Raw genomic sequence first — 144,179 nt, forward strand, 5'->3', positions numbered from 1 at the left:
TCAAAATTCTATCCTAGGCGCAATATTGTATACACAGCGACCATTTCGAAGGTTTCTTACCGTTTATTTGGTTCTTTCCTAATTTGTATCTTTGAGTGATCAAGTACGGCTTTATTTGATATTGAAATACCATAGTTTACTAAATATTGATAACGAAACAGAAGCAGACCATCTAAGGGTTATATATATATATTGTTTTATTTGAGATTTCAAAATCATTTCGTAAAATTTGATTTTATAATAAAGATAAAGGAATTCATATCCAATGCTATTTTTTATTATTATAGTTTAAGAAAGGAAATTGGTTTCTGATTTAAAGTTTAACACTCAAGTACAAAATTAATGTAAATATATTTTAGCTGTGTTTCTTTACATGTCATTTTTTATGTTTAGTTGTTGAATACATGGATATATGAAGTTGTAATCAATCAATAAGTACATGAATATTTATTACCCTGCTTTGCTGGCGTCAAGATATTATTTGTTATCATCATGACTACTTTTGTAATGCATTACGAAGAAATAGTACATACCATTAGACTACAATTGTTATCATTATTGTTCGGGACATAACCGGGTCATCTAAGTTTTAAAGAGTTTGATTATTTCCTTTCATGAACACTAGATCTTTCTCAGAATTCGTGTTCTCTCTATAATCTTTCTGAAAATGTTGCGATGCTATGTTTTATATTCAATTTTACTACAAAAATTATATATGAAAACATTAGTTTTCTTACAAATTTTGAAAAAGATTGTGATCTGAAGTTTCTAAATATATATCAAATTGTTGATGCAAAGTGTGAAACATCTCTTTAACAAAAATATCAGATTTTCGGAAACTCTGAAAAAAAATCTTGGGAGGGGTTAATTAGATCTTTCCCAACATTCGTGTTCTCCCTATGATCTTTTTGAAAATCATGAGAGTTTCATTAACAATTTTACTATAAAAATTATACATATGGAAATACCTAACTGTCAATACATCTCTGAGAAAATTAAATAAAATCAGAATAATCTAAATAAATATTCTGTTGAAATCGTTAGATGTTTGGCATAAACTCTATTGTGATGAAACCATTGCGTTTTTTAAAATGTTTTTTTTTCTTCTATTTTATCTTACAGGAATTGCTGGTCTATAGCTTTGTGCATTATCTTCCATGTTTGATAAGTTTGAATATATCATCTTGCTTTTGAATAATCTGTCTTGTTTTGTTGTCGTCTGTCTGGTATCATATGCCCGACTATTGATAATTTGACTTATGATAATTCCACAACTTTATCTTACAATTTATTGTTTCGTTTCGTATAATCCACTACAGACATTTGCAAAATAAACTCTGAATGCCGCAACATCTTCGGAATGTTTTTTCTCTGAATCTGGGCATATATATTTATCTTACCCAGAGTAGGTTATTTCTATCTTACCAAAGTAAGTCATTTCTATTTTGCTCAGAGTAAGTTATTTCTGTCTTACCCACGACTAAATATCGCTGTTAGAGTAGGGATGCGATCCGAAGTGGAGGGATCCGCCAAACTGACTTTCAACCGAGGAAAATAAGTGTGAACTACTAATGGTAGATGGTGATAACCGAATTTAAAGTCATCCCCGAGATGCTGAATGTTTGTCATTGGTGTATCGGTCTACGAACGCGACATTGATGAACAAAACTGATTTCTCATAACCATAACATTCATTACCTTGTACAGAGTAAAGGCAAGTATTTACATGGTATGCATTGATTGTAAAGACGCAGGATAAAGCTGATGATTAAGTTTCGGATAAGAGAAAATTGCAATAAATGATTGGGAAAGAAAATTAAGATAAAAACATGTTAATGTTGTTTCTGATAATAATAAAATAATACTGTATGTTAAACTCTTAGTTATATCAAACCAAAATAGCGTAGTGGAGATAATTTTAAACTGAAATGTTAGTATTTTTGTGTTTGCTCATTTATAGCAGAGAGGTGATGATTATCTTCAAAGATGCTACACCAATGACGAAAAGTATTTTTCACCATTATAAAAAGGAGCAGGCAAATCAATAGTTCATAATAAACCAAAAATATAATAATAAGCGCATCCTTCAACATTTAACGTCATTCGATTATTTTATGTTTGCTATCCATGCGTAGAATTAAAGAAGTAAACGGGAAAAGTTAACGAGGACAATTGAATATTGCGACAGATTGTGATACATGTGATAGTATCAGTGGATCAGATCTATAGTCTCTAAATTTAGGGCAGAGTCATAAAAATGTAATGAATAGAATTTTAATTGTTTCTTGATGAATAAAAGTTACATCTTTTATATTTTTTCACTCGTGCAAAATATCAAAGTTTCCACTCCAGTCGATGAAATGTAAATGTTATTCATTAAGAAATTAATAATATATTTACATATTTCAATAATTTGATATATTTGATGAATTAGTTTTGAAAACATTTTGTTTTGATTTTTTTTTCTTTACATTGTTTTAAATATGAATACATTTTTTTTATAAACTTTTAACATTTTAATATTTCTGGCAAAAAAATAAAAAAAAAATTCTGCAACTATATAGGAAACACAACCTGGTAGTTATACAATACTTACATACGTACACACAAAACAAACAAAATGAATAGAAACCTATTAATATAAGTAAAAGTTATATGGATTGGTGAACTTAAAAATATCTTATAACTTAAGAACCAGTAAAAAAAATATGAAATACATATGTATTTGCATATACATTGTATGCATGGAGAAATTTCCAATAGTTTGTTAAAATGATCAATATTAATATTTTTGTCTGAAGTATCAGAAAATTAAGAAGAACGCAAGTTTGACACTTATTGTTTCATAGAATTGACAATAGAGCTATTTCTACACATTAAGTAACATGTTTATCGATGGTATATTTAATCCATCTAATCAAATGTTAGCAAAGAGTTTTTATTTCATCACATTCCCAAAACATATTTGATACTTTCTGTTTATATTTTACGTAAATCTATCGCAATTCCTTTCTAAAATGTGTTTTAATTACGTACTTAGGGAGAAGAAGTCTATATATTGTAACTGATGTTGGAAATATTGTATTTTTGTGTGTGTTGTTATTTTTAAGATATTTTTGTATATTGGTTTCCAATTGTCGATTTGAAGGTTGGGATTTAAATGTCATTTCCATTCTGCATTATTGATAGCTTATGTTGATTTAATCAAATTCCCAAATACATCCTTATACCCCTTCTTGTTTTCTATAAGAATATGTAGGTGGAATTAAAGGTCTATTTGTAATGCAACTTGATTTTCCTGTTTTACTTGGTCTTAATGCCAGATTAATTGATTCACATATCTCTATAAAACAATAAGAAAATTGTATATTGAATTTTTGTTTCGAGGAAAACTTTAAAGATGTATACCTTTACTTTTTTATAACAAATATTATTGTTGATTTTAGACAAACTTAATTCTAAGCCAACAAATGCAATTTCAGTATTTATTTAAATCTAATTCATATCCATTAGTGCGATTTGTGCAGAGAAAAACATTAGGCAGCGTTAAATAGTCTTATTTCTTAATTTCTTTTAATAATGGTTGGTGCTCGTTCTATCGACAATGAGTAAGGAGTATGATTTCTTTTCTTATTTCAGTTTTTATTGGATCTGCATTCTATATAATTACTCTTCCATATGTATTTTAACGATCCTTCGAATTATACTTTAAACAATACACCTTTTCTCATTCGTATTCTTTGATTCCAGAGTACACGTATATGAAAATATCAAAATCTTTTCCCCGTCGTGAAACAAAAAACCGGACAATGACACATCATTTACTTTTCTGTCTAACAATAGTTTTCTTCTAATTCAAGTACAATAAACCTGATGACCACACTACGAGAATCAGTCTTTGGCCACGACTTACCAGGATCATTATTTGTAAAATAGCTCATAATCACCATGTCAGCTTCCTTCGTTTTACAAACGTCAATCTTAAAGGCAGACAGATTAATCAAAAGGCGACTGTCTACATGCGGTCACCACGTAATTAACAGGTACCCGAACAAAACGATATGTGAAATTTATCGTCATTATCTCTTATTCGTATGTGTTCGGAGGTAGATCGATGCGATTCACTTCCATGCGAAGTATATACTTATTTTGGTAAAAGAGCTTGAAAAACCCTTCTTATTTCATAACGCCTTTGGCTGATAAGCTGTAAATATGGCATCACGGTTTCTGCTGTATTGGAAAGTCTTGTATTTTGGTGTCTATCCTCCGACCGCATTGTTCAGTATTGTGGTAAACGGAGTGTTAATGCACGCCATGAGAAGGGATGGTAAGTGGGATACCACCTCTATAACATTCTTCGTCCTGACGTCATCCGATCTGGTTCACGCACTGTTGGCAATTTTCGGATCAGCTACACGTGTTGTAATGCATCTTGACAAAGAGGCTTTATACAGACTTTACCCCATTCTGATGCCTGCGTTTTACTTGTATATGTATCCTTTACCTCTTTACTTCTCAAAACTTTCACTGTCAATCATGTCAATTGAGAGATTTGTGGCTATTCGTTTCCCAACGACATTTAAACAAATATGGACAAAAAGACGCCTATTCTTTATTATAGTGAGCAGTGCAGGATTAATTATGATACTTCAAATACCTAAATTGTTTGATATGACATATTCTATAAAAATCAACGAAACGTCGATTATGGATGTTCAAATGAATTTAGTTGATACGTCATTTTCCGAAATAGCATTTGGAGTAAACGTTTTAATGCTTGACGTTATGTTGAACATTGTATATTTGCTTTTGGTCTGGCGGTTGTTATGATGTTACATGGACGAAAACGTTTCCAAGGAATAAGAACACATCAAGGTTTTGGCCTAAATCAATCAACGTTACGAACACAAAGATATTCTTGGTCAATCATCATCAGATAAAAACAACATAAGTCAAGGGGAAGCTTCGATAATCCAAAACCAAGGTTCCAATTCAAGTTCCTGCCGAAAAAGCATGCTCGGAAATAGCAGCAACATTACAACTCATGTTAAAACGGAAAGTTCTAATACAAATGGAGTACGACATCACGCTCCAGAAAAAGATCCGGGGAACATCAGAACAACCTCGTGGATCTAATCAATCTTCTAGGATTACAATTACGTTATTGATTATTGGTTTAATATCAATTTGTCTGTTTATTGTTGGAAGAATGTTTCCCCTAACGATGGTAGACCTCTCCAAAAATGAAGTTCCTTTCGTGAATCTGGATTTCGTGACTGGATTGATGCATTACACAGAATTGCTGAATTCTTGTATGAACTCAATAGTGTTTGTAGCTAGAAGCACAAAATACAGATTGGCCATTCAAGGTATACTGAAACATTAATATATTTATCTTCGAGTGATCAAGAACGGCTTTATCTGATATTGATATACCACAGTTTTCTGAATACAAGTAAAGAAACAAAAACAGAAGATCCAAAGTTTTAAGAAATATTGAAATATTTATCTTAAATTGATAATTTTCGGTTTTATTTCATAATTCAAAATATTTTAGTAAAATTTAGTGTTAGTATTATAAGATACAGGAAATTATATTCAATGTCATGATTTCATATAATTCAAGAATGTGGTTTGGTTTTTTATCTAGAGTTTAACAAAATAAATGTCAATCAATATGTTTTAATTAGATATCTTTATATGCCATTACTTCATGTTAGTTGATGATAACATAGTTGTATAAAGTTGCTATGGATCAATAAGTAGATAAATATATACATTTTATTGCTCCGTTTTACTAACGGTAGGGTTTCATTTGTTATCATAATTAATTTCATACATGCATTATGAAGAAATAGTACCTACAACTGTATATGTTTACTATCATTAGACTACATTAAGTATATTTCGGGAAACAACAAGAGTGTTGAATTTTTTTTCTTCTATAATTCAGATTTTATATTTCTTAAAATTTACGTTCAAAATTAAATTTAATTTTTCTATAAAAATATTTGTGTGGAAACACCTTACAGTTTGTTTGTTTGTTTGATTAATTAACGTCCTATTAACAGCTATGGTCATGTAAGGACGGCCTCCCATGTATGTGGTGTGTTGCGGGTATGTTGTGCGAGGTGCATGTTTTGGGAGACTGCGGTATATTCATGTTGTGTCTTCTTGTATAGTGGAACTGTTGCCCTTTTTATAGTGCTATATCACTGAAGCATGCCGCCGAAGACACCAAGCAACACACCCCACCCGGTCACATTATACTGACAACGGGCGAACCAGTCGTCCCAATACCTGTATGCTGAACGCTAAGCAGGAGCAGAAACTACCACTTTTATAGACTTTGGTGTGTCTCGGCCAGGGGACAGAACCCAGAGCCTTCCTCACAGGGGCGAACGCTCAACTCAAGGCCAAAAGTGAGGCGGTGCCAAGGGAGGCATTAGGAAAGATAAAGTCAGTTAGGAAGAAGAGAAAAGATAAGATCCTAAATTTAGTCGCCTTTTACGATCATGCAATAGGGGCAGCAGGTACAATTCTAACGCCCTACCTGCAGTACATAATACACCTTACAGCCAATCCATATTTGAGAAAATAAAATAAAACAAGATCGGACCCAAAATAGACGTTCTGTAGAAACCTTTAGATGTCTAGCATTAAATCTCTTTGATCTTCTAACAATTATCGGTCTTCAGCATCATATATTGCCCTCCATTTTTAATCAGTTTAAATAAATTAACGATACTGTCTTTGTTTGCTGCTGTCGTCTGCCAGGTATCATATGACCGAGTATTGATTATTTGACACGTGATGATTCGTGAACTTTGTCTTACAAGTCAATTCTTCGTTTCAGCTACTACAGACATTATATATTGTCTTCTGGTTCATTTTGATCGCCGCTATATCTTGGCAGTTTTTCAGATTTCTTTTTCTTTTTAACTGGACAAAGATACCTGCACTATTGATGAGGATAAGTTAACATTATATTACTCAGAGTTATACTGCGTGCATGAACAGAACAATTATTTATGACGTAATGATGATAATTGTATGACGTCAGGCCAATACCCTCACACCAACATTGTTCTGTATTAATGTCTTGTCATAAGTTAATACATCAGAAAGACAAAACAGGTTAATATAGAAAATGAACAGTGTTTTAATTACTTTAAAATTGGCATAAACCCAAGTGGATACACACATGTAGAATATGTCTGATGTCCAGTATATTGGGATGAACTTGCTGTCGAAAATTATGTAAACTATATTCTTTGGGGTGAAAACCTCAGTTGATAACCGATTAATTTGTTTGTTAATTTCTTTAATAATGCTTCTAAATATATTCTGTTTTGATGACAATGACAAGTTCTATCAATTGTAGCAAGCATGTGTCATGATGAAAATCAAATATTACCATATCTGAATAATCTTGTAGCATAAGGTAGCAGAAAACAATAGATTTGGACAATCTATGAAAATAAGGCAAATGCCTTAGGAATATAGATATAGTCAGTTAACTGTAAAACACATTTGTACAAAAGTGTATTTATAATCAATCTGCACAACTTTTGCAATTATAATATGAGATTTTGATAAAAATTTGGCCATATTCTGCCCTTATTTATGTATGTGAATACCATGGTGACAAAAAAAACCTGAAAAATTGCAAAAATATCATGATATTTAGTCCAAAATTGCAGAAAAATGTTCACAATTTTTTTTCTTAAGACCTGCCCTAAATTGAACATTTCTATCACAATGGCAAAATAAGCTTTTTTAATTCATAGGTCACTTGTGTGGATTTTTCAATATTTTTGCCTAAACCCGTGCCATGAATTTTTCTTCAAATAAAGCTAGCATTTCCGGTCAAGACGCATCTCCGGAGGAACCCAGAATTGTAATCTATAACCCATTATAGTTATGTTTATCTAAAAAAAGGAAACTTAAATCAAACCCTCCATATTGGATGTACCAATTTCAGAATATATTTTATTTTTATTTTTTTATGCATGGTTCAAAGCAGGACATCCCCACTTAATAAAAATATAGACCGGGGCGAGGATGTCTATCTCTCGTCTGCTACCTTATCCGGGGCCAGGCTGTTCTTCTCTGGTCTGCTACCTAAATAAATCTTTATATATCTTCAGTGTATTGACAAATACTTTCATTGTATATAATATATATTTTTCTTGTTTTTATTTAAACTTTACCTCTATAAATAAGGTATATATAGCAATCCCTTATTTTCTTGTTTTGTTTTGTTCAATCAATATGATAATTATATTTATTCCATAAAGATAATGAAATTCTTGTTAATGACCTACACAATAAAACATGTATTTGTATATCAGTTATATATACGGCAGGCCACATCACGAGAGAAACTCTGGTGAAGTTGAAACCATAATCGTGGAAAATAAATGAAATAATTTCACTGCATACCGTGTACTATTTGATGTTTTAATTGGATAATAACGACAAGATACCGATATTATTTTGTCTTGTTTTATTTTATCTGGTACCCCTTCTGTTACCCCATGTGGAAAGTTGTACCTGACGGACTGTAGCTTTGCAACTTCATAACGATATTGCATACATTTCTCCTTCTTGATAGGTGTCCATCTTTCTAATTCGTCATTAGGATAAAGGGGTTAAACCCTTCTCCGTGGTTGTAACAGATCGGAATCGAGAAAGTTTTAATTCCTGCCTGTGTTAGGCACATAAATTAATGAGCCGCTACTATTTTCCTTTGTTTACCACGTTACAGCACGACGTACATGCGCAGCACCGAATACTAGCCCAATCGTCATTACATCCCGTGCACGAGGCCTTGTATTCATTTGTGGGTTACAATGAAGTATTGGTAATTTTTGTATTAACACAAAGTTTATATTTTTAGGCTTTGGGGAAAATATACTTTTTCGTATTCCTTTTCCGATAACTGATTTTGAGCGCAACTTATACGGGAACCCATCTTTAAATATGGTTATCAACAGAAAGTGCACTATTGTGAAATACATATGTACACAGAGAGAAAAAAGTTTATTTTCGAAACAATTTTAAGTGATTAAAGAATCCACATTTGACGTAACAATTCAATAGCAGTTTAGAATATTATGAAAAAAGAATAAAGGAATTCCACAAAAGATGCAGTTTTGATGATGCTACCATTGTAAATGAGTACGTGAGGGACATAGACATATCACATAGGCAAATGCAATCACAGCACGTGATGACCCACCACGTTCTCGTAGCCGAATGTATAGGGTAAAATCCTTGTCAACAAAATTTGCATATCTATATTTACACGCACAGGAAATGAGTCCGTCTTATGTATATAAATATACAGTAGATTTATATTTTGTTGCTATAAACGTTATCAGAAAGTATCTTATTATTTGTTCTGAGAAACTTCATGACCTTCACTTCATTCTAATATATTCTTCATTTATGCTTGTTTAATGGTAAGCAGTTATCTCAGATAGTGATTGATATAATGTTTTAAAGTTAACAATGATAAACGCAATATATCATCAATTAGTTTTGAAATTTTATGAAGCTATATTGCAAAATGCCTTCTTGTTCAATTTTATGTTTTAGCATAACTTGTTTCTGTTGCAATTACTTTGAGTGACTAGACCGTGTCTCATTTCCAACCTCAGCGGCATTACCGCAAACCGATCCCTTTCCTGCAGTGACTCAGTCACAAGTCACATTCCAAACATCAGGAATACAATTCTAGCTTACATAGCACGAGCTTTAAATCTAAAATAAATAATTTACGAGTGTGAAATAAATTTCATATCCATTAACCCCGAGTTGTGTGACCTGTTTCTATCACAATGAAATCATGTACAAGAAGGCCATAATAAAATAATATCATTTGCCGACATATGCAAATAAGGTGTAGTGATATCATTATATACCAAATAGGCACTCATTTATAATCAAACATCTTAATTGCTTGAAGAATGTATTAATAACAAATCATTTTAATTATGAACAACTGTTCTATGCATTCATACGCACAGAACGTCTTTAGAATCTAGATTTCTATATGTACTTGAACAATCCACTAATCGTTGTCGAACTACAGTCAGAGATGTTAACGGCAAAGTGGCATCCAATTCCCGCCATCATTCGATGATCGAAAAAAAGTAGTGCGGGTTTAAAATCTCATCCAATCAAAAGACTGGAAAGTGTTATTCTACTACTGGAATATCAAAATATTTATCTAACACCAAACACATTTATGCAATGGCCTGTGAGTAAAATAAAACGACGTATTGTGGTAGAAACCCCATTAGTGTATTTTGCAAAAAAACTTATTTGTAATCAAATATCATTACCAGATTTAAAAAAAAATCTCTATCCACGAGGAAACTTTCGGTGTTTGAGAGGAGACACTTGAAAACACAGCTTTGACACAAATAAATATCTTCATGTTTTATTAACATTTTAAAGTGTAATACTTAAGTACATCATTCAGGAAACTTTCTTGTGATAAGGAAACATTTTAAACGAGGAAACAAGCACGTGTGAACCCCATATTAGTCAATATATATATGGTACGTGCTTACACTACTTTAAACTCGTCACAACAGTTAACATTTGGACATCAAGGTCATGACGGGACATTTCAAGTCCTGCAACAAATTACATATTACAATGCGGGTCATGCGTGGTAAGCAAGGACAGACTATACGATGGACCGATTCTGAAACATGACAACATGGACCGGTAATTATGAACAACTACAAATTGGACCGGTTCTGATACATGTCTAAACTCATGTTCTACAGCAGAGTCTAGCACTATAGCCAGAAAAGTGGTCTATCAGGCCCTAATATATAACAATGATTTACTATGTAAAAACTATATGAACCAACCATGATATCACATGTTCTACTATTCAAAGCCTTTTTAATGCGTATCGATACCATCTGTATTGTGTATACCAACTTATTTTTGCGGCCACTTGATTTTTAGTTTTCATGCCTAATAACCTTTTCAAAGTCGATTTAATTTCTCATGTTGCAGTTTAAAAACTTTATTGAACTTGTAATGTCGTCAATTCTCGACATACAAGGTTGTTGACATTAGACTCTTCTATAGATAATAGGCTATCTTGGTGGAAAACGTGATCATTTTCACCTTCCATTTGAAGCGAGAAGATCGTTTGTCATAGTTGAGCGTGAAGGCCTGCGACTTGCGGGCGCATTTCAATATAGTCCAAAGAGTCATGGTAACGCTGGTCATGACTGGCTCATCAGTATAAGACTTTCCATGGGTGGCTTTCACACATAGGATCTCCTTCCCAGGCACACAATGGGCATTGACCACAATAATAGCATACACAATTGGAGGGTGTGTAGGCTATAAATACTGGTGATGAAAACGTTGTACACTATAGAAATTGTCCCCTTCGCCACCTCATCAAAACTTATCGTGTGAAATAAAACTTAATTCTGTGTAAGCACATTTTTGTTATCTGAAAGTGAGATGATTTCATCTCATTTGTAAACATTCTTTTTTTCTTCCTCAGATTAGTTATATCAGAATATAACCATAAAGATGTCACGACACATAACGACGCATTTGCCAGGTGGTGTCCGTAGGTCGATGATTTGTCTGCGGGTACGCCTCTAGATTTTACACCTAGAACGTCGTTAACTGACCCTGACTGATATTGGACGTACGACACTAACCATGATGAACTCAATAGACAGTGAGCGGATGGCTGTACTATTATCAACAGTACTGGAGAATAGGTTTTTTGGATCAGAAGAGACACTTAACATCAGAAGAAAAGCAATAGTTATACAAGAAGACATAGGAAATTCTGATGATTATAGTATAATTCAAACTGGAAGTTCTGGTGAAGGATGTAGCCAGAAGGGATCAGACAGGGATATTATGGTTGTAGATAAGCATGTAGTAGTAATGTACCCTGATCAGTGTACCCCTCGATACCTGGCAAATAAAACCATTCTATACATTCGGCAGGCAGTCGACTGTGGCCCTGGATATGTTCATTTAGAAGTGGGTCAACTCAAAGACAGAGTATCACATGAATTTTGTAATTCACTAGTTATGGTAAATAATAAAATATTTATTTCGAGTGATATGTACAGAGAACAGTGTGTTAAATCTCTAGTTCCCTTACTTGGCGTGGAATTTACATCCACTGGACCCAGTACATCTTTCAGCACAGGTAGAAATGAGGTCGACATTGTTAATTGTTTTCCATGTTATAGTTGGTCAAGGGAGGCGGAGGAATGGCTTACACGGCCGCGTCTGTATGGATGGCCAAATAAAAAATTAATAGAAAAAATTGTAAAAAATGGATGTCATATGGTCCCTGTAGGAGACAAGTGTTCAGATGATACTTTTTTACAGTGGAGGATCTCATTTGCAGCAGCCGAAAGGTGTTTAGCTCACTCTTTAAGCTATGTCCAAGTTAAAGTGTACGCGTTGCTCAAGTATATCCTGAAACAGATAAAAAAGACATTAAAGAAAACCATTGGTGATGACGACATCCTGTGCTCTTATTTCATGAAAACAGTCATGTTTTATGTTATAGAGGATACAACAGAAATCTTCTGGCAAGACAAAAACATCTTTTATTGTTTTTGGTTTTGCTTCAATATTCTCATTGGGTGGGTTAGAGCAGAATGCTGCCCCAATTACTTTATCCCAGCCAACAACATGTTCAAGAGGAAAGTACACGGACCGCATCAACAAATGTTACTGTGTATTTTGGAACATTGTCACCAGAGGAAATGGTTGAGCCTCTCATTAGGGGACTTCTTCAAACCTTCAATCTGGGAGGACATATGTGATAACAACCTGTCAGGCCCACTGACTGACCAAGAAAGACTTTTACACGTACATGTTGCAATGCTTGAAGCTGTACTCCATAGTCGTCATGGGTTCCACAGAAAAATCGTTAGGACGTTTGATTTATTGTCTGCGTCGAAATCTGATTTTGATGAATTTTTCACATACTTCTGTGCAATGTGGAACCTTAGATGTGTTGCATCAGAACTTATCTCCGAAGATGTGCGTGGTATTAAAATTATACCAGGCAACAAAAGAAGGTACAAGAATTTGATGAAATGTAGGTACTGGATATCTCCGAATGCTTTAATGGGTACTGATGTGATGCACCTAGCAACATATCACTTCCTGACTGGGAATCTCACTAAATCCTTACGAATCTGTAAAAAAGTAAGGAAACTGGCTTCGTGCTACAACGGTGGTTTTCCGTTCGAGATATACTCCTCCTTTCAACAACACCATTTGTGCTATAGACGTCGAGATCGTTCATTTGAGATGCTCCAGAACATATACATAAATGTCATCGCCTTTTCTCATATTTACATGTCTCTGCCTCATCTTTGTCTAGAAGTGAGCAAGAAAATCAGATACCTATACATACCACCCTTGCCATACGTATTGTTTCTGAAATTCTTGTGTTATCATGAGCTTGGAGATAATAACGGGCGAGATAAAGCACTGCACAACCTCATACAAATTCAGCATGACGAGTACCAGGGAGGGCAGCGTTATTGGATAACCAATACACTTCTGGGTATCTGTTATCAAATACTCGGTGATTTTCACGTGGCGATCAGGGCTTACTGGGAATCTGCAAAGTCGAAGAAGTCACTACATAGCTATTTTAATCCTGTCATTGACAGAATTGCTATAGTGTATTTGTGTATGTATGCTTCACAGTTACATCCAAACACCATGTAAGATCCAAATGTTTTTCTCGTGCCAAGAGTCATACTGAACGGTCTTAATACTAATGGTTGACTACACGTGTAAGTGTTGATACCCTGTACTGTACTGAGTGTCATATTAAATGACCCGTGTCGTTAATGTGATAACCAAAGAATTGGTATCAAATGATGACTAGCCTTTAATCCCGTCGTATTATGAGCGTTAAACAGAGGAACACGAGTAAATAGTTGGCTAGTTGTGCTCAAGAGTGACACTACTATGTAACGACGTTATTGCTTTGTTAATCAGATCAGCAGAGAATCACTTTACCACCAGCTGACAGCAAAATTTCTTTTTTAATGACTTTTTACAAATGCATACAATACATACTTGTCTATTAAACTTAATACTTAAACACATGCACACACACACAATATGCAAGCAAACATACATACAATGAACAATCTACATACATATATACATTACGTTACAGTATTGAGAGATACTAATAAAAATATAATATGGTATGATATTTCATTTAAAGTGTGTATGAGTTACGTCAATTGAAATGTGTTTATTACACAGTTTTCTTTAGGATGTATGCCTGCTAATGTAACCCTATATAGGTAGGCAGGCTGATAGTCTTGCTTAAGTCCCCAGGAATATCATTAGTGATATATATGATATTTGAAAATTTCCGCTAGGTAAACAGGACGTGGGGTACCTGTTGAACCTTGACAGGAGTTGTCATGTAAATCGTGTATAATTGTGGAGTAAAACTATAGTGTATTTTATTAGAGTACAAGTATTAGGTGTTTAATAACAACAATGTATATATCTATTAGGCTGTGTTTAATGTCATTGTGCATTATTGTGGTGTATATAATATTGCTTAGACCTAGTACCGATGTGTAGTATATTTAAAGGCCAGTAACGCGGATTGTTTACTCAGTTTTAAGGCATGGCCAAACTAGGTGACCGAAATATCAGTAAATTGTTACGGCACCTACTTAGTAGCTACTACGTGGGATGTAGACATCGCACGGTCTATGCACGAGTTAAACTAGGTGACCAACTTATTAGTTAATTGTTACCGAATAAGTATGGTATGGACTGCGTGGAATGTTCTGGAAGGAATGACAGGGCATCACGTAGAACACACACCTGTCTGACTGCGCAGTATAGTTTGTGCAAAATGTGCATATTACAGGCGGTTCTGTCCAGTCTCAACCAGGTCCAGTCAAAAAATCAAAACATTTCTATTTTGGTAAGCCTGCATCAGGCGCCGGCAAGGCTGTATTCTGAACTAAAATTAGTAAATTTTGACAGTTTATGATGAGTTGTGTAACCTTTGGGGCAAGTATTGTCCAAACGGCACGTGCACCAGTCACGTACCCAATCATTATAAATAGGGGGCCGCAATGGGCCCCTGTCAGACGGAAATCAGACTGAGGTTTGAGACTTGACTTGGTACTTCCGCCTCACACACACTTAACATCTGCCTACGTCACCGCCTCCGCTAGGGCCACATAATAGAGAAGAAGAGAGAACTCTTGTCTACCACTTCATCTTGAATAAGTTAGCCGTCAACAAACTTCAACCCTACCCCTTGTCATCATTTTCAACCGACACAGACATCAATAGGACGTCACTAAAACAAAAGTCCAATGCACACAGCGCATGTAGCAGGCTACACAGGCGACATAATTATTCAAATACTCATTTGCTAGCGTAAATTGTCAGGGAAAATATCAACAGTAACAACTGATTTCTGTTTAGAATTACAAAAGAACCAGATGCCATTTTTAAGTTGCTTCCTCAATTGTAGTTTTATTAATTCTGAGTTTGGAAATATATCGTTATGTTTCATGTCATTTCTGCACTTCCATATTGTCCCTTTCATGATACAAATACGGAAAAGAAGCGGGGTACTAATGTATTCTATATGAGATTTTGTTTTCTCTCATACCTACATGTGTAATACTGGCTAGGTTAAGGCAATACACTTATGTCGCCTGCGCCTGTATCGCATTGCAACCCTTGCAATAAAGCCTTGTGACGTCACAGCGACAACTAAATTACTATTTCTAGGTACAATTTCAAAATTTTCTTTCAGAAACTAGGATGGATTTACTTTAAGAGATACATACAACGGGATTTTCATTGAAACTATCACGTAATTTACGTTTTTCTCGAATTTATTTCAAAATGGCGGATAATCGTAGCAGTAAAATTCCAATAAAACGTCGAGGCATGAGAGAAAAATGCTCTTTCATACGTGGATATGAAGGATAGGGATATTCTACCCTCGGGATCACAAAATGTTGCAAACCCCTCGGCAAGCCTCGGGTTTTACAACATTTTGTGACCCTCGGGTAGAATATCCCTATCCTTCATATCCACATATGAAAGAGTCTTATATTGTCACATAACTGGCACGTCTTGTCATGTCATACGGCCATGTCATAAAGCTATTATGACGTAACAGGTAGTTTTGACGTCATGATCTTGATATGACGTCAGATGAATGTCTCAGTAGACAGAAAAGTCACATTAGAAACGGATTTCTACTGTTTTATATAGAGACAAAATTAAAAAAAAGTTTCAACCCTAGCGACACAGTAACAAGCTCTAGAATGACTGTAATTGGTGGCAGAATTTAGTCAATAAACAAAATTTCAAAATACAAAACAATAGCTGCATAGAGGAGCGTCTGGTGACATAATGGCAAGAACAGAGTTATTTCCATTAACTTAATAATTATATACATGTAAAATGGCTATGGTATAAAGTGACAGCCAGGAGTCTAGCACAAGTTGTGGGAAATATTAACGGATATTCTCTAGAAATTGTGCATGATATTTACATTAACAAGACTTACAATGCAATAATATATAGAAATATATAATACAGTATCATTCAAAACACTGAATAATATTATCGCATGAACAGCAATTTGGGGTATGGGAAGTTGGGGGATAGACGTAAAGGCAAGAACAACCAAAACAGTGCTTGTAATAAATTATCATTTTCATAAGCCAATCAATATTATAAAATGAACCAAAAAGAAGAAATGTTTTATATAATCATGTCACAATATAAATATATTCTTTGGGATGAAAATGATCTTTGAATATTTCAGTAAAGATAAAATATTTTCGGGTTTTTAAACATTTCAATTTTGTTTATAGACTTTGCTAGATTTTGATTTGTTTCAATTTCAAGAAATTGTATTGCGCATAAGAAACAAATGGATTTGGCATCAGGCAAAGCATATATTAGCCATCTCCAAACAAATTTAGTATGGTTCAATTATCAACAAAATATTTTAACATTAATATTACATCTTGGATTAATATATGTTTGTGTATCTCCCCACCTGGGCAGCGAAGAAAAATCTAAAAACAAATGAGTTTCAGATATGTAGTCTGCAAGCACTGAATATGTATACATCAGAGTTTTTGTCTTAAAATGCGAATGGGGAATATTAGGATTGCGTACTTTGGTTCTGAGTGTTGATCTTGGCCCATTAAATAATGGACATATAAAGGAGTGTTTTAAATTATGCAACATACTTAACATTCGATAAGTTAAAGTTTAGAGCGAAATAACTAAATTCCCTGAAAGTACGTGAAAACAGCTATTATAGTTACTTGTAGTTCTGCAAACAGGATTGTTAAAATATCTTGTCATCCTTAGTGGATATCTCTCATTTTCAGGCTGGTATAAAACTGGATGTACAATTTCTTTCAAATGTTGTTGAACAAGGCCATGGAGTATTTTAAACATATGAATAAGTTTGTATTTTTGACGCCGATCAGGGAGATTCCCAAGCTACATATAGTTCTTTATAATGAATTTCATGGGAGGTACCTCTGCGCAATCCCGTTATAATCATGGCGGCTTTAAAGTGAACAAACTCTAGTAGAATATTACACTGTTAAGTACAGTTATCCCAAAAACACATCTGCATATGCAAAAAAAGTAAAATATAAGTTTTACAAACGTTTAAACGAGTTTTACGTTAAACTCTTTTTTAATTATCTTAAAATATTTACCTTTTAAAAGCTTTCTGGTATATATATGGTAAATCCTCTTACAATTGTCAGAAAGTAAAACTCGTAAATGTCTATGTGTGCTAGCTGTTTGAACTTTGTTGTTATCTATATATGTATATATTGGAATGCATGACGTTCCGTTTACTTGAAAATATCAATGATTCAGTTTTGTGGAGTTAACTGTATGTCCCATTTCAGAGCCAAGGTACATATATTTGAAAGGTTTTGTGAAAGTGAAAGTGTATTGGCAGCATAGATTTGGTTCTTATTAATAACTTAATGCCACACTCTATCAAAGGTTTTACATATATCGGTGAAAAATTACCGAACTTCTTTACCTTTGTCTAAGGTGTCCGTAATAATATGGTAGAATCACATCACGCTAGAAAATGAAATCTCCAAAAAATGTGACGAGGAAATGGTGAGAAAAATAATAGTTGAGGAAAGGGGAAAGGATCATAACCCGCAGCAGCGTAAAGAAAAAGACTCCAGAAATGTGAAGTCAATAATGACAGAAATAAATGAGAGGAGGACACGAGAATGTAACATCGTGATCTATGGGGTAGAGGAGAAGGACACCAATATTCGCCAGGAGAGAATAACCCACGATACTAATACTGCAAACAGAATTCTCAACAAATGTGGCATTGAGGATAAGGATAATGTCAAATGTATTAGACTAGGGAAATTCACCAAGGAGAATGACGAAATAAAAGCAAGGCCCTTGTTGGTATCACTGTTCCTCACCAGAAGTGAAGAAAATCAATGTTCAGTAAAATAAGAACACTCGGAGATCACAAGGAATTCAAAAAATACAGAATCGCCAATGATCTTACAAGAACAGAAAGGGAAGAAGAAAAAAGGCTTTGGTCAGAGGCCAAAGCCAAACAGAATAGTAACCCATCGGGGGAACATATATACAAAGTAAGAGGCCCACCATGGGCAAGAAAAATAATCAAAGTAAAAAGAAACCAAATTTAAATCAGAAGTTTCAACAACAAGATCGCCTTAAATTTATCTACACAAATGCAGACCAACTCAAAAATAAATTAACAGAACTAAATCAAAGAATCATGGACACAAATCCAGACATTATTGGTATAACAGAGGTAAAAGCCAAAAACAGACTCCAGGACATGTCAGCAGCTGAATTCAATGTTGAGAGCACCAGCGAATACCAGATGTTTAACAGAAACGTGGGCAACAACCTAGGGAGAGGCATGATACTACTTGTCAAGAATCTGGTACCTGCTACAGAAATTGTCATGGAAACCAACTTCCAGGAAAACCTCTTTGTAGAAATTATGCTGAATAACAGCAGGAAATTACTAATTGGTCTTGTTTATAGATCAGACTCCGGCACAATAGAGAATAACAACAATCTACAATTAATCTTAGATGAAGTTTCAAGTAAAGGATACACGGACATATTGATAATGGGAGACTTTAATTACCCTAATATCAACTGGAACCTGTGGAACACAAGAGGCAATAGCACAGAATCTCAGGAATATAAATTTCTACAAAAACTTCAAGATAACTTCTTCTCACAGCACGTGGATCAGCCAACAAGATGGCGGGGTAATGATAATCCCCATATATTAGATCTTGTATTAACTAAAGAAGATAATAGCATCTCAAGCATCGAATATCTCAGTCCACTAGGGAAAAGTTGATCACTGCGTTCTTTCGTTCTTTGTAGAGTGTAAAGTTAACACAGTCACCCAGACAAAAATTAAGAAATGCTACAATAAAGCAAACTACCCGGAAATAAACAGAGAAATAAGAGAGCTACAATGGGAAGATATTTTGAATGAAGGAAACAGTGTTAATGAGAACTGGATAATATTTAAAAACATCTTAAAGGAAATTGAGGACAAATTTGTTCCAACAAAATCCTTCAGGATAGGTTGCAGTAATATCAACAGCTTTCCAGCAGACAAGCATACTTTAGAACTAATCAGGAAAAAAATCACTCACTCTCTAGGAAGGCTTTCACAAGTAAAGACCCTGAAATAAGGAAGGACTACAACAAGATAAGAAACAAAGTAAGAAATGCCACCCGGAAACTTAGGAAAGAATTTGAGTACAACCTGGCAAATAAAGCAAAATCAAATCCCAAGGCCATATGGAGATACATTAATTCTAAATCAAAAGTGAAAGCTGGTGTGGGAGATTTATACAGCATACCAGATGACAAGAGCTCTCTTAAGGTTTCACAGGATAAACAAAAGGCGGATGTGCTAGCAACATTTTTCAGTCAAGTATTTGTAACTGAGCAAAGCGAAGATATACCTAGAATTAGAAACATAACAGTAACTGAGGACATGATACCTCTCCAAGTCAACAGACAGCAAGTAAATAACTATCTTTCAAAGCTTAAAACAGAGAAATCACCCGGACTGGATGAACTTCACCCTCACTACTTGAAAAAAACACAGCAAATTCTATAAGCATACCACTAACAATCCTGTTCAATCAGTCACTGACCACCGGAGATCTACCACTTGATTGGAAAAATGCTAGAGTCTGCGCCATATACAAAAAAGGTGACAGATGTGAAGCTGGAAATTACCGCCCGGTCAGTCTAACCTCAGTTGTATGTAAAATACTGGAAACCATAATAAGGGAGCACATAACGAAACACATGAGGACCAACAAGTATTTTTCTACAAAACAGTATGGCTTCATATCCGGAAGGTCTACTTCTCTACAACTAATTGAAGTTTTAGATAAATGGACACATGCATCTGGACAATGGTCATGCTATTGATTGCATATACATGGATTACAAGAAGGCCTTCGACACGGTCCTCACCAACGTCTCCTCAATAAACTAGGCGCGTATAACTTCTCAAGTCAACTTATCATTGGATTTCAAACTTTCTTACAGGAAGGCATCAAAAAGTCACAGTTAACGGGGAAGATTCAGAGTGGACCAAAAGTCACTTCTGGAATACCACAAGGTTCAGTGCTCGGACCACTTCTCTTTGTCATCTTCATTAATGAGCTCCCCTAATCTAGTAAACTCCGAGATATATCTTTTTGCAGACGACACAAAAATTTTCAAAGTAATTTCCAACGAAGAAGATAGGAAAATCCTGCAAAACGATTTGGATACCATGAGCAAATGGAGTGAAGATTGGTTATTAAAAATGCACCCGACAAATGTAAACATATGCAATATTGGAAAGTCTACAAATACAAACCACCATTACAACTTAATGAAAAAACAACTGCTGACTACAACAAGTGAGAAAGATATTGGAGTAACTATAGCATCAGATTTAAGCTTTGAAAACCATATCAGCAACAAAGTAAAAAAGCCAATCAATGTTTGGTATGTTACGTAGAACATTTCATTTTATGGACACAAGTTATTTTATACCATTATACAAATCACTTGTCAGTCCCAGCTAGATTACGCATGTTCAATTGGTAATACAAAAACAAGGAAACGGACCTGATAGAGATATCTAGAGGTCGAGGAAATATCATTCACATCACATTTCACCTTGTGTATGGCATGGATGTTAGCAGCTTTCCATGACAAGGGAATACAACAAGATTCCTTAGTTTTATTACAAAGAAAGGTAAGGAAGAGAAATAGAAAGTGTGTTCATATTTTTATAAATTTTTGGCAAATCCCATCAAGTCCCGCTGGCTCTTCATTTAAAGTAGAAAGATAATCTTTGATATCCTGTTGAGTAAATACAATATTGTCAATCTTAAAAGGAAATTCAGGGGGGGGGGGGGGGAGGAAGAGGATCAGGATCATTAGAAGAAGTGGAGATTGAAGAGAAGTATATCTTAAGGTGTCCCGCTTTTTCAAAGGGATATTGGAGAAAAGAATTATTATGTGTCAGAGGGGGGATAGATGTTTGCTTATTGTCAATTCTTAACAAAGATTTAACAATGAGAGTGTGACTGAAGGTTTAACATATACATTAGTAATACTATCATCAAAAACAGTATCGAACATGAGCTTATTCTCTCTAGTATACACCCTAGTAAAAATCGTATGGCTATCTAATGAAACTTTAAACCAACTAATTTCAATATTGTTACACTCCATTTTTTCGCTTACAAATTACAGTATCTCTTTTATATTTCGTAATTCCACCTTCAAATCCTACCTGTCTTTCCCTTCGATAAAAACTACTAAATCTGTCTTATATATGCTCTGAGACCGGAATTAACGGATCAAGTTCATTATCTATTACAGTATATCTATTTTACTTTTAAAGGATCTTACATTAAGATGAGATATTAGAAAAATGCGCAGAAGACCAGGATTTTGGTCAATAACACAACACAACAGTAAAAACTTAATAAGAAATGATTTGAAAGCCATTTTTTTCCAACAATAGGAACAATATTAATATAAGGTTTATCAGAATAAAATAATTTTGGTTGTTTGATACGAATTATAGCTTCTATGTATATCATGACTATACTTTTATCTAATTAGCAAGTTTACATACATACAACAACCACATGGTTAGGTGGAAAACGAAATATTATTAATCCAAGATTAAATTACGCGTCAGCATTTGTCATGATAATGAAATTTCCCTCGTTCATCACAAAAAAATCAGGCGATTCCATTTTGAATAGGTAAGATAGCTTGTGCAATGGTAGCTTATACTTATATTAATCTATCTGTAACGGCATTACACATGTGGTTGCTATAATAGTCAGAATTATGTTGTGTATAGTTATGTCGGTACAGACACCAACAAAATAGGACGTAACGATATCTAAAATCATTCTTTTCGAGACAGTTTTAATTCGTGTCTGTGTCAGGCACATAATCAATGAGCCGCTACTATTTTCCATGCTTACCACGTTACAGCATGACGTGCATGCGCAGCTCCGAATGTTAGTCCGACCAGGAATCATCGGCAAATCCCGTATATATGTATTTATTCTACTCTGCCATACATAACATAAAAGACATTGATGATATAGAGGTTACATAACTTTGGTTGTTGGATATGGAATTCATTTCACACGAGTGCGTTACTTTCAAAGTTACAAAAGACACGAGCTTTAACTCATCTACAAGAAGGCCAAAATAACTTAACATTATTTGTCAACGTATACAATTAAGGTGTAGTAATATCATTATATACCAAATAGGCACTTATTAATATTCAAAAATCTTAATTACTTACGTAGAACGTACTTATGAAAAAATGATTTTAATTATGAACACCTGTTTAATGCATTCCTACTCATCGAACGTCTTATGATTCTAGATTTCTATAGATACTTGAACAATTAACTAATCGTTGACGAACTACATTCAGGGCAGAGTGGCATCTAAATTCCCGCCATCATTCGATGATCGAGGACATTAACAATTTGTGAAGTGACTATGAGAAAAAAAAAGTAGTGCGGGTTTAAAATCTCATCCAATCAAAAGACTTGAAGGTGTTATTCTACAACTGGAATATCAATATATTTATCCAACACCCAACACATTTATGGAATGGTCTGAGAGTAAAATAAAACGACGTATTATGGTAGAAAAACAATTAGTGTTTTTACAAAATAACTTATTTTTAATGAAATATCATTACCTGTTTTTTTTAAATATCTCTATCTACGAGGAAACATTCGTTAATTGAGAGAAGGAGACACTTAATAATACAGATCTGATCCTGACACAAAAAAATGTCTTAAAGTGTAATACTTAAGTACATATTAAGAAAACTTCCTTGAGTTTAGGAAAAACCTTAAACGAGGAAACAAGCACGTGTGAACCCCATATTTGGCCATATACGTATGATAGTACTTACACTACTTGAAACTCAATTTATATTTGGACATTTATATCATGTGGAACACTTCAGAGTAATACTACATAAAGATTCTCATGGTTTTTAACTTCAATACAATGTATTGAATTGGAAACATCGAAGTCCTGAAGCGAATTACAGATTACAATGCGGGCCACGCTTGGTAATCATGAAGATGCTACAAGATGGACAGGTTCTGATACATTAATAGATGGACCGGTTATTATGAACAGACTATACGATGGACCGGTTCTGATATATATGATTATGCTCTACAGCAGAGTCTAGCACCATTGTCCGGTAAGTGTTCTATCAGGCCCTAATATATAACAATGGTTGACATTTATGTAAAACAATATGCATGATATCAGATGTTCTACTATTCAAAGCCTTTTTAATGCGTATCGATACCATATGTATTGTGTATACCAACTTATTTTTGTGGCCACTTGATTTCGAGTTTCCGTGCCTAATAATCTTTTCTAAGTCGATTTAATTTCTCGTGTTACAGTTTAAAAAAAAATATTGGACTTGTCATGTCGTCAATACTCGATATTCAATTGTGCGCGAAAAAAAAGGTTTGTTGACATTAGAGTCGTTTATAGATAATAGGCTTCCTTGGTGGAAGACGTGATCGTTTTTACTTTCCATTTGAAGCGAGAGGATCGTTTGACATGGCTGAGTGTGAATGACTGCGGCTTGAGGGGTCTCATTTCAATATAGACATGAGAACCATTGTTACGCTGGTCATGATTGAGCTCATCAGTATACGACTTTTCATGGGTCGGGTTCACACATAGGATCTCCTTCACAGGCACACAATGGGCATTGACCACAATATAAGCATACACATAAGGAGGGTGAAAGAGATATAAATGGTAATGGAGAAAGATTTCTTTAAATTAACAAATACATACATACATGTATATTCTGTATTTGCATATTACAGAGTTATCTGCCCTTGTGGGTAGGTATTGGTGGTGACGTCATGTGTTTGCGAGTGTAATGTCATAGTTTTGCGGAGAAACCGACGTGAATTGCGCTCACAAAATAATGACGTAACAATCGATACCTACCCGCAAGGGAGCTAACTCTGTGATATGCAAAGACGGAATAGGTCACTAGTTTAGACTAATTCTATTTATATAATCTTGATTTGTTCGAGCGAATAATGTGGATTAATTTAAGTGTGTTTTGTAATTGTTTGTTTCCCAAATTAAGTGACTCAGTTTTCCATTGTCGAAATCAGAACATGTGGTCAGTTATTATCCAAATGGTCAAATGCACGGTTATTTTCTTCTTTTATAGAGACGTACAGTTGAAAATAGTGTAAAAGAGCGTCCTGAAACAAAAGGACAGAAAAAGTGTCCTTATTAATAGCAAAACCAACTGATAAGATATGTATATGACAAACACACATATAACAATTTGAATTATTATGAAAAACACACGTATAGACATCCAAAGTTTATATCTATAGACATCTGAAGTTTATATTATATGACAAACAAATACAATTTCAACAGTTTGCATTTGCAACATCTCAGCAAACCAGTGCATGAATTATATGGGTTGAGGTGGGAGGGTTCAAAATTGTTTCCCATTATCTATATGCAGAAATTTTCTGGAGCTGCTGAAGAAATTAAAGATGGCTGTCAACTGGAAATTTGATCTAGCCACTATGGTGATGTCGCTTAGCCAATGAAACTGCATTCTAATAAATAAAGTCAGGAAATTCAAATCCAATATCTGCGCTTGTGAAAAAAGTATTTTTTTATTTTATCTTATAAACCGGCTAGCATTAACATACACACATGTACACTGGTGCATACGGAATCTGACCTAGATCACCGGTCACTACGTTTGTAGAACGTAACTACAGTTACCCACATGTCTTCATAATATCTGTCAATGAGATGGCATCCTAAATATTCTTTTTTGTCCTCAGATCAATCACAGCAGAATGTTACCATGAAGATGTTACGATAGAGAATACCAACAGCCAAACACCTCTGTGTTTGAAACGCACGTGTGGTCGATGGTTTGTCTGTTTTACACCTAGAACGTTGTTACCTGACCCTGGTTGATATCGGACGTACTAAACTGATCATGATGAACTCCACAGACAGTGAACGGATGTCTGTACAACTATCAACAGTACTGGAGAGGAGGTTTCTTTTCTCAGAGGAGACACTTAACATCAAGAGAAAAGCAACAGTCATACGAGAATGCATATCAAGTTCTGGTGAAATTGGTGTTATTCACACCGGAAGTTATGGTGAAGGATGTGACCAGAAAGGTTCAGATACGGACTTTATGTTTGTAGATAAAAATGTGGTAGTCATGTACCCTGATCAGCGTATCCCCCGGTACCTGGCAAACAAAACCATTCTCTACATTAGGGAGGCAGTCGACGGTGGACCTGGATATGTTCACTTGGAGGTGGGCCAACTCACAGGCATAGTTACACATAAGCTTTATGATTCATTAGTTATAGTAAATAATAAAACATTTATTTCAAGTGATATGTACAGAGAACAGTGTGCAAAATCTCAAGTCCCCACAATGGGTATGGAATTTGCAACAAATGGACCCAGTACTACATGCAGTGCCCTTCGTAATGAGTTTGACATTGTTAATTGTTTTCCGTGCTATATTTGGTCAAGGGAGGCAGAGGAATGGCTTACACGGCCGCGTCTGTATGGATGGCCAGATCAAACCTTAATAGAAAAGATTGTGAAAAGTGGATGTCATATGGTCCCTGTTGGAGACAAATGTTCAAATGATACGTTTCTTCAATGGAGGATTTCATTTGCAGCTGCGGAAAAGTGTCTAGTTCACTCCTTTAGCTATGTCCAAGTTAAAGTGTACGCGTTGCTTAAATATTTTTTGAAACAAATAAAAAAGACATTAAAGGAAACCATTGGTGATGATGACATCCTGTGCTCTTATTTCATGAAAACAGTCATGTTTTATGCTATAGAGGATACAACAGAAATCTTCTGGCAAGACAAAAACATCTTTTATTGTTTTTGGTTTTGCTTCAATATTCTGATTGGGTGGGTTAGAGCAGGATTCTGCCCAAATTACTTCATCCCAGCCAACAACATGTTCAAGAGGAAAGTACACGGACTGCATCAGCAAATGTTACTGTGTATTTTGGAACACTGTCACCAGAAGAAATGGTTGTGCCTCTCATTAGGGAACTTCTTCAAACCTTCAATCTGGGAGGATTTGTGTGATACCAACCTTTCACGCCCCCTGTCTGAACAAGAAAGACTTTTACATAGACATCATGCAATGTTTGAAGCTTTAATCCACAGTCCTTATAATTTCCACAGAAGAGACATCAAGGCGTTTGATTTATTGTCTGTGTCGAAATCCGATTTTGATGAAGTTTACACATACTTCGGTGCAATGTGTAACCTTAGATGTATTGCATCAGAATTGATCTCCGAAGATGTGCTCAATAGTAGGGATATTTCGAGCAACAAGAATAGGTACACGAATTTGAGGAAATGTAGGTACTGGATATCTCCAAATGCTTTAATGGGTACTGATGTGATGCATTTAGCAACATTTCACTTCATGACTGGAAATTTCATCAAATGCCTCGAAATCTGTAGACAAGTAAGGAAACTGGTTTCGTGTTACAACGGCGGTTTTCCGCTCTCTCTATACTCAACTTTGCAACAACACTATTTGTGCCACAGACCTGGCGGTGGTTCAATAGAGATTCTCCAAATTCTCTGTAAAATTTACATAAATGTCATCGCATTGTCTCACATTGACGTGTCCCTTTCACATCTATGTCTAGAAATGTCCATGAAATCCACATTCCTATACATACCACCCTTGCCATACGTATTGTTTCTGAACTTCTTGTGTTACCATGAGCTTGGAAATACTAGCGGACGAGATGAAGCACTTCGCAACCTCATACAAGTTCAGCATGACAAGTACCAGGGAGGACAGCTTTACTGGATAACCAATACACTTCTTGGGATATGTTATCAAATACTCGGCGATTTTCACATGGCGATCAGGGCTTACCTGGAATCTGCACAGTCGAAGTCTCCATATCGCTATTTCAACCCTGCCATTGACAGGATTGCTATAGTGTATTTATGTATGTATGCGTCACAGTTATATCCAAACACTATGTAAGGTCAGAATATGTTTCCTGTGCCAAGAGTCATACTGATCTTTCTCAATGCTAATGGTTGATTACACGTTTAAATGTTAAACACTCTGTACTGTACTGAGTGTCATATTAAATGACCCGTGTCGTTATATTAAATGTCTAACCAGAAGAGTTCAATCAAGCGATGATCTCAGCTTCATACCGAGAGACTTGTTTCAGTCAAGGATTTATAAGCAAGAAGGAATTGTCACTCAGGGATTTGGGAGAATATGTCGCGAGCGTTTTTGTGTTTGTGCACTGACAGTGACGTTTGGAGACGACTGACTATCCTTTGATATCCGCTGACGGAAACTTTGATGTAGCTTGTGAGTGCGAGGATTACCGCCTTACTTTCTGACGCGGGCCGTCATTTCAGAAGCTGTTTCCTCTAAAGCTTCCGTCCTTAATCCGAGAACTAGACATCGTGAAATTAATTAAGCTTTACATAAGTGTTTCGATTCGATTCGATAAGACAAGTATTTATTGAGATTTTTTTTATTCCCGGTTCATAGGCATCTCGCGTGGTGTAAAGAGACAGTGACAAATCCTTTTCACTTATAAATCCTTGGTTTCAGTAGATGACTAGCAATGAAGAGTTTAATTCTTCAACGTATTAGATGTCTAGGTGACTTAGCCTACTAATATTGAATATTGCAATTCGTCGGTACATTATTCAATTACCGCTATTTCTCAATATGTACTGAATTCCATTCTCAAATTTTAAATTATATAGGTATTCCGAAGATATTTCATATTGCATTTTGGGACATGATATGCCACAGGCAGCCATCTTGGATTTACATAGTCATAGTCTGTTACTGCTTCATTTCATCAAATTTAATGGACAAAGATTTTACATGTCAAATGGATTAAACAACAGGCAAAGCCTATATAGGTTCTCCCCAACGGTGGCAAAAGTGTGAAGAAAAACAATGAGACAAATTAGACATAAATATGAAATGAAAAATAATGCAAAACATTATTTTTAAAATGTATCATTTATCTAATTTTTTTAACCTGGCTTTAATTCATATATAAATTAAAACGGTGAGTTTTTCCAATAAAGCTATGAATGTCTTCAAGTAGTAGTTTATTTGGAGGTTAGAGTCAGGACATCCTTGGAGGAGTGTAGTTATATCAATGTGGTTGTGGTTGGCATAACTGTTTATAGAAGTGAACAGAGAAGTGTTTTGGTCTATTTATGCTTTTTCTGAGAATGTTCTTAAATAATGTTCCTCTAAAACGAAGTATGGTAATTTGTATTTATTTTATTTTATATGTTTATATTCATGTAATAACAGATTTGAGATTGGTTATACTTACAAAATAATGGGGTTTTGCAAACGAAGGATATACATATTCTGTTTGTTTTGCTAACACCCTGCAATGAATATGTCTATATCCAAAGGCGGTCATACCACTTTCAACGCAATAAAAACACTGTCTAATCGCAAGCAAGTAGGTACTTATTAATGTCTCAAAAAGCTTAATTGCATGAAAGAAATGTATTAATAACATTTATAACATAGAAACACAACAACAAGACTCATCCCTAGCCTCAGAGATACAGCATTAAGTCACATCCCTAACCTCAGACACAGCAATAAACCACATCACTAACCTCAGAGACACAGCAACTAGTCGCATCTCTAACCCTAGCGAAACAGCAACAAGTCACATCTCTAACCCTAGCGAAACAGCAACAAGTCACATCCCTAACCTCAGACATAGCAACAGGTCACAACCCTGACCCTATCGACACAACAATAGGTCACATATCTAACTCTAAGGAAACAACAACATGTCAATTCTCTAACCCTATCTACACCGCAACAGGTCACATCTTTAACCCTAGCAAAACAGCAACAAGCCACAACACTATCCTAGCGGAACAGCAACAGGTCACATCTCTAACCCGAGCTACACCGCAATAGGTCACATCTTTAACCCTAGCAAAACAGCAACAAGCCACAACCCTATCCTAGCGAAACAGCAACAAGTCATATCTCTAACCCTCGCGACACATCATCAAGTCACATTCCTAAACCTAGCTACACCGCAATAGGTCACATCTTCAACCCTAGCAAAACAGCAATAAACCACAACACTAACCCTAGCAAAACAGCAATAAGCCACAACACTAACCCTAGCAAAACAGCAATAAGCCACAACACTAACCCTAGCAAAACAGCAATAAACCACAACACTAACCCTAGCAAAACAGCAATAAGCCACAACACTAACCCTAGCAAAACAGCAATAAGCCACAACACTAACCCTAGCAAAACAGCAATAAGCCACAACACTAATCCTAGCAAAACAGCAACATGTCACATCTCTAACCTCAGAGACACATCAACAGGTCATATCTCTAACCCTCGCGACACAGGAACAAGTCACATCTCTAACCCTAGCGGAACAGCACCATGTCACATCTCTAACCCTAGCGGAACAGCAACATGTCACATCTCTAACCCTAGTGAAACAAGTCACATCCCTAAACTATTACTTTGAGGTTAAACGTAAGATGACTAGACTAGAATACCACTAAAATACAAGTGTATGTACATGTTCAGTAGTTAATTCATGGATCACAATACAATACAATATAATACAATACAATACCAAACACTGGGGTCTTGTAACTCTATATTATATTTATTTACAGTAATATCGTAATATTTAATAAATAATGACCATGAAATGTTTCTCTTCTTAATACACATGTACATTATTGCTGAAATTTGATATTTTTTCTATCGCAAACGAAACATTAATGGAGGATTTCCACGAGTTTGAGGTTAAATTTTCATTGTTCATTAAATGTTACATTTTTTGTATTTTTTGACTTATATAAGCTTAGAAAGGCATCGCAGTAAACGTCATTACTTATTAATATGTATCCGGTGTGAATTACCAAACACCCAAACTCTTCTTCATTTTGTTGAAATCAAGATATTGAAACTTTGAAACTTTGTTGTCTGTTTAATAATTCAAATACACGAAATTAAAATATTTTAAGATTTCATAATACCTTTTACGATTTGTCTGTACTTTGTACTTCTGAACACAAACACTATTGAATTAAGAAAGGAATTTACCAATTCGGCGTAATACATCAAGCCAAGCAGAAAGTCCAGTTCAACAAAAGAAACTTCAGTTTCTGAGAAATCTGGTATTACCAGGGTCACTATTCTCCCTGGGAAAAACAGACATATTGTTATCAAAATCATGATCAGCAGCGTTATTGCTATCCGGGATGATTGGTTGAAATCTCTTTGCGGTTTTAGGTTTGTTTTCGTCTGACCGGGACGTGATGATTTTGGCTCCTGTCTATCTGATGACTCGATTGTCATTATATTACATACAGGAATTCCGATATTATCACTGATAGTTTGAATGTTTGAAACGTGGCTGGAGCATGCATTTTGATATGCACTTGATATTGAGCCTTCTATTTGATTGTCTACATTACCTTCCCAGTATCTGTGTTCAACTCCTGATGATTCTTTCAAGAATGCTGCTGTATTTGTAAAGTTGATTACTTTAGATGAACACCACCGTCAGGACACGTTTGCGACGCCGTATCATCACAACAACTGCCAGCCCAAATGTACACATGATGATATTTGGCAGGAATTCAAGTATTATAAAGTTTACTTCGACTGCTATGAAGGAAAGTGATTGATCGGTGATGATAACTTGGACAGCTGTTAACGACGTGTCGTTTATTTTGATAGAATATGACATGTGGAGAATGTGTTGCATCTGGAGTACCACAATTTATCCCAAACTGCCCAAGATCATAAACACTAAACGTCTCCTTGTCCATATATGTTGGAATCTTCCTGGGTAGCGAATCGCGATATATCGTTCAATTGACATGATTGAGAGTAACACTTTTGAAAAGTAAAGAGGTATAAAGTATATACAAAAGTAAAATACTGGTATCACGATCGAGTAAAGACTGTCTAGAACAGTTCTATCAAGATGCATTACAGCACGTGAAGCTGATCCGAAAATTGCCAACAGTGCGTGAACCAGATCGGATGACGTCAGGACGAAGAATGTTATAGAGGTAGTACCCCACTTACCATTCCTTCTCATGGCGTGCATTAACACTCCGTTTACCACAATACTGAACAATGCGGTCGGAGGATAGACACCAAAATACAAGACTTTCCAATACAGCAGAAACCGCGATGCCATTTTTAAAGAAGTCGGACTACATATGACCAAGTAGGGATTGCTGAATAAACAAATCCAAACAAATCTAGAATATAAATAATTATATTTTATATCAGTATGATAAAAGGTTCTTCCATTATATTGTCTTCAATGAAACTTTTCTCATCGATGTTATTGAATACAATAATGGATCAAATTACTAATTTCGTGACTTCTTTGTCCTCTCCTTCGAGTATGAGAAACCCTTTTGTAAGGAATAATGATCTCCCGTCATTGGTAATACCCCATGGTCACATCTATCAGCTTCCTTTCTCTTTACAAATGGAAATCTTAAAGCCAGACTAATTTATAGAAAGCTGACGGTCAACATGCGGCCACCATATATTTAGCAGGAACCAACTAATTAGTGTTTTATTATCATCGTTATGCCTCTATCTAATTATGTTGCCAGGAAGGTACATCATTGAGGTTTATACGTCATAGTAACGGTATATGCTGCTTAATCAACGTCGATAGACCGAAAACAAAAATGGTAAAATACATTAATGAAGTAGGAGGTGTATAAGACAGTCGAATGCTTTCTTCTCTTGTATCCACCACACAAATAGACATCAACTTCCAGCTGAATGAATTCTGAATGTGTATATGTTGGGATGGAATAAAATTAGGCACCGGCAGTATAGCTACCCATGTTCATTAATATCAAGAAATATTAAGTATATGAAGTAAAGAGAAAAATAAAATCCATTTGAAATAAAAAAACAAATGGAAAATTAACGAAACGTTGATTTTCATAATGCTAACAGACAATGTTGTATACCGTGTTCGTACCTGTAAGTAAACATAACACAGATAAATACTTTTAACTTTGAAACCAATACAAGATAATCAGTCCCATGGTTGTGACATTAGCATTTAACTGTTTTTAAATCTGTTTACTATATGTACAATCAAAACAATAATTGATCGCGAAGTTTATGTTTGTTATAGCTAGTTAACTCCCGTGCACATAATTATATTAGGATATAAAACTCGACAAACTCACAAAAACATACATTATTTTGTTTAAATTTTGAATAATAATCGCGTGACTTATTTTTGATTTGCTTAACAACAATAAGCAATTTGAAAATATACCATAGACAACCCGAAAAATATAATGAAAAAACAATCCTAATATTTGGTTTAATCACGCATTATTGGTGCAAATACGGATTGTGTTTTGTAAATCTACACGTGTGTTTAAACAATTTCTGTCAGTATTTTCATGGTTTTTTTCCAAATATCTTAAAATATACAAAGATCTCGGTAGCTATATAGCTGTAGGGTTTCCATTTTGCTATTGATATTACTGAACAAATACTATTATATTTAATTGTTAGATACCATTTTAAGCGTTGCAGCTATTAAAGAAATTAAATTTTGTAAATTGACCTAGTATTTTGGGTAACGTTCCTTTATCGATAAATGACACTATAAATGTGTAATAAAGGGATTAATTGCTCGTGCAATCGATACCTGACTGAATAGTTAGTGTCTTATAGAGCAAGTCATCAGGAATATACATAATGTTGATAATAATATTAACTTTCTTTACATTGATATATATACTATAAATGTTCTTTTTTTTTCATTAAAGAATCAAATTAATGGCTATACCGCTGGCTACACTTTCCAAAATCTATAATCCTCCATTTTTATTTTGGTACAGCTCATATAGTTTATTTAAATTTCACCGTCAATTAGAAAGCATAATAAATACAGCAAGAACTTTCGTTTTATTTTACGTCCTATTACAATGTAACAGACAGGATCATTTAAGGAAATGTCAGGTTTAATTGTGGAGAAAGCTGGAGTACCTGGAGAAAAACCACCGACAAACGGTCAGTACCTAGCGAATTTGCCACATGGGATTCGAACTTGCTTGTGGTAATATGTCGGGACATCTTAACCACTCGGCCACCAAGGCACCGTGCACAAGAGACAGAAGTCACCTTGCAAATTATTTCCCTAGATGTTATACAATCAATATTTATATACAGTTAATATTTCATCACGTGAACCGAGGCTTGCCGAGGTTTCTGACCAAAATTCTGTACCCGAGGGTGGAATAGTTCTATCCTACATAATTTACATATGAAAGAGTTATTTTCTCAAATTGCTTGTCGAATTATTTGCACGAAAGGGAGGCAGCCATTTTGTGACAAAATCTTAACTTCTTAAATAATCGATCGATTTTAAAAATAAGAACGTCATTCGAAAGAGCTCATCAAATTTTGGTTTATATTGAAAATATAAACAAGAAATCTTAGGTAAAACGGTTTGAAATGCAAATTAAACAAATGAAATGGTAAATAAATCCGACAAATCAATCGAAATAGAAGAAAAATGACGTCAACTTTGGCTGACATGACGTCATCTCATTGTTTTTTTCAATTGTGACGTCACAGCTATGTAAGATAGATTTATCTTACATAGCTGTCTTTCATGGGACAACTCTATCTTACATGGCTAGCTATGTGAGAAACAGCTACTCTGACTGTTTCTTATAACCAGAAGACAGATGTGGTCTGCTCATTAATATGCTTGAATTTTAAACTACTGATGAAATGATATTTGTAAATATAATTTTGAAATATATTTGATATTGATGTATGAGGTTTCTGTTGACAGTCTCATTTTTGACCTTGTATCTGTAAATATAATCAGTAATGTTTATATAATAAAGCAGCAGAAATGCAATGTAAATGCAAGTTACTGATTTTATAAAACCTCAATTAATGCATCTTTAAAGATACTGTTATATATTGAGAATAATCCCATTTACGTTGACGTATAAATAATTTATTTCAAACACATTTCAGTACATTAAATTGTCATTTCTTGATGCATAGAAATAACAATGAATTATATCGCAACGGTCAATTGGTAGAGCTTGATATTCGTAACTAGATACTATGATACAAAATGTAATTAAAACTATTATTCACTGAAGAAAAGCAAAATGTAACAGGATTCACATTTTTTTATGGACGGAAAATGCATATTACATTGTTATACAAAACTTGTAAAAAAATATTCAACGCTGACATTTGTAGATCATACATTTAAAGAGAGGATAATACAACATATATCCTCTATAGATATTATCACACGCTAAAACAGCTGACATGAAATATAACGGCAAAGAATTAATTGTTTTATTATCTATTGATCTCACAATGTTAATATATCTTCAGACACCACAACGCATCACAAACCACATCACAAACTGGAAAGCCAATACAGTCTTCAGTATCTGGAAAATCACACAAACAACGATCTAGATAAATTTCTAGATTTTAACGAAATAAATACTTTTGTTAATTTGTTATGATCCAAAATTCAACTCTGCAAACTTAGATGTGCTTGTAATTAGCTTGAAATGTGTTGTTGATTTATACAATAGCTGGAAATGGTTTACTGCATATGTTTTTATTCATATACTATCATATTTCATCTATGCTGCTCTGGGTTCTAAAGTCAAAAACAATAACTAAATTAGTTTAAATCATGTTGTTATTTAAGACTCTTCCATATGTGGATATGAAGGATAGGAAATTCTACACGAGGGTCACAAAATGTTGTAAAACCCCCAGCTTTTTGCTATCTCGAGGGAAGAATATCCCTATCCTTCATATCCACAAAAAAAATATTTTTCTCTCATACCTCGACGTTTAATGGAATTTTAAGACTTTTAAGATTTTAATGTTGTTATTTAAGACTCTTTCATACGTGGATATGAAGGATAGTAAATTCTACACGAGGGTCACAAAATGTTGTAAAACCCCAGGCTTTTTGCTATCTCGAGGGAAGAATATTTCTATCCTTCATATCCAAAATAATATTTTTCTCTCATACTTCGACGTTTAATTGAATTTTTACAATTATATCCCGCCATTTTGAGATAAGTTTGAAGAAAACAGCAACCTCAGGTCAAATTTATTAACTAAATAGTATAAAACTCTCTTATTTTGAGAACACAAATAAACATTTTAACCATGACTTTTCAACTAATAAAGAAATAGTGTAAAATATATATCTACGCTACATTAGTAATAAAAGAAATTAACATAAATCAAACTATATTTGATATGGATGTATTCATCAAAATAGTTTACGTCTGAATAACGAATAACTGTCTAATTTTACCTTGCTCATACATGAAAGTTATGGGATATTTTAATAAAAAAACTGTTGTTTGCTTACATTTTAACAAAATCTTAATAGTCTCTGAATGAAAATGTTTTAAACGAGAAAAGAATAATTTTGTTAATGCAATGGCGCATTACATGGGCAGCTGGCATTCAGAGTATTGCATGCAATAAACCAGTATTATACCCAAAGGTATGAGAGAATCAGTTACTCGCATGTTTAATGTTTATCTTAACCACTTACTGTATTGTCTTGCAAGCTGTTTGCATTGTTTCCTTCCACTATGGTGTCGTTTCCTTGGAGACAGCTGTTCCCTGTATGGAGAATCAAATGAATGATGTTAAAAATATTGAAAATCAAGGAATCCTTGGTTTGTGTGTCTTTTTCCCTTTTAACCAGTTATATGTGTATATAAGCAATAGAAGTGTATTTTTTATTTATTTCCTGTGTTTCTTCTTTCTATATTTTGTGTGAGTGGTTTTCATTAATAAATGGAACTGTAACTAAAAGATAAAATCAATGCGAAGTACTCACCATTGCTCACATGCCCAAAGCAATATCTCTCCGGGCAGGTTGACCGTGCCTTCAGCTCGTAGACATAATATGATTGACAGTTGACGACCTGTATCTGGAATCTCTCTCCACAACAATCAGTTTCATTTCGTACACATGCTGACCTGGTAACAATACCGTCTTCTGGTGATGGGTGAGTGTCTGTCAACCATCGATACATTTCAATACAAATATGTTGAAAATGATGGGACAAGACCGATGGAAACTTTGATTCATATGGTTCTCTTTTTTTTCAAATGATAAATTTTCACTTAGATATTTTAATACATCTGGTTTAATTTTGTAATCAGAATGCAATTAATGTAAGAAAATATACAATATTTTATATCTATTTTTGCTGTTATTGCGTGTTCTGACTTAAATGTCGCTTGTATTGACAAAACAACTACATGTGTATTTGGTTTCTTGATAGGAAAATAAAGCTTTAAATTTTATTTTCAAATTTATAAGTGCTTTACCTTCCAACCAGATAGGAGATGTCGCACCACAATTGCCAGGTTCCGGACATGTATCGGTCATCTGAATGGCCGAGTCTTCATCATCAGTTTTGTGTACACGGTACCAGCCACTGACGTCACTATCACACAGATCATTTGGTGCGCATGTAGCGGCCCTGTGTCCATCGTCGGGGAGATCAGCTCGCTCAAAGTCTGCACATGGATCTAAAATTACAATTATTACAATTGTATTATCATGAAACGGACATTTCTTCGTTTGGAACAACTTTGAAATGTCGTAGCGAAGGAAAGTGGAAATAAGTTATTTTTATGAACCAAGGGAACTAACTTTTTTTTTTAATTTTTATTAATGTTACATGGATACAAAGTTAACTGATATTTCTTATAGTTATCCAAATTAGACCCGAAGTATCATTCATCATAAGTGATTGTAGAAACACCAGTATAGTATGAATATGATAATTACCTGTTGGTGGACAGGACTCATCTTCACCTACAAAATTAATTTTGAAACTATTAAAATCTTTTGATTGGTATTTTCAAACGTTATCATTTTATTGTAATTTGTTTTGATATAATCGAGTTTTTGTTTTAAGCAAACATTTATTGAAAGAAGAACGTTTATACAGTCATGTAGGTAGGATTGTTCCTTCTAGTTTTATCTGTAATAATTTCTTTCACAATTCTATTCATTTTAATATCAGTGATACCTTGATATTTAGAAATCATATATCACTGGGTTCATTTTTGTTCCAGAACCTGTTTGATGATAATTACTTAGGCACTAATGACTAAGTTTCCCGGTCTATAAGAGGTTTTACAGAAACAATTTTTCTTATTTTATCCTCCCTCAACATATAAAGAATATGATCGTAACGGTATCATTTAATGCACTTGTTAAACGACAAAAATAATAAATATGCGGGCTAGGTATACGCGATTTGAAATTTACAGAAAACAGTAGTGGTATCCTCTCTTTCCATGCCAACTTATATTTAATGAGGTGATATTCTTGGATTTGAGGAATTTTATTTTTAAACTGATATGTTATTGTTAGCTTCACATGTCTTTTGAATATACCTATATTTTTGTCATGAGCCTCACATGGCATTATTACTGCACACACGACTTGTACACTACAGGTTTTTATCGTGCAACTGCCCCAGATACTGACCGATAACAACAGTCGGATAGACTTGTGCCTTATCTACCAATATAAAATGCTTTATCCGTCAATACGATCACGTGAATTTGTTCTACATGTGACGGAACTTCTTCTTACTTGACCCAGAACTTAAACCTTCGGGTGAATGAAACGTCATTCATTCCTGCTAAAAAGTAGAGTCACATTCACCGGAATATCGTCATTTTCATGATATCGAAAAATCTCGTACGGCGGTGTCGTCTTTTTCTTGGCTCATGATATAAGTAATTCTTTAATTGTTAATTATTTGTTTTTTTTAGTATTTTCATTTTGTTCAAGTTACATAACATACTGAAAAGAATAACTGGGACTGTTTGCGAATGCGCTTATATTTTTCCCTTTGTAGTAAAAACGATTATATTCTCATTTGCTTTAGTGAGTGTTTCTTTTCCTTCGCATCAAAGAAGCGTCACGCTATGACGAAACCAAGTGAATAACTGTCAATTTGCTTTCGTTTGAATGCCTTAATGGTTGCAGGATAAACAGAATACACGGTTAGTATTTTACAATACAAGTTTTATTTTGGTGCTCGACACGGAAAGCCGAGATAACTCGGCAAAACCTCGTCATCTCGGCTTTCCTTAGTCTCGCACCGAAATAAACCTTCTATTGTAAGATACTAACCATGTATTCTCTATATATCAACATATCGGCAACATTCTAAAGTCACAGAAGGGACAGTTTGCGTTAATGTATTTTAGCTGTATACGTAATCTAATAGATAATTAAAGAAAGTACTTGCCAAAGCAATAAGCCCGTTCGCTCCCATCCGGTTGTTCTACTTGGTAGACATAGAAACCACTGCAGTTTTTAACTTGAATGGCGTATTCGGTTATGCAGGTTAAGTTCAGACCAGCAGACACACATCCGGTTCTGTTTACCGTGATACCAGCATAGGGATGAGTACCTATTAAACAAGTATTCTGAGTTTTTTGTTGGAAAACATATTCCCTGTCGATTTCCGTAAACTATTAATGACCTAAAGCTGACAAAAATAAATGTCAAACTAGAATACGCCACCCCCAATTAATTTATAACTACAAGCTGTGCAGTGAAAATCAGTGAAGAATGGAAGCCAATTGATTCCAAACAAAGGTTTTCTAAAAATAACAAAGGTGACCTTGACCATCATCTGACAAAAATGAAACTCAAAGCTATATCTAATGTCGTCGAAATCAATATAGAAATGAATGTGCGTGAATGCTGAAATTGATTTAAAAAAACCCACTAAACTTGACCTAACATCACAAAAAAATTATCAAAGATATGTTCCATCCAGGTAATTCATATCTTAGGCCAAAAAAAAAATATGTGTGTTTAGGGTTACAATGGCAAAAACGTAGTGTCGGTAGGTCGGGATGTTTTGGTTTTTTTTAGTAACTTTCACTCTAAAATAATGGCCGGAACCAGAGTCTGAGGTGGAATTCCCGACTTTAAAAAAAAATCCTAGAAAGTGGAAAAAAATTAGGGTCGGGGGTCCAAAATTAGGGTCGGTCGTGTAACCCTAAACAGACATTTTTTTGGCCTTATGTTTCAATTTGAATGCATGAGCATATCACGTCTCGAATATTTCAAATAAATAAATAGATGCTGTAGTTACAACTTATGTTTGTTTCTTTAAAGAAATGATAATTTAATTTTACTATTTGAAATTAAATTTCCTTCTGATTAATATTTTTGATACAATGCAATTTTAGTATTACATATGCTATGATTTATCAGTGATCCAATTGGCTAATACGTGGTCTCAAGAAGGATATCGTTTCTTTGTTCAGGTTTGTGTTCTAAAATTATACACACATACACAGTTCCTTACCTGAAATTTTTATCAATTTCTAATCACTTTTAGATTAGGAAATTGTGCATGTATGTATAAATCTTACCTGAAATTCACCAAAAATTTAGGTCAAGATTTCATCACATGAATTTTGACCTGCATTTCTGGTAAATTTAAGTTGTTGGTTTTTTTAAAATCAAGATCATATGGAATATAAACATTAAGAACATGACAGTTTTATCTCACGTCCATATAAAACGGCTTGATGTTAAGAACGTCGAACCTAATTGCTAGAATTAACAAGTTAAATCAAAATGAATATTTATTGGCATTTTTATTGTCCATCAAATTTATTAAAAACTACTTTTGAAACTTTTTAACGATTGCCGTGATAGATTGGAAAACATGAATTATGTAACATGGAACCATACAAATGATCTACCTGTAAACGATACAAACTTATGTCTGTCAACTATGGTGTCACAGATTACATTTGTAACCATATTGAGAGAAATAAAGCCGTAACATTATAAAACGTAAATACAAAAAATGACCAGAGCCAAAAAAATATCGATGCCGAAGTTAAATAAACGTATATCCACCTTCATTGCAATACAAATGCCAATTTCCAAAATAAGACAGCTGTGATTGCTTGTTTGTGATTAACGTGTTATAAGGCTAACGTTTTAGTGGACTTCTAAGTAATGATGTGTTCACAAGAGAGCCGGAAGGGGACATACCACAGCTCCCGCATGTACATACATGTATTGATTATACATTTGTTTGGAGGGACATCGAGGAAGAAGAATATGGAGTGTGCATATGAAAACGTAATAAGCAACAAGACATTGAAACTTTAGAAAGCGTTCAAAGGCTGTCTACAAAATTACTGCCTGGATTGAAGAATTATTCATACGAAGAAAGATTGAAATGTCTAAATCTCCCGTCCCTAGTATATAGGCGCAATAGAGGAGATATGATTGATTTTTTTTTATTTTAAGAGGAGGCTATGATCCATCCGTATCACAGGGACTTGTGTCATATAAACAAGAGAAACAAACCCGTGGACATTCATTAAGCCTGGATATATCAAGGTGCAGATTGGACGTGAGGAAATATCCGTTTACCCAGCGAATAGTTGGCAACTGGAACTCTTTACCTGAGAATGTAATACAGTCGCCTTATCTAAAAACTTTTGCAAAACGTTTGGACAATTTTGGGATAGAGAAGAAATGAAATTCAAAACAACGCTGATGTACCGCCACAAGAAAAACTTTATAACGTCATTTGTATAAATTAGTATATGGACTACGTCTAAATATAGAGGCACACATAGTGCCTGCGTTCTGAATAAACTAAGTTAAGTTAATTAACAATCATGTTAATTTTAGACCGGCCTCTCGTGTATGCAGTGTGTTTCGTGTGTATAAAGTGCGTGGTTAGAGAGACTGTGTTATGTTCGTGTTGTGTCTCCTTGCAATATTATTGCATTGAAGCGAAAAAGTAGTGAGTTGGAACCAAATAATTATTGCGTGTGAACGAAACAATTACTGCGTTCGAACAAAATAACAACGGTTCACCTTTGGCTATTTCAAATGTCACAGTCTGCAATTAAATTATATCAATATTCTTTGTAATTAGTCATGAAAAGTGGTTTTGTGTTAACATTATTAATGTTATATATTTAATATAGTCTATTGTTTGTTTTGTAACCATTATTTTAAAGTTTACTGTATATCTAATGTGAATTTGTATTATGTTTCAGTATTTGTCTTCAATACTTAGCGTTTAAGTTGTAGAAAACCCGGTAAATTCACTATTTTACTTTCTAAAATTAGTTGATTAACTATTGATTAGTAGATAAATAAAGGTTACACAACGAGTGGCTGTTGGATATGGAATTTATTCCACACGAGTGAGAAATAAATTCCATATCTAAAAAGACACGAGCTTTTGGAAAATACTCAGCCATTTTGAAGATATGCCCTGAAAATTGGCAGTGTTGTAGACTTTTATACCGACTACAAATATGCAAAACATCAGAGTGATATATTAAAACCCTTTAAACAGGAAGCGCAGCGAGTGTCTTTTGTAACTTTTAAAAATAACTTACGAGTGTGAAATAAATTCCATATCTAACAACCACGAGTCGTGTGTGACCTGTTTCTACCACAATTATATCCGCTTTTAGCCGATAGAAATACGACGAGGATAAGTACGCTATCCAACAGCAGTTTTGGCGTCAAGCGGCGATCACAGCATAGCATGACGTCACTCGATTATTGATGACGTTGACAAATGATGACACGACACTCAGAAAGACGTAGTTCGGTCAAAGTTCACCGTGTCAACCAATCAGAATGCGTACAGAGTTTATACCACGTGTGGTATAAACAAATTGTTAATCAACAGCTGCATCGTTTATTTGATACCCTGAGAGTTGAATAACACTGACTATTGTGGTAGAATATATAATTATGGCCCTCTGTGTTGAGATACATCTAGAATTGTCTCCCTAGAAAGTGTTATTGTTTTAGAGCTAAAATTATTGCATTCGATTGAAATAATTATTGCGTTCGAACGAAATAATTATCGAGCTCAAGTTCCGTATGATGACAGGGAATTTATTTGACACAATCGTAGAATACAAGTCTATGTATGTTAGATTGTCACTGTTTAGATAAATAATAAATAAGAATTACTCAACTCACTACTGCCTTTTGCACAATTATACATCCTAAATATGTCAGAAACGTACAAATGTATGTTACGTGAATTTTTAAACAATATTTGAAAATACCTCTGTTTTTTGTAAAATGTGTTGTTTTTTCAATGGACTTTCATGAAAAAATAGTATTGTCGGAGTTTTATGGAGAGGGAGATGGTGAGAGAGAAAGAGAGAGGGAGAGAGATAGTAATGGGATACATGTCTGGTAAATGTATAATGAGACTTTTGATAATAAATTATTATAAAGAACAAAATTGTACTAAATGACTATGTTCTATTCATCTTAATTTTGATATAGCCACTCGTAATTTATAATCTGATATAAATAATTATATATTTATCATCACTCTGTTTCTTAAAGGATGTGACAGTAACCAATTAGAGGCTATGTTCTGGGTTAAACTTCCTGAATTTCATTTTAAATGCATTTTATTCTCCTAGCGACATCAACTGAAAAACAACATTTCGCCCCAGCCCACATACAAAAATGTAACATACATTTACATGAAAATGATTCTGACGGCTCTTGTAAACTATCTCTTTCTTTAAAATTTACTTCCAGGATTCCAGAAGTAACAATATAATTTGCAAATTCGAAAGCTCAACCAAAAAGCATCTATATTAATCACATTGTTTTAGTTATTGCTGCCGGATTAATCTGCAGGAATAACATTGGTTTACCACCTAGTGTTAATTGAGTAGCCTTGGAACACTTCTCTAATTTATCTGATACTGAAACGATGGGAATGGACACATTAATAAGTACATATGTCTGAGTATTGACTAAAAAATATTTTATATTTATATAAGACTATGGTTATGGATGTCGACTATGTCCATTTTTAGTGAATCATGTGTATTATGTTATGGTTAGGGTCTAGAGTTTCGATGGCACTGGTTTTTTTCTGGGTACTCTGAAAGTCACCTACCAAATTTTAGGAATCGTGATGTTTAATAAATTCAGTATGGACCATATTCATGATTTTATACTTAGAAAAATACAACAACAATGATTCTGTTGTGATATATACTTCTCCAGTTAATACAAAAGAGATGTTCTATTCAATTGAAGTTTACCACTTACCGTTCATCCATATTGGTAATTTAGTACTGCATGAAAACACATCAACTGGATTCGTGGCCATCGACAGGGTTCCGTTCAGTCCCTCTGCTTTGTACCAAAGGCTTGAATCAATGTATCTGTCATCAATGCATTTTTTAGAAATGCATGAACAATTCGTTCCTCTGTATTTTGCATAACTGATGACAGTATGGCTACCAGGTGAACAAGGATCCGTTACTGAAATGTGAAAATTATGTTCTAACAAATGACCACAATATCACCAATCGAAAAAAATTGTGAAGAAACAATATTGAAATTTTAAGAATTATACTGTTTTTAATGAAAGAGTTAATGACATAAGTTAATGAAATGTGTAATACTTCTCATTTTAATTAAATGGAAAATCTTACCAGGAAGAGATCTGGAGGGCTGCACGAACAGAGAAAACATCGTCAAGTATAAACACCTGTACATTTTCTCCCAATAGAACCTTGTATATATATGATGTATATCTTGGACTAAAAACAAGACACGTTAAACACTTGCTTAATGCGTATATACTTCAGTTGATTTTATTTAATACATTAAATCAAGTAAGCTAGACCAGACTCGAAAATACTCAAAATAATTATACCTCTTTCAGCTGAAGGAGCCATCACAAAAAAACACATCGAACTGAGGGTATTAAAACCTATAAATTACTTGAATGAATAATTGTTGACATCTTTTGCATTGGTGTTGTTGTTACATGTACCACAGTGTTATTTAATGTTTACATTTCATGAATTATGCAATCTCTTGCTTGAATAAACGGATAAAATCTTATATAATGCACAAAATAAACAATTTGTTCTGTTTACACATGCCAAATTTATAATATGTGATGTATTATATTATTGATTTTAGTGAAGTAAGGTAATTTATTTCTGAGTTTATGATTCTATACATGACAATGTAGCCATCCATGAGAAAAAGTATTGGCGTATACTTGTTATAAAAATATTGGCGTATACTTGTTATAAAATGAGATTTATTGCGATATCAATTTTACGGTTTTAAAAATACGATATGTAAATATAAGACCAGGAAGTTTCCAATTGAATGTAAGTGGTAATTGATTAAAATTGTGTGCAAATTACGTAAATTGCAGTATACAAAATGTACATTAAAGAAAAAACAACCATTAAAAGTAAAAACTCAACTCATACATATATGAAATTTTACTCTTGCCGTTATTCAGCGGATTTCTATATTATAAATATATTTATATATATTAACATAAAACTCCCGTAGTTATTCTTTCATAATTTAACGGACATATAATTTAAGCAAATAGATGTCTAAAAGAGAATCATATTGCAATTTATTTCAACAAATTTTATTGACAATATGTTATTTTAAAGGGATTGAATAACAGACAAAGCCTATATAAATTATTTCCTTATTAGAAGCAATAGCTATTCGTTTCATTTATATAACGGCACTTTACATGTTATGATTTTCGTCCAACAAACTCGATATCAAATATACGTTGTGAGAAAATGCTCACTAATCACCACTGTCTTCTCACTATTATTTGCATTTCATCGGCAATTTCACTGAAAGTTGGTAGTCAAACTCTATCAACCACGTGTCCATCCATTTTGTTTCTATGGTAACCGTTGTTGAGTCAAATCATAGACGTCTACAACAATTAACATCATGATTGGCACTTTAAAATTAATTGACCAATCCAAATTTGTTTTCTCGGCGTGGATTGGTCAATTAATTTTAAAGTGCCAATCATATTTTTTCCTAAACTAGGTAGTTATATGACCGACCGAAGTATAAACCTTGATAAAGACACATACATATAAGGGTCCATATATCTATAGAGCCAAAAGCCTGTAATTATACTATTGAAGCAACTATGGAAAAATTATTTTAAAAAATGTGTAATATGTAATTGGAAGAATTTGATATAAATAGCGTCTTTGGCAAATTATAACTTTTGAATATCAATTAGTATCTAATAAAAATGTATACTTTCATTATTTTTGCATAATTGTGGTAGAAGCAAATCACACGACTGAATGTAAAATTTATTCTACACTCTTAAGTTATGTTTTAAAAGTTACATAATGCTAAAGCATGTGTCTCGTGAAACTTAAAAAAAACCTCATTCGTGTGGAATAAATTCCATACCCAACAACCACTCACTGTGTAACCTCTATAAATATCGTTGTACGAACGATGTTTAAAAATACTAGTAGTACAGTGCATATGCAAATTGAAATGTGATTGACACTGATGTCTCTAGTGTAGCGATCTCGATTGGATAAATGCGCTCGAACACCCTTTAAAAGGAAAATTCTGACAAACGTCTCGCCAATAAGCCGAATGGATCCAAACATGTCATACGTCATCTTTGTTTTCATAATAGGTTTGTTTGTTGTTTCTTTAACGTGGAAACATCTGTGCTTCAATTTGGCCATTGTTGAATGGAAGGTATGCGCTTCTGTTTCTATTATCATGATAAGTTTTAAGTTACTTTACATTGCAGGACTCAGTTGGGGGAATGCTGACCCTTGTACGGAAAATTCAGAGTTACCGTATGCAGACCTTAGGTTGGTCAATAACATGTACGACTTTGATGATGTTGCTGTAGACGATCGATTCCTGGATCCGGGCTGGTACCGTGTCAAAAATGAGGATATGCCAATGACAATGCCGGCATTCCTATCATGTGGAACCAAGTTTCCGATATGGTTGAACGGTAGGAATTAAATTTTCTTAAATAACTTATCCCAAATCAGTAAATTGCATGTGCAAACAACATAACGGAACCCACGATATTCAATAAAACATCATTCACAAAAATTGTGATTACTATAAATCAAAATCAGATGGATCGTTGGGAGAAAGTCATGTGATCATCATTTTATTACGAATCAACAGATGAAATAGTAAAATCAAAATTCACTTCCGGTTATAACCTCAAGAAATGACGGCCATTTTGAAAAAAAGGCTGACATATCTTAAATATGATGAAAGTCTTGCTTAAATTCGACTTGTAATAGCAAGTTGGTGGATTCACTGTGTCAAAGGGCATGATAATGTTGCCAAAAACAACTGACGCTCCCTTTGGTCATTATTTTAATCAAGAAAATTCTGCCAGCAGTCCAGTTCATTGTGTTTGTAATTACCAAATGAACTGGCATGTCACGGGGCATTGGATATTTTGTAGTCATAATGATTAACCTAAAATAGATCATATTTCTCGGGGGCATAGACTGTCAATATTTACTAGCTGATTATTTGTTCATATGTACTTACTTATCAATTAAAGGATTGTTAGATTGCATTTATTTGATATATAAATGCAATCTGGGTGGCAGATAAATAGAATAGCGCCCGTAAGGGGGGCAATCTAACAATCCTTTAATTGTTATATCTACATTTTATTTTCTAGTTCAAAGTAAAACATACTTTAGATGCAAGAGAACATTTGAATTTCCAGCTTCAGACATTTAACCTCATCAGCCAAGTTCAATGTAATAAAAAATAGTCCCTATTAATAATTGAAAAGATAATAAAATTTAATAGCTTTTCAATTTACTTTCATTTATCCAGACATTTAAAAGATATTTTTATAAGTTTCATAACCATACTGGTTCATTCAACCACAATGTTAATTTTCTCGCGGGGACTAACATGGTGTCAGTAAACAAGACTCACATCCATTTATGTAGATATTACTACATCAAATCTAGGCTGCATTTATTCGCTCATAATGCAGATCACGATTATCATTAGAATGATGGGAGTCGCAGTGACAAAATATAAATATAGGTTTATGATTTACGCATAAAGAGACTGGTTTCATAATTCCAAATGCATTCCTATTACACACTTCTATAGAAATTGCATTTTATTAAGCGATATATGTAGAAGTTTCACGGGCAAACAAAGGTTTAAATACCACTCAGTAAAATGCAATATATTTTGTAGTATACCGAAAAAAACACCAAAACATTAATTTTCGTCTGCTTTCCGTACACAAACAAATCTTCCAGTCACGTTTTCAACATTAGTACTGATACGGTATAGTCCTCTAACTATTACAGGAAGTTTCGAAAACATTTTTGTTTATGATTGTTTAGTGTTCATCTTCCCATATTTAATTATTTTGTCATCGGTGGCAACGTACATCAGAACATAACAATTATAGCATACATTCTGTTTAAATAAAAAGCGTTATGGTCATAAAACACGGAGATACATTGCAGCCTGTGCTTTAGTATGCTAGACAATTATCAGATCTAAGCAAGCGTGTTTGGAATGGTTGGATTGTCAAACCGGCCCTTGCAAGTAGCAAAGAGGAGTTTGTTTTTAATATTCATATTTAAGTTGTGGCATTCCTAATGGGTGAGGATTCATAATTGTTAAATGATTAAATTATAACCCCATGGAGTCTGAGGTAGCCACTTTAATTTTTATGCCTATTAATAAGGATATAATTTAACCCTTTAACTCTCTCCCTTTACATTTCTACGCATGTCGGTGTTGGAAAAAATCATGATTATTCAAGCCTTGAAGACACTTTATATGCTATACAAATTGGTATGTCGTTTCTTTAGCAAATGTCAAAAAGAATCCCTAATGTGAATATAAATTACAAGAAATGTTTGTTCAAAGAATTCCAACCTGAAGAATGCAGCGTTTGGGCTATGAAGTTCGCAAAGGAATATTAATTCGGTGTTTCTAAAAATGGACACACCGAGTCAATATACTATATATTGAACATCAAGTGACCATGTATTAACCAATGAAAATAGTGGAATATCAGAGCATATTTAATATATTATAATGTTCTACAAAAAAATCTACAATGTCCGTCATCATTATGGACCCTTATCTCTGCACATTATTGATAATCAACCTGCATTAAACATTTTTGCTTTACCTGTTAAAAAAATTAAAATTATGTAATGCAACCCTTTATACATAATTGAGATAACTCACCTTGAAATGTCCTAACTCTCTTTGAAATGTTTTGTACACATACTAGTCTTTATATTTTGTTTATTAGATGGAAACTAAAAATACGGCTATCACGCTAATGTTATCTATGTAACTTTGCCTCCTGTCATACAGAAATGAGATTAATAACCTGACAAATAATAGATAATTATAGTGACACTAGGCGAGTGTTATATAGTGTACTGCACATTTTTTTTTAAAAGGTGTAATGTCTGAAATATCTTTTGTTTGAATTCAAGAAATGCATCAACATCTCATGTCAGATTTTGTTCTGAAATGGAATACAGCAAGTATAATAATTAAAAAATAGATACACACTACACTAAAATGTGTATCAAACAAATACAAACACGCAAATATCAATTTGCCGTCTAGCCCGCCGTGTGAATAGCGGTCGGCGTTTAATATCAAAAACATGAATAGTCAATATAAAAGTCAGATAAAAAAACAATCTTTCAGACTACTTTGATAAGCATCAATTACCCATATGTAGTTTTAATAATTAATATGCTCATATGAAAATTACTGTATCCTCAAGAAGATCAGAGTATATCCCCGTCACAGAGATCACCTGCTCGCTCAGGAAAAACCGGAGAAATTTCCGGAAACCTGCGTCCTACATGTAATGGCACGGGAGAGTTCAGACTAACTACTTCCCACTGCAAGTTATCCTCAGGGGTAACATTGGACCTATGTTACATACTCCTTTACAATATCAACACTGACCGTTCGAAACTATAAAAATAGGTACAGACAAAAATAGTATGACCGCTCTGTATGGGACGACGGCTAGAAATGACCCAACTCGCATTCACTGCGTGACACGTAAGCGCACCGCACGTGCTACCCTAGCTATACGTGCCGGACCAGATAAATTATTCCCGCTATACTAGCGAAACGCGGGAATATTTTAGTCTTCTCTACACTAAAATGTGTATCAAACAAATACAAAACGCAAATATCAATTTGCCGTCTAGCCCGCCGTGTGAATAGAATTACAAAGAAAGGGTTTTTCTTGTATTGAAATTTAATAAAAATGACTCCTTATTACAAACCTAAGTTCTGATTTACTTCTAGAATTTTGGTTAAAGAATCTGCTACATAACAATCTTTGCTTTATTTGCTCCTCCAGCGACCGTGTCGTTTGAAACAACGTTCATTAACATTGTTATTAGCTGCTACTGTAGCGCCTCCCGCCCGGAGAGAGTGTAAACCAAAATCTTTCCCGTCCGAAACTGATTTTAATCTCTTGATAATAGCTTCCCTTGCTCCTGTATAACTGATGGGTTTATTTCTATGAAATAGCTTGCAGGTGGACCCAGACCTATATACCTGTTTAAACAAATAATCGTCTGACTTAAGATCGATCTCAGTCACCTTTAAATATCTCTTTAACATGTTATAGGGACAGGCTAATGTACTGCCTTTGCTAATAAAAACCTTATTGCCTTGATGGTACTGATCTGTCTTGCTTTTCTTTATAATGAGATAGAAATAGTCTTCGAACAACTTAACATCTATCTGAGCAACATAGACCACTGAGTTCGTTAAAACGCAGACATCCAGAAAAACAAATAAGTATCATTGTCAAATCTCTAACTATTAACAAGTCCTCTGTCTGAGAAAACATAGAACACAATGAAATTAAAATGTCACTTGTGACCGGGGCCTTCTTGCACACCGGCTTTTTGGCGACGCGCTTTGATGCCTCCACCAGAGAGATGACGAAAGTGTTCATAGTAGGATCGGTATGTCCACTAACATTATGAGCCCATTTGATGGCATACATGGCTGTATTCAAAACAGAATAAGTCGATCCTTTATCAAACAAAATGTTCATATACAGCGCGACATGTAAGGGACTGGCGGGTAGGGCGGAAAATCCGTGTGAAGATATAAAAGTTTCCCATCGCTTGAGAGCACCATAATATTTACAGTTAGTGTTGTCGCTTTTGCTCAGCAAAATACGATCGGCCATACCCGTGGATAGAATGTCCAGAGAAGACCCCGCCTTCACTCCGGAACCTCGGACAGCATTCAGGACGGCCTGACGAAGTCCTAAGCCTAAAACATCAACGCCAGTAAATAAGCACATAGCTTCACACAATGCTAAAATCTATCCTTAGCGCGATCATGGCGAATGCCAATACGGATGACCCAAAACACCCGTTATTACCTCTACCCCTCATCGTAACGTTACTGTTAGATAGCAAACGATGATCTCTCACATACCCCTGAATACCACCCTGTTTACAAGTAATGGGCCAAAATGGCGCTGACTTCCATTCAGGAACTACCAGAGTGCCATACGCGTTTTCGTTCCTCATTTTTTCGATAATCTTACAGACCAACTTAGGACGCGGGACTAACCAATTGTTGTCCGTGCCCCAGAAAACAGAAAAAGCGTCAATTGCCTCTGTACCCGCACACCACCATCTAGAATTGAAACGTAAACACTTACGATTGTAATCTGTCGCAAACCTGTCCACTACGTGTGGACCCCATAAATCTTCACATAATTCAAACACCCAGTGTTGAACCGACCAATCATCACAGTCCATACACCTACTGAGATAATCAGCGGCTCCGTTTACGGACCTAGGTATCCATTGAGCACTGAGACTTACCTGTCTGGATTTGCAAAAACTATTAAGTTCATGTGCAATTTTTTGTAAATTTTCTACCCTGCTGCCTACGTTCACAATAGAACAAACGTTTTTGTTGTCTAGCAGTAACTTTACGTTTTTACCTTTTACCTGATCAACTGTGCAGTATAATAACATTTTTGCAGCCTCGAGCTCCATCCATGTTGAGCTGAGTGACATTTCGTTTTCATTCCACGTACCTACCACATTTGTAGTTTGATTCAATAGATCACTGTTCACCGCCTCCCTATTGGAAGACTTACCTGAAACCTCATCAGCTACAAAATCTACTGTAGGCAGACCTACGTTTGATATACAATCGCCCTTCAGAGGGCTACCTTCACATGAGGACGAGCACCTGCTGTCCAGTAGAGCAGCAGTGACAGGAATGTTACCCGGAAAATCCTAATGCTCGTAAGGGATATCGATACAGGAGGAAACAAAACCTCCAAAACCAACGCCAGAAGCATCGGTGCACACTACAGCGGTGCATGTACGGGTTTCCTTCAGTCTGGAACCCTTCTCATTCAGCTGACGTATATTTAATAACCAAAATTCTATCTCATCTAGAGCTGCCTTTGTAAACATTACACACGCATTCCAGCTCGCTCTGGATAGTAAACAGTTGTACAACTTACGTGTACTCAGTCTGGCCTGACAGCCAATCACAGTCTGCATTGAAATAATCGTACCGACAATACCCGCTATGTACCTGGCACTGAACAATAATTGACCCCTTTGAGAGACAAGTGTCAGCATATGGTCTAACAAAAGCAGCAAGCATTCTAGCCTGCCTTTGGTTACCCTGACCACGCCTTCGTTCATCGACCACGTGTACCCGAGCCACGTGGCGAACTGTGTCGGCTTCCATTGACATTTGTCCTGGGCAATGATGAAACCGTAATCAGCCAATGACTGTTGTACAAGTGTACATACCTGCTGGCCTCGTTGGCCCCGCCTTCTGTCACCTGACCTCCAATACCGTCATCTAAATACATGACTAGTCTGTAACCTTTTGAGCGCACGTGCTTTACAACCTCCCTCAACACTTTTGTAAACACATACCCCGCTGTTGCGATCCCGAAAGGTAGTACGTTGAATACATGATAACACATTTTACCATTGACCACATATGAGAAACCTAAATATGTACGGTGCTCAGGGAAAATTTCTATATGGTGATATGCCGTTTTTATGTCCGAAGTATACAGGTAATCACCAACCTCAAACATGTCTCGAGCTACTTTTACGTCTTCGTATATGAATTTGAATTTATGCAAATACAAATTTATGTGTCTACAATCCAAAACTAGGCGTGGTTTATCAGCCTTGTTGTATGCAACAGTGAGCGGGTTGACAAAATCAGGGGCCGACCCGACTTCCGATATACATTTTAAACGTAACAGCTTTTGTATTTCTGATTGGACGAACTCAGGATTTTCCCTTGCCGATTTATTATTACTTAAATTAGCAACTGGTGGGATGTCTCGAAAGGAGATTCTATAACCCTCGCTAATAATAGTCAGGACTGCGATGCACGTACCTTGTTCTGCCCAATGATTGAACTTCAATTTCATTAAATTTCAGCCTGCTAACGGGCGAACAAATCGCTTCCTTTGCGGAATCATTATTGACAACATTTTCGGTAATACTCGCCTCGATTTGTGTGCTAGACACCTTTTCACTAGAGCATACAGACTCACTATAGACATGCACAGAATTGCAAAAAATACTTATCTTACTGACACCCGAGGATGACGATGTCTTGGGGATAGCTGGACACTCCATCCGCCAATGCCCCGGCTTGCCTCATGCAAAACACATCCCTGGTCTCTGAGGCCTCGTCGACACGCCCTTGTAATTATCCTGTCCAATGGTAGGAATGCTCCGCGTGTCGTCGTACGGCGTGTATTTGCTCCTCCCACGTCCGGGTTTAGACTTGTTAGTTTTTATTTTTTTGTTTGCCCTTGCTCTGGCCCTGTCCATCTTCTTTTCGTCGTCTGAATCGCAGGCAATGGGATTGGCAACATATTCCTCAACTGCCTTCCAACCGGCTTCAGACGTGTCTGCTAACTTTGCTAATTTTTGACGATAATTGATTAAGTCAATACCCTCGGCTATTTTGGATTTCGATGAAGAGGGTTCTGTATCGGCCAACTGGTTTGCTTCCACTAACTTAGACTTCAGTTTTTTATTAAATTTGTGTTGATCCTCATAACTCTTTTTTGTAAATTTGTGAGGCTCGGCGCACAAAATGTTTTGTTGTAAACGGCACAATTGAGCTTCAGAACTGTCACAAAGTCTACTTTCCAAAGTACCAAGTCGAGCAGACATTAACTGATCCAACTGAGATAGAATCTGGCTCTGAGACGACTCTACGGCCGATTTTACTTGGTTTGAAATACACATTTCAACTTCAGGATCCATGACGGCTAGCTAAATAGTATGACCGCTCTGTATGGGACGACGGCTAGAAATGACCAATTTGCATTCACTGCGTGACACGTTAGCGCACCGCACGTGCTACCCTAGCTACACTATACGTGCCGGACCAGACAAATTATTCCCGATATACTAGCGAAACACGGGAATATTTTAGTACTTGCACCATATGCATAAATTCTGTTGGAATCGTGCATTATGGACCTCAATAAAGGCAGACGTTCCTGCATTACCATTTTAGCATTGATGTTACTATTTTTTAATTTCATCGGGGCATGAAAGAATTTTTGTATGTAAACTGTGTGAATCTGAGTAGCGGATTCTCACAAAGTTTGCGAACAAAATTTATTTCATAACCCAATGAAATTAAAAAATAGCGACATCAATACTTATAATTAATTCCTAGACTACTTGATAAAATAGTTTTTCCATGAGATTGTTTCCAAATCAATACACAACGGTAATGTTTCTATTGTGTCGGGTTTCCGCGTCATCATTCTCGGATTTGCTTTTCATATTAGTATGAAAAATATGAATCGGCCAATCAGAAAGCCAGATTAAGTGTGAAAACAAACAAAACTTAGTAATATAATTATATATTTTTAATCATTGTCAACTATTATGTTTTCTCTTAATCATATCATTGAAATACACTATATCCTTTTTTTATCGTGTGTGCAATGTGTTACAATCAAGGAACAATACCACCTGTATCGTCGAATGAAGTTACTAGGACAGCATGCCTTGCCATTGGAAAATTAGGATGCAGGATAGAGTATGACATAAAGATTAAGAACTGTGGAACCTACCGTGTGTACTACCTTATACCTACTACCGGGTCCGAAGAAGGGTACTGCTTCGGTGAGTAGTTTTAAACATGGTTGGTCATGATGGCCTATACAAGTCATCGTTCACCGTCCATTGTCTTGCGCCACGCGCCATCCACCGTCCGTAAACTTTTCTTTCAATAACTCATAGGCCGCCCCTGGTACTAATATTGGGTCTGTAGCATGCTGGAATGGAGGGCTAGCAAGTAAGATTTTTTTAAATGACTGGCATTCAAGGCATCAGGGGTCAAATAGGCTATTTAGCGTCTTCTTGTCAATAACTAAGTAGATTAGACGTATTGTATTGATTCCGATATATATTGGAATAAAGGGCCTTCTCAATTTTTTCAAATTAATAGCCTAAATGTCACATTGGTCATCTAGGCTGAAATCTAAAACTATTTCTTGTTAATGGTTAGGAGGTCTAGATACATGTAATTTGGCCTGTAGTATGCTGGGATGAAGGGCTACCAAGTATGTTCAAATAAATGACCTTAACCTTGAGAAAAAGTAGATCGGGTCAAAATTTAAAATCTCGACCAATCAATAGACCATAAAATGTTATTCTACTTGTGTAGGTGAATATCAAAATATTTATCCAACAACCAACACATTTATACAATGACCTTAGCGTGGAATAACACGATGTATTATGGTAGAAACTGTATATCTAGATATTTTACAATTGTCGTAAAGTGCTTCATTTATAGGTTTTGAAAAGAGTATAACTTTTTAAAACCAAGCAATAATGTGGTCAACACAATATCTAATGCAAAATCTAATACAAGGTTTAGGCTATGTTCCCGACGGCTGCGGCAGCCCCGTTTGCCCGAAACGTACAATATAGCGGGCGTTGGAATTTCGTCCATTTTCCCAAAGACTCAAAGTTAAGCTGTGTCTTGCGAGCTTTACCACGGTCTTTTAGAGACCGCAGAACCAAATGATTTCGCTATATACGATATATTAACGTTTGCCACTGTCTAGGTTAAATGGAGTTTTCAAGTCTGGTCACCTGTCACTAATTTTGAAGAATGGCATCTCGCATACATGTGAATAAAAAGAAATTAAGATATACCATCTTGCTAAACTTGTATCTGAGGGGTGCCATCTTATGTTGAATTCCGCACCAAAAATTGACCAAGATATTCATGAAATTCCAATATTGATTACTTGCCCTTGTCAGACACACACTCGAAAGAATTTTAAAATTTCTTTATACATTTTACGTCTACATGTATTGCCCAACCCACACATTAAACATTTGAAACTGATGCGTCCTGAATATCCAATCAGCAGGCTCCGAAACATTCGCATCTCTATGAAATCTTGTGCCCAAAAGGGCATTTCCAGGAATTTATTTTTGGTTTGATTCTGCGGTCCCTATACGGATTACGATGGGCCGTAGAGATGGGGAAAGGGCTGTAACCGGCTGTTAAAGGTGTACTACCGGTCGTATACCACTGCGTTCTCTCTAGGCCCGATACACCCTGATAAGGTCCCATAAGTTCAGAACGTTTTGCTCACACGTTTTTTCACGGTCTACCAAAGCTTACGACGGGTGGAAGTCCGATGTAAGGTAGGGCAGCTTTGAAACAGATATGTGCCCGGAACATGATATAGAGTAATGATATGATAAGAAATGAAAAAAAAAAGTTGGGCGAAAACTGTATTTCAAAATTATTAAATGACAACAAAGTAGATGACATTTTGATAAACTCTTAATTGTATACTAAAACAACTTTGATGTACAGGAGGCAACATCATCGCAGCAAGTACCGAACCAGTTTTGATTCTACTATTCGACATGGGTAGTTCATAATGTTGTCGTTAATTGAAGAATGCCAGCAGTAACTCACAGACGAATAAATGAAATAAAAAGTTCCAAAATTTTGATAAGACTATTAAGTGTTTCCACCCGAATCAGATTTGTATGTGGTCGATCTAACCTAAAGTTCTGCTTTTGCAATAATATTTGTGGCACAATGTGATGAATTGTTTGAAGAATAACTCTAATCATGTTTTTTTTCTATCCATCATACTAATATTTCCACAGATTGAATAATTCCAATATGTACCAGGACAGACATAGATATCAGAATCAGAACAAAATAAGACCGTAGAAGAACTCAACACGTCGTAGCTCATCAGGCTTGCAAGAACGCAACAAAACGGCAACACACTTGCCGTGAAAACATTGACAACGATGGGCAAAACGTTATAAAACTCGTCACCGGTTGCCGGGGAACATACACACTACCCGTTCCACTACAGATCGTCTTTAGTTCTGTTACGGCCTGTTAGTACATGTACTATACAGTTTTGTTGAGTCATGCCCGTTTTACTAGGTCCTATTTTATTCACAATCTGTACCGTAACTGCCGTGACAAATTTCGTAACAGTTTAAAAATCTGACACAGCATCCCCTGCAATCACGGTCGCTCACGTTTATCTAGTATTACGTCCTACATGTACTACGTCGTCTCATGTTGTCTCCCATTTTGTAAACGGTGGTCTGAAAGCGGGAATAATATTGTAAACCTAGCAATAAGTATAGATGTAGCTAGCTCTTGTCAAATTACACATTTTTTGTTTCATTATTTCAGGGATAGGCGAATCAGGTAAGATACCTATGTTCTCTACAGACTTAAAACCCGTTACTAACTTTATTATTATTTATTATTGGTGACTTTGTATGTTATCGTTAAATGACTGAATAATCATACAAACTTACAAATAAGTAAATAAAGAAATAAATATAATAAAAAAATCAAATAAAAAAGACTCAACAAATATTTATATAAAGCAATCTTTTTATATATCACTAACATTTAATCCTACAGGTACCAAGCCGCCGAGCATACCATCTAAACCAGAAGTCATAGTTAATACTACTTTGGTTGGAGCAATAAACCATGCTTTCAAATCAAGATGCAAATTTGACGAAATCCCAGGAAAAGATAATTTGTATTATCAGGTAACCTGGTATATTGAAGGGACGTACCTTACCACGTTGGCACCAGAACTGTATAATAGCCTTACCCACATCATCTTGGATAAAAACAATCTGAAGTCATTAGGAAGAATGGTGTGTAATAATTAATTGTAACGTACATTTGTATTTCTTTCACAATTCACTTATTTTTCACCAGTTTTAGTCCTGAGAGATGTCTTTGTCAACCCCTAGGTTATGATAGATTGCACGCGCTAACCTTTTGAACCTAAAGACAATTGCGTGACGCCATGCCTTCATGCGGTGTAAACGTGGCGTGCATTTTGATAATGTCATCAATATTGACGTGCAGTCGACAGAACGATATCCATGTCGCGATGAAAATGCTTATTTTTTGGCTAATGTCTTTTTTTTGTTATGATTCCCTACCTAGAGGCTGTGACAACGAAATCCCAACCCTCGGGGGAATTCCTGAATGTCCAACCCTCGGCAAGCCTCTTTGTCAAATTATGAATTTTGTTTTGAAATGCATTTTAAAGTGAATCTCATTCGTGCAAATATTCATGACAGCGAATGCTTAGCTCAAAACATTGACTACTGAGTTATCACCTTATCGAATGCACTCTTTTTTTCTATTTAATATGTTTTTGTTTATATTGCTAATGGTTTATTGTAGGTTTCCTGCTCTGTAAGGGCTAGGAAGACTCCTAAAGGACCACCGGGATTATCGGTAAAAAGTACCGACCGATATTTCGGGATAGAAGTAAGTTCTTACAGTTTTATTCTATCAATTTGCATGAAACATATATGTACATAATGTAGGCCTACTAATGTATTCATTTTTGACACAAATATATTCCAGTTATGTTCAATATCTTCCGATTCTGGTAGTTCATCTTCCCAATTAATTTTCTCGATTTCTTGGTTGATTTTTGGAAAATCTGCTTTTTCATAAGCTTTCCGATGTTTTATATACCCATATGTCTTAGTGTAGCATTGAAAGTCAAAGACAATAAAACTGTGGTCACTTTTACCCAGGAGAATTTGGATTTCAAGGTCTCTAATCATGTCCTCTTCATTTGTTATTACCAAATCTAGTACGTTCGGATTGTCTGCTGCTCCTCTCTATCTAGTAGGCTTGTTGATGTGCTTCCATAAGTTGTTTTCTTGGAGGCATTCTATAAACCTGTATTCTCTAGAATTTGTGTTATCCCTCTTGTATTGCAGTTGATCCCGCCTATAGCCGATCTCCCATCAGTAGGTAATGTGAAAACTTCATATTACTTACCTCTGTAATGAGTTTCACAGATTTTCGTTATTTATGTCTATACCAGTGTCATTAGGTGACCTGTATTTGAGTCCAATGAGCAGCTCATTCTTACCATTTGCTTGTACCTTCACAAATATGTGTTCCTGAAATTTGGTGTTTGTATACACTTCTGATACCGAAAGTGAACTGTGGACATACATGTAACTCTTCCCGTGTCATTGTCAAGATTTTTTGTAAACATATTGTATTTTGAACCGCTGCCAATATTAAACTCGGCCTGATTCATTTTGTTTCTGTAGTTTTTTTACTTGACTTCTGTAATTCCAATAATGTGTGGTTCTATATTCCTAGTTCGGACTTCAAACTCCTCCATTTTATTTTTAAACTGGTATAGCAGCATTTAAGTTTGTTTTGGTTCTACCCGAATTTCTTGTTTAGACACTTTTTGGGACTTTGGTTATTCTCCTTGCCCAGGTGGTCCTCTTACTCTGTACACATATTCCCCCGATTGGTTCTGTTGATGTTTTGCTTTGGCTTCATCCCACAACCTTTTTCTCTTGTTTCCTTTCTGCTTTTGTCAGATCATTACTGATTCACACATTTTCATACTTTTCAGTTTTCTTTGCTTCTCCTATGTTTTTGAAGAGTTCTTTCTTGATCTCACCGTTTTCTAGGGTTACTAACATGGGCCTAGGTTTCTTTTTCCCTTCATCAGTATCCCGCTGTTGCTTATAATTATCATACTTTCCTAGTCTAGTTACTTTCACAATTTTTCCATCTTCTTGGTTGATCTTGCATTCAAGAAGAAGTTGTTTGATAAACTTCTGGTCATGGTCCTGGCGATATTCTCTGTTCTCTGAATTACATTCCTCTACTTGAAACATAATCAGTTATTTTCGCGTTTTTTTCTTTCATTAATTTCCGTGATAATGTTATTAGTGGCGACTGCTTTTGTGTCATCCTGGGGTGTTTTTTCTTGCCCGTCATTGGTTGCTGTAGCCTGACTGTTCTGTGCTCCAAGTTCCTCTTTGATTATTTCTCTTACTCTTGTTTCGCTGCACTTTTTAGGGATCTCATTTTCTAACTGTGTGATTCTGTTTTGATACTTTTGCATGATTTCCTGACATCTTTTTTTCGATTTTCATGTCCGTTATTATGTTCCTTTCCACGATTTTCTTGCATGGTGTGCAAAACCACATAGATTCAGACTTTTCTAGCATGCTGTACTCCTCCACACTCTTATTTAAACATTTTATACAATGATGTTCTTTGCATCGTTGGCACTCGAGGACTTTGTCGTTTGGGTCAGTGAAATTCACTTTACATGTTGTGCATGTCCATGCATCATTTTCCTCATCACTGCTATACGGCGACGCAAAGTTGATTTCTGATGGTGATTAGGTCCTAGAGTTGCTTCTTGACGCTGATTTGGAGCTCGGGGGCGCCCGGACCGTTTGTGTCCTGCTTTCGTCGGTTGGGCCCCGTCATCTCGAAGATGGAATTCTGGTAAAATCTCCTTTACAATCGATGGAAACTAATGTATAAGTGTGAAAACTGTACTTACATACGTATTTGTTATTATTTAGCAACAACAATCTGGATTTATACTTGTTACGACTTTTTTTCCTTTGAAGTTAGCCAGAGCTTCTAAAAACTCATGAAAGCAACGTTCTAGTGAAGAGTGATTAGAGTGACTTCCCCTGCAATGTCATTCAATCGGTCTAGTCAGAGGTATTCCGATACGTTTTAATATTCAAATTTTCCGCAAAAACAAACGTATCGGAATATCTCTGACTAAACCGATTGAATTACACTGCAGGGGAAGTCACTCTAATCGCTCTTTACTATAGCCGTTGCTTTCAATGTCACAAGTCAGAGAGCGCCGCTAATTTTGGATTAAAATATTGCGTTCGACTATATAGACATCGTTTATATGCTTTTGCATATGACTCTAGCAAAAAAGGTATACTATTGTGAAAAAAATAACTTTAATCGAGGTGGGGGTAAAAATTCCAATATGGCGACTTTCGTCCCTTTCTCTGTTTTATAGTAAATATCCTGATTTTTTTAATAATTTTTCAAATCTCGTATTTTCTGAAAAAATAACATGACTGTCATATATACTCATCTGTCCATCCACCAGATACACAAAAAAAATGTATGACAACATCCATTTTCATTGAGTTGGCCCCCTGTGCTTTGCCGGTGAAACCGGAGGGGACGATAGTATTTGTTCCCGTCTGTCTGTCTGTCTGACGCTGACTGTCCGGATTGGGTTTCCAAACTATAACTTGAGACTAAATTGACGGATTTTGATCAAACTATAAACCTATAAACAAGGTACCTTGCTCTGTTGTAGGTAATGACGCCATACATACATATAGGAAGAGGCAGCAATGGTACAATACGTCTTCGACCAACAGTCCCGATAGGATGCTACGGAAATAACTGCAAATTAAACGTTGCAATATACACGGAAACCGATACACATGGTACTTTAACATACAAACAATCTTCTTGTGCTGCGACAATCAACACTACAGATTGGGAAAAAGAAATTGAGATAACTGTATATGCAAATGACAAGGATCGACATGACGTAATGGATACTGTGTTTGATGTTGCTTTACGCACGGATCGTTACGAATTCCATGAGATCTGGGCATTTTATGCCCTGCCGTTAGTGAAGGTACATGCTAGCTTATAAGTTACAATAATGTATTACATCTTGTTACTTTATTTTTTTTCTAACAATGTTTGATGTTTTACTTATTCCTTAATTAACGAAAAAGAAGTAATAATTTCTAATTATTATATAATGTATGTATTTCAGGTGAGGGTAAATGACACATTTGGCTTAGACAACGGCGCTTGCCAGGCGAATAATGACCCACATATGGTAACGTTTGATCAAAGGTACATATTGACATCCTAGAAACTACTAGCACCAAGCTACTATATTTTCTTTTCCACTTAGAAACTATTGTTATACATTGATTTTTCAAACAAAATATTGAATTAGACATTACATTGAGTCTGTTATGGACATCAGAATATGCATATTTAAGATATTTGCTCCAGATTATTTATTAACATACATATTCTGTATTATATCATTAAACATATTGGTCACGCAAATATTGCTCAAATTAAACAAAAGGATTAAACATGCTTACAGTGAGTGTTGCAAGCAACACAAGTCCCGTGCCGTCAATTGAATTTTCTAATCTTTGGCAAGTTATTATTATTCCTTAGTTATGCTATCATTGTATGAAATTTGAACAAATTCTATTGCTGTGTTCTCAAGTTATCGTCCAGAAACTAAAAGGAGGAATGGACCTTCGTTTGGCCATGACCAATAAGCATTTTATCTTGTTTACGGATACCCTTGGGTTAGGACATTATGATATGACATATGATTAAGGACAGGTCGGAGTCCCTTTTTAGTCATGGGAGGGTTAAACAGGGGGGTTATTTTCTATTCAGTATTGCTGAAATGAAATAATATTTTTTAATGATTTTTTATGAATTGTTATGCAATGATATGTTAAAAGATGGAAAATATAATTTACTGTCATTTAAACTTTTTTATAAGTGTAATAGTGATATATACATAGTCTTTCTCAACTTGTTTATGATGACTATATTAAAGTTTGTAACAGATGTCACTGGGATATTTAAGGATTAACCTCTTACTTTGTTTAGTTTATGAGATGAAAAACCCAATGGAGCACGAGGTAAATTGTGTTACATTAAAAATTGACTGAAAGGTTATCAATCTGAAGTAAAAAATAAATCCAAATTCGAGAAAAAAATGTATACAATATACTGTATATCTTGTAATTGAATGTTTTTTTGTTATATGAAAACTTGTTCTACATTCTTAATGTAATTCTCTTTGATTTTCTTTTTAAGGCCGTATGACATCCAATTTCCTGGTGATTTCATCATGTATAAGCATATCCACTACCCCATACAGGTTTGATCGAATGACATAATTTAATTGTTAGTTTTTTATGAGTTGTATGTATTAAGCGCAACAGACAAAACCCTAACCATTCAAACAAACAATTTCCAAAGATTAACATTTCCCCCATACCTGTAAGGGTTATCCCGCTGATGCTAGAGAAAAGATTATATGAATTTTTCACTACATTGAAGATATGACAAGAAAATTTCATGCGATGTGTAAGCTTTGTGTAGAGTCGAATCCATTGAAACAAGCGCTTCTTGTTCATGCTATAGTTATTTGGGGACAGAAATATGTACCGAACCTTGTGGGCTTGCTAAACTGGTTTTTTGTATATTTTACATGCATCACAACAATCAATGTGTCAACAGTAATATCTAAGATTAGGCCCGATGCATAGACACTTTGCATCAACTAAGTTATGTTCAAGTTCATCTGAGAAGTGATATATAAGCATATAAAATATCACTAATTTAAACAGGGTCTAAAACCTAAAGACGGACTTCAAGATCAAACAGTTTAAAAACAAAATGTCCGATTACCCACATACGTTGAATTTCTAATCTATAGTTGAAAGGCAAAAGAAACCATATTTCTAAATATTCAGCTTTTACATGATATAAAAGAAAAAAGTTTTGGATTCTATTTCCAGGTCCAATCCAGGTTTAGATCATGCTACGGTAACGGATATCCTTATTGCGTATTTGGAGTGGCTGTTCAAGCAGGAAAAGATCTGTTTGTTATTGACCGAAGTGGAAATAATGCACCTGCATATACTATATGTATGGACTCTACTTTAGATGTTCGGAGAGTCAATCCACTTCAATATCGAGTAAGATTTCTTTTTTTTACCAAAAACTTTTTTTTTATTAATTATTACATGTTGAATATAATAAAGTGTCCCTTCAACAGAAGGCCTCTCATACAGATTTCCATATTTCTATATATTTTCTCTCTCTTTCATCAGTTTTCAATATAATTTTTTTTTAAATATATAAGAATATTATCCTTGATATCACTTTTCTTAAGTTGATTTTTTAATTTTGTGTTTATTTGACCATATAAGCATTATCTTACATTGCTGTCTACAATTACTGCATATATGCTGAATTAAAATTAAAGAACATGTTTATTTAAAGACCTAGTTTTGATATCACCGTCAATTAAAGAGATTCGCTGATAACAAATAGGGGGAGATAATTCCTTCTACAAAGAGAAATATATAAAGGAGACTTGATAATATTACAGGGAAATATTTATTAATTATTGTTCCATATAGTTTCATCATTTTAACAACCATAAGTCATAAGTCGTTTTTACAACTTATACAGTGTAGTTGGAATTATTTTATAGTAGAACATTGATTCAAAATTTGTATTTATTTTGTTCTAGATTACAATATGTAAACTTTTATACACTGTAGATATATACGCCAATCGGATCCAGGGTTGATGTAAATATAGGGAATGTCAGGAGTAAAAGGATAACTGTCCATATCTATCCCTCTGTGAGAGATAAAAACAGCACTCTAGGACTTTGTGGAACATTGACAAATGACTGTCCGGATGATTTCGAGATGAGCGACGGAGACTTGTTTAACAATTCGGAATCGAGAAGGGAATGTGAAAGTGTAAAGGGGACAAAAGGGTATACTTTTCAACCCGACAAGTTTTCCAGATCCTGGCTGTAAGAATTTTATCCGTTAAACCCTTTTATTCTTATGTAAAGCTATGGCTGTTTTAATATTATATGACCACATTATATTGGCTACATAGTTTAGTTTTAACAGCACATTAATTTCTTGATACATTTTATAATTTTGGGTTTACATTATTAACTACCATTTTCGTTTAAACTTGATGCCAAGCTTTGTTAAGTTTTGACAGTCAAAATCTGTTTTTCTCTTTCCGTCTTTATTTTAGTGTTGGGAATATAAACTTGTTTGTTCTGATTTCTTCTATACTTTAGTGTTGGAAATCTGATTACTGGTGATCTCAACCTATTTAATGAATTACTTGATGACGATAAACTACAAGCATGGAATCAAGACTTAAAACGTTGTGAATGCAAGAGCAATAGAACTACTTCTCAACACAATGTTACCTGCTCGTCCAGTATGGTGTCACCAAGTGCCAGAAACGGAAGAGCAGAAAAACAGATTAATCTCACCAAAAGTAACCATTGTAAAAGAAAAATACGCACAAAGCGAAGCATTCAGACAAATAAAAAGCAGCAGGAACACTATTATCGGCGTAGAAAAAAGGTAAAAATAAAATGAGACAAATACATCCCATACGTAAAACTTTATTCAGATTTATTCCAAACCTACCAACAATGATTTAGTTTACAAAACTCAATACTTAAAATTATTGCACTGAACATTTTGGTCAAAATTGGCAGTTACAAAACGCGCCGAGAATATTCAAACATAAAACTTTACAAATTAATTCATAGACGAGAAGGTTACTATGTATTGGAAAGCTCGCTAGATGTCAAGAGAGCAATTTAACAAATGAGAACCACAATCAAACGTTTCACAACAACAACTGCGTGTTCTCGTAAATATTCCAAAACCTGTGGTGTTGTTTTCCTGAAATGTAGGTACATTTTTTCGCATATTTTGTTTGCTTGACTTTGGTTTGGTTTATTTCATTAACGTCCAATTAACAGTCATATATAGATAGCCTTCCTTGTTTGTGGTGTTTGCATGGTTCTTGCATTGAAGTACTTGTTTGTTTGTTTGATTAATTAACGTCCTATTAACAGGTATGGTCATGTAAGGACGGCCTCTCATGTATGCGGTGTGTCGCGTGTATGTTGTGCGAGGTGCGTGTTTTGGGAGACTGCGGTATATTCGTGTTGTGTCTTCTTGTATAGTGGAACTGTTGCCCTTTTTATTGTGCTATATCACTGAAGCAGGCCGCCGAAGACACCAGGCACCCCACCACACCCGGTCACATTATACTGACAACGGGCAAACCAGTCGTACCACTCCCGTTATGCTGAGCGCTAAGCAGGAGCAGAAACTACCACTTTTATAGACTTTGGTGTGTCTCGGCCAGGGGACAGAACCCAAAGCCTTCCTCACAGGGGCGAGCGCTCAACCAAAGGCCAAAAGTGAGGTGGTGTCAAGGGAGACTCTAGGAAGAACAAAGTAATTTATGGAGAAAGAAAAGATAAGATCCTAAATTTAGTCGCCTTTTACGATCATGCAATAGGGGCAGCAGGTACAATTCTTACGCCCTACCTGCAGGGCTCTGCATTGAAGTACATATAAAGTGTTTTTAATATTTATTCATCTCTTTTATCACATGAAATACTCAATATTAATTATACATTTTTTCATGATGTTCTTTTTGTTTACGTGACCCACGACCACACTTTAGTATACACACGCAATATTTTCACGCATGCTGTAGCGACTTGTTTCATACAATTTCAACTTTTTATTTGGGAGGGGGGTTGTTGAGTTAGGTTAAGTGTTGCGTAATTAATGACAAGTTCATAACGTTAAGTCTGTTAGAAAAATAGTATAGCTAAATAGTATTATTTAAATACAAAGAAGTAAGCAGTCTTCACCAGCACTGTTACTTTAAGTATACGTAGGAAGAAATATACATCATATCGTTAAGTAAAAATAACATAATAAACATTAAATAAAACTAAATTAAGTTTGAAAACCTTAATAATAAATTGATGTCTTACGCAGTATTTTGTACCTTGATTTTGTTTTCTTGCTTCAGTCTGTTGCGACAACAATGATACACATGACGGAGGCGGAGGCAGACGCTTACTGTCGGTCATCGCTAGGAAACACCAAGCTGTTCAGTCTTTGTGGGGATGTCCCATATGTTAAAACCGAACATGCGATTCAAGCATGCATCATGGATGTAATGGTATTAAAGAAACTTTGAGAAATATTGCATGTTTGCGTGACAATTGAAATTAACCATTTTAAACAACTTACATACGAATGATTGTGTTATACTAAACCCTTTATACACATATTGGTACAACTTTGACAGGGAATTTAAATCTAACCTACATAGTGTTTATAATACGTTATGTTTAGTAATTAGATAATATTTCCGAAACACGAGTGTCAAAAGAAGACGACATATGACTGGATATCGTGTAGAAAAAAATGAAATGTGCTTTTAATCATGTGACATTTCAAATCCACGTTTGTTTGCTAAAGAATTTTCAGAAATATGCTAAACAGCTACCGTCGCATCAGTAAACAGTGTGTTGCGTGATTGGAGTTCTGGTGTGGTTATGAAAATAATCGTATTGTCTTACTGAATATTTATAGTGTTATCTATGTCAAAGACGTCGGCCTACCCATCATCACTATAAACTGACAAAAACAATGGCAAAGCAGTAATACCACTCCCTCAAAGGGGAGTTATAGACTGGTGCGTCTCGGCGAGGGGTCAAAGCCGCGAGCCTTCCTAATAGGACCGTACGCTTTTTATTCTTCAATGTATAGAGTTTGACAGTAGTCGAGCTGGTATCGCATCTGGTCCCGAGGCCTTGTGGATTTTAATGTCTTGATATAGTCTGAGAACTCCATTTTGAGCGAGGACTAGGCCTCTTATCTGGTATTGATGTAATGTCCTCCTTTAAGTTAGTGAATACTGAGCTGAACTGTTCATTCAGTGTCTCTGCCTTATTATCTACGTCGCTGTAGAGTAACCCACCTACTTTCCTGAGTGGAGCAACGACTTGAGTGTCCTGACACGTTTCCTTCAGATAGGTCCAGAAGCGCTTTAGACTGGACTGCACGTCTCCGGCGATAATCTCATCTAAGAATATGCCATGTGCTTTCATAGTCTCCTTCTGAGCTCGTGATTTCAGGTCTTTATATATTTGCCAGTCCCTTTCCCTGTTGGTGCGTTCGGCCTTGGAGAATGCGCATTGTCGTCTGTGCTATAACCTCTTGATCTCTGTGGTTTTCCATGGGTTTGAATAACGAGACCTGGTAAATTACTTCTTGTATTTTTTCTCGAAATGATTTCAATGACTCTTTGACTGTGATGTGATTTAGTCTGATGTTTGTATTCAGGTCCAATAGCTTCTGTTCTATTGATGCTGTGTCTACCCTGTCCCAAAGGTGTATTTTTCTCTGATTGGATTTGATTTGTTGTGCCGTGAGGGATATTTCTACAAAAACACAATATCATAGTCACTTTTTCCAAGTGGTGGTAAGGATTTACTCTTATTTACTGTTGCAGGGTGGGATGTATGGAGAAGGTCAAGGGTTTCATCCTCTCGGATGGAAAATCAATTACTTGCTCCAGTGTTAGATTATCTTGTAGATTCACAAAGGCTTCATTGACTCTTACTGGTAATGACTTTTCAACCATTCTCTTTGGAGACCATACAATGTCGGGACGGTTAAAATCTCCTCCGAGAAGGAATATGGAGTTTTTATTTGCTGATCGGATGGTCGTGATATCATTAACAAGGTCATTTATTTAGTCTTCGTCTACACTGTTTGGTGGTCAGTATACTGTTGTTATCGTTGCTTCTTACCATTTCGTAGGTTTACCTTGACACTTATACATTCCGAAGATGTTCAAGTGAATGCTAGGGAGCTAACAAGGTTCCAACGTGTTGCTACAATGACTCCCTCATGAGGATCGTCATTTCAATCTCTGCGGTAAACCCCAAAGTCTTTTGTAAAACATTCAGATGAGCACACTTCTGGTGTTCACCATGTCTCTGTACCCATGATAATGTCTGGGCTAGTTGAGTCAATCAATAGTTCAAGATCTGGGACTTTGTTTTTTATACTCTGGAAGTTCATATTCAGTATGTGTAGATTTTTACGTTTACTTAGTTGTTTGGGGGAATGACGCTACTATTGGAGAGCATATGGAATCAATGGATAAGTCTGATGATGTATATATTTCGTTTGTTCATGGTGTTGACAGGTATGAATATGTAGTTGATGCTGAATCAAAATTCATAGTTGTATAGTTGGGAATATCGCAGGTTGTGCAAGTCCATGAGACAGATGTGTTAGAAAGAGTCTCATACATTGATGACGAAATGCCCACACAAGTAGTATGGAACCATGGTCAGGGTTGATCTCGATACCAGCTATAATGAGTAGCATAAATTTTGTTTGAGTGTTCATTGTTGGATTGCGATCTACATTCCTGCTTCCAGTATTAAAGTTACTGCTGATGTTTGAGGCGAATTGGTTGCATACGGTATAAAACCTTGGTTTATCGTAGAAGTGACAAAGTTTTCACTAGTAGAACCATAATTGGTCATCACACATCTGACATTAATGTTAATATCAAGCACTACAAGTAGTGTGTTGATGCTGGATATTTTGAATAGACATAAAAATTTAGAGATATCGTCGCCGAACATGTTGCTTATTTACATCAGTTTCCGGTCCGGAAATGGAAACTCAGCTCATTTCAGTGGAAAAGTTCGTGAATATAGACATATCTTTTCTTAACCAACATCCGGAGCGGATTCTTGTCCTTGGATGTTAAGGAATGAATTATGCAATGGATGGGTCTTACCAATTTCTGTAAAAATTCCAAAATACTTCGATTTTTTGCTGTGTAAAAATGTCTAGCCTTCGCCGACACGCATGCGCATGTTATCAATTATGCTCAATTTAAGACTAAGATTAACACTAAGCGGTTGTGAAAATGGGTCATTAAGAAATACAAGAGGTAACTTATCAGTTTAAGTCGGTTTTTATAATAATGGTATGGACTAACCCAAGCTTCCTACTGACGGGGAAATATGGGAAATAAGCTCAATGAAAGTCAATTCTTATATCATCAAAATTTCGTTTTTATATCCTGTGAATCGTAGCCCTTAAAATTTCAGCAAACATCAAAATCTACTTACGAGCACATGTGTGAACTTAATTGTACATGAAAGAGTTTATTTCCAAATAATAGATTTACAAATCTATCACGGAATATTTTTCTAAGTTACTAAAAAGATTGACAAAAAATTACGTTCAACAATATTTCAATTTCTAATTTTTAATTCTGATTAACGTACTAAAGCTAACAATTTACCATATTTTTTTATTATTTTCCTGAAGCTATCAAACACAACTGATTGGACGGATTCGTCACGTGAAACGCTACAGGATAGATGTCTGTCAGAATTGCAGCTTAACTCGACCCTGGAAAGGATCGGAACGGCTGGTCATCCTTCTATAGCTGCCGCCATTAGGGAGATCGCATGCCCGGGAAATTGTACTAGCTCTGGGATATGTGTAAATGGTGAGATTTTTTATAATATAAAACAAAAAGAAAGAAATAGTGTAGACTTTGACAATATTTTAGTCATGTGCGGTTGTCTGCCAATTTTGTAAATGACGCTTATGATTTTCCACATCAATCATAGTCATTTCTCACTTTTTATTTGTAAATATTTGCTCATACGCACTTGCTATGAATGGTCCCACATGTTTTACAACAATTAAATTATATCATAGAAATAAAATCACACCATTGCAACAAAAAATAAGGAATAGTCAATATTGAAGTGACAATGCCACGTTTTACCTTTTAAAGATGTGAAAAACATTATATAACTATCTAGATGACAGTCTAGATTATAATATACATAACGTTAATATTGCATACATCCCAAAATATTTTGGCATTTTGTTGTAGATCTCCCTCAATAATTACACATAGCTTGAACTAATATTGATTTTTTTTACATTCATCATCGCCAGTAAAAAGCGAGCTTTCACACGTTTCATCTAGGAAGTTATATTATGTCTCATAATTGAGGCTACATCAACTAAACGTTTACAACATACAATTTATTTGATATATAGGGACCTGTGATTGTCAAGGCGGATTCGGAGGTATAGACTGCTCTATAGATCTGAGCATTCCGCCGTATTTTGAAGAACTATTAGACAACGGTATGTGCGACAAACAAGATTGGGAATGCGATGTTGCCATGGTTACAGGAGATGATTTCATTGCTGAGGGCAACCTGAGGTGTAAAATGGAACCATTTTGGGTATGATGTTAAAATGTTGATACACTGATAGTATGATGTTGCATTAAATTTCCCAATATACTTGGATAAAATCTTGTTAATGCATTGACTAAGTACGTTATTCATTTATCAAGTCATTCTTTCCTACACATAGCGTAACTTAACAAGTTGAGGTACTGGTTTGTTACCACGTTTTGAAAAAAATATAAAAATCAACCATAACGTATATCCAGTTCTTTCTTATGTTCATTTTTTAAAGTTCTTTCATTTTGTTAACAATATGTTTTGACTGTTTGCATATACTAGTAGCATACAGCGATACCGCACATTATTTAGCAAACGGTAAATAATTTCTATCTTGTTGATGTTCCAGACTACTCGGCGGGCAAAACGATTTTGATTGGCTAGCCAATCAGTGATCATTACAAGTTTGATAACAAACGTTTGATCGATGTATTGTATTACGAGTAGGCGGAATTTGACAGAATTTTCCCTAAAATATATAATAATTCAGGTTACAACAATGTTTTCTATCGCCATAGAATACGCTATTTATTTAATGATATAATACACGCATGCCCCTTTCACGTAACATGGTTATTTGTAACAGAACATATGTTTCTACAATCTGATTGTAATTAATAGAAGATTAGAAAATTCAAACTTATCGAGTTTTGCCCCGCCCACTTGCAAAGATTCAGGTAATCACTGATTGATCAACCAGTCACACACAAAAAAAAAGATTCCCGCTGAGTGTCTCTGTTTTTGTGCTGGACATCAAAGGGAAAGAATCTATTTATCGTTAGAGATTTTGCTAAATGATTTGCGGTATCACTATCATTATGTTCTTGTTTAGGTCGATATAGATGGTGTTATGTATACTGAGCAAGAAGAAACCGTTCCAGCTGATATTCAGACATTTATGAACCTATTTTGCCCTCTGACCTTGACCCGTCATAAAAGAGATACCTCTGGTCAGTCTGTGGTAACCAACCTTTTCGTAGAAGCCTACAACGTGTCGCTCAGTAACGACGGTATACATTTTGGAGATCTACACACACTCTTTATATACGACTCAAAATGCCAGACTGTTCAGCTATCCGGGGGACAACAAGTATTTCTTCTAAAGGTAACAATTGATATTTTATGTTTTAACATTTCATTGCAGAAGATACCATGGTTAACTTTTAAACCATTTTTCCTATCATTATTGGCCAATTTGATATTTGTTTACTTTTTTCCAACAGGATAATTATTGTTTTATTGATAATACGTGCACAGATGAATACGACATTAATCCTGAAAACGTATGCCAAATGTGTAACCCAGCTGTCTCAAAGTATGATTGGTCAACCAGTAAAACTGTCGCAGGTAAATATATTACAGTTTACGCTTACATGGTAAAATATATATACTATTATACTGCTGTGACACGGACAATATCTAATTGCAATGAAAATGAGTAATTATTTTGATACATATTGAACAGGGAAACAAACACGTTAATAAAATAATGGAAATATATTATTTGTTATGCTGGTTACAACAATGATTACTGTGAACCAACTTTCTTTTTCGTGCAATTTACTTTCGTGATTTTCGCAATCCAAATCAATCCGCGAAAGTTTATCTCCGTGAATTAATATCCACATCATCTCTAATATACTTACAAAATAAACGTTCTGTAACCTTTTATTACGAGTATGAAATATATTTCATATTCAATAACCTGTTTATATCAGAATTAAGTTAGTTATAAGAATACTCCTATAAAAATATGGCAAGATTTTCATTTACCAACATGCAAATAAGCTGGTATGTTTTCATTACCCAAAGTATTATTAGATAATGTAATTGAATGAAAAATATATAGGTAATTGATCCTTCTTTATTGATAAATTAACGGTAAACGAATTTTTAACAACCCATATAACAAATATGTTTAATTAATGAAAAATGACATTTGTGTCACAGAGTGCTCCCCCGTAGCGCCCGGAGATGAGAGCAACAACTATCTGTGGGTGATCGGTCCGGTTGCAGGTAGTTTTGTAGCAGTAGCCGTTATTGGTGCAGTCATATGGCGGATAAAACTTCGCAAGTAAGTTACTCATTTATGTTTATGTACAATTTTTTCCACGTCGGGCAATATGGGTGATGACTTTTATCATATATTCTACAAGTTAATCAGATTTGATTTCAGTATTTTTTTTTTTACTTAGTTCATTTTAATTAATTTTAATTAATAATAAAAAAATAAGACTGATTAGGTCTTGATTATTGGTTCCTTTCATTCTTTTAGGGTGAAGAGAGTTGGTGATTCCACACTGTTTTCCGACAACGCTAGACCTGAGCAACGCACGTAAACATACGCGCACATGGTGGCGATCTACTGACGTCATACGGACAAGGACTTGTACCGATTCCATGCTGAAATATCATGTGAAAAATGTTCAATGATGTCCGCGACTTTACTTGAGATCCGATTTCAAATTTCAATATTCTGTATAACTACAAAAAAATACATATACATTTATTTAATTTGAAAGTTATTGACGATTGGCTATATCATATTACGTTCGTATTTACTATATAAACTAAGCCCACGGAAGTGAAGACTAGAGGGATATGATTCACATCCAAAACTTGACCATTATGACAATACCAATGTCGAAGCGGACACCTTCAGTTGATTACAGTCAAATTGTGCCAGCTTTCTTGACTTAACTTCAAGAACTGTAAACCAACTTTTTTCGTGTGCGTTTTACTTTCGCGCATTTCGCGATCACAGTAAATTCTCGAAAGTTTATTTCCAGGAATGCATATGAACCTCACTTGTGTTGCTATATATATTTAATTTTGTGAAATTCGCGAAAGTAAATTTTCGCAAACATGTTTTGAAATTGGAATCGCCAAATTTAGTAGCCGGAAAAGAAAGTAGAAAGAGCTTAGAATGTTTAAACAAACATTGTAATCGACTGTCAAAATAAAACTAAAAATCAATACGTAGACTAGTGTGTGTTGTTTACTTTATTTTTAAGTTGGTTGGTTGATAAAATAAGTTGAATAATTGGGATTGGAAAACAAAAACAAATATTAATTCCATCCCAAGATACATCAAAGCAAACTAATCTCCGTAAAATTTTTTACATTGAGATATATACGGAAACTTCAACAGAGAAAAATAATTAACAATTTGAGATTTACTATGGTTTGGGCAACATATCATTCAAACATATTTGAACTGGATTGGATCACCTTGGTAACATTTGATTAACAAACCAAAACATTATATTAAATGTATTGCATATATATAGTGATGAACAACACACATATGCTTGTGTTGTATCAAACACTTAATAATAAAGGAATAAGTTTAATCAATGAAACAAGGTATGATTTGTATAGAAAAATATAAACTGTAGATTAATGTAGAATACTACATAAATATTACATAGTTTTATCCTGAAACATTTAGGTTTATATAAGGGAGATAACTCTGACAATCATAGAATTATTTTGTTTTACTGCTGGAACATACTTCATACATTGCCAGTTTTTTCGAGTTACCGCCCCTCACTTTAAGCTTCTTTTCGTGCCATTTTGTTGTAATCGAACCAACATCACCGATATATCTTGAACTGGACGTAAATAATAAACGTTTAACGAAAAAAGACAATATAACTGAAAAAATGTCAAGAATAAGTTTTCTTACACAAAGAGAAAGCTTTATTATTCTGTGAATTTTTTTAGCAAAATCTATCTTGGATTAATCAAGATTAAAAGGTAAAAAGTATACAGACATACCGTGCTAATAAGACATTGTATCCGAATGGCTATGTTGGTTTTTTAAGTGTATTCCGCTGTCCTTTCACTCTGGCGCCATCCCATCAATCCCATCCTTGTTTTCCTTATGCGTTCCTTAGCATTGGCTCACAGTTGGTTTTGCAAGGAATTCTTCTATGGTTCTATCTGCCAGTCGAAACAAACAACTTGCTGATAACGTGTATTGTAGGTATGGTAACAAACATGAATTGATATTTATTCATTAACATTAATTGTTGTGTTTTAAGACATGTAAAAACTATCAGGTTTACGAGGTGGAGGAAAGCCGGAGTATCCATATAAAATCACCGATATAGGGTCAGTCATGTAACAGCTCCACGTTTTGGGCTTCTGCTAATATGTCGAGGCATTTTAACCACTTGGTCACCACAGTCCCTTTTAAGACTATGGCTAGGTCGAATGTCTACTGTAAACCAGCTTACTTTCGAGGCTACTAAATTTCTTGATTTTCATTTAAGATAATTCCACGGAAATTTAGTTTCGCGGATTTAAAATTGAATGTAGATATCTTCGAATTTAATTGTGCAAAAATTCTCTTAGAAATCAATTCGCGCAGATTACCTTTCGCGATTTTACCTTGATCGCGAAATTCGCGAACATAAATCGCACGGGAAAGAAAATTGGTTTATACTACAATAGTATCAAAGATTAATTACATAAAATATAACCAAAGCATTAACAAACTCGCTATGCATTGTATTGGGACATGTATTCGTCGACTGACTGTCTTTGTGGATATCATATTTACTTTCTGTCTCATCGCTATTTTGTTGAGTGTATAAGGCCCCGCAAAGTAGTACTCTGAGAGGTAAGTTATTAATTACGTTACGAAAAAGATGCAGATATTTGAATAATGATTTTAAAGGATGATTTTCTCAATGCCTTATAATTGTGGACATGAAAATTTGAGTTGATGACAATGACGAAACATTGATCATCGTCTTTTCAAAAAGGAGGAAAGCTTTCAATACAGAATGTCAGGAGTCACATTATTAAAGCAGAAGTTCATTTGGTATATCCTGTCCAGGAAACTCAATTTATCTAAATGTTTATCTATAATAATTGTGATCACATCTATGTCTGTTGTTAGACGAGCGAATAACAAAAGACACAGATGAAAATTGGTCAAAATCTTTTGTTTTGTGACTGTAAACACCACGACTTTTACTAGAACACTTTGTAGATTAAACCTTGATAGGCACGTCAATGCTAATTTTGTTATACCGCAATTTATAGCGTGTGTTTTGCCTGTAAAATGCCCGCGTACATATTCCGTTACACTCTTCAACCCTTGAAATCTAATTTGGAATAATCCATAACCATGACAAAATCACAGTATAATATTCCTTAAAAGGCAAAGAGGGGTTACAGGAACACACTATATCAAAGTTATATAAAGTTACTTGTATCATAGATATTTTGTTTTATGGATGAACGTGGTTGCAAATCAAATATACACACTTTGGCGTGGCCCACGCGATCCTCTTGGGGAGCTCCGCTAACGTATATTTAAGTGGGTTTTTATTATATTAAATAATCTGTTAAGTAAGGCAGAATAACAATAAAGGTATCTCTTCTCTTGACAATTTCAGCCTGGGGCGAAGCACATCTGTATTTCAATCAGAGGCGAGCAATCTGGCCGGGAAGTGATTGAGTTTCCATTGATCAATTCGTCCTTTGATGCCTTAAAGGCGCAAAAACAAAGATCTGTGTTTTGGGTGGTTATATTTATGGTTTGTTTCAGCTGACTTTTTTAAAAGTTTGAATTACCATTTTGTAATGTTTAGAGGCAGGTGTGTGTGTGTTGCAAAAAGTATAGATGAGTGTAAGTCTACACGTATAAAAATAACGATGTCATTTAATAACGAAACCAGCTCATTACCACTTGTGTTCCTTACAATTTGTACATATCAATTAATAGTATTTATCGTACAAAAAAACATGCAAGATAAAAACAGATTTTTTAACAATTGCACTTCTTCCCTGTTCTGTATCTCTAGGTTTCGTTAGGGATATGTTGACAACCAAGAAATCCCATAGTTAGAATCAACAAGAACCACACCACCAGGTTTTATACTTATTGAGTACGACATTGAATTCCTAAAAACGACTTAAAAAAGAAATGAGACAAAACGAAACAAGATTGACATAAAATGAAAGAGTTTTGCATTTAGTGATTTTGATATTGAATTTCCAAAAACAATCTATTTTGCACTGTCTTTTTTGTCAATTTTATGTATGATGTAACAGTAACCCTTAGACTTAATAATTCATCAGCAGTGTCTACATCTATAAATAACATCTATACAGCAAATCTGTAGTTTTATGTTTCATGCATAATCTTTTTCTCATTTTATACAATAAAAAATAAGTTCTTAATCAATAACTACAAAACTATTATTGTTCTATCATATGTAATAGATGTAGAAGTGAAAGTTCTTAATTTTTACATATTATTCGAACACCTCTATGAAAGTGAACTGAAGTCTTAGTTCACCATTTAGAAGTCAAAAGTTTGGGATCTTTTAAAAATTTTATTTTTGATTTTTCTCTAAAATGTAAAGACGATACATTGCATGTTGATTAAAGTATTTTGCAATATTTTTGGAATGATGAGAAAAACCTTGAATTATTAATGAATGACCGACTGCCTCATTTATCAAGATTTAAGGTAACCCGTACTTAGAGGATCAGCTGTGGAACATGTTGCTTTAAACACACTGTGAGGTAGTGATTGATGATCTTCTCCAGCCTTCCGTAACAATTAATTATTTCCGAAACATCGAACATGAAAAAATCCTGGCTTACAGCACTAAAATGTAAGGGTTCCCATTGCACAAGGTGACAAATCCGAAACAGTGCATTAGATCCACGTGTTATTGCTGTCACGTGGGACCAATCAGCTGATAATCAATTCGCACGTGCGATTCGTCATTGTCCCCAGCGCTAGCGTCAACAAATGTGCAACAGGTAGTGCTGTAATACGGCCGGGTCATCAGGAAGACGAGGAACATTCATAATCTAGGAACATTCATAATCTAGTTCATTATTACTGGCGATTGATTATTGTTTTATTTTTATACGAGATATTTCAAGGACATTTAAGATTCATTCTACACCACCAGAATCTTCACCATTGATGACAATATAAACAGGATATTCTAATGCCGTATATCAATATATATTTATTGAATTTGGATAGGATGCTGTTTGATTCTGAAATCAAGCTTTGACAGAGGCCGTTCACTATCTAGAAGTACTCGATCCTAATTTTCTTGTATTGTGTACAGTTTAATGCATTTCCGTTTTAATCCTGTCTTTTTCCTTGGTAATCTATTTTGATTTTGAGCTGTTGTATTTGTAATATTGCCTGTTGTAAGTAAAGTGGTGTGAAGTCATGCGATAAAACTTGACGAAAAAAGCCTACTGTGTCGGTGGAAATTATAATAGGCAGTCTTGCGTTGGTGAATGACAAGCTTTAGGGAATAACAAGTACCTAGTCTACTTCAATAAAGGCGACTAAGTACGAATTACCATGTTTGATATGGATATAGACGCTTACAATACATTTTTTCAAAATTGAAGATTTCCAAAAAATTCTATTGATTTTGGATATTTTACCCTTTGTCGAACTTTTTCTCCACAATAAGAGAAACAGAGGATCTTCCATGAGTGTTTGATACGTGAATCTTGTAAATAGCATCAAGGATTCGTGTACTTTAGCAAATACTTTCTTCCAGCCATTAATTAGAACTGTTCCTTGGTCGACATCGTTTTAATTATCATCCCGACACATCACAATCTCGACTTTCCGTGTCTTTGATTGTGTTAATTACACAGTGCTCAGTTTAAACGCTTCAGTAATCCTAGCGAAGTGAGCGAGTCTTTCTGAATGCTCATAAATCATTGTTTGGTGGTGAAACTAGTAGGGGTACCAATTGCGTGGTGGGGGAGTAAAACTCTAAGACGGATTGGCGAGTTTGGGGAACTCGACGTGCTGGTGTATTGCCTTCCATCCGCAGAGGAATCAATCACAGATACTCATCGTATTGGGATCGGTACCGGGAAAGCGCAGCGATTTAAAGTGCAGCCCGGCCATTGCCCGATAAGCATCTCTTCTTCATTTGACTTAGTCAGTTGTGCCAGTAAAAGAAGGAAGTATATGTTGGATTCTGTCCGTCTTTCGGTAAGGTAAGTAGACCATTAAATAAAATTTACACAATATAATGTTCGACTATAAAAAACATATATTTTATTTTGTATATAAAGCGCTACAACATTTTCTATGCTGCGAACTTATAGGACGTTCGTTTTTTTTCATTGTTTTTCTTTTCTTTTTTCGTTTTGTTTCATTTTTTTTCTTCAAAATTAAAGAACATTAACAAAAATGAACTAAAAATTATGGTCGTCGTTATTTCACGCTCATTCACAGCCCCTAACTTAAGGCAATATCTTTACTGGGTTTTTCAAGGAATAGCACTATTGCAAAAGTATCTTTTAATGCTTATGTCTAAATATTAGATGAATGAATATGGTCAAGCCTAAGTGCCATTGTTGGTATGGTTAGTGTGTTTTTGCCGCGTAGTTTTTGTATTGGAAGTTCTGGGTATCATTAACGAAATTTTGCATAACAGTTCTTTAGAGACAGAGGGCACGCTATAGTGTGTATCTGTCGCCATAAAGTATTCATACTAACGTTAAACTTCCATTTCGTAATAGTTCAGTGCTTAAATGAATATGTATAAAGGTGTACACTTCATTCATTGTCAGTCTTCCTACGTTTTTGATGTTTAGAAATTCACTTTTTATTATCGTGAGTTTATCAAGTTTCTTTTCTATTATCTAAATAAAATTTAAATTCACTTAGATTATAAACCCTTTGTTATTTGATTCTATAAAGTTCACCTGTCCTGACTAGATGTCTATCGTTACACCAATACTTGAGGATGACTGGTAGGACCCTCCTTTGGTGTGTGTGTGTGTGGATAGGTGTGGTATCGAAGGTAGGAGTGTTCACATTACACACATGAGTAGGCTTCACCTAATATCTGTTTTATAGGATGTAACACATATAAGGTTATGATAGGGGTATTTACATAACACAAAATACACCTGATATCTGATAAGATGAGTGTTAAAGCGACACATATCTGATCAGCATTCTGTACACCATGCACACCGTGATGTAGTATAAAATCAAGAGTGTAGTGTGTGACGTTACGTATTCTGTGTTAGAGCTGTGATCATCATATATTTACCTGTGTAAACGTTTGTGATAGAAGAATCAGACAGACACGGGTCCTATAAATAAAATTTAAGGTAAGTTAGTTATTGAACAATTATGATAATTTACTATATATAACAAAACAATTAAATCACTTATATAGCTAGAGATCATTTCTGAATTTTTTGTATATGTAGATGGACTCTAAAAAATATGTATGTCTATCGTGAAAATATATTGCTCTGGTAGAACATCTATGCCTTGTAGCTGTTCTGTAATAGCATTGATAACCCAATATCTGTGGTCAGCATTATAAATAGAAACATTCAATTTTGTATTGATGATCAATTATTTATACAGTTTAAAACATATTTACTTTGTCCTATAAACAATTTTGTTCAAATCTATTTCACTTTTTGGGAATCTATATAATTGATTAAGAAACAGTGTAATTACTTGTTGGTTGATCAATGCGAAATTATAAATTAATGAAGAAAGGTACATCTTTAGGTCAACTAGTTATCATTAAACACTTCTAATCGTTTTTTCGAGAATGAATAGAATGTTCATAATATACCGGTATGAGATTTTGCTCAGAATGAACTAACACTTGAAAAAGATCAAATGAAATATTTGTAACATTGAGTTGAAAGGCTCTTAAGAGATATATTATTCAAGTAACCGAATAATATACGATAAATAGGGATGAATGTCAACGATAATTTCGACGTCAAATCAAGTGCCCATGTAATCCAAGCCATTGTTATTCTGAATACACAAAATGAAATTGTGAGGAAGCTATTGAAAGATTTTTGGACAGAAGCAGATATTGTATCTTACTTAATTGTATTCCTGTTGACATTTTGTTATCTTTAGCATAGTTTTCACACAAATAAGAAATACGCAGCTAGAGGATTGTAGAATTATGTTTGTATACAATGTAGATATACAGACGGCGGCGTGCTATGTAATGATTTCGAATGGAAACAAAATAAACTACAAAACGCACATTATGCACGAAGAGAAGCCACTCCACCTCGAGTTCCAACACATGTGCTGTATTTTGTGTTATACTTATATCAAAGTTTAGGTAGGTTATAGTATACTAATGAATGTTAATTGTAAGATGAAAGCGAAATCTGGTTTCCGACTTGTATGTTTTGTAAACTGCATCGAGCTAATTGTATTGATTACTGTAATTGTACTTTATTGAATATCAGAAACCAAAGATACAGCGGGAGGATGAATAACCTATAGTTCCATATTACAGAATTGTTTACATGAGTCGAGTAAATTGTCGCCATTATGAAGGCATTTGCCGTTAGCTAGTGTCCGTTAGGAGTTTGATAATAAAACATATGAAGAAGCAGTGATGTCGTAATACATGTACTTGTGAGACCAATACAGAAACTGCACGGGACTAAAAATGGCGCTAACTGGTCGAATGCTAAGGTAGTCGTTTACTAAGGGATTTCCAATATCCAAATATATTGAGTTACTTGTAGTCAAAAAGACTTCATTGCCTTGCCTTGTACACTGTATTTTTTTCGAAACAGCAAACGAACTGAATGCCTTTGGGTTATTTTAAGTTTTATTCATTGATCAATGTAAATTTAATAGGCTGTGTATGAAGCAACCAGCAGACTTCTATTTGAACATTAATGAAAGCAATGTTTGACAAGAAGATTATTAGATTTCTCGTTCACTATCATTGTATTTTTAACTGGTTACTCAATAGCGCCTGACAGTGTTCGGGGTAAACAATGGTACCATGTTATTAAAAGTAAACGATCGAGAGAGCGGAGGACTCGAATCCTTTCAGTGCAGTAAGGATCTTTGGTGAAAAATAAACGTCCCGTTGATTCTATATAAATACTGGAGAGAAACTCGGTCGTCTGCTAGAGAATACCAGACGCACACACACAGAATTTTCTTTAAATTGTTTCTTGATGACTAACACTTAAATTTGTCCAGAGGTTAAAGTTTGGTTAATGAAATATTTAGAAGCAATCGTCAAAAGTTGTTTTCTTAAATGTTCAAAAGAAAAAAACCGCATATAGATGTTTTACACTTCTTTTCTTCGGCACCAAAATAATTTTGAATTATCATATCAAACCCTATGAAATTTTACTCATTCCCAACTCTATAACTTAAGTGTTTGATAAAATAAAATAATAATCATACATTTATGGGGGTCACTTGAAGTTTAAAGTTTCAGAGGAATGACATCGGGGGGAGATAACAAGCAGATGACTTAATGCTCAAAGCTATGTAGAAGTCCTTGGCTTCTAAATGCTCAAAAAGTTGCAGCAGACATTGGTTTCGTATCAATATTAGGAAAAGAGAACGGCTGCGTATGTATGATTTTCATGGATTACGTCAGCGCAGCCCATCAATAATGGAAACTTGTTTATTCTCCGTTTCTGGTTGGTTTGATCCCCCCCCCTTTTTTTTTAAAGAGCTCAAGCCAAACTTCAAATTGCCCTATACATCTTGGAAAATTATGTCGTATGTTTTTAAAATGGGGTTAATTGCACTTCCCTAACGTCAATCATCTTAAACTAACAATAGAATCTAAAATAATTTAACATATATTTTACATCGCTCATTGTACTTGTAATGGATATTCATATACTATATACAGGGCATTATTGTTACCGATAAATTGAAAATTTATACATTTTTCATAGCAATATGTGCTTTGACAAATTGAGTGTTTATATTTTTTATTTGCTTCCAATAACGTTATCTTATATCGTAAACCGAACTACAACACTTCTCCTAAACTGACATCTTCTTCATACAAAGCATCATAGCTTGGTCCTTTCCCGAATGTATTTGTGTTGATGCTACTGTCTGCATCTGCATAATGTATTTTTATAATTGATAATTTCGTGAAGGATATCAATTTTACAGTTAGCTATCAAATACTCATTAAATGGTTTAGTTTGATATTCCTAACTTTCCAAGTAATTGTCTGTGGCGTAATAAAGCGTTTGATCGATTCTGCGACTGCTTCGTACATCAATTATGTGACAGTTTCACCGACCATATTTCTTTGTCTGTCATTAAATCTGACGCAAGAGACAAAAGACAGTTGCAGTGTTTAGAGGAAAATAATTTTAACGAGGCGACAAAAATGTTCGTTTAAGCTAAATATATAGACGAGACACGCTATAAATATTTAAGAATCTTGGTAACGGCTTGGTTTGTCTGGTAAGTGTTATCAAAATAATGCGCGAAGGTACGAAATTTTTCCATAAACGATTCCCTTCATAACAGATCATAATCATTACTTATCTTAATGGTGTAGGGCTTACACAGCATTCAGGAAGTTAGTAGGAATTTAACTATCATGTATTTAAGTAGAACTTATGAGAATTTTAAAAAATACGTAAATCTCATTGTTGGATCGTGGTTATTTGTCTATAAGTTTTTTTTAAGACGAGTAAATCTTCACTAAGTGTGTTAAGCGAGATACTGTGTGTTAATGATAACATTATCTGTTTCCTTTTCTAGTTTTGCCAAATTAAATGTATGTTGATACATCATGTTGCAATATTCAGATAAAAAAAATCGGTTATTTCAAAGCGTTATGCATTAAAAACCCGGTAAATTAAAGGCTGTTATTTTAGGCTTTATTTCATTTCAAAAGCAAATGATATTTGCACCAGACGCCAAAAAATAGCATATCGTTTTTTTTTCCTGATCATAACTTTCAATGCATACATCAAGGTGTTGCCTTGAAATAACTTGACAGGATATGATTTCAAGCTTATTTCCACGTTATCAAAGTAGGTAGAATGTTTTAAAAATAAAATGCTCCGTATTGGGATCGAGAAGGAATCACTGCCAATAAATCAAACCATTTACCATGGAATGTGTTAAACGATGAGATGTAGCTGTCGTAAAGCTGCTTTGGTGTACAAGAAACAATAAACACTAATGTGATGTGCCAAGTCGGCCACGGAAGAAAACGTTTCGGAGCAGAATTATTGCCATTTGAATTCAAGATGATTTAAGGCTGTGGTTGATTATAAAGAGGAATCTTTTGAGACAATAATCATATGTTTTATTGATAAACAGAACGGCAGGCAGTGTTATCAGAAAAATAGTTCTTGCTGAGCATGAACCATATCTATGGTCTCAGAATCACCCCCACCCCCACCGCCAAGAACATTGATATAGCGTTTACACTATACACACATAATAATCAAAACAGGTAAAGTGTTGTGTTGGTAATGTATCTAGATGCTAATTAGACGTAAACTATTAAAACAACAAACCAGCCAACCAACAATTCAGGTTTTCGCGAATTATGTTATAGGGTAATAAATATAACATAAACGGGACATGTGACGTAAGTAATGGAATGCTATGTACTATTTTAGATGTGGTGTGTAGATAAAATTTGTGGCTATCAATATGTGATATAAGTTGTAATATGAATCTTGCTGCTTGCCTTTAAATAGTTCATAGAGACTAAACAAAAGTAGATAATCTTTGTCACTAACCGATAATGAAGGATGATAAATTGACATCCAATCTTTACAGAATCAAGTTGACTGTTCTAAGATGTGTGATAGAGATTACTTATCAAATCTACTACGTGTATTATAAGTATAAAACGAAAGTAACTGCTCCAAGTTGACTATCAGTTTTGGTTTAATGACAATTGTTGTTAATACTGTTTCGAGATGACAACGTTTGAAAGTAGTGTTAAGTTAACTAAACTGTGGATAAAAGGGTTTCAAGGAGAGATGAGGTATCAACTTGACTAAAGTGATGATATTATTATTTTTTTCTGTATATTATAACACTATAACCGAATGCTTCTCCTCATACAGTGTATTGACTGTACTCTTGAATCTCATTCGAATTAATTCAATATTTAAGTTTTGAAGCATTTGTTTATTAAGTATTTCATTCGGAGGAGTATACAACTAATTAAAATACAACGCATAGATTAAGGGAGATAACCCCTGTGATGCTAGAGTTACGTGTTAATGCATGAATAGTTTTACCTTTATATGAATAAAGTTGTAATATGACATCACGAAACAGCGTTATATCCGAAGCGTTGTATACTGCGTTTTCGCTTCTTATAACATTTCTCGGGATTAAAAAAATGTAAATTTTAAGCAATAGACAATATATTTAGTACCGATATTCATATATTTATCGACCTCATGATTAGGCGGCTATTTTCTAATGAAATATGAATGTTGGATAATGACCATTCCTCTTTCACAAAAACAACAAAATACAGTCGCACGTGGATATATGTTCGCTGACAAATTACTGTTTACATTTTACATTTGTAATATGTACGTGTGCAGATGTAGGTGCCAAGTGCTCGTGCTAAGCCTCATTAGAGCAAAGAAACTTAAATAATACATGTGTTCATGGTTCATCTGAAGCTGGACCCAGTAATATACATGTATAATTCTTATAGAAAATGTACAGTCATTCTTACGGATAAATCAATAGCAGGTTGAAATGGCATCGAGCTATCCTCATTTCTATATCTTTTGTAGGATTTAGAGATTTATAGTCACGCAAACTGCTATCAAAATGATCCAAAGAAATATACCTAATTCACAACACCCTGTGATGGGTTGAACATTGTCTCGTGTGTGTGGAGACTTGTAGTAGGAGGTGTATGTACTAACGACGGACCACATATCCCATGATGTATACTCACGGTGAGCGCATCACCTTCCTACAGGCTGTAAGTTGGTAGAGGACGGCAATGACAGAGGGAGGGACATAAATGTCAGATGTGACAGGGCAAGTGCTATATAAGTATATATATAGGTGTTCGTGTGGCCACAGGTACGACGTACAGGTGTGCAACACGTGGATATATATATATATCTACTATACCGGCATGTTTTGGTGAGTTTTCGCATTTTTTCTTTCTTATTTTCCAAAGCTAAAGATGCTTATTTCGTTCAATCATTTGATGTTAGGGTCTTGATTTAGGTATGCACATTAAAATTAGGATAGATAACAATTATATGCATTGTTATCTTTATTCTAACGTAGTTTGTATGTGCACCCACGAAGTTTTCCATATGTTACAGGAACACATGTGTACGTATTTATTACATAAGTGGGTAACACAGGTGTCACGTTTCTTGGTTATATTCTGTCTAGTGTGTATATATATATATATATTGTATATATGCCAGCATGTCTCCATCATGAACGAAATTCTTGTAATACTGCTTTTCCCATAAAGCAACGTCAGCGTCTATATGCAAGTGCATACATAAAGTGCATTGGTAAGCCAATGCATCTGATACAAATAGCTAACCAGCCAAACAATTTTAAATCATGATAAAGCAAAACGCACCTCACGGTATCCTCTCTCCGAAAGTTATTCCCTGGTTTTTTTCCAGCGAATATTAAGTAATACATTTGTGGTATGTGAAACTATTACAAAAGAATGTAACGTAATCATTAATTGAAAATAAAATTTGAATAAAATCTTTGAATAAGCAGTTTTTAAGCATTCTTTTCGAAAATCTACCTCAAGATAAGTTGTTGTTATTGACTCTACTTCGAAATTATTTCTACTCATCATGCCTTTCAAGCATCGTTATTGCAGAAAGAGGTCTGTGTTCCTATCTTTTACCCTTGTGCTTCACCTGTGGGTCTGAGTTCAAAATTGATCGTTGGTTGGCGGTTTTCTGTTGGTACTGCGACTTTCCTTTTCTAAGTCTGGAACGTTTTAAAATGACCATGGATATTAATGGGGTGTTAAAGAAAATAAGCCCTAACTCATGGCTGATATCTTAAGAAATCATCTTTTAGTTCCATTTCGATATCATTAAACTATTTCTCAACATTTGCTAAATTAAAAGTAAACTGACGCACAAGGTTAACATTTTCTCAAGAAAAAGGTTTATCATAGTTGCTGCTGAAAAGCACCAGCTGTTTCTAACGCAGGAATACACTGTTGAATATTTTGATGGATTCGGTGCTGAATTGTTCGCATTGTTTTACGCCATATGACATATAGTATAGTGTGATACATTAACGTTGGACACTGTGGTTGGCGTTTGCTACGTTAATGTGGTTGTAAATACCTGTACCACGTGTTCATACTTAGGACGCAGTAGCAAGTGTTTTAATTTGTTTCGTTTGTAATGTAAACTAGTATTGTCAATGAAAATACTCCTAAATAACTTCAAGAGTATAGTGGTATGCGGTATAATGGTAAATGGTAAGTACATGTAATATAGCACTGAAGTATACACATTCCATATGATCATTACAACAGTTTTAACATGCATAACGCATCGTTGTTGCGATTAAAATCCCTTGCATTCAAAACTAACCAAAAAGACCCATGAATATACGTCGATTAGATAACCAATTCGCAAAATTTCGAGAGAGAAAAACTCCACATTTTTTAATTCAATGATTTACACCAATTTCAGCCATTGACGCAAATCAGGGTGACTTAACACATAATTGGAATTGAAAATGGTTATAACGCCTATATTATCCATGTATCTTGTATAATTTTGCGACGGGTGAAATGTCTTTCATGTTTCCACAAGACGTATACATAACATTCGAATGACGTCATATTACAATTTTATGACGTCATATTTACAATTTAAAATCGCCACTCGTCTACACATGCACATTGCTTGCTTCCAGGTTGCGCCAGAACAGAAAAAAACCACAGGAGACTAAGAGAATAACCTTCAACTTGTTGTAAGATCGGAGACTATTTTATAGTAAGTTCTTATGGGATACATATATGTATATATTCACACATCAATATTCATTTCATGACATTTTATGAAACGAGTCTAAAAAGATTTATTTTGCGAGGTTTGGAGAGTAAAAAATAAAACTTTGAAATGAGTTTCATAAAATCTCATTTCATTCATATGACCTATACTTTTTTATCACATAATTAAAATAACCTACATTTCGAAGATATTTTTAACGTCAAAATATATTGTAAAATCCAGTGAATGCCGACATTTTGCCACGGCGTACTTTGAATCCTGACGTCACGTCATTGTTTACAGACGTAAACCATGACGTCACAATGACTTTTCAGCAAAGGAAAACACTCTAGGTTATTACTCCAATGACACACTTGATATCTGTCGGATAAGATAATAAAGGGATACGTTAGCCTTTCTTAAATAGGAGATAGTATGCTAAGACAGCAAATTTTGAGACACATGCTTTATTGAAAAATGTTTTTTTTTTTTCGATGAAAATTAATTTTTTGATCAATTAAATATAATATAGTGATGTATAAATTGTGTTCTTCAAATAGAAAGTGTTGCGTGACATTGTGTACGGTAAGGAATTCGATTTCGTAAGACCACTTCCTAGTTTCTTTCTATTCTTTGATTTCAAGAACGACGGTGTTATCCCTGCGTGTGATATCATTATATCAACACTCATGTAACCATAGGTCAAATTCCAAAACTGTTTGCGCGTGCCATACTGTTCATTTCAACTTTATCCCATGATTAGTACCAGTATTCGCATACCCGACCACACCAGCATAGTGTTTATGAATAGGAATTCGTTCTTAGCGACCATTATGTACTTATGCACAGTGAATGTTGGTGTGTGTGTATGACGTCATCAAAAAATGTGTTTCAAAAGAAAACTGGTCGCTATGGTGACTGTTTTCGGTCATGTCGCACTGTCGTTTTGGCGACCCTGCTTAACGCCTACTTAATCTTTTATCACTTATACATGTACATGGGAGGTCGTCCTTACATGACCCTGGCTATTAATAGGACTTTAATTAATCAAACAAACAAATAATTATTTCAATAGTATTCAATGGAAGACAAGGATGATAATGATATGAAAAAAAAACAATAAAAAAAACCTGCCAGTTCTATAATTAGGTAGATATTACTTCTGACGTTTATGCTTGGTGATCATGGGAAAATATGACGTCACAACATTCCTAATGAAGTAGCTGGTGAATGGCACCGTGTATAAAATAAACTGTGACATTTCTGTGAAGAGCAAACATCCACTAACTTTCTATATTATCGTATTGTTTCTGGCTCGAAATGCGAGAGCGCCCACAGAACTGCAGAAGATACGCGGACAATGTGGAAAAAATAGAACTTCGTTATCAGTGCGGCTCTTCAGCTTTGGGGTAACTGACATTCTCTTTCGTTTGGTGATATTTTCGAAGCACTTTCTTCCAAGTGTTCGCAAAGTCTAGGCTTGGATTTTCACTAGCTCCGACACATAATATACTTTAAGGTTGCAACTAATTTCCATCTTACGGAATACCATAATCTGTTCCAGTGCCGGAGGAAAATTAGACTAACATACGTATGTATGTGTGAAAAGAGCGATAAAACAAATATGTCATTCAATTCAATTGATATAATTGCAATTTTCATTCAACATAACAATAAAATTGTATGAATTAATAAACATGTAAATATGCATGTAGATGTATTCATAACACGTTTTTGCACATTTTCAAAAGGTTTTTTTTATCAATCTGCAGGATCATCTTTAACGTAGGCCTAGTGAACAGAGCTTGTATATCGACAATAGCTATTCTCGAGTGAGAATTATCGTAGGTGTCGGGCTTATAGCACTATATACACAGTTAATGGTGTATAACACTCAATCAAATCCGTATTAATTATGATTGACCTAAATTATTGAGGAATATTTGTACTGAGCTGACCTATTTAAAACCAAGACACTGGTATTTATAAGTCAGTGTGACATACCATTGCGAGTTGAATGACAGCTACACATATGTATATCATCATATGTGTAGGATGACAACACATATGTATATTATTATCATATGTTTTTCGTTACGTATGGCATTGCTAACTCTCGCTGAATATAAAGTGTGTGTTTATAAAACAAATAGAGGTTGCTGACCCTGACACAAGAATATAAAGGTCAAAATGATCCTCAAGTATCCTTCGTATTTAGGCGACAATTCGCTGCAATCATCTAGTAATAAATCACTTGAAAATACACTTCAAGTAACATATATAGCGTATTCACACTAAAATGAACTGTATTGAGTCAATATGTATACAAGAGATCGTCTTGGTTGTATTACAGACATCAGGAGGACATATGTGTGAGATCCCTCCCCAGCACGGTCGGCACCGCTAACCAACGGATTCTCTTAGGTCAAGACTTTTCCTGCAAGGTTTGTTGTTAGTTAATTGTGTTGATTAAAATGACGCAAATCAAATCGATGTCTGAATTAGAAATTACTTTAGATTTTAGTGCAGAGATTAATTTACATTGGTTTCCGCTCTATTTAACACTTGTTAATCGTGATATTTGCATTTTGAGATTTACCTGTTTTTTTAATGACGTAGAATTAACATAACGGAAATAAGAATGGGTGTAACGTTACCACTTATGGTAACTAATTCTAACAGCGAGTTAATTTAATAGGTTAGTTGTAATCGAGTTGTGCCTGATCTGTCTATACCGCCAAGCAGCAACCCTTCAATAACCACCAATAGGGCTTGTCGATGACCCCTGAACCAGAGCTAACGTACATTTAATAGTGTATATATCATACGTTTAGCTTGCTCACTTCCCATTAGTTGTACATGAGCGAGCTTCGACTTAAAGTAACAATTTAAACCCCACGATCTGATTTTCGTTTGGAATTTAAACAGCACGTGTTCTATATATTTCACAGCAAACAAAGCCAATGTTGGATTGAACATGGTCTGTTGTACAAGAGAATCGTTCCGACTCCGTCAGTTCGGATTGGGGTACCAGGAGCCCAAAGACTTTGTTTCCTTACAGGTAAGGACACTAATTAATTGATCTCTCCGCCTGTATGCAGATAATAATTCATGTTATTTTGGTTTATCTCAGGATAGTCTTCGGTAGGGAAAAGTCGGGTAGATTTTTTATTTAAAAGCTCCCGCCACTATGAAATTGGTTGGGGGTAATTGGGGTATTTCGTGTCTGTCCTCTTCCATCGCGTCCTTTCCATATCAATATGGAATCAGTCGTGAACACTGACCGTACGGGCACTTCTAGTAATAAATAATAATGCATTGAATTAAAAGAGATCGGAGATCAGAGAGAGGGGAGGGAGAGATGTAAGTGTCTCCCTGCTATGTAACGCCCCCTCCCTCTTGGGAATATAACCAATTATCCAACCCACTCCCCCTGGGGAATATAATCATTATCTTTGTCGTTTAATTTCCGTGGAATATTATTCTCATGTATTCAACGAAGTAAGTGTCGTATTGGTTAATATATACACTCCTACTCATTAGTATCTTGTAATTAACACCCATAGGTAGTTCGATATTCTTCCGTAATAATAAAACCATTGACAGCGTTTGAAATTTTACGACTGAAAAAGCGTGTGAATTCGTAAAGGCGTACCCGAGATATCATTGATTTGATCGTGACTTGTTCTTTTTTACGATCAATTCATGCGAAGTAATGTTTTTATAATAACATGACATTGATTATCCACATATTAAATTTTGAAACGTGTCCCATCTACGTTATTGAATTTACCTACATCCTGTTTCAATGTAAAAATTTAATAATTCGATGTGGTGAGACCAAGTGAGATGATATTCACACTTGAAAAAGAAAACACTTCACACTAAGAGATTAAAGTATTTTATTTACTGCGATAAGGTAAGAGGGATTTAAAAGTTAAAATGTGTTTTAATTGTGAAGCACATGTAGACAGATACAGGTCTCTGTGTTAAAAGTGTTAGGTATACATGGGAAATCGTAAACTAATCAATTTATGTTTGTCTCCTTTAGAGAAGTTTCGACAAACTATCGCTTTTAATGACTTACGCTATTGATCGCTTAAGGAATTCAATCGATTACAAATGTTTTGTAGCCAGGCCCGAATATTCTATAGAATTGTAACAGTGTAGGAGGGATTTACACGGTACAGAACGGTCATAAATCATTCACATTCAACCTTTACCGCATATAATCAGCATACTACAATTTATACGTTTTCTGTGCAGGTGCATTCAGAAATGTTTCGATATTAATTATAAATACTTGCGTACATGTTATTAACATACAAGAATTTGTAATCGATGAAATCGTATAGATTAGCGGAATTAGCCGCTGAAAATAAAGACACCTTTCTTCTAAAATACATAATGTAAGTCATTAAGGGTATTAGCTTAGGCCAAATAACAGCAGAGCGGTTAAAATATCCCGACACGTAACCACACCTCTGGGTCCCGAGTTCGAACCCCCATTTGGGACACTTGGTACATGTAGGAACTGACCGCTGGTCGATGTTTTTCCCCGGATACTCCTCCTTTCCTCAACCATCAAGCTTACGCGCCCTTAAATGACACTGGCTGTTTATAGGACGTAAAACTAAAACAAACCAAAAACAAACTATTCCGAATTTGCGGGTAGGTATTATTTGTGACGTCATGTGTTTAAGAGCGTAACGTCATACGTTTCGGAGATTACACCATATCTTGTCATTGTTTGTTTTACGGACCCTGAAAGATACGGATCATGCGGCTTTAAGGGTACTAGCTTAGGCCAAATAACAGCAGAGCGGTTAGGATATCCCGACAGTTTAAGAGCGTAACGTCATACGTTTCGGAGAAAACGACGTTAATTGCGCTCACAAAATAATGACGTAACAATCGATACCTACCTGCAAGTGAGCTAACTCTGTAATATGCAAAGACGGAATAAATGGTGGTAAAACAAGTTTTGATTAATCATAAATGAACATAAATTTTGGGTATAGCGAACAGTATGCGAACCGGAAAACCTTGGAGAAATAAAAAGTGAAACGAAATGTCATATGCATATTACTTTATAAATTACTTTCGTCATTACAACAAAACATAAGATCTTTAACTAAATTGCTGTGCCTTCCAAGGTCCGTTTATAGCTGTAATAGGCTATCACAAAGTCCAGGAGAGAGTAGCAGTTATAATCCACGGTAGGACCACTACATCCGGTCATTGTGGGGCTATCAGGTCTGAAGTGGACTTTAACATATCATAAATAATAGTCATAATGGACACTTTAGCTTATACTGAAGTGAACATGTATATAAAATTTTGCTTAGCTTTCAGATAAAGACCGGTCGACATGTGACAAATTGAATGTCTGTCTCACTTGCATGCAGTTTAACATATGACGTCACATTGTAAAGGAGGATCAGCCAACCCTCCGGTTTGATAGGGCAAACATGTTTTCATTAGATATTACTATATTCAGAGACACGATAAAGAGGTAAAATGATTAAATATTACGTTCACGCATATTTAAAGGTATGATTACGTGCATTCATTAATCGATAAACAACATATGTTTTTTGTCACCAAAAATGCGGCCTTTTACTCATCGTTTCTGAATTGAAACACCTTGGAAAATATAAACGTGTTTCGATAACACACTTATTTAGTTAAAATAGTAATTCATTGAAAATAAGTACAGTACTGCGGAAAAATAAATGTAATATTATTTGGTACAAAGCTTATTATAATCATGTAGCTGTAAAATCATAACCTCGATTCTTAATTATTTGTGGTTTGGCATAGATATATGTAACGTTAGAGTGTTATAAATTATACCACAGGTTTTTTGACTCTAGTTATACAGAATTTTCTATATATTGATATACCAAGTATTACATATGTCATAGAGGCGTTTGTATAACTATAGTCAAGAGCCTGTGGTTGTACCAAACAAGGAATACTGATATTGAACGCTACTTTTAATATCCGAGAACTGGTCCAAATCATATTTAAATGTATGTATGGAACAAGAATTATATAATTGCACACAATGTCGAAATCAAATGCCTTTCCGATAGTATCACTACTATACCAGAATAACTAGAAACCTCACAGCAGGTAGAATTTTAAGTAACCTTGCATTTTAATGTAACCTTGCATCAAATTTCAATTCGTTTCAATATTGCGTCAATAACATTTTTAATTTGCCGATACTAAACCGAATTAAGAGAACATTATTGGATCGGGACCAAAGTCATTCTAACCGATTTCATATCGTAAACATCGACGATTGTTATTCATTGTGTCATTTAAAGAGTCTATGCAACATGTCAAAACATAATCTTATCTTCCCCAACCAACGCATTGTATACTATTTCATTTAGCATTAAGAAATTCCAAGTTAGTTAAAATAAAGATTCGGTAATTGTATTATGGTGTTGGTCGGTAATCTGTTGAGAGTTGCGCCAAGCGTAGGATATCAGATCCACGGAAATAAAATCCTTGTAATTAGGTCAACCTCCATACAATATATCCCAGGTAAGGTCATGTTAAACAGATTAGTAGATTTGTAATTGGCAACTATCGGTATGCTGTATTCAGTGTAGACTTATAGAAACATTTTTTTATCTTTTATTGCTACCTTGACGATATAAACTTAAGATAGTCATTGTATTTGGTAATTTTATCAGTCAATGCTACGTACATATATATATACCTTGTCTATATGTTCTATGTGGTGCCTTCAGAATGTCTTATACATTGAAACATGCCATATGCTAGTCTCTGTTCTCTCAATAGGAATCCGATATGTTTTGACATCTAGTATTTGTAACCTGATTAGCCCGCTATATACAACATTACACCACGACGTTTGTCCTTACTACGCTATTTTTAATAACGATCGTGTTTATATCACCAACCGAAAGAAATATTCCATTAGCAAAATAATTAATCATTAATAAATAATTAAAGAAAATATACCACAGCTTTAAAATTCTGATCAATGTACCAAATCAGGTATAGTATTCATGAAAATGATATGGTTATCAAGACTTCTGACGTACTTCTATATGTAAACACTTTTCTCACGGGGCAACTTAGATAGTACGGATGAACACCAAGAATATACTCGTATATTATCTTGTTTAATGATGTTGTTTCAATGCTTATATCCCGAGCATTGAACGCTTCAATAAAACTGTAATTAAACAGCAAGTTCTATTTCCTGTCACTTTGTAGATACATCCAGTACAATATACAAGTAAATAATTCACCAGCCCTATAAATGACCTTCACAAGGTCAATAGAAATATATTTAGACTTCACAATACCAATAGAAAGTATTTTTGTGTGCGATTAAAGTCTGTATATTCAACGGACGATTGGAATTATCGAAAATAGTCACCACAAAAAAGTTTCGATCAAAAGAACTTTTTGTTGTATTACTGTAACTATTGGTATTAATTCGCCACAAAAAAAATGGGTAAGAGGTTCCATAATGTAAAGAGACACAACACAAACATACCACAGCCTTCCAAAATAAAAAGTAACACATATACACAGTATATTCTATACATGTACAGAAGATGCCGTCCGTAAATGATCCTAGCTGTAAACAAGATTTAAATAAACCTACCAGCCAACTCCACGAAAAAAAACCCGTTAGAACTGAAATTGCTGCAAAACTCAGTTGAATTTACATTGATATTTATACAAGATGGGACAAAATAGTCGTGACGGGGGATTTCATTTACATTCTCATACCAAAATATCTTTTGATTTACCCACTGGAATTGTATTCAAGACATATGGTAAACTTGTCGATAGGTGGTATTGGCGATATATCAAGAATACCTGCTAATCACATAGCATGTGCAGGTATTGCCTCATTAATATTTAAATAATGCTGTAAAATTTGGCTGTTAACCAGGGTCTGTGTACTCCAGGCGATTTAATGTTTATGAAAAATCGATTAACATGCCAGAGCACATGCTTGTTGAAAAACGAGTGATAAAGCGCTAAACGAACCAGATAACAAACATATGTCTACAGATATTTTCCAGAGTGATGCAATGAGTTCAGTGTTTATTTGTTGTAGACATAGCTTTATAGATTCCCAATTTGTAGGCTGATCTAATCCAACGAACCTTTCACCACACCTACATGTATAGTATTCGGATTGCACCTGTATATACATGTACATAATTATGCGCTTCTGAATCAATACTTCAACAATGAACATACATAATAATCGAGAGTTTACAAAATTCACGGTAAACTGAAAAAACCCAATGAACTATAAAAAGATCAGAAAATTCTGCAAAATGTCTATCGCTTTCTTTGCTAAAAGAAGCATCAAAATCGGTCAAAAGAACCATAATTCCGTTGAGTTCTTCAAGATAATAATTAATGCAAGGCATACATACGAACTGAAAAGGTAAAAAGATTATTCTCGATAAATCCTCTACACCAATTAGTCTATTTCTATACATATAGGTTCATCTCATTAATTGTTGTCTATATCGGTCGCACAAAACTTGTCAACTTTCCAGTGGCAGTGTCAGAACTTCCGGTGGTTTCGTACTGTCATTCGTTCTGTAATTCATGGCTGAGAAATAATTGAACCTGTTTTGTTACGAAAACACAGATGTTAACTCTGTTTGTACTTCCGGCGTGTTCGTTAACGATGAACCAAACCCATACTCAACCATTTCGTGTGTTATCTTAAGAGAAATGTTTGGACTTATTTTCCGATAAAGGTTACGCTTGTACTTCCGGCAAGTTCATTATTGCAAAACCAAACGCATATTTTAAAACATCGAATGTCGATCTGGAGAAAAATTCTTATTTGTGTACATCTGGTATTTTTATGCTTTGAAATTATCATTTCTGTTGAGACAAGGCTTTTATGACAAAGTTTTGAGGCAGCGGCTTTGTTTACACGCAATTTCGGTAAATCTGGAACCCTCCTCCTTTTTTACTGTACCTTAAACACCCCACCCAACATCTCTAGCATTGACTTAATTATCAAGATGGTAGAATCCTTGTAATTGGTCTGATGTCCTTCAATTCACTCCGAGTCCGCCCTAATCTTCTAAAGGACCTGAAGTGGACACAACCCATGATTCAAATGTGTCAGGCATACCGTGGCAGGCACACAAGTGATTCTTCAAAGAAGATTTATTACTAATAATGTTATGATTTATTTGTATCGTCAGAGAAGTTTTGAGGATCTACAAATATAGCTACATCAATCTTTTCTGATAGCCGTGATATAAATATACAAATGAGATGGACCATTCGGAACATACATAAATACATGCATTTAAACACTTAAATAATGAGACAAGTCGTTATGTAAAACATGAGACAAACTGCTCAGATCTAAAGAAATTAGATCGTGAATGCATTATATTAGAAAAGTTTCACGTATACGACATCGGAATGCAACACAACATTAATTTTTCTGAAGATTCTTTGAACAGTTTTTTAAATGACATTTTCTTAATAACACAATGATCATATTTACAGATATATACATTTAAAGTAAAAAGAGTGAGTCTTATTTTCAGGGTTATTAATATTCTAATAAAAGAATAGTTTCAGTTATAATTGTCCAGTTCGTTTTAACAAACGACAATGAAGCAACTCGCGGCTTCGGTTCTAGAAATTAACCTTCCGCAGTATTACTGTATATTGAACTCAGTACACCAGTACTGTGAGAAAGATATTTGTACAGGTCTACCTATTACAGATGACATTGCACACATACCTGTTGTTACTTGAGAGTGGTAATCTATATTTGCATTAGATCAAACACAAAAACGTATATCTGTCACCTTACCTAACAATCCGAGTTCAACAGGTACGACCAGTGACAAAATCGTCATATTCATTATAGAGTTATCTGTTCTAAGGAACAGCTATTGGTTGTTGTGTGTTTTAAGTTACGTCTTACACAACCCCCACCCCACCCCCGGAAACGGATGATGTAATAAGCACTCCTGTTACCAAATCAGAGTGGATAAATATAGTTAGTGACGTGAGTCAGAAACAAAAACTATCCAACAGAAACGTCTAAGAAATGTGATAGGTTAAACAGAAAGACATATTTGTAAATAGAGCATGGTTGGGAGATCGAAGCACGCTTTGCTTAGATTAATGTATGTTTGGAATAGGTGTTCTGTTTCTATACAACTTTGTTTGATGCAAATGTCAAAGGAAATCATTCTGTTTTGAAAATTAAAACATTACGTCAACATCAATGCATTCAATTCGATAATAGGATACAAAAGCGCGGTATTGGTAATTACTGCACGTGCAACAAGACGATTAATGTGACCAACAATCAATAAAAAGGAATTTACATCTTATAAAATTGATTCGCCAACCAAAACTCATCCTTTTAGCAAAGTATTTTAGTTTAAAACATTAGAGTTTGAGTAGGCGAGGTAGGTTAAAGGAGGCTCCTCCTTGATCGTGGAAATCTGTACTGTCAAATGCTAATTCCTCTCTATTTCGTTTGTTTTAAAATGTTTTTAAGCGTTTAAACTGTTACAATGAAGATATTTGTTTATTTGTTTGTGTTTTACGACCCATCGACAACTAAGGTCATTTACGTCCAAACTGCAAGTCATGCAGCAGTTTCAAGGACAAAAGACAAGTAATGATTACATCTAATAATATAAGGTTATATAAACATACTAGGCATGTATGAACTAAAAACAAGGTAGTAAATTTTGATTTTATATGAAAAAGTATGGGATCAAATAGTTTTGGCTAAAACACATGAGAAAACTCATGCATAATATTGATGTAACGATAAAATGTTGAGTTGATTCGATGATAAGATTGGGAAACGTCTTAAAATGAAGACAGCACTATTGCCTACGTAATAATAATAAACATATAGTATATAGAGGTGTGTCTGTTAACGGTGTGTAAAAACGCGAGCTATAATTATATTCCATTCACATTAATATCTTCAAGAATATGTACACACCAAGCTTCCGCTAGATAAAAGTAATGTTACTTCAAAATATTGTGAAGAACAGTCAATGTGACATTGGGGAAACAAAACATGCAGTGCATGTATTCATTTATATCTGATATGACAGAAATGTTGAATGTCCATATATATTATGTTCAAAGCAATGTTCAAAGCCAGCCTTGCGCATTTTTAAAGTGGAAGAAAAAGTTTCATTTTAAAGAGAAACATATCACCAACCAGACAAGTGCTGAAATATACAGTTTTAATGAACAGAAAAAAAGAATATTGTGTAGCAGGGCAATGTCTCCGCCTGATAATGCAATCGTTATATGCTGAGATAAGTATATTGTTATGTACATTAAGCGACGGTAACATTGCTGAAATGTCTGTGGTTAATTAAATTCAACATTAATATTTAATTTTAGTAGCAAATTTACCTAATAATTGCAAAAACTATAAAGTAGTTTGACGGGGCATTAATTTAAACTATCATGTAAGCCTGTCGGTAAGTAGACTGTTATCTATAAAATGGCGCCAATACAGAAAGGCTTGCAGATGTCGAAACAATTTATTCAAAATTTAAAATTAAATAGAGATTGTTAAATAACTATAAAATAACTCTTGACGCGATCTACAATGAAATATGCACATTGATATTCTATGCGCTAATGCAAGCAGGATTGCTGACATGTCTGAATCTGACACTCTTTATCAATACAGCTTTGAAAGTAATCGCGATTGACTTTAATTACCGATATCATATTTCCATGATGCATTATTTATAATAAAATCGGCAATCCAAATTATGATATAGAAAATCTTATTTTTTTTTACTTTTCTGCTCTGCAACGAAATGTTTAGTGATGGACGTTCAATATAAATCCTTATTTCTGTAGGAATAAGGAATAATCAGCATAACGAATAAAAGTTTTAATGTATATGTTTAACGTTACTTGAAATAACCTGAACATCGATATAATGACGTGGTGTTGATATGTCCCAAAGAGAGTAAACAAACATTGGGTTTGTATGAGAAGCCTTTCTGTCTGCCTTGTATGAAGGATGAGGGCTACCTATTTTAACGTATGATATTTTTCTGAATGTCGCAAAGACCTCCATAATACTCCCTTGAAGTTTAACACACTTTCTATCTCTGGTTAAGAGTTCTCTTCTTTGGGTAAGAAAACTAAATTGTTCCTATCCCTAAGTCGAAAAAAAATCAGAAATGTTGGTTGATTGGTGGATTGATTGAATTCTTATTGACAGTTATGGTAATTTAAGGACGGTCTGCATTTTTGAATTTGAAACCTTATGTATATTATCTTACGGCTAGGTAGTCTGTAGGAGTGGACCGACAGGTTTGTAATAAGACTAGGCGGGATTCCCAGATGGGTTCCTTTTGCAGTATGTTTCAGTAAGGTAACACTATAAAATAAAAACAAATAAATAAGCAGAGGTATTTAATGGCACTGATGGATTAACTATTTGGCATCCTTAGGTCACTGGTAGCGATGGCGTAATACCATTAGAACCCTCCACCTTTGGGTCGCAAGATTGAAATTCACATGGGATAGTTAGTAGGTACTAACAGCAAATCTTGTTTAATTGGTTGGATGGTTGTTCGGGCTAAACGTCCTATTAACAGCCAAGCTTGTGTATGGCCAGTCTGCCTATTAACAGCCAAGTTTGTTTATGGTCAGTCTGCTCTGTACGAAATATGATGATATGACTGCCGTCACAAACAAATATAATTTAAGTAATGTTAACAAACCAATTTTATTCCTTCCCTTTACCCATATATTTAGACTCTGTCCTTGTTATACATTCGCGATATCCTAGACATATTGATATACAAGGTATGTTATGGATATAAATGGTGAGGAAAGTTTACCAGTCATTGTATATTGACATTTTCAATATGTAAACATTCAGACATGCATGACAAGTGCAACAAATAGTGACAACTGTCAAGACAAAGGTCAAGATATCATATTTACACGCAGTTTGAACTCGTCTTTCTCCTTATTACCACCGAAATCTTGTCCGACCTTTTGAGTGCCTCTTCCGGCTTGTGCTCATATTGTATTCCGGTTTTAACTTCCGGTCTATCTCCTCTTCAATGATGTGTCACTTCACATATTATTGTGTCCTAATTAGCGTAAAAATATACACAAATACAATGCTGGTGTAATGTGGCTCTGGCGGTATATTTAATGATTTCCTCTCTGTAATTTGACTTATAGGTAATAAGTAAATGAATATGATAATTATCGGACTATAGTTGCAGTCCCTTTGTTCAGTTAGTGTTACACAAACACGCGACCTCTTGCTCTTAAGGCGGATATTTTACCACGATGTCGAAATAGGCATTCGAGTGTCCAGTTAGTTAGTACGGTGATCTAGCACTCTATCTTACTCTACAGCTATATTACTATGTCTTAATCACTAAAACAAACGATGAGATAGAGACAATTTAAGTACCCCAAAATCCAATACATGGATATGTAGTGGTAAAAAATTAGCGCTGTAAACTTAACGCACAAACAAGATATAGATATACAAAACCAAGAAAAAACATACAAAAAAAAAAAAAACAAAAAAAAAACAAGAGGCCCATGGACCTTAACGGTCATCTGACTATTAGTACAATACAACATAGTCGTTTAAAGATTTTAGCCTATTTCACCCCTGTAACCTTGATTGAAGATCAAGTTTATTCATTTGAACAAACATAGTAGCCCTTCATCCCAGCATGTAACAGGCCCAATATCAGGTCTCTAGGCCTCTTAGTTATTGACAAGAAGTCGTTAAAAGGATTATAGCCTGTTTGACCCCTACGACCTTGAATGAAGGTCAAGGTCATTCATTTTAACAAACTTGGTAGCCCTTTATTCCAGCATGCTACAGGCCCAATATCTGTACCCTGGGCTTTCTGGGTCTTGAGAAGAAGTCGTTTAAAGATTTTAGCCTTTTTGACATCTGTGACCTTGAATGAAGGTCAAGGTCTTTCATTTGAACAAAACAAACTTTGTAGCCCTGTAAGTCATCCAAGCATACTACATGCCAAATATCAGTACCCTGGGCCTTTCGGTTATTGAGAAAAAGTCGTTTGAATGTAAACTTTACGGACGGCGCACGACGACGGAGGGTGCATGATGACAAGAGGTCATTCTGACCTTCGGGTCAGATGACCTAAAAAGAAAACATTGATTGATATTTAGCGATGAAGACTATGTGAAACACTATGTGTTTATAAGGATAATGACTTAGAATTGATGCAAAAAGAAAATTAATGAATTAAACTCTGCGTTACTATTTCATAATGTATCGTGTCTTTTTATAAAGTTTTACAATCAATAAAAAATAATTGTTATCAATCAAGTTTGTTGAGCAAGATGTATCATTGAAATTTAATGTCATTTATCAAACGGAAGAAGTTTAATTTCTTTGCCAGTTATTTAATGTATTCTGATAGATATATTAGTTGTCATATAATCTCTACTGTAAATTAAAATGATAAAACTATATATGTAATAACGTAATATGCATGTTCTTTTAAAACCATACAACACATTATATTGAAATAAAAAATGACATTATTTATTGTATATCTGAAATGGCAATAGATGAGCATTCTATATACTAAAGCTTATACCTTTAAAATCCTTACAGGGTGGAAATCGAGTCCACTACTTAATATGGGCATCCTTCTGGACAATGTTTCACCTGATTTGGTGCGCGTACGATGCCTATTTCTTCAACGCCACTTGGGACGTCCATCCGGCTTCATGGCTGGTCTACCTGACCAACTGGTCCTACGCTCTCATTACAATTCATTCCTTCATCGACTTCCTTACTGCCAGCTACATTCATTTCTATAAATATGGAAAAACCGAAAGTACGTACTTATAGTTTTGTTTATAATAAACTCTGGTATAAAATTAATGGTTTTAAAGATCTTTTAAGTCTACAAAATGTAAATTGTCTTGTATTAGATCAAGGAGTTTTTGTAAAGTTTGAATAAATTAAACAGTTTACCAATGAGATTTTGAAGTGTTCTTAAGCTCCATTGAATATTGAATATAATATGGAATTTCTTGAAAAATTTAGAATCGCTGAGCTCATTTTTCTGGTCAGTTTTCTTTGTCTTGGTTGAAGAGATCTGCCTGTTTGGCATACTTGCAGAATTGTAATTTAGGCTTCTGCGACAGATGAGAAAATTTGACCCCATACCAGATTTTTTTTTTTTTTTTACATCAATGCATTTTTGTCATATCATTTTTGAGCATAAAATGTAAGTGTTATTATCACGGAATATTACATTTTTGCGATAGATCAATCAAACATTTGCGTACTTACCACCATGATGAATGTAAACTTTGTGATTATTCTTTCAGAGAAAATGCTATGGTACATGAAGGTAAACTGGGTAATTTTCAACATGATGAACACATCAGCCATACTGCTTACACTGACATACTGGATTCTTTTGGCAAAATGTACGTATATGTATAAACAGGAGGATAAATGGCTAACCTAATGGTTATTTTTCAAAGTCTACCCTAAACCATATCTCCAACGTTCAATTTTAAAACATTAAACGCATGTCACTTAAATTGACCATTACAGTCAAAATGAAATAGTTCACTATCATAACTAAATGAATGAAATTTCATACAAAATTGTCACCAATAGCATTTGTATCTTGGTTAAAATTGGAAACGCTTCGCATAATGCAAAAGCAGATATTCCAGATAAATTTTCACAATAACAACCTAATTTATAGACTCTTGAATTACAATTTCGCATAGTTTTAGGAAAATATTTTCTTCTTTCTTCTTACAGCAACTGCAGCTACGTCCATCAACAAACATGGCATCAATGCTGTCTACGTCATCTTGTGTGTTTCCTTCACGGCAAAGCCAATCAAATTACAACATTTTTATATACCCGCTGTGTACAATCTAGTCTACATCATATTCTGCACAGTTTATCAATCATTGTCTGGTCACGTGGTATATTCATTTTTGAACTGGGGTGAAAATCCAGTATCATCTCTTGTACTTTCAATATGTTATGTATTTTTATGTTGTCCCTTCATGCATCTTTTACTATATGGACTTTATCGTCTGCGAATGCTTATCGCCAGGTGTTGTTCGAAGGAATCTGAACAGCCGCCATTATCCGAACAATCGGAAGCCGAAATGGGAATGCTAACGAAAAAGGAGGAGACGGAACAAAATCCGACAAACCAAGTGCTACTGTCTAATGGACACCACAAAGCTATTTTTAGTGCTGGAGCAGTGTAAATATGTGTAACTGGAATATCTTATCAATGCAATCAAATATAAGTATATTAATTGGATAAACGTATGTGTGGCTTTGAGAGGGATGGGGTAAAAATACGTTTTGTTGACATTTTGACATAGTGCTAATAATATGTAATACATACTTGTTTTGAAATGAATTATTTTTATGTTGTGTTGAGAGTTTTGAAATGTTTCTTTTTTTTGTTCAGTTAATAGTTATGAATTTCACAATCGAGATTTAAATAATGCGTAATATTTTTTACAAACAACAACTAAATTCATGAAAAGAATGAAATACAGCCGATGTGCTAAAGATTACCGATATTATTAACCTATTGATCTAAAGGTTGGTCTGTCCCAGGTACTGGCCATCGGTCGGTGTTTTTTCCCTAGTATACCTGGCTTTCCTCTAAACAGAAAGCCTAACTTGACTGAAGAACGAAAACTTGTTACAAGGTACAATCAAACTCAACAATTTGACTGTGTAATGATTATTGTCCTTTTTCATAATACCATATAATTGCCATCACTAATAATAGTGATTATCACAAAAATAGACTAATTAATCAAATAAAGTAGTGGATGTGGATAGGCCTACAACTCGCTTTATAACATTTCATTACCGTCTAATCCCATAGCATATGATCCGCAATATCAATATATGATATATACCTCATCTGGGTCGTTTTCGTTCATTCGGAACAACCGGTTCTACCGTTTGTAAAAGTCATTATTTCAAGTATAAATCCTGACAGACTTGCAGTTTATGACACAGGCCTGTAAGGGCTTCGTCAAAGCTCGTCTGAAAACACTATAAAATCGTCTTTAAATTATAAACGAACAACTAGGTCAAACTAGTCAAACCACATAATCGAAAACGGCCCTGCTGTATATAGCAGTATAGTGTAATTTCATTCACTAAACATTGCAAATTGTGTTATTGTAATAGGTTAAAATTGATGTATATCAAAATTACACTGTAAATTGTTGTAAAATCCAACATGCTTAACGAGCGTAATTAAGTAGACTTCGGTTAAAAATAAAATAGCTGTTATATCAGCCATTAAAAATCGAATTTGCAAGGTGACGTAAATTTAATTCTTACTGGTCAGTTATAATACTTTAAGTGCCTCAATTAAGAGAAAAAGTTGCCATTGAAAATGTTACATCATGATCATGTTAAGATGCTACCCATTTTCCGATAGTTCATACTATTTTGTTGTACAGACGATTTACATCAAACTAATACATGCATTCCAATAATAAACCGAAGATGTTCAAAGGGAGACTACTCTAACACAGTAAGAACTATGAACTCAAAATATACATAATGTCATGTATTACTATCGAACGCAATTTCAATTTATAGAATTGTATAAATTTATTTATTGTGTGACATTTGTTATTTATCTTAAATGAATTAAACCCCATTTAAAGACAATCATGAACATGTTTAATGTTATAAATTTTAAGTGTTTTATAGAGATTAAAGGATACCTTACACGAATTAAGTTTGTGACAGTAAAGCATAGTCAAAATGTCGATATACGTTTTACTTTGTTAGTCTAATTAACAATTTTTCAGAGTATACGATCATAATGTTGTTTGTGTTTTTGTTTTGTGTTTTATTGAAAACTTCTGCAATAAATAAAACATTAATGTGAAAACACGTACCTGGTCAAATCCATCTTTATTCATTACTCATACTTTAAAGTATCTTTTGAATCATCTTCATTTACAAATATACAAGATTGATGCCGAGTTTTAAGATATTTGTTTTTCAATCTTTGAGATTATGAAGTGTAGATTTTCAAATATATTAAGATAATAAAGATGAATACATGCGTGTGAAATGTGTCTTTATTGTTTTCATCTATTTCACCAGACACCGCCCTACAATACATCCTATTGTCCCTTTATTGATACATAATCTATTTGGACACTGCGTCCGATTAACCAACGAACCAGCCCTTCCTAGATCTAACAAACCACAATTGCAATAACACATACTCGATCGTATAATATCTACAAAAGGGCGTACTCTGCATAGTTTGGTTATTATATCAACGTGCTATTAAAGGGACAAGTCAGTCAGGCTATTTCTGTTTCACAACCACGAAGCAAAACATGGCATAAATGTATTGTTCTTCATTCCTTATGAAACATAGAACATAAAATATTGTCTATTCCACGTCATTGTTGAGTATTTTGATTTATATCGTTGGAATTCCAAATGGTATTGCAATACTACTCTGAATTTCATCCCCTACAGATGTCCTAGTGTGATTCCATTCAAATTTCCTCTTTGTTGCCGATTCAGATACATTTTTCTCACACGCACACAATGCAACAATGCGCATGAGTGAAACTTCGACAACACAATCCCTCGCAACTTCATTTGCATACGATCCTGTCAGTCTGACATCGTAATAAATCAAGGATTTCCTTCAATTTTTCATTCAAGACACATTTGTTCAATCTCATACGCATTAAGAAATTGCGGTATTTCTATTATTTCTTTCATCTTATTATACAAAAAGTATTTATTTGGTTGGGCGAAACCTACCTTTAAAGTTATATGAGCCATCACATTCATACTGACGAAATAAGAATAGCTGTGAATATATAATTCACCACCAAACGTTTCCTCGAACATTTTGATAATTGCAAAACTTACAATGCATAGGTACAAATAAGGGTTCAAAATTAATTTTGTCAATACTGCCATGAAAATTGTATGTTTTTTTTACATTGACGTCCTATTTGTAAATATTTTTAAAATACAATACTTACAACGCATTGGTTTTAATTTATAAAGTACAAATAAAATGTATAATAATTCATATACATGTATATTTATGTCTACAGTGCATTGAAATGAATAAACACGGTTAGACAATGAAGCTAAGTTGTAGTCTACTATATCATTTCATATATTTACAGCGTTATCATAAATGTTGAGTGATTTCTGCAAGTAAATTTTCAGCTATACATACCTAAGACATAATTCACAAGAGTTTTCAGATTTCAGATACTGTTTCTTAACTGTTCATTGTAATGAATTCAAATCAAATGATGTCCATCACCCATATATTTTCACTTAGTATATCAATATTTTAGTATCGAATTATGTGCGGAAATCTATTTAGTTTTCATACGATTTTGATAGTTGTAGAATACATGCACATGTGTGTAGCTGAATGTCGCTGTAGATCTGTAATGACGGCGAATTCAATGGCAATTTTGTCCATTGTGACTAAGTCTTATACAGTACAAAGTCTAAATAAGAGTCCAAGGTTCTTTTTCGCCCAAGTTTTTTTTACATTATTTAAAAAAAACCACAGCCACTACTTCTGGATTGGTATCCATGTTATCTGGGATGGATAATATACCAACCACTCTCTTGTTGGAAAGGTTCAAAGCGCTAAATATAACTTATAATGTATAAGTTTTAATTTTACAAATAAGTGCAAATAAGGGTTCAAAATGTCCATCAGACATAATAAAAAGATTTTACACAGAACAAATTCTGTGTTGTCAATATTTATAAGGTATGGTACATGTACACATGTTTGCCACATCTTATGCTAACATTGAGGTTCTACATAGATTATGAAAGTAAGTGCAACATCTCAAAGTATTCGGCCAGTTATGACACATATTACTTTAATGTAGCGGATTTAATTGAATTCAGGAAACTTCCAAATAAAGGTAAATTTATTGTATTATCGCAATGAAAATTGACAAGCGGTCGCTATATATCTCTTATAATCCTTAATTGTTGTAAAACATTCATTACACAATATTTGGTTGGTGCCGTTATTTTCAAACTACCAATAAAATAGACTGGATGAGTTCCCGACACATTTCATTATGCTGTTTCCGAAGCGTTTCTTTATTACTGAGTTCCCTCCCTTAGACCACACAGTGCCACACCGAGCTAATGTAAATGACTGCGTCTCATCCGTCTGTATTATGTGTCATTTTATTTGTACTTGGATATTAAAAACTGGCGATATCAAAGAAATCCAACATCTTTGAATCCTTAAACAATATTTGTTTGATTGAGTTTGGTTTATTATATATACGTCCTATTTGTGTTGTGAAACTCTTTCCCTTTTATAGTGCTTTAACACCACTGAAACTACAAATCTTTCATAGGCAGGTTTGGAAACTGTTTATTTGTTTCATTCAATTAACGTCCTTTTAATAGCCAGAGTCATGAAAAGGCGGCCTCCTCACATGTATGTTGTGTGTTGCGTGTAGGAATTGCGTGGTGCGTGTAAATTGAGGTGTGTTCTTGTTGTGTCTTCTTGTATAGTGGCATTATTGCCCTTCTATAGCGCTATATCAGAGAAGCATACCGCCGAAGACACCGAGCAGCACACCCCACCCGGTCACATTATACTGACAACAGTCGTTCTACACCCTTTATGCTCAACACTAGGCAGGAGTTGGAACTACCACTTTTACAGACTTTGATGTGTCGCGGTCAGGGGACAGAACCCCTTCCTCACATGGGCTTCCCCTACAGATAGGGCATTAGAATTTTACCTGCTACACGTACCCCTATTGCATGATAGTAAAAGACGACTAAATTACGGATATCATCTTTTTTTCTTCGTGTTTGTCCTAATTTCTCCCTTGACACCGCCTCATTTTTGGCCTTCTGCTGTGCGCTCACCCCTGTGAGGTAGGCTATGGGTTCTGTCCCCTATCCGATTTTCTCGCCTTTTACGATCATGCAATAGCGTTTGCAGGTATAATTCTAATGCCCTATCTGCATGGCCACCCATTTGAGAAAGACTGGATTCTCCCCCCTGACCGCGACACATTAAAGTTTATAAAGTATAAAGGTTGCAGTTTCTGCTTCTGCTTAATGTTCAGCATACCGGGAGACTGCAGGTGTGGCGACTGGTTCCTTTGTTGCCAGTGTCAGTTTAATGTGACCGAATGGGGTGTATTGCTTGGGGTCTTCGGTAGCATGGGCAAGTCGCCTTTTACGATATCATGCAATAGTTTGTTTGATTAATTAACGTCCTATTAACAGTTATGGTCATGTAAGGAGGGCCTCCCATGTATGCGGTGTCAAATTCTAACGTCCAACAAGAAGTTAATGAAGGAATTAAAACTTTTCATTCCTTGTTTGTTTGATAAAATTAACGACATATAAGCAGTCAGGATCAGGAAAGGGCGACATCCCATGTATGCGGCGTTCGCGTTTTGTCGTCTTGTATAATGGAACTTTTGCCCTTTTCATAGTGCTATATCACTGAAGCATGCCGCTGAAGACACCAAGCAACATCACCGGTCACATTGTACTGACAACGGGCGAACCAGTCGTCACACTCCCTGTATGCTGAGCGCTAAGCAGAACTAGAAACTACCATTTTTATAGATTATATGTCGAAACAAGAGTGCGAAAGACATTGTTCTTTCATCACGCCTGGATGGCTCAATTGAAAAAATGCAAGAAAAAACAGAAGAAAAGTACATTTCTAAACTGATGTCAGGAAATATATTGAAGAAATATAACCTCTAATTCAAACTTCAGAAAGATATTGGGGCGTGGAACAAAATGAAGAACCGAAATAATTATCCAATGATCTAAAAGAAATAATTATTGTATGCTGAATCGTATAGATACATTTTGTGATATTTCCATCAGAACTGTGTCGGGCGCATTGTTGATCTTTTCTCACAGAAAGTTCGTTAATCAAAATGTCACTGCCCTTTGCCCTGCAGATAGGGCGTTAGAATTGTAACCGCTACCCCTATTATATGATCGTAAAAAACGACTAAATTTATTATCTTATCTTTTCTTTCTTCCTACCTGACTTTTTCCCTTCCTAACGTTTCCCTTTACACCACCTCACTTTTGGTCTGAGTTGAGCGCATACCCCTGTGAGGTAGGCTATTGTGGTTCTATCCCCTAGCAGAGACACACACTAGTCTATTTATGTATAAAAGTGGTAGTTTCTGCTCTTGCTTAGCGCCTAGCATACCGCGAGGGGGACGACTGGCTCGCCCGTATGTCATGTTGAGTCTTCTGGTGTTGTAGAACTTTTGGCCTTTTTATAGTGCTATATCACCGAAGTATGCCACCGAAGACACCAAGCAACATACACCACCCGGTCACATTATACTGACAACGGGTGAACCAGTCGTCCCAACCCCGGTTTGCCGAGCACACACCATACTGACAACAGGTAGGTAAACCAGTCGTCTTCCGTTATGCTATACACGTGCAGAAACCACTTTAATAACCTATAGTGTTTTTCGACCATGGAACTGAACACAAGAGCCTTTTCCACCGGGGCGAGCGCACAACTCGTGAGCAAAGGTGATATGGCGTCAACAGGGATGTTAGAAAGAAAGTCAGAAACATAAAATTCTAACTTCTAACTAATAGACACATATATTGCATTAACAAACCTAGAGTAATGCAGGAATCAATATTGATTCCGTACCTGTTTTAATCTGAATAAGCAATACTATTATGAAAACTTGGGGTAAAGCAGTGATCAATATTGATTACGTTATTGTTTTAATCTAAAATTATACAACCAATTTTGAATTGGTAATGTCATTTTGCGTATGCTAATCTGGATGCTCAATTTATTTATCAAATAAACAATTCAATCAACAAAGTGGGCGAGTTGTGAATATGAAAGCCAAATATGAATATGAATGAAGAGTCTATTGAATGATAATGTTCTTCTGCTTATAACTTATTCATTTAGAAATATTCGATACACTCTTGTAATTATCTCATGATTTTTTTTATAATTTTCAAGACATAATCAATGTCTATATATGTATATATAAAGCAAGGGGAAATTGTCCGATTTGCAAGTATTTTGAACAAGTTCTTAGTTTTCTTTGTCTTTCATAAATCATTGTTTTAGCTTTTAAATATCTGCTTTAAAATGCATTTCCAATTAACAATTAGTACAATTGTATCAGTTTTACATAAAGTATTCACTATTCGTTAAAAATCTATACCCCTTTTCAGCATTTGAAACAGGTTGTGTTGAAATCGCTGTTCTGTTTAGATCCTTACGTTATCAGTATAATGTGATCGGGTTAGGTGTGTTGCTTGGTTGCTTCAGTGATATAGCACTATAAAAAGGGCAACAATTCCATTATGCAAGAAGAGACAAAACGAATATACCGCAGTTTCCCAAAACACGCACCACACACTTCATACTGCAAACACTATTAACACACAACATTATACGTGTAGTATTAGCTGTAAATGAAGCATTACTTACATTTTGAGGAGCCACAGTCGATATATGTGGAAATATGAATGTTAAACGTTAAATCAGTTGTATTACACATCGTTTACTCGAAACTACCCTCGGTCATGACCACGCTTGTTTTGTTTACTAGAATCGGGTTGTCCGTTTCTCTGTTTGTAGACAGAAGTTTGTTTGGCTAACTCCTGCTAAACAACTTGACAGATTTTAATAAAATTTAGTATAAGAGCCCTGACATAAAAGGGTAAGTTTTGAGTTGAGTAAACTTTAATGGATGAGCAATGCCCCTAATAATTGATTTATTACTGTGTAGTGGCTGGGTATTAATCGTTCACTCTGGTGACAGTTCTAGTTCTAGTTTGGAGCTGTAGAGAGCCAAGATACATTTCAGTATTTCGAAACCAGCGCTACAGGCGGCTATGATGGAAACTACAACCTTCAGAGCGATGTGCCGAGCGCTGTGATTGGTCTATAGTGAGTGGTGACAAGCTATGTGGGCCATCGTCTCTACCGCGCGGCAGGTATAAATACTCGTGCGCGCACGCGATACAGCAGATTGGTTGCAGGACTGGTTGAGCCAGTCCATTCACTGGTAAGTGCCAGCAGTCTCCAGAATAGAGGCACAATGGTGCAACATGCCTCCTTATTACCTCCAAATTCAAATAGAAAATACATTTGAAATTGAATAAATTTATACGGGAATCATTCCGATGGTAACATGTAACAACTGTAACTAGTATAAATAAACAGTAAGCTGGCTGTGAAGTGGTATTGCGTATGTCGGCCGGATATGGCGTAATTACTACTTGTCAGCGATAATGAAACTAGTGCAGAAGAGAATTAGACATTTCGGGTTTACATTACCTAGGAGAAAGACAGGTTTTTACAGTCTATTTTACTGGGGATGTGTATAATAGTGACAAATAATTATAATGATAGCTAGACACTACAGAGAAGCACATTGATTCTATTTGTGGTCTCGAACAGTGAGCAAGCTTATATATAAGTTTGTAGTATCGGGAATGGTGGGGGATGAGGGTGCGTTGACAGCGCCTCGGTTGAACGGGTATCGTGCGTACTAGGGTGAGACAAGTAGGTTTAGGTCGGCCCTGTGCGCTAGGGATAAGTTTGGTTAAACCCTCAAAACTTCCACTATTAACTTCACTGTAAATATTGTGCAAAGTTATTAAATTCCACATCTAAATTAAACCTGTGCTCTGGCAGCGTGTGTAGGTCAGGATGTCAGTCTGTTCTGTTACTCAGGGTTAAAGGTCAATAGTTGGGACATTAGGCCGGTAATTAGTACGTTGGATGGGGGTGGTTATTACGTATACAGGAGACCAATTGATTAAGTCTATTGGTCTATAAATATCATATATATCCTATTAGATTTCATTGGATCTTAGTAACCGAGGTATTTCTTATTATATATTTTTCTTAGAAATATAATAGTATTTTTATTATACGAATTGTTATACAAAGTATTTTTGTATTATTTATTTTATTGTTAATAAGGAAAAGGTCTAATTGTTGATTATTCATATTCTTGTTATCACATATTCCATAAGTCAGGGCTATTCGTTAAATGAAACCGTTTTCGGGTGTTTATCTATACCGTATTTTACTTGTTATGGGAATTGTCTCCCTTTGTTGCTAACTTTTGTTGAGGTTATCTCCCTTTGTTCCTTTTAGTTCTATTTTAGGGAATTTTATTGTTAACAGATCAAATTGTTGAATCTTTTGTTAACCTTATTTTATGATTCTATTCAGTTCAGGAGTTTTTATTATGGGTAATTTACATACTTAGATTGCTATAGCTGGAATCAAATACTTTGTCCATTCCGGTTAAGTCCAGGATAATTCTTCTACTTTTTACTTTTGTCATCTGTTTATATAATAAACTGTGGACATTTATTTCATCTTCTGGTTATACTTTCCATTGTGTCCCGCCGGAATCTCAAAAGAACATTGCAGAGGGAGAACTTGAGGAATGGGTAATGAGCCATATATACTAAAACACAACGCGAATTACCATCTTCACTATACACGGAAGGCTCATCCATTCGCCGAGTCCCCCTCCTGCTACATTTTGGTGCTGTGACCAGGATTCTGGTTGTGTAGACACATGGAAAGTTTTAAAACGAAACAGTATAGATCCCCGAACAAATGACTTCATTTGGCAACCAAACCCGAGGGAAAATGTCCTAATACAGTGGACCCTCGATAATCCGGACACCTTCGTTCCCAGCCTAAACCGTCCGGATTACGAGTTTTCCGGACTGCCGAATTCCGTGTTCTTAGTCAATTAAATTGTCACGTAGGAGTTACTCCCCTTGACCTTGTAATCGATGATAGGCTTTTATGTAATATATACGTGTATCATAATTTATACTTCGTTTGTTATGTTTTATAGGTATTTTTTATATCATTACATTAAGAATATTGAATAAACTTATTTCTTTTTCAAAATACGAAACAAAAAGCCATTGTTAATTGTGTACTATGTATGCATATAGCTACGTATCCCACTCTTGATCTGTCGTACGGCAAATTGCCTAACAAAGGATCAATATCATCTACGTTCTTGGCATAAAAACTATGATAACAAATAGTTGTGAACATTTTATGAACTCACGTAATTGTTATTTTGTATAATGTGTGTTTTTAATGACCATTTCTACAAGTCTTTGCTTTCTGACTTACAGACGTGTGTAACAACCACGCGCCCGTTCACGTCTAACTTCGTCCACAATATCACACACGTGTAAATGCCATGTGCCGTAGCCTTTATATCTTATACCACAGATAATGAATTCGAATAGATTCACATACATTTAAAATTCTTATTAATTTTGTGAGTATTATCTCACTTTATTGTATCCGATACTCATAGCGATATATTCTGCATGCGAAACAAGTAAGGTATCTACAGCATACGTACATGTACCCAAGCTCAAACTGTATGTTTAAAAGCGTGTTGCTAAACATATATTGCGTATCTTAATAACAACACTGATCATGAAGTTCTATCTCCTATAGAAAACCAATGAACCGTTACATGACTGCATGTACCCGTGTGAAAGGTGTTCAGGTAAACGCCCGTGGCTATGACCTGGCAGCCGTCGTTATGACAACACACTCAGTGTCAAGTGATTGTGTGTATTGTACACATGACTGTAGCTGGCCTTGGATTATCTCGGCACGTGGCGACAACAAATTGTCCGGATTATTGCGGGAATTTATTAACGAAAATGACATTCCGTTCCCAAAATGGAGTTCCGGATTCGGAATACGAATTTCCGGACTAGTGAGTATAAAAAATGTTACGGAAATCCATTCCCTGACATTTCCGTTCGGATTGTGAGTTTTCCGGACTACCGGCGTCCGGATTATCGCGGGTCCACTGTATAACATTTTGTTTTCTGATTTTAGAATCCCTGGCCGAGTGCAACTTTACAGAACAGATAAGGTATATAGCACACGCCAATATGCATTATAGTTTGATTGATACAGAGTCAGAATTTGATGAAGGAGGTAGTAATGCATTCCGTTATAAGTGCCCATCTAGGGGAGGGCAAGCAACACGTCAAGTTCATTTTAGTGAGATAGGGGATGATGCAGACACTGATCTGCACTATAAAGATGACTACCGTTGGGGATACAGATTTTGTAGACTTTAATGGGCAGGGCTCGGTAGCAAACCGAGACAAGTTAGACTTTGGTCGGTATTTACAGGTGCCTGAGAGACAGGGCAATCTACATATTCTTACTGAGAGTGTGAGTAGGGTCCCAGAGACGCATTTATGGGATACTAGGGATTCTGGAATTGGGCGATCCTCCAGTATTAGAAACAGTGCACGAGAGCAGTTGTGCTTGCCTGATACACTGGATGAAACTTCAGGTGGTTTGCGTCAATTAGGCAATGAGTTCGATAGAGGGGTGGCTAGTGAGCCGGATGGTCTCACTGCATCGTGTAGGGGAAGGGAGGATTTGGCACAGGGTGTAGGTACTAAGGGACATGGGGATAGGGAATATATAGCTCTGGGACAGGACAGTGAGATTAATCCAGCAAATATGGGAAATAGGCAAAGGGAAAAAGCTCATATGCCTCATGAGCATTCATCAGGAGTTAGAACAGGGAATAGTGTGTCAGTCCTTGAGGGGAGATGTGTCAGTTTTTTAGATGGTGTGCACGAACCTGTCAATAAAAGGGGAGGTTTGTCTAGGGAAAGTCATCACGCTTCCCATATACATCCGGGGATGGGCGGGTACAACCCGGGTTTTTTTCCTACACATGGGGAAAGGCACCTTCCTAGCTTAGAATATCTGGGCTCCGACACCGATGAGTTCCGTAGACAGCGGTGGACACAGATACCTGGGGGGACCAGACAGCGGGATGGGTACGAGTCCGACCTGGATGAGTGGTGTGACAGGCATAGTACACCCAGGCCAAGTTTAAATTATGGAACCCGAAGCAAGTTTAATAAAGAACTATACCTGCCAGACTACTCAATCATAGAGCCCATGCAGAGCAGAATGGGGAGGGAAAGACTTACTCAGACCTTCAGACTTTAAAGCCAATTCATACCAACAAGGGAATAAAAGAATATCCGTCACAAGGCGCGAGAAAGAACCTGACAAATATGATGGTAAATCTACGGATTGGCCGGCTTACCTAGCACACTTCGAGTAAGTGTCAGCTTGGAATGGTTGGGGTCAAGCCGAGATGGCGGCACAGTTGGCGATGAGCCTACGGAGACAAGAAACATCTACACAGTACACAAAGTTAAAGATGACGGTATCGACAATGAGGCACATGACCAGCAAGAAATTGAGTTTTGAGGATTGGATACATGAAAATGGTCTGGTGGGAGCTGATCTCCCGCGTATTTGGGGTATGTGGTGTCGGGTTCACCGAAGGTGTTTCCTTTGTGGCAGTAAAATACATGGGCAATTGAACTGCCCTAGGGGACAGAGGAAAATGACTGATAAGTGTGAGAACCAAGCGTTAAACTAGAGCCGGCTGAGAACGGGGCCACGTCCTTAGCCGGCGAAATAGACACTGGGTTAGGTTTTTTGTTTTTGTTTGATTAATTAACGTCCTATTAACAGCTATGGTCATGTAAGGACGGCCTCCCATGTATGCGGTGTGTTGCGTGTATGTTGTGCGAGGTGCGTGTTTTGGGAGACTGCGGTATATTCATGTAGTGTCTTCTTGTATAGTGGAACTTTTGCCCTTTTTATAGTGCTATATCACTGAAGCATGCCGCCGAAGACACCAAGCAACACACCCCACCCGGTCACATTATACTGACAACGGGCGAACCAGTCGTCCCACTCCCTGTATGCTGAACGCTAAGCGGGAGCAGAAACTACCACTTTTATAGACTTTGGTGTGTCTCGGCCAGGGGACAGAACCCAGAGCCTTCCTCACAGGGGCGAACGCTCAACTCTAGGCCAAATGTGAGGCGGTGCCAAGGGAGGCATTAGGAAAGATAAAGTCGGTTAGGAAGAAGTGAAAAGATAAGATCCTAAATTTAGTCGCCTTTTACGATCATGCAATGGGGGCAGCAGGTACAATTCTAACGCCCTACCTGCAGGGCAAGCACTTCGGTGGAGATAGATCATTAACAGCAATTTAAAGAAGGTTTTACTGAGTGGGAATCGCCGACGACATCGCCAGATGGTGTAAACAGTGCGATCTTTGCGCCAATAGCAGACCAGGACCAGGATCAGACAAATCAGCACTTAAACAGTTTATACCAGTCAGACCAATGCAGTATATGGCAGTGGACATCTTTGGCGGGTTACCGGTGTCCAACAATGGCAATGCGTACATAATAGTCGTGGGAGACTATTTCACCAAATGGAAAGAAGCCTTTGTCGTACCAAACCATACAGCACTCACGGGGGCCGATAAGCTGGTGACAGAGGACTTCTGCCGATTTGGTAGTCCTGAATTCATTCATACTGACCAGGGGGCAGAATTTGAGTCAGAACTGTTTCGGACTGTCTGTCACAAACTCGATGTCAGAAAAACGAGAACTTCACCTTACCGACCACAATCTGACGGACTGGTGGAAAGGTTTAACAGAATAATGAAAAGGATGCTAGCAGCCTTCCCACACGAAAATAAAGAAGACTGGGACGATCATCTTCCTTATCTCATGCTAGCCTACCGATCTTCCGAACATAGCAGCACAGGCTGTTCTCCAAACAGGCTGATGTTGGGAAGAGAGGTGACGCTGCCCATTGATCTCATGGTTGGACTTCCGCCTGATACAGAAAACTCGTGTCCAGTAGCATATGTTGAATGGATGCAGCACGCAATGAACACAGCGTTTGAAACGGCGAGCCAAAAGTTAAATGTATCTGCTGAAAGACAAAAGAAATATTATTACAGGGGATCAAGGGATAAATAACTCAGGAGGGGATCTTGGGTATGGAGGTGGTATCCTCCAGCTGCAGGTCAAAAGCTAGAATTAGGATGGACAGGTCCTTACCTGATCACCGATAAATTGTCAGACGTGACATATACGATTCAAAGGGTATCCAACGCTAGGGCAATAAATGTTCACATAGATCAGCTGAAACCATATCTAGGGGGAGGTTGTCTATAAGCCAGGGTTTGGAAGACTCAGCACTTGAGTCTCATAGGACATTGGAGGTTAGGCCACCGATAGATGGTAGTAGTAACAAAAACAATCACAGGAATAATAGCCCCGCCTCAGAAGTAAGGAATAGGACTAGTGTGGGTCGGACGGTCAAGCCACCACAGATTAACTCCCCATAAAGCGAACAGGGTTACTAGTTTGGGGTAGGGGAGGTTGATATATATTGGGCTAGACATAGGTCACCATGAATATAACGTGTTGCATTTAAACCTGTCCCCTAGATAGTGTTCGCATAAAAATACGCATTATACAGGATAGTATGTACACATAGTATAGGAGGGATGATAAGGTTGTAAATAAACATTGATAGGGGCGAGGCAGTCCCAAGTACAAAAAAAATATATATATATATATAAACATAATAGAGCCTGTACAGCCTTGGCTATGGCGGATCATGGGCGTTATGCTTGGGTTGCAGGACGGAGATTACGTATGAGGAGGAGGTAAAAGAATTTATGAGAGAGGAGGAGTTAGACGGGAGAGAACCTTGAAAGGAGGATGAAATGCTGTGGCCTGTAGCAGCGTGTGCCTCATTAGGACTGTTCAGACGCCAACAGAGGCTCATGGAGCACTGGTCCCGCATCCACCAACGCCTTTCGATCCTACAGGAATGCACCTGGTGCAGACGGCAGTTTAGTCGCCGCACCAGGTGCAGGGCCCACATTCAACGGGAGCATGCAGACCAAGTCCTGGATAGTTTCATCTACAGGAGAGAAGTGGCTAACAACCGCTATATAAGCCCGGGGATGACACGCCCACCTCTGCCACCACGCCGACCAGTGAAGTCAACCCCAGAGGAGGAACTCACGAGGACGCTGTGGCCAGAATACACCAAGGAGGGAGTTAAGGTGGCAGAGACAGAAGAAGGACAAGGGGGTTCAAGTAGGAGGAGTCTCCCGAGGAGGGAGGAGGCGGCCCGGCTCAGGCATGCCATGAGGCAGACCGTCTTCTTTCCCCCGAGGGATCCATCCGCCCTGAACTCCCGGGATGTGGTAGTCAGATACGAGGAAGTAGGGGGACGAGTCCGGGGCTATCGTCGGATGCGGGGCACAGTGGTCTGTACCCCATACGAAGCCCCGCGATTCGATTTTGAGAGATATTTGTATGTGTGAGTGAATGGGGTAAGAGTGAGGGTGATTGGCCTACAGGAGGTGTGATACGGTGTGAAAGAGGATTCTTTTTGTATTTTTTTAAATTATTATCAGGTTTATCAATTATTCTCAATTATTTTAAGATAAGATAGGTAATAATGTTTTTTTATGGGGTTAAATATATCAGACAGGCAGACATATTGAAGCTACTCACGCTGACAATTATATATGTTTTTTTGAACTTTCCAAGTAATATTGGGTTATATATAGATCTTAGCTAGTCAATCGTTAAGGTTAAAAAATTGACTGGGGGGAGGTATGTAACGGAGCAGGCTTTTTCGGGAAATGGCTATGATGTATTTGGTAGCTATTAGAATCTCCTCTGGGTGAAATAAGAGTACAAGTAATACGTATAAAGCTTACCTATTTAAATCGTTACTAATTTACGATCAATTACGGTCTTATGGAGCTGTAGAGAGCCAAGGTACATTTCAGTCGTTCGAAACCAGCGCTACAGGCGGCCATGATGGAAACTACAACCTTCAGAGCGATGTGCCGAGCGCTGTGATTGGTCTATCGTGAGTAGTGACGAGCTATGTGGGCCATAGTCTCTACCGCGCGGCAGGTATAAATACTCGTGCGCGCACGCGATACAGCAGATTGGTTGCAGGACTGGTTGAGCCAGCCCATTCACTGGTAAGTGCCAGCAGTCTCCGGAATGGAGGCACAATGGTGCACCATGCCTCCTTATTACTCCAAATTCAAATAGAATATACATATGAAATTGAATAAATTTATACGGGAATCATTCCGATGGTAACATGTAACAACTGTAACTAGTATAAACAAACAGTAAGCTGGCTGTGAAGTGGTATTGCGTATGTCGGCCGGATATAGCGTAATTACTACTTGTCAGAGATAATGAAACTAGTACAGAAGGGAATTAGACATTTCGGGTTTACATTACCTAGGAGAAAGACAGGTTTTTACAGTCTATTTTACTGGGGATGTGTATAATAGTGACAAATAATTATAATGATAGCTAGACACTATAGAGAAGCACATTGATTCTATTTGTGGTCTCGAACAGTGAGCAAGCTTATATATAAGTTTGTAGTATCGGGAATGGTGGGGGATGAGGGTGCGTTGACAGCGCCTCGGTTGAACGGGTATCGTGCGTACTAGGGTGAGACAAGTAGGTTTAGGTCGGCCCAGTGCGCTAGGGATAAGTTTGGTTAAACCCTCAAAACTTCCACCATTAACTTCACTGTAAATATTGTACAAAGTTATTAAATTCCATATCTAAATTAAACCTGTGCTCTGGCAGCGTGTGTAGATCAGGATGTCAGTCTGTTCTGTTCAGGGTTAAAGGTCAATAGTTGGGACATTAGGCCGGTAATTAGTACGTTGGATGAGGGGTTGTTATTACGCATACAGGAGACCAATTGATTAAGTCAATTCAATTGGTCTATAAACATCATATATATCCTATTAGATTTCATTGGATCTTAGTAACCGAGGTATTTCTTATTATATATTTTTCTTAGAAAAATAATAGTATTTTTATTATACGAATTGTTATACAAAGTATTTTTGTATTATTTATTTTATTGTTAATAAGGAGAAGGTCTAATTGTTGATTATTCATATTCTTGTTATTACACATTCCATAAGTCAGGGCTATTTGTTAAATGAAACCGTTATCTGGTGTTTACCTATACCGTATTTTACTTGTTATGGGAATTGTCTCCCTTTGTTGCTAACTTTTGTTGAGGTTATCTTCCTTTGTTCCTTTTAGTGTTATTTTAGGGAATTTTATTGTTGACATATACCTTAGGGTTTAGTAAATTGTTGAATCTTTTGCTAACCTTATTTTATGATTCTATTCAGTTCAGGAGTTTTTATTATGGGTAATTTACATACTTAGATTGTTATAGCAGGAATCAAATACTTTGTCCATTCCAGTTAAATCCAGGATAATTCTTCTACTTTTTACTTTTGTTATCTGTTTACTTTATGTTTATATAATAAACTGTTGACATTTATTTCATCTTCTGGTTATACTTTCCATTGTGTCCCACCGGAATCTCAAAAGAACATTGAAGAGGGAGAACTTGAGGAATGGGTGATGAGCCATATATACTAAAACACAACGCGAATTAACATCTCCACTATACACGGAAGGCTAACCCATTCGTCGAGCCCCCCTCCTGCTACACACTTGGTCTAACATCTACATTCATACACTGTTGTGTTAGTATTGAATTTCTATAGATGTATGCATTAGCTTTTATCGTGCACCACGTGCATATTGAGCTAGAGGACAATAAGGATAATACTTTCTTTCGCACATCCCTAATAATTGCATAAAATAAATCTAAATATGTCTAGAAATTGTGCACGAGTCATCTCAGTGGAAGTGATCTGTGTAACTGAATATCTGCCGCAGTGATCCACTAGAGATAATAGGGACGATTTCGTGAGACGTTGAACAGTGGAGTAGGCCGGGTACGTATACATGTAACTGTTCAGGCAAAATCATGCCCTAAATGCAGTGCATTGGTCACACAAGACTAACACATTGCATAGTTCCTTTTATCATCAAATGTATACATTGAAATATATAGTTGTGTTTTTTTAACAAGACATTTACCCAAGAGCCACTGACTCAACAAAATTACTTTTGCATGTAGTGTAATTTTACGACCATTGTCCTTGTCCTAGATCTTAATCAGATAAAAATATAGGTTACACAACGAGTAGTTGTTGGATATGTGTTTCACACGACTGAGTTATTTTTTAAGTTACAAATTACACAATCCTAAGCGAGTGTCTTTTGTTACTTTAAAATAACTTACGAGTATGAAAAAATAAAATATCCAATAACCCCGACTTGTGTGACCTGTCTCTACCACAAAATCAAATCAGCTACAGGAAGGCGGAAATTAGATAATGTTATTTGCCGACTTATGCAAATAAGGTGTAGGGATATCATCATAAGCAAATGGGCACACATTTATATTCAAAAATCTCAGTTGCTGAAGAATGTATAAAGAACGATTAATTTTAATCATAAACACCTAATCCATGTATTCCTTCTTGCTGAACGTCTTTTTTAAATCTATAATTCTTATTCAGTACACTAATCAATGTCGAACTACTTTTGGACATTTTTACTGTGATATCTAATTGTTACCAAGCTAAAGCCCTGCCTTACTAGGTGCATCAATTCTGCCTAAATCACCCCAGGATCTCATACATTAAGATACACCACTGAACAAGAGACAATTGTGGATTTTTAGTCGATAGTTAATGCTACGAATGGAAAAATATAAAAGATTTGTTTGTTTGTTTGATCAATTAACGTCCTATTAAAAACTATGTCATGTGAGGACGGCTTCCCATGTGTGTGATGTTGCGTGTATGTTGTGCGAGGTGCATGTTTTCGGAGACTGCGGTAAATCATGTTGTGTCTTCTTGTATAGCGGAACTGTTGCCCTTTTTATAGTGCTATATCACTGAAGCATGCCGCTGAAGACACCAAGTGACACACCCCACCCGGTCACATTACACTGACAACGGGCGAACCGGTCGTCCCAATCCTTGTATGCTGAGCGTTAAGCAGGAGCAGAAACTACCACTTTTACAGACTTTGGTCTGTCTCGGCCAGGGGACAGAATCAGCGCCTTCCTCACAGGGGTGAAAGCTCAACTCAAGGCCAAAAATGAGGCGGTGCCAAGGGAGACATTAGGGAAGATAAAGTCACTTAGGAAGAAGTGAAATGTGTCCCTTGGCACCGCCTCATTTTTGGCATTGTTTCAGTGTTATAGCACTATAAAAATGGCAACAGTTCCACTATACAAGAAGACACAACATGAATATACCACAGTCTCCAAAAAACACACCTCGCACAACAAACACGAAACACACCACATACATGGAAGGCCGTCCTTACATGACCATAGCTGTTAATAAGACGTTAATTAATCAAACAAACAAATCCTATTTGGCAAATTTTACCTCATGCTTAAAGTTAATTCCAACTATATACTATGTAATAAAAGTTTTAGGAATTACTTTTGTCTTACAGACATGAATCTAGTTGTTAGATATCTTTTAATGCGTTGTTGATATGTCCCATACGTGGTTATGAATACAAATTTGTATGAGGCATGTCATGAATAGAATAGAAAATCGTGACACAGTATATGCTAACCAACCACCGTAGCTGATAACAAATTGTTCCGCATAAACACCAATCTAGCGGTCACCTAGTTCTGACACAGAATGAAACAAAGACATGCATATAAACACTATAAATATATATTGGCCCATCAAGTCCTTGAAGTCAGTCAGTGATTTTATAAATTTTAAATCTATGAAGATTATTTGGTTCCATCAAATCTGTGAATTCAGGAGAAAGATTTTTGAAATGTTATCCATTTTGACCCCTTTTGGCCCTTACCCTGTCGCCCCTGGGGGTCGGCCAGGACCAATATGGATATGATGTTAAATGCTATCTCAGGCTAATAATTCTAACCCAGATTCACTAATTTCCTATGAAAACTAAGCAAATAATGTTCCTAAATGTGTTTTCCTATATAAACTAAATTTGACCCCCTCCCTAGGGGAAAATCTGAGATCCCAGGGCCATGAAATTCACAAATTTTTGTAAAGGGCCTTATATATATATAATTAAGACCTCCCAATCTATCAAGAGTATCTGGTTCCATCAAATCTGTGAATTCAAAAAGAAGATTTTTGAAATTACCATTTTGACCCCTTTTGGCTCCGCCACTCTGGCCCCTGGGGGTCAGCCATGACCAGTATGGATATGATGTTAAAATTCTATTTCAGGCTAATAATTCTAACCCAGTTTGACTAATTTCCTATGAAAAATAGGCAAATAATGTTCATAAATGTGTTTTTCCTATATAAACTAAAGTAAACTTGACCCCCTCCCCAGGGGGAAACATGAGACCCCAGGGTCATATTATTCACAATTTTTGTAAAGGACTTTAAGACCTTTCCATCTATGCAGAGTATTTGATTCTACCAGTTCCAGAATTTCAGAAGAAGATTTTTGAAGTTTTAGCCTATTTGACCGGTTTTGGGACCGCCCCTAAGGCCCCTGGGGATCAGTCATGGAAAATTTGGTAATAAGATTCAATGGCCATCGCATAGGGATAATTCTGACTACAATTGACTAATTTCCTGTTATAATGACTAAATAATGCTCAAAAATGGGTTTTCCATATATAAACTTATATATAGTAAACTTAACCCCCTCCCTAGGGGGAATCCTGAGACCCAAGGGTCATATAATTCACAATTTTCATAAAACACCTTAAGACCTGTCCATCTATGAAGAGTATTTGATTCTACCATTTCCAGTATTTAAGAAGAAGATTTTTAAAAAGTTTTAGCCTATTTGCCCCCGCCCCTCTGCCCCGAGGGGGTTGACCAGGACCAATATAGATATGATATTAAAATGTTTTCTCATGCTTATAATTCTAAACAAGTTTGACTCATTTCGTATTAAAATTGAGCAAAAAATGCTCATAAATGTGTTTTCACTATATAAACTATAGTAAACTTGACCCCCTCCCCAGGGGGAAACGTGAGACCCCAGGGTCATATAATTCACAATTTTGGTAAAGGACCTTAATACCCTTCCATCTATGAAGAGTATGTGATTCTACCATTTCCAGAATTTCAGAAGAAGATTTTTGAAGATATAGCCTATTTGACCCCGCCCCTAAGGCCCGTGGGGGTCAGTCATGGAAAATTGGTTAATAGGATTCAATGGCAATCTCATACTGATAATTCTGACAATATTTGACTCATTTCCTATTACAAATGATCAAATAATACTCAAAAATGTGTTTTCCCTATATAAACTATAGTAAACTTAACCCCCTCCCCAGGGGGAAACCGGAGACCCCAGGGTCATATAATTCACAATTTTTGTAAAGGACCTTATAACCTTTCTATCTATGAAGAGTATTTAATTCCATCACATCTGTGAGTGGAGAAGACGATTTTTGAAATTTTAGTCAATTTTACCCCTTTTGGCCCCTCTCATAGCTCCCTGGGGGGTGGGGACCATATAATTCACAATTTTGATTGGCCTTATGCCTTAGAAGGTTTGTGCAAAATTTCATTGAAATTGCTTCAGCAGTTTTGGAGAAGAAGTCGAAAATGTAAATTGTTTACGGACATACGACGCACGACGGACGACGACGGACAAAAGGCGATTAGAATAGGTCACTTGAGACTTCGTCTCAGGTGACCTAAAAAATACAAATCCTTTAATCACTCTGTTCAAAGGAGGAACTGACAACATCCCATAAGGAGTCATGTTTTGATGACCTTTATTCTACATTTACCTCAGATCAAACGCATTTTTTTACACCATCTTACAGTTGAAAACACCATTTCGTCCCAGTATATATATACAATTACCTTTGTTGTGCTCTTTGGGCGAGATGACTACGTATATAAAAATAGTTCTGGCAGCTTTTGGAAACTGTTTCGTTCCCCACACAAGATTCTGGCAGCAGCAATTTGATCGGCCGTTTCCAAAGGTCACCAGAACGTGGCCACTAATGGGATGTTGTCAGATCCTCTTATCAAACATAGTGATAAGGATCTGTATTTTAACCATATTGAATAAACAAATAACCAACAATAAGGAGTAGTTCACAGTCAGATATACTACATTTAGTATATTCATCCGTCACCCGATAATAATAATATGCAGTGTTTTGGTTTTGATATTGTCTCACATTCTGTCAACATTTAGTAAAAGTTACAGATATGTCCTCCATATATTCGTAAAAAAATCCAATGTTCAATAGCATGCTGCATAAAAGTAAGAAACGGAAGTTCCACGAGAGCAATATCTCTTAACTGGGTATCATTTTGAAATACCATACATGTACATACATATTGTTCGAATTAAGGCATTGCAAAATATTTTTACAAGACAAAAATCAGGGTCTTAAAAATCTAAAAAAATAAAAATAAAATTCGTGTACAAGCGATCGAATGCAAGAAACTAAATAGTTCTTGATAAAAGACAATCGGAAAATATCTTTTTCATGATGGATATTTTTGTATTAAGAGGCATAAGTGCATTACTGATGATAATTTACAGACAATCAGAAAAACTTTTTATAAAATGATTATGTACTGTGCCCATAGCAATCGACATTCTATTCTACATGTCTCTCTCATCACAGCAAAAGTAGCATGCTTCCCCATCGTCACAGCATCAACTAAGTATTGATCCTAACTACAATTGTACAGTATAAAAATGATCAAACTGTTCGATTAAGATACAAGTCTTAGTCAATATATAAACAAACATTAATTTATCAAATATGTAAAGTGTATATAAAAATAATAAAAACGGACGAATAGTCCCATTGAAAAGCAAAGCAGGAAATTCATTTTACTCATACATTCAAAATATCAATATTAAGAATGTTTATGCTATTAAATGTAAATGTAGTTTGTAAAATTAATCCTAAAGACAACTAGAATACCTTATAAGTCTCGCTATTCAAAAATGGTGAGTTACCCTATTCTCGATGTTGCATTTACCCTAATCACGGAAAAACTGACATTTTGAGTTTCTCTAATCATACGCAATTTTACATGCTTGATTCCAACGTCTGTGGATCTCTGTGAATATGAATTACGCTTCAAATTTGTGCTAATATTGTTATAAGACATGATCTAAGAAAAATATCCGTTTATTCTTTGAAAAGACAGTAAGATTTTCTTGTATTTTGTACCGTCGCTATGTTGATATGGATAACTGCAGTTACCCTAATCCGGTTCCCCTGTGATTTAAGGACGGCCTCCCGTATAAACGATGTCTTGTGTATGCAAAGTACATTATGCGTATTTTGGGAGACTGCAGTAAGTTCGTGTTGTGTATTCTTGTAGATTGGACACGATAATAATAATGATATGTATGCAATATTGTCAACAAAAATAAAGTCTATGAGGTTAATCATTTCTTTATGGTTTCGATATCAAACGCATGAAATATTACACAAAATCCCTGAAATCTATTGAAAACCAGCGATGGTTATATTTTAAATACAAAATATAAATACATATATTTTATGTATGATATTTACACTCAACAGCAGTCTTTTTGTCTGGTGCCTAAAATCATGTTTAAGGGAATGAATAGATATACTGGATATGCGGATATTGCTAATATAACGTCCAACTGCCCTTAATTATGATATTACAAGCGTTTTGTTAGCATGGACTTTGACACGATATTTGTACCTATAATATCCGACCGCGTAACACTTCGTTATAAGACCACATATATAGACAAACACAACAATGTACTAATAGTATTATACATCAAAGACGGGACGCGCACAGTGATTTGCACCACGGTGGAAACAGAAAGGCCTCGTTATACGAATTGAAATGTGCGGAATTTACTAGTGCATCGATCACCGATTTCCCTTACTGTGAAATTAGGGTTAGGAAGGAATGTTCCCTATTTTGGACTCAACCCCTTACTTATTCGCACACCAAATCTGGATACATCTAAAAGGAGAAGGATTCCTAAGCAACCTTTAGCAATGTTCTCTATTGTAGGTCCTACTCATCTGCCCCATGTTTGATGGAACTATTGAAAGCAGGGCAGCGTGTTTCGTCCGTGGTTCAATTCATTGTGAAGTACACGCGCCACATTTTTACTAACATGTTATATATCATATCTCGTATAACGAAAATTACTTTTCCTCAATATAAAATGTCCTGTTATGGATATGAATTTCAGATATATGGATTTCTTGCAAACGAGAGCTTTCGATGTTTTACTGAAATGCCGGATTTGTTAACGTTAGCGTGTCCTTTCCGACGGATTGTGTTTGGGGTACCTGATATGTGTCTTTCAGTTCGCCACCCTTCACTTGTTTTCGTAGATGAAGTATATAGGCCAACATCAACAGTATGATGACAACCAGAATCGCCACCGTTACCCAGAATGTCTTCATTGTGTAAATAGTATCTAAAACATAAATATTTTAATCGTCAAAGAAGACATACATTTCATTGAGAATGTACTGGTAAATATAGACGCATTGTAAATCATGTTAAATTAAATTTTCTAGAAGGGTGCAAAGGAAAGAATCTGCAATGTTCAATACCTAAATCCTTTTAAACTCTGTTGTACACATTGAAAAAATGATAGTTAGTTTAAAAATCTGTCACAACAATAGGAAACAATACAAGTGTTCTGTCAGTACCAGACTCGTCAGTTATGACAAAAAGACGTGTTTATGAGATGGGTTCCTATCTACAAAGTCGATAGTCTGATAAAAGTAAATACTCTTCATATAAAAGAATTAAATATATATCTCTAGAGCATTATTATATTTCTCGAAATAACTCGTGTACATTTGCATGTACTTACCGTCATTCTCTAACGGCTTTGGCTGGCATTCGCTATTTCCTGGGGCATTGGTAGGTAACATCGTGGGTTGTACACCAACCCTTCCTTCTGTAGGTGGAAAGTTGTGGCAAACTGGAAAGTTGTCCGGGGGCTGTGGTATACGGTCAAACGAATTATTGAGGAGAACAGCCATTCCGTCAACATTGTGGACTTGCATGTGACAGTGAAGAATCCAAAGCCCTGGATTATCCGCTCTGATCCGGATAACAGCATAACCACCCGCTGGTACAAATATCGTATCCTTCCGTGGTGGGTTGACAAGGTTAATACCTGGAATGTTACCTCCACCCCAGGCTGGGTCCCTCCAAGTCGCGGAATTACAAAAACTAGTCCTTTCATCACCAATCCCTTGGCAGTTTATTTCCTCGGATTTTGGACCTATGTAGCGACCCGTTGTACTGTTGTAATTACCATATCCAACTTTCATAACGTAAAATGAATATCCATGTAAATGAATGGGATGGAAACCACCTGTTCCTCTACCCATGTTAACAAGTACTATTTGGACAACTTCGCCGTGTTGTAGAGATATGGAGTGAGTGCATTCACATTCTTTTTCCTGACCACAATCTGCCTTGTCACAGGTGAATTCAATCTCGTTCGGTTGTGTAAGGGCTGATACGGAAGGCAATACAAGTTTCCTTCCATTTACAGATGCAGCACCAAACCCATCAGGGCCGGGGAAAGCGAAGTTTAGGAAAAGCTCCCGTAATCGTCCATCTGGCGCTACTGGTGCAGGGTCATTTACAGCCAATGCATTAAGCTGATCAACTGAGAGACAATCTATATGCGCTTCTACTGGGTAGTACAGAAAGGCACAGTTAATAACAAGGCATTTGTTGTTAACTGAGCAAATTTGTGGGGAACTTGTTGGCTCGCTCTCTCCTGCGTTTTCGTATCTCAAAATCGCATCTGCTCTATGGAATAGCCTGTCTTTTTCAATCTCAAGAGATTGCGCTCTGATCCAATAATTTCCATCAGGTTGGTCAGCAGTCAAAACAAAATCATAACGCTCCCCTGAGTGAAGGATGAACGATTCGGCTATAATAGGCTGGATATCGTACCCATCAGTTGCTACGACACTAATCAAATGATTATCTACTGATACGCGGAAAGGATGCAAAATATCTGCGTTTATGACCCGAAATCTATACCTCATTCCTCGTTTTACCCCGAAAACGCTCAGGGGTGTACCGTTGTGCTCGCCTGTAGTCCAGTTACTATAATAACGTCCTCGACCATTTATGATCACTGACGTCAACAGAACAGCCGATAGCATATCGCCATCTAATAAAAAAGAGTTCATCCGCAGTTCGCGTCCTTCATATATGCCACCAAGATATTTCAGTTGGTCCATATCCGCCGTCCAGTGGTGGTTCCATCCTTGAATCACTATGTTATGTTCTTGCATATTTTCATTTCGATCCCGAACTATTAACGCTCCGTAAAGCCCTTGTGTACGCTGTGTACCAACATGTGAATGATACCAATAAGTGCCCTTGGGGCGGGCAACAAAATCGTAGGTGAACTTTTGACCCGGCAGAATGGGGCACTGTGTCACAAAAGCTACCCCGTCCATCCAAGGGGTATCCTGTTGAGGCAGTCCATGCCAATGGATAGACACGGTGTCTGACAAGAGATGGTTGATGACGTGGACGACAAGTCTCTGTCCTTCGTACACAATGATAGGAGGACCAGGCAGACTGCCATTGGCTACAATCACAAGACGTTCATCTTCCCATCCATCGGCTATGATAACATCATCCGGTGTGATTGGTGTTGTGTTCTCAGGATCGGTTACATTGTAGTTGTATAGTTTCCCTTGGTATGGATATACTTTTCTATTTGTTGGTGAATTCCTCATCGTCAACTTTTGCTCTACGATCAGTGAGGTTTCGCACACCAGTTCATCCATTCCACATTCATAGCATTCTGCCGCACGTGAAACGATAAACAGGACCACAAGTGCACATGACAACGTCTTCATCCTAAACGTTAGATAATAAATGTTACGCAATTAAAAAAAGAATTAAAGAGAAAGAGGAAACTTTCAGTATTTGTAGACACATAGTGAATAAGCTAGGAGTCCTTACAGACATAATTCTACAGAAAGTACTACAAAACATGGCTTTTTATAGAACCGGTTTGTCTATATAGTATTTACATGACATTTACACGAAAATAGTAGCAAACAGACTATATAAACATCTATTGATCAAATCATTATTACCTTTCATTAGTTTACTATTAACATATTTTATTACGATCATTGTGTAAAAATTCAACCCTTTTCTCATTTAACGTCCTATTAACAGTAGCTCGAAGTACTCCAGAAAATATATAGCCAGATGTTCAATCAATATTGTGTGAATGTATTAGGTAATTATATGACTAGTTATACCTAATACTAGCAATATATACTTTAGTATCCAGAAAGCTAGGTCCATTTCCGTAGCTTACAATGTATAGTCATGCACGTACACTGTCCATTCTCATTTTGTTTTTCGAAGATAGGATGTAAGGACCATTTATATCAAATTCATGTCAATTACTCATGTTTTCTACATTAAATCTAATTTAATACTGTTAATACCCCGTCCCCAATATTCGCCATACTTATTGATGCTCTTGTAGTCTTAAACAAGTTTTAAACAATATCTTTATTATTATAAACTACTTCGATTCTCCAATAAATAATCAGCCGATATTCGGGAATAAGTGGTATTCGGGAGTACACCCCTGGTTTTGGCCATTTTTCTGACATAGGACAACGCCGGTCAAAAAAAATGTAAAACATTTATAAAAAAAGAGGCCGTGCGGTAATCGCACGGCGTCTGTTTCCAAAGGGCCGACAAGGCTGTAAATACCGACCGAATATATAATGCTAATCGGCCGATTATCATATGATGTCTGGGCGATAACCGGCCTATTCCCCGATATCGTATGAATATCGCACAGGTTTCTTACGGACAACGAAAGTTAGTTGTACCAGGCCTGGTTGAATGTCGAGCGATGTGATTGCCGACCGGATACCAAAGAAAGTTTCCAAGTGTCGAAACATAACCAATAAGTGCCAAAAGCAAGGACCAGCCGGACTCATTAGACGTTTGGGACTATGTATGTAATAAACAGCGACGTTACACAACTGTTTGGGTAATGTCTTAAATTTGGATATGTTTTTTATTACATTTTCGCTGTGAAACAAAAGGTTTTATGGTGAAAATATTTAAGGATTAACTTGAATAAATTTTTGTATGTTATGGAGATATAACACAAAGCGGTTTATGATGAGAGTACACTCAGATTTTTGTGTTTAAAAAAATCTATTCAAATTAACCCTTATAATTCAATTTAATAAAGATAATCTCTTCAACATTTAAAATTCATTTTGGGACTCTTTTGTCTATGAAATTATTACGCCGTCATCTCAGCCAACCAGAAGCGACGTTACCAACGGCGACGCCATTTTTCTCTTTATGGGCTGATAAAGTAAATTTTTAAGCCAATGAAAATGCTCGTAACAAGCAAAATTGAATTATAAACATATATTATTTAGTATTTTTTCGGAGGTTTGCAATAAAAAAAATTCTTGCACATTCTGACATTGAACAAACCAGTCGTCCTATTCCCTTTATGCTGAACGCCAAACCACCACTTTTATAAACAACTGGATATCTCGGTCATGGGACAGAATCCAGAGCCTTCCTCACAGGGGTGAGGGGATGTTAAGGAAGATAATATCTTCAATTTAATCGTATTTTAAGGTCAGTAGAGACAACCTTAACGTACTAACTACATGGTATATGTGTGTTGTCTCTGATCCTTTTCAGTGGTGTTACAGTAATTGGTTTTAACGAGCGTTTCATCAACCCGGTAATAGCGACGCATTGCCTTTTATATATTATAGGACGTTTATCGACAGCATACACAAAAAAATCCTCACTGAAGCATGAATAGAACAGCCAATCTGGCCACATTATACTAAAAATAAAAATGTATCATAACATGAAAAGAATAGCTAAGATGTGAAACATAATGCAAAATTACTAAGCTAATATTTATGAAAGCTATATGATAGCTGTATCCGCATCATTGGCTTTAAACAGCCTAGATGTTCTCAAAATCTGACTGCAGTCATGTTATGTATTCTATCTGTCTTGATATGAATTTAATGTGGTAAACTGATGTTCAAAGTGCATACACAATATGATCTTTACATATTTGAAGTCACCTTTTTCTTAAAGACATGCAGCGTTTATATTCGTAACTTACGTTTTAAAAGCCTGAAATCCTTCAAAATCATATTCAACCGACTGAAATCATATTGTGCAATTTAGCAGTCCCATCCTCAGAATCTAATAATGTTATCTGAAGTAGTTTTCTTGGTACCTTTGTTTCGCAGTAGATTAGTTATACTAACCGGACGACACTACTTAAACAGTTATTTCCCTTATAAAAGATGAAGGTGTGAGTGCAATAAGGTTCATTACTCGGGTTGCGTAGTATCTAGTCACATCTCTGGAATGTAGTTCAAGGGCTTGACGCATTCGAATCCCATTACTATGGATTGGTGGCGAACACCGCTAGTCAGTATCTGACACCGAAATACGTTTTCTCAACCGGTCGTTTTCAAATTGTCCTGAATGTATGTCAATTTAATCATGCGAGTTAAAAAGCATTATGATCGAATCTAAAAATAAATCCAGGTGTACTCTCCCGTTTATCTTAGTCTAGTGTTATGCCATATACATTTACAGCCAAGATTCCGGATTACACATGTACACATATATACAATAATACACAAGGATCCGGACATGGGCTGGATTCGTTATACGGTAGACGGAAACATCGATGCATCCGAGCCGGATTGTCGCTGTTTTATATAGATACGAAATTAAAAGTTTCACTTTTATTTCTATTAAAGTTGTATTGCTGCTAAATTCACTGTAACGATATGTAACTTAAACATTTGATATTTAAACATTGACATGTAACTTGATGATTTAGCTCCCCAAAAGCATATGTCGGCCTATAAGAGAGCCGAAATCTAGGTATTATATATTCCTGGTTTTGAATAAAGCGCCTTCAATCACCGCCATGTTCAGTGACTTCGGGTTTTGTCGGATTCCTAATCGCATCATGTGACTGACGTTCGACACGACCTGCACGTGGTGAGCCAGGTAACTAGCGTAAACGCACATGTGTTTGTTTACGTTTTCCTTCTGGCCTATATGAGCAAACCATGCTAGAATATGTCCACAGATTGAGTATTTGAAACATCCAATTTACACATTACCGTAAAATGTTGTGTGTATCAAATATTGTAATGTGCGAGCATTATTTTCTTTGTAGATAGAATCTGATGAGGTCGACCACATATTTTGTTGATGAAAAAATTGTTGATATTTTCTCTTGGTTTCACAACTCTCGTTTTACTTCGAGATTGTCGCGACGATGTTCGGAAGAGTTCGGAATGATTCGGCATCTTTCGAGCCTATTTTTCACGTGTACACGTTTAAAAGATTTTTTACTTTTATAATTAAAGATACTTCCAGTGCTGCAACTTTATAAAAAGTGGTAAAATTATAAAGTTTAAACCTCAGGAAGACGGAGAAAAATATGTATAACACTTCAAACAGTTTTCACTATGACCAAAAGAGCGAAAGTTATAGACCATACAACTTTAATAAAAGTTATGCAATAAATTGAATAGAAATAAATCATTTTTTTATCAAACTCGTGGCATATCAAATTATTAAACTCGTTTGATAAATTTCATGCCACATAGCCTCTCATGCATGATCCTCTATATATAACTTTTCCGTACTTCATATTCTTTTTCCAGAAGTAGTTATCAGTCTCACCCCGGAAGTTTTCAAAACAAATGTCGGACAACATTTTCAGTTTATGCGTTGATTTATCTTATGTAGCAATGCATAGGTTTGTGTAATAATTTATACTTCCTTTTTGAATTGTTATAATCCAATATACATGTTTTCTAAAGTATATTATCATCATGCAATGTGAAGTATAAGTATCCCAAACCGCCATTTTGTTTATGAGAATAATGTTTTATTTATCTTGCTTCTCTTGCCAGAAAAATACGCTTGTGTTGATCTTTTAACATTTCTTATATCACAGGGTTGTAATCTTGTCCAGATTTTACGAGATATATTGGGAAAAACCCCCATCATTATCGAGTATCGACTTTAGTCGACAACGGAGAAGAGGAAGGGCAAAATTCGTTAGCCAGTTTTCACCAACAATGAAGAAGATCCTGGCAAAAATAGACAACGGTACGGAAAGAATTTTTATTATACATGTACATGTACATGAACTTGCAATAATTTGAACTGCCAAACAAAAAATGTTATGTAGTTACCATCAATTTATGCTAGGATTTCCTAAACAAAATGATGCGTTATAGTGCTTATCATTTTCAGAAAATCTTGTTTATTTGATTAATTAACGTCCTGTTAATATAACCAGGGTCATGTAAAGACGGCCTCCAGTGTATGTGGTGTAAAGCATGTGTGAAGTGCGAGGTGCATGTTTTTGGGAGACCACGGTATGCTCTTGTTGTGTCTTCTTGTATAGTGGAACTGTTGCCCTTTTTAGTGTGCTATATCGCTGAAGCATTCCGAGCAATACACCCCACACGGTAACATTAAACTGACAACGAGCGAACCAGTTGTCCCACTCCCGGTATTAGGAGGTTTATTGCTAAACAGGAGCAAAATCTACCATTTTTATAGACTTTCGTATGTCTCGGCCAGGGGACAGAAAAAGTGAGGTGGTATCAAGGGAGACGTTAGGAAGAAGAAAATAAATTAGTAATAAAGAAAAGATCCTATATTTAGTCCCCTTTTACGATAATGAAATAGGGGCAGCAGGTACAACTCTAACCCCCTTCAAAATCGTATGGAAAATATTAATATTTGAAGGAAAAATAAAATCTTGCATATTTGTATATAAGATGTAAAATGGAACCTTGGTGTACACTCTACGTGGTTTATTTATTTGATTGGAAAGTTTTCTAACGTACAAAACCTCACCACTATGTTATGATGGTAAATACTCCCGGCGCCAAAAGATATCTTCTCGGCCTTTGTCAATACTCTTTCATTTAATGTGTTAGTGTCCTTTATGTTGTCAGTCTGATCCTAGTTAAACAAGTCATAGGTTAAGTGTGTGGTTACTCGGGCAAAGGGCAAAATGTGGTAAAAATATGGGTCACTTAAATTGAAGTAGATAAACGTTATTTTCAAAGTATACTTACATAAAACTTATAATGAAAAGGCACCCTATATTAATGCAAAAATAAATATTAATTCAGTAGATAATTTTACATTAAGGTGTCTAAAAAATGCTTCAATATGGCATCACTACCCGGACAGCAGTATTTATGTAAACATATCAAATTTGTCAAAAATGCCAAATGCATTGCATGAAAGTGTTTAATCTTAACTTGAAAAAAATACCTGTTATTTTTTGTTCAATTATTTTGTTTAAATCCTGCATGAAGTGGAAATAGTATATATGTATGACATGTAATATATGGAGTATGGAGCGTCAAAGATAAAACAAAATAAAACAAACTAGTCATACACTTTATTCTATATTTTATACATATATGTATTTGTGATAATTGGACAGCAACACCTTTAAAAATTCCAATATTGGTAACAAAATAGTCAACGGAAATGTGAAAGCCATGCAATCTGTAGACTTGTTCAATCGCCAACTACAGACAATAACTTCAATGTCTTTATTGGATCAACATTACAAATGAATATGGTTTTATTTGTATGTATTGTGCCACTATTTTGTTTAGTGATATAATGTAAACCGAATAAAATTGACGAGAAAGAGTACCAATCAATCTGACGTTTTGTTTTAGTGTCCTGCAAATTAAACCATTACCAACGGTCTGTAAAGATCACCTCAATACATTTTCCTAATTATATTACAATGATAATGACACCAAGATAAGAGGATGCTTGTTCCTGACCTGGATAATGCTAACTGCGTCTGGTAAGGTTATATTATGGAGTTGCAGTGGAAATATACATCATATTTTTTTTATTGCTCAGTTATTTAATTGTTGTAACGTTAAAGGTCCGATAAAAGAATTGAGTTTCTTAGAAATAGCAATAACATAAGAACATATATATCGATGGTCTAAGATGAGGTTACAGCAGCAAACAAATGCAAAATTTCTTGCAAAACCTATTTTACCCGTGAAGATTCATTTTGCTGTTTTGTCGTCATGCGCAGTGGTAGTTAACTAACGCGCGATTTATAATTCATAAACTTTATTTATCTTGCATCGATTACGAAACAAGTTTTACAACTTATGTAAATCACTCTCGATGGCCCGGATGTAAGCGCGCGAGGGATCTTAGTGTGGGAGGAAACCGGAGTGTCCGGAGAAAATCCAAGTGATCGGGCAGGTGACCCCTAACCTTTTCACGTCCGTGCCGAGGATCGAACCCCGGCCGGCTAGGTGAAAGGTAAGTGGCTTAACCACTACATCACCCGATCATGCGCGATATTTAGGACGACAGCGTGAAATGTAAGGACGGCCTCCCATGTTTGTGGTGTGTAGTGTATATGAAGTGCAAGGTGCGTGTTTTAGGAGACTGGTGCGTTCGTGTGGTATAGTGGAACTCTTGCACTTTTATAGTGCTGTATCACTGTAGTATGCTGCCAAAGACACCAAACGACGCACCCCATCCGGTCACATTAATCTGACAAAAGGGAACCAGTCGTCTCATTCCCGGTATACTAACCGCTAAACAAGAGCAGAAACTACCAATTTTATAGATTTTGGCGTGTCTCGGCTAGGGGACAGAAACATGCGAGGTGGGTTCTTGGGAGACATTAGGAAGAAGAAGAAAAGATAAGATCCTAAATTAAGTCGCCTTTTACGATCATGAAATAGGGGCAGCAGGTACAATTCTAACGCCCTACAAAATCTTGTTGAAAATAGTAACATTCGATAGGGAAACAGAGTTTTGCATAGCTGTATTAAAAAAACGTAAAATGGAACCTTGGTGTACATTCGATCATGCAATAGGGGCAGTAGGTACAATTCTAACGCCCTACCTGCAGCCTCACATGTTACGGTGTGTTTTGGGAGAATGCGGTATATTAGTGTTGTGTCTTTTTGTATATTGAAACGCTTGCCCTGTTTATAGTGCTATACCACTAAAGCATGTCATCAAAAACACCAGGCAATACACCCGGTATTGGAACGAAACTGATAGGTACGAGTCGAAACGATATAATAACAGATGAGATAGGATCCAAGATAAAGCAATTCCATATTTTCTATAATTAACCTTGTTTGTTATAAGTTGTTATAAGTTATGTTCTAACCGAATTTGATTTGATAATTTTACAATTATTGGCTAATCAATAATGCCCTGTTTTCAATAATGAACATATTGACAACAACTCACTTTAGCTCCAAAACAATAAAAGTAACAAAGGTCATTTGGTACCTTCAGCAACATAATTATTTAAAAACTGCACAGCGACATTAACAATTAACAATGGCCTGAAATTACAGAAAATGTGCAAAGCCTTGCAGAATTCATTTTCAGGACTTTATAATGGAGCAATTGAAAATGACTATTGCAGCGGCCTTATTGTCATATTGACATATTTCTAGTTTTCGAGGGAACTAATTTTGATAACAGTATATAAGCTCGCACTTATGGAGTCTGCAACATGAGATTATCATTATCGCTAAGACGGACAGCCTTTTTAACAGCCATTGTCCTTGATCGCTGGTATGAGGTTTAATACTACCATATCGAAATTTTATATATTCCTTGTTGCCGGTATATGTTTCGATAGTCAATCATTAAGATCTACCCTATGGTAGAATTATGGCCAGTTAGTATGACGCCGAATTCTTCACATGTCAAACTAAATGTTTATACTGTGTCATTGATAGGCTTGTTGTATACGTAGGTCGCTATTTATAGCATGGCGCACCCTCTATTGTCCAGTGTTATAACTGTTATGTACTTAATCTTTACTTTATTACATTCGGATTTACTAGTCAAGTTGGGCAATGGTTACTTCTTTCACATAAACGTGTTGGTTACACAAAAATCAATTTTGGAAATGAAATATCAACGGAAATGTGAAAGCCATTCAAACAATTTATTCAATTTTTTTCTAAATAAAAAAGGGTTTTACATCCTTAATATTTACATGACATTTTTGCTAACCAGTTTGTTTAATGTTCTACCTTAGCTTATGCAATTATCTCTGAAATTATGGTTAAATATCTGACTGTAGTACAGGGTTATGTAAGATACTTAGATCAGGTATTATACACCCAACGTATCTAATAAGCATTATAACTGCATACTTCCAACCTCTCACAAAGGAAACATGTGGCCAATAAATTCCTATTACCCGAAAGCCACGCAATAACCTTTACAAGTAATAGCAACGTACGACTAACGAAAATATCGTTAATATAAGTGTTATATAAGATAAACGGACACATTTCTTTATTTGTAGTGAATAATATAATACGTTAAGTAATCCTGGTGTAATGAGTACTTTAACAACATGAAAATGTAGTAAGACATTAGTATTATTAACGCTAAATGTTTTACGTGATGTACTCACCTGTATCCCCCTAGCTTTCCACAGACAGTATGAGTGGTGACGGGACAGAGTCGGCTAAAATACTTCCCAGTAAAAATTACTGTAGAGTGTGCTTTCATGCGTAACAAGGTCACCCATGCTGACATTTTTCTGTCTATTATGCATTTAGTATATCAATTAACAAGGTGTTTTACTCTCAGGTTCTGAATGTCCTGTTTCGACATGGATCAAAGAGCTTTTGAGATTTTAAAAAGTTAACAAATCTCGTTTCAACTATTAAAGAATTATACCTTTTTACAACGGTTTTTTTCTTTTGAAAATCTTACACAATTAAAATTCATGAGATGAGAAAATTTGAGAATATACATCTAACTAACATAAAAAGGGAATTAATAAAAAGTAAATTACACCTCAAGGAGAGCCCCTTATTCTGTGATCAAACTAAAAAATGTAAAATATACCTAAATGTAAAATCTGCGTTGTCCCTTTTGCATCATTCGTAAAAGGCAACTTACCTGATCTTTTCTTTCTCACTTGTTTTATTCTTTCTAACGTCTCCCTTGGCTCCGCCTCACTTTTGGCCTTCGGTTGAGGGCTTGTCCATGTAAGGAATGCTTTGGTTTCTGTTCCCTTGCTGAGATACCCCATAGAGTATAAAAGTGATGGCAATTTCTGCTCCTTTTGAGCGCTATGCAGAATTTGTTAATTTTGTAACAAGAGGTTTAAGTACTGAATTGATACTAGTTCTTAATAGGACGTAATTTAAGAGCTCAATTCATTAACGATATTGTAAATACAATAAGCGTTTCAGGGAGTTATATAGACCGGTTTGAAATACCACGACACATACCGTTACAGGCTGTTACAGATATGACGAAATTCTGAACAAGACTGAGAAACCATACAAGTCAATTTCTTGAAACGTTGTTGTTACAACAGTATATGTTTTGCGTACTCAGTAACAACAAATTCATACTCATTGAATTCTATGAATATTGATCTGTAATGCCGAGCAGAAAATAAGAGCTCTATGCTATTAACGACAGAGCTCCCTGTTTTATCTATATTTAGTAACATCTCGGGTAGACTATAGCCCTATCATTTAAACCTTCATATGAAAGATAATTATATCAATGACGAGCAAGTCAATGTTACCCTGGTAACGGCAGAACTTCCTTCCGTGTTATATAACTCAGGAAAAACTCGAGTGAAATATCCACATCCTTCATACCCTGACTCGAATTATGTTCATCCCGAATAGAGGGTACCGTCGATATATGATTTAGTATTTGTATTTTCATGTCAAATATGTCGTACAAGTTGAACCTCAAGTCTACTTTCTCTTTATCTACAGTGAATTTAGACTATGAAGGAAATGCAGGACAAGTGTACCCACCAGTCCACGTAATGGTTATTCAGGAAGGGAAGGTGATGAATTACCACGTGGTTCTTAACCTCTAACCACTGACTATCACGTGATCATTAGGACTCATTGCATGTAATTTAGAAAGAAAATGACACTTAACGTGAATATAGATTGTGTGTAAAAGGTATTTTGGTACATATGTATTTTTAAGCCAGCCACAAATTCTTTTTCTGCTTTAAGACTTTTTTGATGGGATTACTGCTAAGAGAGTCCAAATGACATATTGATGTCTGCAAAATTAAAATGAAATTGCTGAAATTAAAACGGTGTGTAACTGGTATTATACCAAGCAAGACAAACTGGTCGATATAGAACAGCAAAAAAACAAAGAAAATATATAGGCATTTGGTCTGTAAACAGGGTAAATTCTGTTGAAATTGTTGATTTTTCTACATTAAGACTGTTTTAATGATTATTATTATCGTAGAGTGAAAGGAGAATAATTTCTTCAAAGAACGAAATAGTATTTTTCTGTCAAAAAACGCGGTTCAAAAAATAACGCTTAAATATCCGTGGGGCATTTATATTTTTCTTTAAGACCATGATTTCATTTTATTCGTGCTAACAATTATGTTACAAAAATTTGATAGCCACATGGAGTAAAATGTATGTTATTTCTTATGATAATCGATTTGAACGAAACGTAATATTAATATAAATTATGTAAAGCATGGGGAACAGCAATTTTGGATAGATGTTATCGATGTATTCAGTGTAAAAGCAAATCGATGTATTCAGTGTAAAAACAAATTACACGTAGTTTCATTTGTCTAGGGCTGAACCTAAAGAATACTTTTATACAAAGTTGACGAACGTAATTGGAATTTGTAACGACATATGCTGAATTCAAGCATTTCATCAAAAGGTAATCCCACATAGAGTACCGTGCCAGTATGGAAAAAACTATATATTCAGTGCTTTTTACAGGCTGTTTCTAAAACTAAAGCTACCTAAATACAAAACGCAGAGGCTCAAAACCATTAAACTCACTATGAAATCTTCTTGCACAGGGGTGTAAGACACCTCACACGCTGTATAAAATTAGGTTCCTTAATCAATACATGCGGGGTACATTGTAGATGACGTCATCAATTTCGACACATAGTGATGTTCCTGCATAAGACGCAACGAAAAAGCTGGAAACAAAGTGAAATTTTGTCATTTTTCTGCTAAGTATGAGAGAAAAAGAACCAAACATGGGTCTGTTAAGTGGATAGGGATATCTCAACACTAATGAATGATTTAGCCTAAAAATTTATTTTAATAAGAAATTTCAAAGATCTATGTACGGTTTGGGCCCCTTTTGCCTCCAAATCCATCGATTTTTTTTACAGTTTGCACTAAAAATAAAATTATTGCATTTGAAATACAAGCTGTATTTAGTGCATCCCTGATTTAATTGTAAGAAACGGTTTTATTTTCATTTCATAGCTTTAAGTTGCCATGGTTACCATCCGCAATACGCTTAAATTTAAAGATACTCCACCGCTGACAAATGATATTTTTTCACTATCAAAAACAGGAGCAGACGATTTAGTATTTTTCTGCAGTTAAAAAAGTTACTTACTTTACACAATTACCACCATTGAAAAGTTTGAGCTTCTAATTTTACTTCAAGTTATAGATATGAAAAATAATTAATTGCATCCCGAAACAAGAGGCCCATGGGCCTTAACGGTCACATGAGTTAGAATATATAATGAAACAAATTAAAGACATATAAACACTATATGCTGGGCCTTGAAGTTGGTCAGTGACTTACAAATTTGACCTTTTTAGACTATGAATAGTATTTTCTTCCATCAAACCTGTGAACTTAGAGGTATTTTTTGAAATTTTAATCAATTTGACCCTGTTTGGTTCTGGCCCTCTGGTCCCCCAGGGGGTCATCGAGGACGGATATGGATGTTAAAATGCTATATCTTAGGCTAATAATTCTAATCAAGTTTGACTAATTTCCTACGAAAATTGGGCAAATAATGTTCACAAATATGTTTTTCCTATATAAACTAAAGTAAACTTGACCCCCTCCCCAGGGGGAAACGTGAGACCCCAGGGTCATATAATTCACAATTTTTGTAAAGGACCTTAAGACCTTTCTATTTATGAAAAGTATTAGATTCTACCATTTCCAGAATTTCAGAAGAAATTTTTTGAAGTTTAAGCCTATTTGACCCCTTTTGACCCTGTCCCTAAGGCCCCTGGGGGTCAGTCATAGAAAATTTGTTTATAGGATTAAATGGCCATCTCATACTGATAATTCTGACAACATTTGACTCATTTCCTATTACAAATGACCAAATAATGCGCAAAAATGTGTTTTCTCAATATAAAGTATAGTAAACTTAACCCCCTCCCCAGGGGGAAACTAGAGACCCCAGGGTCATATAATTCACATTTTTTGTAAAGAACTTTAAGACCTTTCTATCTATGAAGAGTATTTTATTCTACCACATCTGTGAGTAGAGAAGAAGATTTTTGAAATTTTACTCACTTTTACCCCTTTTGGCCCCTCCCACAGCCCCCTGGGGGGTGAGGACCATATAATTCACAATTTTGATTGGCATTATGCCTTAGAAGGTTTGTGCAAAATTTCATTGAAATTGCTTCAGCAGTTTTGGAGAAGAAGTTGAAAATGTAAATTGTTTACGGACATACGACGGACGACGGACGACGCACGACGACGGACAAAAGGCGATTAGAATAGGTCACTTGAGACTTCGTCTCTGAATATATTATATATTACTGAAATACTCAATCTGTGGACTTATACCAGCTTAATTTGCTCATATTTGCCAGAAGGAAAACGTAAACAAACACATGTGCGCTAACGCTAGTTACCTGGCTCACCACGTGCAGGTCGTGTCGAACATCAGCCACGTGATACGATTCGGAATCCGACAAAACCCGAAATCACTAGACATGGCGGTGATTGAAGGCGCTTTATTCAAAACCAGGAATATATGATACCTAGATTTCGACTCTCGTACAGACCGAAATATGCTTTTGGGGGGCTAAATCATCAAGTTGCATGTCAATGTTTAAATATCAAGTATATTTAAGTTACATATCGTTACAGTGAAATAAGAAGCAATATAACTTTAATGTTGATATTTTGTAATCCTAAATGTCTTTTTTTCATCATAAATGTGTTCCGGAGAATGAAATACATAATATGGTTTAAAGTTTGTTTGTTGAATCAAATGTTTACGTTCTATCCTCAGGTAGGTTCATTTAAGGACGGTCTCGCGTTCATAGACATTTTTTTCCTGTCTGAGGTGTGTGTATGTGTGTGCGCGCGCTTCCTTTTGCAAGACTGCGGTATATTCGTGTTGTATAGTTAGCAAAAAGAGAAAAGAAACTATATCCTATATT

The 144,179-nt window shown here is 35.5% G+C and overlaps 6 protein-coding genes, 1 long non-coding RNA gene and 1 pseudogene across 15 annotated transcripts; 4 read left to right on the top strand and 4 right to left on the bottom strand.

Annotated features, from left to right (window-relative positions):
* The first annotated feature begins 10,581 nt into the window (after positions 1-10,581).
* LOC138336381 (uncharacterized) lies at positions 10,582-14,274 on the top strand. Its single transcript, XM_069285857.1, has one exon. The coding sequence runs from the start codon at positions 11,713-11,715 to the stop codon at positions 13,762-13,764; it is 2,052 nt and encodes a 683-aa protein (XP_069141958.1). The 5' UTR covers positions 10,582-11,712; the 3' UTR covers positions 13,765-14,274.
* A 9,340-nt stretch (positions 14,275-23,614) lies between these two features.
* LOC138336054 (uncharacterized) lies at positions 23,615-30,829 on the top strand. 3 transcript variants are annotated; one of them, XM_069285328.1, is made up of 3 exons: positions 23,615-23,893; positions 24,251-24,471; positions 25,542-30,829. In XM_069285328.1, exon 3 carries the CDS (start codon positions 25,703-25,705, stop codon positions 27,758-27,760), a length of 2,058 nt encoding a protein of 685 aa, XP_069141429.1. In that variant the 5' UTR covers positions 23,615-23,893; positions 24,251-24,471; positions 25,542-25,702; the 3' UTR covers positions 27,761-30,829. The 3 variants fall into 3 exon arrangements, with proteins under 3 accessions (XP_069141429.1, XP_069141428.1, XP_069141430.1); XM_069285327.1 differs by lacking the exon at positions 24,251-24,471; XM_069285329.1 differs by lacking the exons at positions 23,615-23,893; positions 24,251-24,471 and adding an exon at positions 25,194-25,277.
* Positions 30,830-34,710: 3,881 nt separating this feature from the next.
* Positions 34,711-37,676, bottom strand: LOC138304993 (pancreatic secretory granule membrane major glycoprotein GP2-like). The gene is made up of 5 exons (XM_069245409.1): positions 37,656-37,676; positions 37,190-37,454; positions 36,693-36,872; positions 36,402-36,472; positions 34,711-35,262 (listed from the first exon to the last, which is right to left on the bottom strand). The coding sequence occupies exons 1-5, from the start codon at positions 37,674-37,676 to the stop codon at positions 35,200-35,202; spliced, it is 600 nt and encodes a 199-aa protein (XP_069101510.1). The 3' UTR covers positions 34,711-35,199.
* Positions 37,677-38,974: 1,298 nt separating this feature from the next.
* On the bottom strand, positions 38,975-44,532 carry LOC138336403 (uncharacterized). Its single transcript, XR_011210422.1, has 3 exons — positions 44,372-44,532; positions 43,983-44,198; positions 38,975-39,300 (listed from the first exon to the last, which is right to left on the bottom strand). It is a non-coding gene; the product is annotated as an uncharacterized lncRNA (long non-coding RNA).
* Positions 44,533-46,346: 1,814 nt separating this feature from the next.
* LOC138336053 (von Willebrand factor D and EGF domain-containing protein-like) lies at positions 46,347-74,089 on the top strand. 2 transcript variants are annotated; one of them, XM_069285324.1, is made up of 19 exons: positions 46,347-46,383; positions 46,504-46,716; positions 54,767-54,931; positions 57,501-57,515; positions 57,738-57,982; positions 58,524-58,610; positions 61,477-61,806; positions 61,951-62,033; positions 63,033-63,096; positions 63,740-63,919; positions 64,511-64,773; positions 65,056-65,350; positions 66,831-66,983; positions 70,169-70,352; positions 70,919-71,109; positions 71,945-72,217; positions 72,336-72,459; positions 73,063-73,186; positions 73,388-74,089. In XM_069285324.1, exons 1-19 carry the CDS (start codon positions 46,353-46,355, stop codon positions 73,449-73,451), a joined length of 3,084 nt encoding a protein of 1,027 aa, XP_069141425.1. In that variant the 5' UTR covers positions 46,347-46,352; the 3' UTR covers positions 73,452-74,089. The 2 variants fall into 2 exon arrangements, with proteins under 2 accessions (XP_069141425.1, XP_069141427.1); XM_069285326.1 differs by lacking the exon at positions 54,767-54,931.
* LOC138336055 (uncharacterized) lies at positions 49,745-54,087 on the bottom strand (annotated as a pseudogene).
* Positions 74,090-80,109: 6,020 nt separating the features above from the next.
* On the top strand, positions 80,110-106,079 carry LOC138336058 (protein rolling stone-like). 5 transcript variants are annotated; one of them, XM_069285337.1, is made up of 7 exons: positions 80,132-80,250; positions 87,830-87,909; positions 90,260-90,350; positions 90,858-90,967; positions 102,590-102,815; positions 103,315-103,416; positions 103,763-106,079. In XM_069285337.1, exons 4-7 carry the CDS (start codon positions 90,884-90,886, stop codon positions 104,224-104,226), a joined length of 876 nt encoding a protein of 291 aa, XP_069141438.1. In that variant the 5' UTR covers positions 80,132-80,250; positions 87,830-87,909; positions 90,260-90,350; positions 90,858-90,883; the 3' UTR covers positions 104,227-106,079. The 5 variants fall into 5 exon arrangements, with proteins under 5 accessions (XP_069141441.1, XP_069141438.1, XP_069141437.1 ...); XM_069285336.1 differs by lacking the exon at positions 80,132-80,250 and adding an exon at positions 85,781-86,053; XM_069285340.1 differs by lacking the exon at positions 87,830-87,909 and having other exon boundaries at positions 80,110-80,250.
* Positions 106,080-125,951: 19,872 nt separating this feature from the next.
* Positions 125,952-139,470, bottom strand: LOC138336067 (uncharacterized). Of its 2 annotated transcripts, none has more exons than XM_069285350.1 (3): positions 139,400-139,470; positions 128,708-130,734; positions 125,952-128,302 (listed from the first exon to the last, which is right to left on the bottom strand). In XM_069285350.1, exons 2-3 carry the CDS (start codon positions 130,731-130,733, stop codon positions 128,109-128,111), a joined length of 2,220 nt encoding a protein of 739 aa, XP_069141451.1. In that variant the 5' UTR covers position 130,734; positions 139,400-139,470; the 3' UTR covers positions 125,952-128,108. The 2 variants fall into 2 exon arrangements, with proteins under 2 accessions (XP_069141451.1, XP_069141452.1); XM_069285351.1 differs by lacking the exon at positions 139,400-139,470 and adding an exon at positions 133,019-133,385.
* Positions 139,471-144,179: the final 4,709 nt, after the last annotated feature.

Source organism: Argopecten irradians, chromosome 12 (assembly GCF_041381155.1).
Source record: "Argopecten irradians isolate NY chromosome 12, Ai_NY, whole genome shotgun sequence".
In the NCBI taxonomy this organism is placed as follows: domain Eukaryota; kingdom Metazoa; phylum Mollusca; class Bivalvia; order Pectinida; family Pectinidae; genus Argopecten; species Argopecten irradians.

Coding starts and splice junctions, on each gene's coding strand:
- LOC138336053 (XM_069285324.1), top strand. CDS start 46,353: ATGTCATACGTCATCTTTGTTTTCATAATAG. Junction 57,983..58,523: donor TGAAGTCATTAGGAAGAATG/GTGTGTAATAAT, acceptor GGTTTATTGTAG/GTTTCCTGCTCTGTAAGGGC. Junction 72,460..73,062: donor AACCAGTAAAACTGTCGCAG/GTAAATATATTA, acceptor TTTGTGTCACAG/AGTGCTCCCCCGTAGCGCCC.
- LOC138336054 (XM_069285328.1), top strand. CDS start 25,703: ATGATGAACTCCACAGACAGTGAACGGATGTCTGTACAACTATCAACA.
- LOC138336058 (XM_069285340.1), top strand. CDS start 90,884: ATGGTCTGTTGTACAAGAGAATCGTTCCGACTCCGTCAGTTCGGATTG. Junction 90,968..102,589: donor AAGACTTTGTTTCCTTACAG/GTAAGGACACTA, acceptor AAATCCTTACAG/GGTGGAAATCGAGTCCACTA. Junction 103,417..103,762: donor CTGGATTCTTTTGGCAAAAT/GTACGTATATGT, acceptor TTCTTCTTACAG/CAACTGCAGCTACGTCCATC.
- LOC138336381 (XM_069285857.1), top strand. CDS start 11,713: ATGATGAACTCAATAGACAGTGAGCGGATGGCTGTACTATTATCAACA.
- LOC138336067 (XM_069285350.1), bottom strand. CDS start 130,733: ATGAAGACGTTGTCATGTGCACTTGTGGTCCTGTTTATCGTTTCACGT. Junction 128,303..128,707: donor AAAGCCGTTAGAGAATGACG/GTAAGTACATGC, acceptor TTTATGTTTTAG/ATACTATTTACACAATGAAG.
- LOC138304993 (XM_069245409.1), bottom strand. CDS start 37,676: ATGAGTCCTGTCCACCAACAG. Junction 37,455..37,655: donor TGAGTCCTGTCCACCAACAG/GTAATTATCATA, acceptor GACATTTCAAAG/TTGTTCCAAACGAAGAAATG. Junction 36,473..36,692: donor CTTTGGGCATGTGAGCAATG/GTGAGTACTTCG, acceptor TTCTCCATACAG/GGAACAGCTGTCTCCAAGGA.